The 143,082-nt window shown below is 43.5% G+C and overlaps 12 protein-coding genes across 17 annotated transcripts in view; 3 read left to right on the forward strand and 9 right to left on the reverse strand.

The window, feature by feature from the left end:
• Positions 1–1,314: 1,314 nt before the first annotated feature.
• Positions 1,315–2,755, reverse strand: hoxa5a (homeobox A5a; the record flags this gene model as incomplete). The annotated part of the gene is made up of 2 exons (XM_079287625.1): positions 1,315–1,565; positions 2,173–2,755. 2 exons carry the CDS (start codon positions 2,753–2,755, stop codon positions 1,315–1,317), a joined length of 834 nt encoding a protein of 277 aa, XP_079143751.1.
• Positions 2,756–6,982: 4,227 nt separating this feature from the next.
• LOC306791080 (homeobox protein Hox-A7-like) lies at positions 6,983–9,592 on the reverse strand. The gene is made up of 2 exons (XM_079287702.1): positions 9,211–9,592; positions 6,983–8,345 (listed from the first exon to the last, which is right to left on the reverse strand). Exons 1-2 carry the CDS (start codon positions 9,575–9,577, stop codon positions 8,032–8,034), a joined length of 681 nt encoding a protein of 226 aa, XP_079143828.1. The 5' UTR covers positions 9,578–9,592; the 3' UTR covers positions 6,983–8,031.
• Positions 9,593–12,620: 3,028 nt separating this feature from the next.
• On the reverse strand, positions 12,621–14,787 carry hoxa9a (homeobox A9a). The gene is made up of 2 exons (XM_079288247.1): positions 14,029–14,787; positions 12,621–13,672 (listed from the first exon to the last, which is right to left on the reverse strand). The coding sequence occupies exons 1-2, from the start codon at positions 14,576–14,578 to the stop codon at positions 13,428–13,430; spliced, it is 795 nt and encodes a 264-aa protein (XP_079144373.1). The 5' UTR covers positions 14,579–14,787; the 3' UTR covers positions 12,621–13,427.
• Positions 14,788–18,135: 3,348 nt separating this feature from the next.
• LOC306791726 (homeobox protein Hox-A10-like) lies at positions 18,136–24,286 on the reverse strand. Its single transcript, XM_079288592.1, has 3 exons — positions 24,181–24,286; positions 19,959–20,954; positions 18,136–19,100 (listed from the first exon to the last, which is right to left on the reverse strand). The coding sequence occupies exons 2-3, from the start codon at positions 20,911–20,913 to the stop codon at positions 18,826–18,828; spliced, it is 1,230 nt and encodes a 409-aa protein (XP_079144718.1). The 5' UTR covers positions 20,914–20,954; positions 24,181–24,286; the 3' UTR covers positions 18,136–18,825.
• Positions 24,287–25,376: 1,090 nt separating this feature from the next.
• Positions 25,377–28,298, reverse strand: hoxa11a (homeobox A11a). Its single transcript, XM_079288246.1, has 2 exons — positions 27,485–28,298; positions 25,377–26,711 (listed from the first exon to the last, which is right to left on the reverse strand). The coding sequence occupies exons 1-2, from the start codon at positions 28,149–28,151 to the stop codon at positions 26,479–26,481; spliced, it is 900 nt and encodes a 299-aa protein (XP_079144372.1). The 5' UTR covers positions 28,152–28,298; the 3' UTR covers positions 25,377–26,478.
• A 6,673-nt stretch (positions 28,299–34,971) lies between these two features.
• hoxa13a (homeobox A13a) lies at positions 34,972–39,214 on the reverse strand (the record flags this gene model as incomplete). The annotated part of the gene is made up of 2 exons (XM_079287646.1): positions 34,972–37,914; positions 38,431–39,214. 2 exons carry the CDS (start codon positions 39,212–39,214, stop codon positions 37,667–37,669), a joined length of 1,032 nt encoding a protein of 343 aa, XP_079143772.1. The 3' UTR covers positions 34,972–37,666.
• A 7,685-nt stretch (positions 39,215–46,899) lies between these two features.
• On the forward strand, positions 46,900–50,588 carry LOC306791443 (homeobox protein XHOX-3-like; the record flags this gene model as incomplete). The annotated part of the gene is given in 6 exon segments (XM_079288162.1): positions 46,900–47,004; positions 47,007–47,089; positions 47,091–47,123; positions 47,125–47,489; positions 48,430–48,665; positions 49,071–50,588. Coding segments are annotated over 6 exon segments (1,350 nt in total). The 3' UTR covers positions 49,599–50,588.
• Positions 50,589–68,538: 17,950 nt separating this feature from the next.
• On the reverse strand, positions 68,539–87,127 carry hibadha (3-hydroxyisobutyrate dehydrogenase a). 2 transcript variants are annotated; one of them, XM_079288670.1, is made up of 8 exons: positions 87,042–87,127; positions 85,970–86,130; positions 85,569–85,678; positions 85,274–85,395; positions 75,279–75,412; positions 74,701–74,777; positions 70,433–70,589; positions 69,431–69,721 (listed from the first exon to the last, which is right to left on the reverse strand). In XM_079288670.1, exons 1-8 carry the CDS (start codon positions 87,109–87,111, stop codon positions 69,563–69,565), a joined length of 990 nt encoding a protein of 329 aa, XP_079144796.1. In that variant the 5' UTR covers positions 87,112–87,127; the 3' UTR covers positions 69,431–69,562. The 2 variants fall into 2 exon arrangements, with proteins under 2 accessions (XP_079144797.1, XP_079144796.1); XM_079288671.1 differs by lacking the exon at positions 70,433–70,589 and having other exon boundaries at positions 68,539–69,721.
• A 493-nt stretch (positions 87,128–87,620) lies between these two features.
• tax1bp1a (Tax1 (human T-cell leukemia virus type I) binding protein 1a) lies at positions 87,621–107,211 on the forward strand. 5 transcript variants are annotated; one of them, XM_079287585.1, is made up of 17 exons: positions 87,621–87,745; positions 89,350–89,564; positions 92,570–92,672; positions 93,180–93,370; positions 93,702–93,857; positions 96,684–96,832; positions 97,206–97,341; positions 97,432–97,617; positions 97,712–97,963; positions 98,065–98,256; positions 98,379–98,451; positions 99,030–99,535; positions 102,095–102,181; positions 103,419–103,599; positions 103,686–103,894; positions 104,661–104,743; positions 105,805–107,211. In XM_079287585.1, exons 2-17 carry the CDS (start codon positions 89,376–89,378, stop codon positions 106,010–106,012), a joined length of 2,901 nt encoding a protein of 966 aa, XP_079143711.1. In that variant the 5' UTR covers positions 87,621–87,745; positions 89,350–89,375; the 3' UTR covers positions 106,013–107,211. The 5 variants fall into 5 exon arrangements, with proteins under 5 accessions (XP_079143711.1, XP_079143712.1, XP_079143713.1 ...); XM_079287586.1 differs by having other exon boundaries at positions 105,808–107,211; XM_079287587.1 differs by having other exon boundaries at positions 97,206–97,296.
• A 1,512-nt stretch (positions 107,212–108,723) lies between these two features.
• On the reverse strand, positions 108,724–119,891 carry LOC306791082 (juxtaposed with another zinc finger protein 1-like). Its single transcript, XM_079287704.1, has 5 exons — positions 119,649–119,891; positions 113,036–113,108; positions 111,925–112,121; positions 110,625–110,794; positions 108,724–109,984 (listed from the first exon to the last, which is right to left on the reverse strand). The coding sequence occupies exons 1-5, from the start codon at positions 119,761–119,763 to the stop codon at positions 109,808–109,810; spliced, it is 732 nt and encodes a 243-aa protein (XP_079143830.1). The 5' UTR covers positions 119,764–119,891; the 3' UTR covers positions 108,724–109,807.
• A 5,134-nt stretch (positions 119,892–125,025) lies between these two features.
• On the forward strand, positions 125,026–140,149 carry LOC306791863 (cyclic AMP-responsive element-binding protein 5-like). The gene is made up of 11 exons (XM_079288771.1): positions 125,026–125,193; positions 127,229–127,295; positions 128,264–128,357; positions 130,210–130,319; positions 130,638–130,849; positions 133,616–133,742; positions 134,033–134,104; positions 137,445–137,765; positions 137,882–138,142; positions 138,222–138,330; positions 139,418–140,149. Exons 2-11 carry the CDS (start codon positions 127,242–127,244, stop codon positions 139,552–139,554), a joined length of 1,497 nt encoding a protein of 498 aa, XP_079144897.1. The 5' UTR covers positions 125,026–125,193; positions 127,229–127,241; the 3' UTR covers positions 139,555–140,149.
• Positions 140,150–141,274: 1,125 nt separating this feature from the next.
• tril (TLR4 interactor with leucine-rich repeats) overlaps positions 141,275–143,082 on the reverse strand; it is a 3,272-nt gene continuing 1,464 nt past the window's right edge. Inside the window, exon 1 of the mRNA XM_079288614.1 lies at positions 141,275–143,082. This exon is cut by the window's right edge and continues 1,464 nt beyond it. Coding sequence (XP_079144740.1) covers positions 141,801–143,082 — 1,282 coding nt within the window. The 3' untranslated portion in view covers positions 141,275–141,800.

The following is a 143,082-nucleotide window of genomic DNA, read 5'->3' on the forward strand; positions in this document are numbered from 1 at the left end:
GACAAAACCCCCCATTCATTTAGCACCCAAATGTCAGAGAGCTACAATCGGCCCTAATAAAGTTGAAAGCTTGAAAAGTCGAGCTGTTTCTTAGGGAATAGCCCAGGAGTCTGTGCGCAAGGGGACGCCCGGCCACTGGAGCTGGTTAGTGGCCAAAGACCCTTAAGCTCCCCGCTCCACAGCAAGGTGAGTAAAACATGCAGCTTTCATTGAAGGGGACCTGTTGAATTGGAGGATTTTACTATAGGAAACTTTTTACAATGTCTGACAGCTCATACTGGTGACTTCGCGATTTCAGACCAAACATCAAGTTCTGACCTTTCTTTTCCACGATGCAGTCGTGGAAAACGTCGAAACAAACCCTTAACATTTTACAAAAACGTTCACTCATTGTAATGTCGCCGTTCCAGTAGAAAGTTTATTATAATGGCCATTATCATCGTCATCGTCATCATCATTATTAATATTATAGTATATTCTTGACTTCCAGTCTTTGAAAAACATTTACAAAAAGCTAGTCACGATGGAGTTATACAAATAGGCAATGGAATTTACTGTGGGGTCCCTCCACATAAAAACAGCTGGCGAAAACAAAGACAAAACACGTTTTTACTAAGATGTCCAGGTGAACAACGCAAACAGCAGCCAAATAAAAACAAAAAACAAATATGCAAGGCACGGCTACTGTACATTCAAGACTGAGTCGCCACCTCTGTCCATTCATGTGTTCACAACGCACACAATAACCACACAAGGCTGACGTACTTTGCTGGCTCTACTTTTGGAAGCAAGTTATCTGACAAGTTGTTACATTACATCAAACAAATAAATACATACATATACAGTATACACATACATAGAAAACGAAGGCTAAACACAAAGGCAGCTCAACCTCAACACTATATTTCTTAGGCTGGTATTGTTCTGAGTGCATTACACAACTTTTACTGGATTTATTTGCGGTATAGGTAGCATTTCAAGCTTTGACGTTTTTATTTTTTTTCGTCTGAACAAGAAATAATTTAAACAAACATTTATTTCGTTTCTTTTTCTACTAAATCTAGACAGAACTGTACATAATGCATTTTTTTAATCACATAACCATTACCATGGTGGAAATAAAAAGTAAATAATGTTAAGGAATATAATGGGACGGTTGTTGAACATACAGTGGACTTGAGTGGGGTGTGTCCCCTGTCCCGCACACAGCCCGTTCACAAGTCTCTGCGATTTTTGAAATAGGAGGAGTACGTTGATATGACAATCTTTGTTTTATTTTCATAGTGCTCGCTATCAGGGGTGGAGGAGGGAATATCAAGGCCTGTAGCCTCCCCCGCCTGCAGCCGCCATGTTCATGCTCTTCAGCTTGTTGTCCTTCTTCCATTTCATCCTTCGGTTCTGAAACCAGATTTTGATCTGTCTCTCCGAGAGGCAGAGGGCATGGGCTATCTCGATCCTCCGCCTGCGGGTCAGGTACCGGTTGAAGTGGAACTCCTTTTCCAGCTCCAGGGTCTGGTAGCGGGTGTACGCAGTCCTGGCTCTCTTCCCCTCTGGTCCTGACAAATCTATAGGAGGGGAGATATACGAGACAAAGTGGATGTGAGAACAAAACAGTACAGCAACTTCTTTTGACCACATTTCACATTTTTTTGGTTGTTCTTTTTACCTTTTTTTGTTTCTGCAGGAATGGCTTAAGAGTTGACTACGTTTATGCTTGATAGATCCCCAAATTATTAAAAACAACAGTAGCAATGTAAGATACACCTTTTCAACGGCACCTTGCGAAAATGAATAAGTAATGAAGTAGTAAGGATGTAACTGTGGGCTATTTAACCTCAAAAATACACTATAACCTGTAACACAGTTATCTAATATATTTTTGACTAACTTAAACCATATATATATATATATATTTTAATGAAATGATCCCCTGGTCTATGCTGACAGTACTAAAAAACAGTAATACACCAAACAGGTGAGAGGCGCATATGGCGATTCATGTTCCTTTGAAGGTAAATACATTCTGTGTCAAAATGGTCTCATTTTGGCCTGTTTTGCTTTTAGTTAAAAAGTCTGAATACGCTCTGAACAAGATCACACCTTTACCAAAGAAGAACACAGCACCGGGTATCTAAAGTCAATAGAAAATCATTGAAAATTGAAATAGTTTACCATGATTTATATGTAGTTTTCTCATCCATGGATATATCTGAGGCTGTGTTGAGTCGGTGACATTTTGAGGAGTTGTTGGTGCGCTCCCTGCAGGCTTCTCTTCCTCGAGGGGCGAAGCTTTGGACACACAGTCCCGGCTGAGCAGCAGCGTGCCTCCGTTGGAGTTCGAGCACGGGCTCGTGAGAGAGTTTTTCACAGCTCGGTGTTGAGATTGAGTGTCGGTGACCGGGGATGAGGTGGCGACCGAGGAGCACGGTAGTGGTTCAGGTGGTGGCGAAAGAGACGATGTCCCGGTGCTGTTGGCGGACTGAGTGTACCTGACCGGCTCCACCGAGGGTGTTGTCGCCGCTGAGTGACTCGGGGAGTATCCCTGTGTCTGCTCGCTGCCTACAAAGTGTCCGGTATCGGTCCGTCCGACTGTTAGGTCCATCCCGTTGTAGCCATAGCCATACCTGCTGGAATGCACGGCGGTTGAGTCTCTGTATTGCTCGTTTGCCGTATTATGGTCTCCATAATTATGTAACTGGAAGTCCGCGCCATTGGGATAGCGACCGCAGAATGAGTTCACAAAATAGGAGCTCATTTGTTGACAATTCCACCGTTTGCTCGTTGTAGGTATTTGTTGTTGTTTTTATTGTTTTAGAAGTAAAATAGCAAAAACCTGTGTGCTTGATTTGTGGCTCTTATGGTTTAGCGCGTCCTATAGCACCCTTGCACAATTTATGATGAATTATGGAAATGAGTGGGACATGGACTTGATTCTCTCTTACGTAGGCACCCAAATATGGGGTACGGCGGAGTATCACGTGCTTTTGTTGACCAGTCGTAAATCCTGCTTGGTGACCTCCAGAGGTAGACTCGTGCACGGAGGAAATACTGGGTGGGATGTGAAGGGGGCGCGCCTCCATGCTCTCGTGGCTAGGGCGAACTCTGAGCCACAGCTTGGGTGTTTTGAATTGTCGTGGTGCGCCATCCTCTGGCTCAACCGTGCCACTGCCTGTCTGCGGTGGTTTCTGAGGCGTGGGCTCCACATGGGGTCATTCAGAGGTTAACGACCATTGCGGCAAAAACCAACGGGCTCCTGAACAATACAACAAGTGACATGCTGAGAGTGCAATCTCTGCGAAGATAGTGTACAGAAATAATTCGATCAGAATGTGTTATGCATGTTATGATAGGCGATGAGTGCAAATAGTCTGCGCAGTTAATAGAATAAAAGCCCATTCAAAACAGGTCTGCGTTTTTTCACACTTTCTTATAATCATAAAACAAAAGAACAGCCACTAATGTGGGAAAAGACGAATGATTAAATGTTTTGGGCAAAGCAAACATCACAATATTGAATATTAACACAAATACTGCCATTCAAGGACAGTCCTTTGTGTGTTTGCTACATTGAATAATAGATAACTTTGAATATAGGCGATATGAACACACGTAAAACCACTTTACTGTTTATTTTAGGTTGGTTTACGATTCAGAACAATACACCTTTAGATGCTATGAGCATTTTACATTTTACCGACTTTATTACGCCGTCGAGGCAAATCGTCGTTCATATCGACTTGTAAACAGTCAACATCTTATCAAATTCCATTTTTTTGTATTTGCACGTTTATGATCAACACAAAATTGAGAACAACATAAAACATATTTTCTTGCAGCTATTCAGCGTAGAGTATTCGTACAGTCACTGTGCAGTTTAAATAAACAAAATAAATGACATTTGACAGGAATTAAAAGGGGAAATATTCGAGACGATTAATGTATAAAAAGAAGCCAACTTATTTGAAATATCAAAGGTAAAAAAGTCACAAAATTCACATGATAAGTCGTAATTTGTATTTGCACTGGAAGCTACACTTATTTAACATTGGGCTACAAATTGGTAGATGATATGAATTTCACTTAATTCACTTACATTAATAAACAAATTCAAATATAGACTAGAGACAATTTATATTGAAGTATCTTTCTAAAGCATTTGTCTACTTGGTAGATTATAAGACAGCACATACATAAATTAAAGATGATTGATTATCAAAATGATTAAAAGGTAGATTCACCTTTTTAGTTTTCGGCAAAACGTGTTAAAAATGAATTAATAAATGATTACAATCTGAAGCTCTCCAGCGATCACTGCAGCTCTTACTGTAACCTGGCCATTGCACTTCAACCATATATTGTCTGTGTTAAATCTGAGCAGGAAAACAAAAACAGGAGACCTGCACAGAGCCCGACACAGACACGAAGCCTAAATAGAGGCATGGCGCCTCGTCTGGCGCTCTCCATTTGGTTTTCTCCTTGTGGAATTTTTATGGTACCTTCGTCTCTCGAAGGCAGTGACTTGTCCTTTGCTTCCCCCCAAAAGCTATTTCCCCCGAGCAGCCCCTTCACCCAGCACAAGCCCAATCATGTGTGACTGACAAAAACAGTGAGATATAGATTGTTAGCTATGTTCTAGGTATGTGCACCTTCTGCGTTTACAGACCCCCAGAAGGCACAATGTGAATACCGCGCTCCCACCAGTGGACCCACACTAAGAGAAGAACTACAGAGTGTGTGTTGGCTCAACAGTCATGCTCCAACAGCTGATTTATGGTTGGCCAATAGCAAAAAAGTTCCCACGAAAATGATTTCACAGAGTCGAGCCAGGGACACACCCAGGAACTAAATAAGCACCAAAAGAAAGGCGATGAAAGGAGTGAGTTCGCACTGGTGTCAGACAATGTCGGGCTGGGAGCGAGGGGACCACTGCTGCAGGAAAACAGGAGGGCAGTGCACTCTGCAGGCACACTCGTGAATCTAACAGAATACACATTTATACAATTGAGATTCTTTTTCTGCCTAAACATCAGGCGTCTGTGGCACCATTAAAACTAACAGTGGACACGACATTTTCAGGAATACGATGAGCATTTATTAACCATACTAGCAACAGACAAACATCTTTTCCAACAGAAACAATTGGATTTCGGGAGCAACAGCAGTCAATGGATACAGACTCAATAAATGTAAAAGTAGTATTTTTGTGAAGCTAATTCGGAACAAAATATAAACTAATTCTCATCATACGCAGATATGGAATATAGTAAATTGGCATTATATCTGATGCAGTTAACTATGCATTCACTTTTGCACGATTGATATCTTGCAAAAATAGTTCTTCACATTTAAATCTTCAGAACGTGGTTGCTTGATCGACTGATAATTGATTGTACAAAGCAAACAACTGCAGTGCCTCACTATGCGAGGCTCGCGAAGTGCACGAGAAGGAACACTGTGAACAATGTTGATGTGCAAACAGCGAGTGCAAAACACCTTTTCGAAACATTTTTTAAATATTTTCCTTTTACAATTCTATGCAGGGACATTCCTGTGTGTCAACTAAAGGTCATTCAAACGGTAGAAATACGAATTGTTTTGTTCACTTTAAAGTGTCCTATTGGTCCTTTCAGAAAAGTCAGTGAGGGAATGCATGCACACGTATTAATAACAACATAAGAGCATTTTGCATGGACACGCAGGAATAGAGGTCGACTTGCCTGTCGAGCCTGCATCGCAAGGCATTCGAAGCAAAAACAGGCCGAACTGCAACCACAGTACCCCAGTGTCTCCACAGGGGGGCGGTAAAGAGCACATCTTATGGCCAGCATCCACCCAATGAATTTTGCAGCAGAAAGCCCATTCACATTCAAATCCAACAACAAACAAACAATGTCTCGACAGTATGCAAGACCCAACAGGAATGTTGAAGCATCACTAGTGTTCTCTTTCAGATGGATCGTAGCATCTGCCATTCAGTTCAGTAAACAATTAAATCAACTGTAACATGAATAAACCAGTTCCACGTGATTTAAACCTCTGGATATTTCAACAGATAACAAGCGAGGTGCAATATTTAAATAAAGCACTGAGTAGTATTTGCTTAAGTTGTTTGTCATTGCAAATGAATGAAAGAGCAAACCCAGTGACAGGTTGCAGTTGTCTTACCTTGTGGAGGTGTCGGAGGAGGCGAAGGGAGTTTGCAGGTGCAGACGGGCAGTGACGGATGGAAGTATAGTTGAGTCCCAGGACGGAAACTGGGGCTCCCGGGGGTCAGTGACGCACCGGGGCTCCTTCCACTCATCTTGCCCAAACGTGTCAGGAAAGCGACAGCAGGGATCCCAAACGATCCAGTCATGTCCCAAGCAAAGCTCCTTCGCGTCGAGCCCAAAAAGGTGTAAAAATGTAGAAGGTCGCTGATGAAAACAGCTGCGTGGAAGCCCGAGACCGTTAAATGAAAGGCTGCTGTATTCCGCTGTTGGAAATTTGATATAAAAAGTTCATGTCTATGGCTCCCTGCCACGTGACAAGCTGCGGCCAATAGGAGGAGGAGCGGCGTCGTTAAGTTGTTTTGCTATGTTGTAAATTTACATTAACAACAACGGATTTATGACCCAGCGCTGGAGGGAGAGATGGGGAGAAAGGGGAGGGGGAGAGGCAGAGAAGGAAGGGGGCAGGTCACCGTCAGGCGCCATCTTACCGAGGACAGAGGGAATGCAGAGTTCAACAGTAATTTCCCTTCATCTGCAGCCTGCCCCATCTCGCATCCTCATAGTTCACATTCCCGAACTTAAGTGTTTACCTAACACTCATAACATAACACTGCAACATGTTTCCTTACATGCAACCTAATATTGGCCACTTAGTGTCATGCTATTACTCAAGCCGCGCATGCTATTTGAACTGTGGTTATCGTTACACAATATTAACTTCGCAAATATTACATACAAACAAATAGACAAGTAAAAGCTATTTTATTCCATGATATTTTCATTTACAGAGTTGAGACATTCCCAGAGGTTATTTATTTGTTCACATGTTACTGATACTTCACATTGAAAACGTGGCCACTTAACCTAAATATCACATTATTTGCCCAAATTAGATTACAATAGCCTGTTAATTTTACACCGACAAAAAATAATAACTTGATACTAAAATGAAGTTTAAATAAAAATGCATGCGTTTCTTGTTGGCCTTAACAAACACGTGTGACATTTTGAGGCTACTTTTTTTTTCTAAAGAGAATCGGCGAGGGAGTTTCACAGAAGGCTACACGGCTAAGACTACAGCACATTGACGTAAGGATCCTTTTTGTAGCAAAATAAGCAAGTTGACGAGGTAGGTTACATGAGATCATCCGAAACTAAACAATATTTATGTTAAGATGTATAGAGGGGTAAATAAGTAGCGAAAACAGGCATATAAACATTCCAAGCGATACGCAGTTATATTTAAAAAAATAATAATAATAGGCTACACCAACTGAAAACTAAAGAAGCATCTAAATCACAGTTCGAGGCATTTAACTAAATATTCACTTTTAATCAGCCTAAGGCACATTTGAGCAGAATGGTGTATTTGTTCCCTTTATAAATACCACCGTCTGTTGAGAATCACTCGAATAGGTAGAATAGATTATTTTCCCGTCAATTTCAACATATGTTGAATTCCTTGTGTCAGCGCTTAATATTAGCACGTAAATATTAGGTAGTTTTTTGTTCAGGAATGTTGCCTCAGTAGTAGGCTACGATCAGGTTAAACTACACGTCGTCTATATAAAAATATAGTTTGGATAGGTAGGCCTTTCGTTAATATTGCTCTTTCTTGCAGAGCCCTTGAATGTGTGTTGGGTTTAAATAGGAAATACAGACATACAGCCTGTTAAATGCTTATTACATAATTGCCTTCAGTTGTCATCCAATTAATCCGCCTACAAAGCTCTCAGTGCATGAATTGCACGTGAGAAACATCTGAGATGTATAATCCCTACTAAACAGTGTTTTTCATGAAATGCTCTGTGCGTGTCTTCCGTTACTTTGCAGCTGTTTCTGACTCCAAACCAGAGCTCCGGGTGTCTCCGGCTTCGTGCTCTCTGGCCTCTAAAACCACCTGGTTATCACCGTCCTTTCCCCCGGGGGTCGACGTGGATTCCTCCTTGTGGTCTTTTTTCCACTTCATCCTGCGATTCTGAAACCAGATTTTGATCTGTCTCTCCGTGAGGCAGAGGGCATGGGCTATCTCGATCCTCCTCCTGCGGGTCAGGTACCGGTTGAAGTGGAACTCCTTCTCCAGCTCCAGGGTCTGGTACCGGGAGTAGGTCTGCCGCCCTCGCTTTCGATTTGGATCTGTGTAAGATAAGATGAGCTATACTTGCAAACTGTGTTTAAAAGTTATACAGCATAAACCATCAATTATATGGTATTGAAATGTATACTGACAATAAAAATGATAAAACCATCATCACGTCTGTTCCAGTCCAGCTCATATTTTGTTGACATCATCGGCATCCTCCCTCACAGAACAAACTCCTCACAGTCATATCAGTACAAGGGAAATACTTTTTTGTGAAGTTCTCTGCATCTATTTATAGCAGTCCTGCTGGGATGTTTGGCCCATGCCTCCTTTCACTGCATGCCTTTCCAATTAAAAGCCAGTGATGCTCTGCGTACCAGAGGAGCTATAAGTAATTCGATTACAGCACCAATCAACACCTTCTCCCTCAAAATTGTAACAAATGCCAATGTTTCAAACTGCTTCCATTCTAAATCCACTTGACTTCTTTATGTAGCCGACAACGCTGGTGCATATTGATCCAGCAATGTGTACGATCGAGTTTCAGAAAATACCAGAGCCTCTGCAGTGCAGACCCAATTAGAAAGGAGCTGCAGAGTGCAAGAGAACTGATTTACACAACAGACAGGTCTTTTTACAACCACAAAGGGGAGAAGAGGCTGTAAGAGTAATAGGAGTGCCGTGAAAACCCCCAGCGGCAAGGTCTCTGCGTACTGAACACACAGAAGCGCTGGCCAAATGAATTTATGGCTGCAGAACTCATTAGTTGCGCAATAAAAGTTTTACGATTCTTTCCATGCAACACCAATGGCTTCACGAAATGAATTGAACCACTAACGGCCAATGTAAGTATCCCAATGTTTTGTAAAAGCATTGACCTGAGGGCTTTGAAGTATAACATAAGAGACGGTATCATACCTGATGCTCTCATCCAGGGGTACATCCGGTATTGTTTGTCCGGCGGCAAGGTGAGGGGTGCCGGCTCCGGATGGCAGCAGCTGTCGGTGAACAGGCGGCTCTGGTCGAACAGGCTGCAGTGCAGGGTATGTGCGTCCTGCCCCTGGCCATATCCCGAGGTAAACACGGGGCGGCTCTGGTACACTGCATTATTGACGCTGTACACTCCAGACAGAGATGGTGAGAACGCAATGGCCGCAGCAGTCCGAGCCGAGGAATAATCCTCTCCGCTGGGTCCAATACTGCAAGATGCCCGTTCTACGTTTGGGAAGAGAGAACTACCCGCCGTATATTTGCTAAGAAGACCATCCACATAATAAGAACTCATATTTTTTCGCTCTGATTTGTTGGCCCAGAATCTTCAGTGTCGTTTTTACGAGGTAGCGTGATATATGACAGCAATACACCCTAGATTTACACCAAACCCCATTTTCACTCTGGACCAAAGAACTCACCCACGTGACTCGGGCCTGGCAGCTCTCACCCAATCAGCAAACAGACATGGATATCATTATGGCGCAGGACTGCAGAGTGGGATTAACGCTTTACACACGATTACATACACGCATGGAAACACATACGACAGAAATTCTCACAATCCCAGTGATCTAGATGCAATTTAGGTTATATTAGGTGATGTTTTTTACAATATATCTACTAACATTATAAATAACCATCTATATAAACCATCTAATTTAATAAAATGCTTTATTTTTCTATTTCATACACCTTCGTATACAGAGAATTTACTTTATAATAACAGAAATAATCTACACACATTTATTGGCTACACTAATATACAGTACATGTTTGGCTAAAATTGTGTCATAATTGTAAAGCTATTCCGACAGAATGTGATTTTGTTGGTTTGTTTAAAAATACAATACGTAGGCGCTGTTTAATAAAATGTACCAATGAAATATAACAATATTTTGATTAAAATGTACCTATAAGTGCAAACAATCGACGATGTGTATGAACTGTTTATTTACTACTCGGTTGGAACATGATATCTTTGAATTTGTGCACTGACACGATGTTTGAGGTGAGAATATGTCACAACAATTATTACTTATTATAATAATCCTCAATCCAGCCTCCAGAGATGTTGTACTGTCATTACATTGTCACTGAAATGGTCCATAAGACCACGAATTAACGAATCAAAGCATGCCTACAATACAAAACAAAACTCAAAGATAAAAGAACACATCATCAGAATTATACTGGAAAAACACAGAACTACAACAGAAACAATGATAATAACACAAACAATACACCTTAAACTCGTTGCAATATTTGTGGCAGCCGATTATGTTTTGCGTATTGTAACTTAAATCGAAAACCCTATCGTGGAAATATATATTCTATTTAGGAAATTCAAAAATAAAGTAATACTTGCAAATGAGGAAACTGCTCATATTTTATGTTACTCTTAATAATCCGACCATCACTCAAGTTAACTAAGTTACAAATGAGTTGCGTCTATAAAGCGGTAGCCTATAAAAACAACCTAAAAAGAAAAACATTAAACAGAGCGAGTTTCTGAGGGCGAACGCAGTAGTCACAGTGTGCTGATTGTTTCATTCTTCCCTGCAGAGCCGCAGGCTGGAGAAGCAGCTTCTGCACTGAGACTGTAAAAAAGGTGTGAAATTATTTTTGCTGGACTCTTAAAAAATGTTACTACATTTTGTTCCCCAGTGCAGGTTCATTGAGGAGTGCTAAAATGGCAGGGTTATGTTGTGGAACAGTGTCGCCACCCTCTGGTGACTGGTGAAAACTGCAGGGTGGGAAGACAGCAGTGCGCATGCGTTTTCTTTTTCTGCTGCAATCTGGTATTTAGTGCGAGACACAACTAAAAGAAATGAAGCTGAAAATGTATGTTCCTCGTTGTTTTTTGAGCAAATCGATGATGCGTTTTAATAGACATGTCCAGATGTATTGAGAAAAAGCATCATATATAGACCAACCACTGCGTTTGAAGCTATAGCTGCTGACTTTATTGCTCCTTTTCCTTTAGGATGGGCTCAGCAAAGGAGCAGAGGGCGGAAGGTTCCCAGGTAGAAACAAAGGATCGCCCCAAATGACCGTGAGTCCTGCGCGTCCCCGTCGGGGAAAGTCCAATAAAGCTGATCATTTCCGCTCGGCCTTTTGTCCTGGGCGCAGTCCCACAGAAAGAGAAGAAAAAACAAATGGGTGCCATTCTGGAAACGGCCTAATTGTGTCTGGACGGCCATAAAGCCATTACAACTGGAATGCCAGACAGTATAGCAGACCAGGCGTTTTATTGCACTGTCTCTGGCCGAGTCTTTGAAGTGTGGGTCCATCTGCGTCCCCTAACGCGTCACAACAGCACTCCAACTGAAGTCCGACTTACCCTCTAACTACCACAATCAGTGTATGTAAAGTAATTAATAAGAACTAAAGCTGGTGTAGCTGACAGAGCCGTTACAGGCCTATCTCAAATGTAGCAGCTCTGCAGCTCACGTTGGATTTGCACTGCCTGTATTTTTTGTGCCCTTGTGCCAAATGTTTACACCAACATGCAGAGACTTGAAGCAGCCTTACAAATGCAGAGGTTATCTTTTAAAACTAGAGCTCTTCTCTGAAACCTTTGGGATAGAATATTTGAGGTCACGTCGCGTTTAAAATCCAAATTCCCTTGTGCTGTTATATTTCATAATACTTCGTTCTTGGTTATAAACATGGCGCTAATGACGGAGCTTAGGCTGAGCGGCCTCGTCATATCTAAGCTGAGCAGCATCGCCTGCATTATTTTGGGCTTCAGCTGTTGAAGCCCTCGATGTCTTTTTTTTTGGTTTTGTGTCCTCTCGCCTCGCAGCGCTTCGCACCCCATAAAAGGTTATAGCGGTAATTGTCTTTTATGGCTGCATACAGCTAACAACATCCTCTGCCAAGACGCAGCTCTGTCCCCAATCCAGTGTGTGTGTGTGTGTGTGTGTGTGTAGGTGTGTGTGTGTGTGTGTGTGTGTGTGTGTGTGTGTGTGTGTGTGTGTGTGAGAGAGAGTGAGAGTGTGTGTGTGTTCTCTACACATTGAAAGGCTTGAGGATATTTACAAAAACCTGTAAAATGTTGTTAATTTGCACTAATTTTGTATTCGTAATTTTTAAATGATCCAAATATGTTGTATGTTTCTTTTATGTATGTTCGTGTGTGTGTGTGTGTGTAGGGGGGTGTATGTTGATATATAGTTGACGGCGGTAACCTTCATATTTTTTTGTCAGTGCAAAAAACACCATAAAAATACTTTTCTTGTGCAGCGATAATTCGCGAATTGAGCTTTTAGAAGAATAAAAATATCTCGATGCCAGGCCAAAATGTAATAACAATGTGCATACATTCACAGACAGGCCTATAATTTGTTTTATTTAATAAATAAAGTACAAATTACATTTGTCAACCAAAAGTCAGACGGTCAGCAGACCGTGAGGTATTCAATAAGTAGCCTACAGTGTTTTATTTATTTCCCTCTCACTAACAAACATTATGCACTTTGAAAACGGTACTCCCTGAAATTCATAGTTCAGCATCTAATCTATAATCCGCAATCGAAAAAAATAATATTATTGTAGGTAGTTGAAAGACCTAGCTAGTCAATCGTGTCGTGTGATATAGCTTCTATTACATGTTTTAATTGAGTGTTTTAGCATTTTCAAGTGGTTGATGAGGTTTATGAACCTACTTCCAAATGCCATCGCTCTGGTATACGGGTCCAACGTTAGATTCAAACTCATGGTCATCAGTCATAGTTCTAGCAGTAAGGGATAAACAACAACTAAATTAATACATTTTATAAACTATACGCTCAGGGGACTCTGAGATAGACAACAAATATAACTACAAACAAGAGCACACACAGCTAGAAACATCCATACACAAACAAGCAAAGGGACCAGGCCAACTAATACACGTTAACGAGGTATTAATAAAATGAACAAGAGAAAATAACAACTACAAAACGAGTGTGCACCCTTCAAATTGTGCAATATAAAGGTAGTCGCATCAAACTGAAGCCCAACATGCTTTTTTTTTACAAGACAATTAAGCCTAACAGCTTCTGTTATACAGAACAATAAGACAATGAGTTTAAAAACAAGGTCCAGCAGGGTTAAGAGCTTCCACACACAAAGCTCGCTAAATTCTGTATATCTACGGTTCAGTCAATATCTTTCGGTGCGCCGTCTTTATTAAACTTCTTCATCTTCATCCTGCGGTTCTGGAACCAGATTTTAACCTGTCTCTCGGTGAGGTTTAACTGCCTCGCCACCTCGTACCTACGGTCCCTGGTCAGGTAGGTGTTAAAGAGGAACTCTTTCTCCAGCTCCAGGATCTGGTGCTTGGTGTACGGACAGCGCTTTTTTCTCGTGGCACTCGCGTGGAGCCAGTTGGCCACTGGGTTATCTGGAAAGAGTGGGGTGCGACATTGGTGTGAGGGGCCGGTGCCGGGGTGACCAAATGCAAAAAAAAAAAAACATCACTCATAATTTGGCTCAGACCAAAATAATATCCCCTTTGGTCAGAAGAAAATGGCTACATCCAAATAAAACCTACCCTTATTTCTCCTAGCTCACGTTGACTTTAAGCTGCAAAAGGTTATCTAATATAGCAATGGGAGATGGGCCATTAACAGTCCCCATAAGGAAATGGCACGTTCAGAATGGCATCTGTTCAGACGCGCACCCCCATCACGTCCCAGTCCTCACCGCGTTATGCGATGTAAATAGACTATAAACATAGAGGGGTCTGCAGCGACTTACTTGGATCAAAGCCCGGTTTCTCTTCACTTTCTCCGCTCGTGTCCCCTCCTTGGCCGGACAGTGTGTCCTTTTCCACCGGTGATGCCGTCGCTACCGTCCCGTTGGCGTAATCAGAGAGCAGCAGCGCCGTATGGGAGCCCGGCAGCGCGCCGTCAGCTCGCGTCGCAAGACTCTCCGGTTTGATTCCGTAGTGATGGGTCGTCGGTAATCCGGCCATGGGCAGGGAACCGGACATCGGCTCCAGCAGCCATGACTGATAGCGGCCATCTGTATCTGCACCGACAGGGCCTTGAGGATGCCCATAATGGTGATACACAGAAGAAACGGTGCCTGGGAATTGAGCAGGGACGTGACTCCACGATGGCCCGAACACCGGAGGTTTGGACGGGAAGGTGCAGGTTCCGAGCTCGCTGTGGTCGCTAATCGAGGCGGGCTGCCTGGAATGCTGCAGCCCAGGACCGGAGGGGTATCTCGGCACAGAGAGCTCCTCGCTCTCGGGCAAAATGAGGGAATCGACGTAGTAACTAGTCAATGTTCCGGATGTCGACATGGCAGAAAAATTATACGTTCACATGTAAGCAGTCATACAGCAGATTTATGCAAAAGTAAAACGTGCACACACACCACACACACATACACACGCAGTAAACCCAGCCTCGCAAAATAACAATGTGGAGAAATCAAGTAGCAACTTGGCCCCACAGAGAACTACAGTGGGCTTGTAATGGGGAGACAGGCTGCCATGCCATTGGGTAGCAGACACACGTGATCATAAAGGCTGAACAATAAAGGATAAATCAATCTCTTTGGTCATTAAATACTCACCCGTTTTCATATAACAACCTTTAGTTTTAAATCTAAGAATTATCAGGATATTATTTAGATCTGCGAGACGGAAATGTGAATAACTGAATGAAAAAGGTGTTTTACAGTACCTTAGCCAACTGCTGCTGATGGAATTACATTTGGTTATCCAAAACGATTGCAGTGTGTTTTTGGAGGCCCCATTTTACGAGGTTCTTTATAGGACACGTAAGCACCGTGCCATTGCTGTTCACCAAAACGCATTGTAACCACCGCCATATTAAAGAAACGTAGCAGCTCAACTCTGAAACAAAGCCTGGATCTCAAACAACCACAATTACATTTTTCTTTATTTGTACTTTTTCGGCTGTATCAGACATAACGTCCGTATACTTCCCTATTTTCAGCTTCACACGTTAAACAATTGTACAGACTGACGTCCTAAAATACATGCGGTAATATCTAACATTAGGCGGCTGTTATTCTCAGTTTAACATTTCCAAAAAAGATAGTTCGTTTGTGGACCTATGCTGTTTAAAACATATAAGCATAATGTGTATGGGCTGATATTTCAACAACCGTATTTCGTGATTTAGCTTTTAGTTGATAGCCTACTTCACGATATGTTGTGGCTAAACGTCTAATAATCCACATTACTTGCACTCTTACCGAGGATAATGCAGAGCTATGTACATTTCTCACAGTCGGAAGAATAACTCAATCAGCATCATTATTTCTTTAAAATGGGAAAGATTTTATTTCGACATTTTCAATCAAATTAACAAAAGACAAAATCAAGCAGTTTGTCTTGTTCGTTTGGCAATAATTACGGTGCAAAACTGGCGTAAAATAAAAAAAAATCACATTTACGGCATAGCTTATGACTGCATCTTATTAAATCTGAAACAATAGTTGGGTTTCAATTGTCACAACATGGAAAATATAAATATATTATACATTGATTTAAAATGACGAAGTAAAACGGAATAAATATGGTGAACATGTAGTTTTGACCCACAGAATTAACTTGTGATACCCAAATATTTATTGAATATTTTCCAAATACCATTAATGGCTCATAGTTTCTCGTAGTTTAACCCACCGTTTAAAGCGTGTATTATTCACACAGCCGTTATCACTTGATTAGGCCTGTTCTTCGCCATCATCACCGCCAACAACAAATGAACTGCAATGCCTGTTCTTGCAGGCAGTGCCTCGGTGTAACGTTACACTTCAATATAGCTCAGAATATGCGTAATGTGGTGCTTGTGGTTTTCCCCTTTTAAAACGAAATGGTGCGAGCAGTGGCGAACACCAGGAGACAAGAGCACATTGTACATGAGTACTAGATATCGAGATTATAAAATGCTAACACGCATATTCAATTTAATTAATTCATATTAAGGACATCGCACGCTAGAAGCGTTAACATCACAAATAATTAAATGAATGCATTCATATTAACTTTGTATTTGTGGACAATTCATATGTCAACTGGCACATGCATTCAGCTAAAAACATTGTATCACAATCATAAAATACTGAGAACGTATGTATATTTCAGAAAGCATTAATAACTGAATCTCAATGCAGATTTTTTTACTAAATGCTTATAAGCGTCCACAACATCCTAAACCTAACTCCATATTGCAGATCACGTCTACAAAACAGCAACCTTGAGTTCTCACACATTACGCTGCGGATTTTATTTATCACCAGCAAATAAACGAAGGGCTTGGCCAACACCCCACAAGGCCACAGGCAATTCAACACGCAGGAATATACTCTCAGTTCTTACGATTGCATTGCTGTTGCATTTAGCAGAGAAGCAAAGGAAATGGGCGCAAGCTGCCCATAATGTGCATTCTGGTTGCAAGCTATCACCTCAATGGTAGTTGCACTTTATTTGGCCAGCAGAGATCAAACAAGCCGAGGGGGCAAAGGAGCGGCTGTCCTCCTATTTGTGCACTAAAAGTTAGAATAGACAAACACCTTCAGAGGAGGAAAAGACGCCACTCTGCCAATGGCTCTCAGGCTGTAAACCTAAATCAGGGTGTTTTTTTCACCCACTTTACCGCAGGGGCTATTCACTTCTTTTGCCTCTGCAGATAACAGCCTGTCTGGCGGATCTAAATATCGCCATAAAGCCCTTCCCCTCCTTTTGTCTGAGCCACTATTGCGCAGCGGAAGCATCCGGTCTCATTGCCCACGGAGGTCGCTGTTGCCCAATTCACCTTCCCCTTCCCCTCCACTGCAGTGGTCGTAACCGAGGCCTTGTCTGGCGTGTCTGCGTCACTGCTACTCACGGAAAACACTCACGGTTTAACCCTAATCCCAAATCCACGACGCATACTGCGGCTCTGCTTTGATGACGTTTAGATTCAGCACACATTCCCGGGTGGGCTTATTTTAACGACGAATTTCAAGTACAGAATTCTAAAGAAAACATTGCAGGAGACAGGACAAGAATATAGCCTACACAATAACCAGTCAACTTTCCTCGGTTTATAAACCAGGGAGTTTTAGAGCATGCTTCCAAAACACATCGCCACAATTTTCATCAAATCCCATCATCGTTATGTCCCCGATTTGCTTCCCTTTTGGTTTTGATGTGTGGAACTGCGGCAATTAAGACAGTGTCATGTTGCAGAGTTAGAAATGGACCCCAACAACATGAAACTACCTAAACCACTCGACAGTCGATCCGGGCCTCAAGTGAAACACAATCAGCCAATTCGTAATGCAACGTGGTCATCAGTCCCGTCACCAAGTGTCCAAAAAAAATCGTCTGTATTGAGAAAGTACAACTGTTTTGTACACACGAAGCCGGTGCAACAAGGCACAAAAAGGACAAATTCACATTGATAAATAGACTTACCCGATACTCGAAATATACATCCTAGTATTCCAAAACTAAAGCAGAAGGTAATGGATCATATCCACAGTGTATCTGTACAGTTCGGATTTCTAGCTGAGAGCCGGGCCTCCTCTCCGTCTGGAAGACTCTCCCACGACTGAAGCTGCTCTTAGAGGAGAGGGAGAAAGCTCATATAGCAGGCAGTCATAAAACTCTACAATAGCCGGCTGGGCATGCAGCTAAACGGCTTATAGCCCAATATCTTAATTATTCCCGATCTCCATTACATTAGCCTCCAGAACATTTGTTAGCCAGTTCAACAAAACAAATGCAATGGAGTGCGTATTATTTGGGATTTCAACAAATCTGTTTTTGTGATTTTGTAGAATACACTTTGACTGAATATAATCCGATAAACATACAAGCAGATACTCCTCAATGCTAGCTGATAATTTATTAAGCATGACACAAAAACACTGTCATATGTACACAGAAATATACAATAAAAACATTCCTACACTTTGCACACCGGTCTCGTATAAACGTCCTCAACGTGATTAAAGATTAAACTCATACATTTAGCTCATATAAAAGGTCTATACTATGGTAGACTGCATCTAATGGTCAAAGGTGAATTATTCTACCCTTGGTGATACATGGGCATCATATCCCAGTGGTTTGAAATTGTTTTTATTTTGATAACTTTATCTCATGCAATTCCAATTAAAAGAAAATAATTTCATATTTGTTGGTGTAAATTTAAAGATGTTATATTTGTCAGCGGTGGGGAGAGAAGTGGTCATTTTAAGCCACCTTCCAGGGCACAATTTCTTTTTTAAATTGCGTTAATTTAAGTCCACTGGCAACACTATCCAACCATACCACAGAAGTGACAGAAACAGATCAACAATACAAAAACACAACATCGGAAAACAATCAAATTGAACTCATAGCGTTCACTTTTTTCCCCCTTTTCTTATTCTCAGTGGCTCACAGAGGACGATACATCTTAATTCAGCGTGTCTGGAAATAAACCCCACAGTGAAATGAGTCAATGTGTGGACAGAGTGGTGACAAAGGGTGAGGGGCATTGCTTTCACCAGTGATCTTCTATTTCAATGTGATCACCTTGTTCATCATGAAAATCCGTAGTTGGAGGTGAGCTGCCGGATCCTGTTTTCCCGCGTCATTTTCTTCAGTTTCATCCTGCGGTTCTGGAACCAGATTTTAACTTGTCTGTCCGTCAGGTGGACGCCTTTACTGATCTCTAGGCGGCGCTCTCGGGTCAGGTACATGTTGAAGAGGAACTCCTTCTCCAGCTCCAGTGTCTGATGCTTGGTGTATGGACAGCGTTTCTTCCGGCCGCTTTTTGCTGTCAGCCAGTTGGCCGTGCTTTCACTTTTTGTGTCTCCTACAGAAAATGGCAGATACATGGTTTTACGCATTGGAAGATGGGATAGTCTGTGTGTGTGTATGTGTGTGTTTGTGTGTGTGTGTGTGTGTGTGTGTGTGTGTGTGTGTGTGTGTGTGTGTGTGTGTGTGTGTGTGTTTATGGTTGTGTTGTACACACGTTACAGTAACGTGTGTGTTTGTGTGTGTGTGTGTGTGTGTGTGTGTCTTATGCGTAAACTATGGCTGCTTTGTTAGACTCAGACTTGACTTAGAGTTGAAACGTCAGTAATGGTTTGAAAATATCACATGAACATTTTACACCAATGGTGCGGTGAAACAAATCTTGTTGTGTGTCATATGTCGTGAAAAAATAAAAATACTTTGTGATACAGAAAATATGAAACGCCTACACAAATACACGTAGGCCTAAGAACATTTTACGCAGCGCTCAGACAAATACTGGCTTAAAGGTATAGGTAGTTAAAATATATTATATTGTATTTCATGTATTTTACAACAATTCCTTTATTTGGTTTATTTGAAATAACACTTTAGTATTGTTTAATTAATTAAATTCTAGCTTTGCCCTTCAATAATTTACTTTTTCCGGTTTTACGCATAATATTTCGGGGCGTAATCATGCACATATACATCATAACGTACTCATATTACAACAACTTCGAGACAATACTTAGAGAATCTAATATGTCAATGCAACGTTCCCATACCCGTGTCTTGACTTGGCATTGCAAGTCGAACCAGTAAAATAGAACTACACAGGTGCCAAAAGCCTCACTCTACCTGCACTGCATGCAAACACTGCACTGTTTTTGCACTGCAGGCAAACAAAACCACACTTATGATGAACTGCGATTACCTTTAGTTGTCTTTGCTGGTCTCTCCTTATTATGCTCTTCCCTCTCCTCAGCTGAAGAGACTTCTGCATCCGAGGACTCGCGTGGCTCCTCGGTCGCTGGTGCAGCGTGAGCCTGCAGGTCGGCGTTTCCCGAGGACACGGACTCCTCGGTGTTCCTCCCTTCCTGCGTCGTGGCTGGAGTAGTTGGTGGTGTGTGGAAGCGAGCAGGAGCAATGGGGTGTAGGCCAAAATGAGAATGGGAAGGGTTCGGCTGGGGGCTGTTGGTGTTGTAAAGTTTATGAGAATGTGCGTGCGTCTGAGACAAGCGGAAGTAGCCCGGTACAGGCACTGAGCCCCCGCCGCCACCATCGGTAACTGTACAAGAACTCGAGCCTAGGCCCGCTGCTGTTAACCTCGAATATGTAAGATCTTCTGCGGTTGCGGCTTTAGGGCACTTCGGCTGCTCATACAGGCAGTAGGTGCTCTCCTCCTTAATAGTCTGCGGGAACGAGCAGGGTGCGACCTGGGGACCCACCGGGTGCTCCTGGTCCATTCGACATGACCTCTGCGCGTCCATCCACATTTCCATGCTGGACATGTACGCACTAGAGGCGGAGACCATGTTTTGGGGACCCATCTCGCAGCGCTTCCCCATACCTGGGAAGTATCCATAGCTGTGTAGTCCGTAAGGCACTTCTGTAGCGGCGCTATGAGGCACGCACACCGCGCTCCCAGCATAGTGACCTCCGCCGCTCTCGGTGCGGCCACTGATCAGAGAATCCACTAAAAACGCATTTCCTGACGGACTGTCTGAACATGACATTACTGTGGTGTATTTTGGCGAGGGGAGAAGATAGCCCTTTCTGGCTGACATTTCTTGTGCAAAACATGCTGGATGTGATTCGAGGCACCCCCCTCTCCGCCGTGCAGACTGTAAAACCAATGGAAACGCTGGAAGACGGGCAGTCCCTCCCATTCCGTGGCTACGTAGCAGCCGGAGCCATAGCTATCATGGAGCTGAGACGGAGAAAAAGGCAGCAGAGCAATCAATGTGCTCCCTCACCTTGCCTTAATGCACCACCATTACCCCCTAGAAGGGGCGAGGTCCAGCATGATGCAAAGTTGAAACATATATATGTATATATTGAAAAGGAGAATTTCATAAATGTCATCGTTTAACTGCTTTAAAATCCTGATTGCCTGATTGTCTGTTTCCCACATTCAAATCAAATGTTACCACAAAGCTCATTAGGTGCAAAACAGAAGTATCAGATTCATAAAAAAAATGAATACTCAAGTGAGAGTCATGGTCAAATGAAACTACAAAAATATAGTCTTAAATTTAGTTTTTTAAAAGCTGCAGAACCCACCAACGACAAAACAATAAGAAAGCAATGGGACTTAGAGGCAATAAAATGTGTTTAAGGTTGAATTCGTCTCTAGCGAAATGACTTGGCAAAAAGCCGTTTTGGTGCATCCATTAGCCTGAAGACAGACTGGGCGCTTCCGCACTGAATGTAAAGGTGCTAAGATTAGTGTTGCCTGGAGATTAAGACTAGGCTACTGTTAAACATACTTTGATCTTTCTTTACAATCTACAGAAACGGTCTGACGTGTGTCAATGTGTGTGTTATGTATATATATGTTTAAATATATATATATATACACGCACACACACATATATATACACACACAAACACTACACTTCTTTCACCTATAGTCACCTCGGCTACTTAGGTACAGAACGATTAAATGTTTATGGTTGCTTTTGTTCAGTTTTGTTGTCTTTAGCTGTATATCTATTTTCTGTGCAAGTACAGTGGGACTAACAACAAAAACAAAGTATTTGTACGTGTAGTCATATCTGGCATATAAAGCTGATTCAGATTCTTGATTTTTAGTTTTTTGCTGGACAGGGAACGTCTTTGAAGTGGTCAACATCAAGTTGACTTCGTTGAACTGTCTTCTTATAGTATTACTTCAAACATAATCATTTTTGATTTAAGATTGTGGACGAATATTGGATAGTAGAAATCTTGATTATGTTAAATTCAGTAAGATCAACCAAGCTATATCCGTGCGTAAACAACAGAAAACCAATACCTTGACACCAGTAACAAAAAGCAAATAAAGATAAAATAACGAAAAAAGCCTTTATAGAATAAATTATTTTCTTAACGACTGACTGCATCTTTCACACATTCAAATCTTGAAATGCCATATATAACTGCATATATTGTGATTTCCTGCATTAGAGCCGGCGTTGCGTTTCTTGTGATATATAAAACCACTCAGGATATCATTTTACATTTTCTCACATCTTTTTGAAATTAGGATTGATAGTAATAATGGTTGTACTCCTGAGTTTTCACCAATTAAATATGAAATGAGTTAATATGTACCTAAGCCATTACGCATTGCACAACAAAGGTTACATCTGGATGTGCTTTCCTTCACAGGTTATATGAACAAATGTGTTTTTAAGAAAAAGCTGCGGTACAACAAATACAAATAAAAAATACTCAGAACAAAAAATATATATTTGTTAAAGTGCCAAAGTATTGATCCCGACGTTGTGCAAGGAACAGGCGCAATGTGCCAAACGAAAGCAGACATAAAGCTTGTCATCCTGTCGGTCCAATTTGAGGCAATAAGGGCCACAATAAAACTCTCCCTCCATCTCGTAGTGTCCTTGGCCATGTGCAGTCTATTGCTCTCTCCAGGTTGAAGTTAATCTCGGCCAGTTTTGCCATTACCAGGCCCAGGTGGCCGCTAGCCCCCCGGGTTTGTTTGCAGCCTGTTGTACTGAAATGAGGACATTTCGGAGAAATTCATAAATCGAGCCCATTTAGGTTTTCAAACGCTCTGTCATTGACAGCTCATTTATGTACACTGGCTTAGATTTTTAGCACGTTGACGTTGGACATTTGTCAATCGCTCGCGCTAAAAACGTATTGATGTATACACGGAAATAATACAACATTGTATTTCAAAACACCAAATGTAATTTGTTGAAATATATAAAGAAAGGAGCATTTTCTCCAGCGTGAGAGTTTTAAAGACAAAGGCCGTACGCCGAGCAGTTTTTGCCCGTCTAGTAAATTCCCCCAAAACCATGAAATAATTCACTGCAGAGTTGACCGAAACAAAGTATTCTCTTCCCCACGCCTGTTCCTTAAGGGACATATGAGCTAGTTACGAAACTAAATCCATCCATTCATTGTCTGTGGTATTACATTGTTTTGGCTTATACACGCACACACTTCATGGTGTTGTACTGGCATTGGGGCCTATCGATATCTTTGTGTTACAGTTATTAATTGTTGCTATTAAATCTTCATTTTCACAGCTGCCTGGCTATTATATCCCCAAAACAGTTCACTCTGACCACTGGCTTTGATCCGGCCCATATAATCGTGGCCGAAGAGGCCGTTTGAGTCGTATCATGTTCGTCCCGAGTGCAGTTATGAACAATAATGCGGTGTTTTATTACATCCAGCGGAAGCACTTATTTTTCACCAGAGACAAAGGAGAAAGAGACTCGGTCCACACGCATTAAGGTCCAGAATAGTAACCCGCAACTCGGACCGACACCGAATACCCTCAGTGCAGCTCTATATCTGTGACAGGAAGGAAACGGAGACGCGGTTGCTGCCCTATCACAATCAGATCGACTTTTCTAATAGCAGCTTGTGTCCACTTGGCACGTACAGAGAATAATGTGTTTTGGAAGGACGTCAAATGTTGTTAGCGGATTCTTTGAAGAGGAAGACGAGGCGGAGGAACGAGCATATAAGACAGCTGCATGCGTTTTAAGACGAGCTGCATTAGAATGTGAACCATCTGAAAAAATCAGAGCATATGTTTTGTATCCAGCACCGCTGCTAACTGTATCGTTAACATACTAGTATACAGTTTATTTTATAATTAAGGCAGATTTTTCCCCAAATCCAAAACATTTGTTGGACTGGACAGGGTTGCAGATCTCTCCAGGTACAAGCCGGCCATGCTATTCGTCAACCATTAAAAAGCTCAAGCTTAGCAAAATGAATAGCACATGCAGCATGAAGGCTTGGCACAGATGTGTTGCCTTATTAGGGCCCCCAGGAAGACTTGTGCGCCAGAGAAATGTGGAGACTAAACACAAAACGGATCCCATCTCAAACGAACAGGAGTCGCATGACGGTTTCTTGCAACAGAGAAAACTATTCAAGCTTCAGCTTGTGTTGATAACACCTTTTACCTGCTTGCATTCGAGGTGAGCTTGGAGACGAAAATATCCACGGCCATGACATTGGTCCCAACAGCGCCGCCCGGTGGCAGAGGAAAGACTAATCCTGAGTGCAGCCGTCGCCACTAAACTGATCGAGGTGGATAAACCACACGAGGGGCAAAGCGTCTCAAGTGAAGCCGATGCAGCAAGCAAAGGCTGTTCCTATCCGTCCTCTCCCTGCCGTTGCTCTCGCCTCCTTGGTAACAGTTAATAACCTTGGGTCTCAGACGGTTTATTGCACTGCACTCCAATTGTACAAATGCCCCAGACTCAGACAGCTTTTATGGCCGCGTTGCTGCGGCAACGGGGAGGATGTCCCGTAATTAGGGACGGAATTCCAGCGCGCAGTAAAGGATGCGCAAGGCAAGGCCGGACTATGGCAGAGAGAGGCAACCATAAACTTCAGCCTCTCTCCCCGCGTTTATGGCCCTTTTGACTGTCATATATGAACGCCAATGCGCTGCGGCTAGCTCCCATAAACACAGTGATAACAACAGCAAATATGGCGACCCTCGCCAAAGGAGACTGCTGTTGGAACAGTGTTTCCAAAGCCAATCAGCGTAATGACAGCTGCACACACACACACAAACTACAGAGAGCGAGAGAGAAAGAGTAGAAACGAATAGAAAATAAAGTGTACATGGCGACAACAAATGTAATGGAAACGGATGAAGGCGGATCTGGATTGGTTCAAGAACATATTTTTTCTTCAGTTGGAATGCAAGAGCTGCAAAATGCCGTTAATGGCTCAAAATATTGATCAGCTCGGGATCAACGTAATTGTCGCACAACAGGACAATATTGGACAGCAGAGGAATTATACTTTTTAGTTTACATCAATATTTGATCAATCGAAACCCATTAAAATGTAAGGTTATTTGAAAGCAGGAATCAACAGATTCATTGTTAAATGTGTTACTTTATTAACTTTTATTTTAAAGGCTTAACATGAAGTGTATATAGGCTCTGTGTGTGGCTCTATCAGGCCGGGTAGTTCATATTTTGTATGGATGTTTGCAACATTCGTTGGCACATGCTTGTGATAAAACTATTGCGAGTTGAATGTGTTTCGTGCGTAAAATGTTTCACATGAGCGCCTTTTCATTCACCAAAACCTAAAGCGTGTGGGGGGGAAAACAATGACAAGGCAGCATTTTTTTTCTCAATGATCTTTTCTTTTGTTTTTTTATTTGGAAATATAGTACAATACACAATTGGGCATACCAAGCAATTGATTCAATGCGATGACCCTGACCAGCATTGCCCTGTTAGCACACTTGAAAATGTAGCATTTTATCTTCTTTAGACAGCAAGTACCAAAGGATCACGAGTAATGAAAAAAATATTCTGTTATGCCGATCAATAGCAGACCAAACAGGCCCGCTGCATATATACCTGTGTGTGCATATGTTGGGCGTGTACCTCAGTGCAACTCCACACAGATCCAGTGGACAAGCTTATCTCTCTGGTTTTGGCCTACATTATCAATACTCGACTGATAGTCTCCAAAAATCCAAAAGGACAACATGGATTGGGGTGTTGTAGATACGCAACATATAAATCCGTATAGCCCTCATTCTGCAGGCTATACAGACGACAAAAGGCCAGCCAAGAATCAACACGGAATCCCTATAGCCTGTTTGTAAGAATGGACTTCGACTTGGTTAGCCGTGGCATTAAAGGAAATAGTAAACGAGTGGCTACAAAATAAATAAGCACACAAAACATAAACACATTACAATCTCATCTGTTCGAACTCACTGTTTGGTCACACCAATATAATTTCAGTTATTTAAGTACATAGCCATCATCCTAAATCCACCACTTTTCTGACTTTAAAAACAAAAAAAGTTAAACAAATCTTTTGATTACAAAATACACTGGGTCAGTCGATCAGTGACTACTAATTTCTACCCGCGTGAAAGAAAAAATAAACAAGGCGTCTGTGAGTCACAATAATATTAACAAGGGCCCTCGCAAGAGGGCAACAATCCGTTTGTACATTTTCCTCAAAAAGAGAGTCTGGAGACTGAAATCAAAGTCCACAGACTGACTTAATTCATGCTCACTCTGTGCGTAATTCCGATCGCAGGATACTGTTGTCCTCGAACTTGAAATGAACCATTGAGCAATGTTGCTGCTGTCGCGGCCAATGTGGTACACAGTGTACACTGGAAGAGTCACAGCCGGAGAGCCAGTCTGTCTGTAAACGCAGTCGGTCCCACAGCGGAGGACTATGCAAGCTGTGACGGGGCTCCTCGTTGACTCCTAAAGCAGAGGATTGGACGTATAATAGTGTAATCTATCTCTGTTCAGTTTCTTCTCCTTCATGCGACGGTTCTGAAACCAAATCTTCACTTGTCGGTCGGTGAGGTTGAGCATCCGAGATAGTTGCAGGCGTTTCTCCTTGTTAATGTACACACTGAAAAAGAATTCCCTCTCAAGTTCTCTGATCTGATATTTTGAATAAGGGCACCTTTTCTTACGGGTCCTCTGTCCATCTGGAAGAAACAAAAGGAAAGTGTGCTGGTCACAGAAAATATAAACATTTCAAATTAGCCCTGATAGAAAACTGATTTGTACGCCCTGGATGTCCAGATTACGCATGAGCGTATTTCATAAAGTATTCAAAACATATTTTCTATTTCAACATTTCAAGTGTCACATATAAAGACATTAAATTACACTGGAAATATTACCAAACCATTCGTGCTGGTTCGCTATAGACAATACAAAACAATGAGCACGCTTTTAAACATCAGCAACTAATAGCAACAGGGAAATGAGACCACGTTGCATTAGACCGTTTTATAGTCGTAGTGGTAGTAGTAGTGGTATAGTAGTTTTATAGAACACAAAGGGGTAAATCTACAAATTGGAACACAAGAGCTCACGTCGGCTAACCCTTAAACCAGAGGCACGAACCTCATTACATGGAAGTGCTGTTTTAATGCTAAGAAACCGTGAAACAAGCAAGTTGGTAACACGTGTAATTAACGCAGGTCTGTATAATAATTCACATCGATAACTGGGTGTTTTTGCAAAACGTCAGGGAGTGTTACAGAAAAACCACCGACCTCATGTCTTTCACGGCCAATTTCAATTCCAAACACGTGAACCTGCAGTTTATAACAAAGTTTAGTTGGGGGTGGGGGGGGTCTACATGCCCTCTATAAACCGTATATGCTTATAAAACAGCATATCAAAATTTTAACAGCAGCGCGCAAGATTGCAAACTTTCTCTCATAACCAAGGCGCTGACTTTAATACGTACTGCTGCTGCTGGATTTCTCCTCATTGTTGCCGGAAGATAACTGCGGGCTGCTCGCCTCATCCAGCTGCTCCTTCGCCTCGGTGTCTCTGCACGACGGTTCGTCCTCTGGCGAAGAGTTGGGCTGCTTGGTCGTCGTTTTTTCCCCCGAATGCGCGGAGGAGCTCTCCGACGCGTTCGCGTACGCAGATTCGTAAAACTGGTCGAAGACTTGTGGCAGCACGCCATTTCTGCCCACGTTACCGTAGAAATTGGTGGCAGCCGAGCCGGCGCTCGTATGGTGGTGGTGGTGGTGGTGGTGGTACGCAGCGGCGGCAGCTGCGGGGCTGTTTTTACCGAACATGTCTCCTACGACGGAAGATTGAGCCGAAAGACAGTCCCGGTGCACCATGTCCTCCGTGGTGGGGTAGCCGTGGGGCAAGTTCCCCCGGTGGGGCCATTTACCAGACGCTTCAATTGCTGCATAGTCCCTAAACGTAACCTCTCTGACGGGTTGGACCTGCGGCAGGTTAGAGGAGTAAGAGTATGGCATGGGTCGGGTAGACGAGGACGAGGTCTGGGATAAAAACGAGGGAAGACCGGAGAAATCAGCCCCCGCCGACACGTAATAAGTGCAGCTGGGCAAATACATGTTCGATCCGACGGGGACCCTTTCGTCAAAATCCATCATCGTAGTTCACCCTCTACTATAACTCTATGTTGGGGGTTGATTCCTCGATAACCGCCCTGAACATGGCTCTGAAGCGCCGTGCCTCTTGCCTCTTTGAAGCAGGTTCGCTGAGCAGAAATTTGGAGACGTAGGCTGACGTGGAGAGCCATCTCCATCCACTCTACGGAGGAGGAGGTCACGTGACCACACGGCAGAAATTGACAGATTTTCAGGTTGTGTAGATGTGTGTGTGCGTGCGTGCCTACCGATGTGTGCGTGCGTGTGTGTGGGTGTGTGGGGGGGGGGGCGAGTGTGTATAGGAGTGCAAGAGACATGACTGCTATGTGTCCTAAAGCTTGGCTTTGTTGCTTTATCGCCATGTTGCGAATTCTTTAACATGCAACGAAGTCAGAGGAAGACACCTTGAATGCTGCTTTTAAGAGAGAAGGTGGATTTCAATCGAAGCTTTAGCCCGAATATCATTATCAATTTCCCAGATGTTCTGTGCTTTTCCACACCACGTGCCCTAGAAACATATTTGTGCGTAATTTAAGCTTTTCTAGTTTTCCTTGTTTTTAAAAATGATGTACACAATGCAAGAAAAATGAAATGATTTTGCAAGATAACAATTTCAAACCCCACCAGACAATAGCATGATTGAACCAGCATTACTGTGCATTGTCAACATTGACCTGAATTGGAGGAAGGAGACAACCAGCTTATCTGTAAAGTCTGCTTTTAGAAACCTCTTAGTCATCATCACTTGGTGGTTTTACAGCATAGCATTTGGCCCAGTGGGCATTTAGTTATCAGGGTCATGTTGAAAGTAGCGGCTAATGTTTCAACAGACTACAGCCTTGTGTCAGTAACAGCCTATAACAAAGACCAAACTAAAATGTTGACTAAATAAATACAGGACAGGATCTTAATATTTAGAGTGAAAGAACAAACCTGACATTTTGTGGTCTGAGAAACATTACATCAATAAACCATTTTTTAAAATTGTAATGTTTAGAGTAATAAACACATTTTATTGTTATAATATTTAGTATTTGTGTGAGTATCAACAGTAAAAGACGGCACACCTCGTAGAAAAGACAAGGCTCACTGAGGAAAATACTCAAGAATTGACAATGAAGCAGTTTGCTTCAAAAGTCAAATGTAACAACCTATTTAGAATAGTACACCTATTCTAATGCTGGATTATTCTTGTCTTATTTCTCTGCTTTGTCTCATATTTAATGAATCCAACAACGGCTATAAAGGTCGCAACATACAAGCCCCCTCGACTTTTACGCACGGAAGTTTCTTAACGTTTTGGTGCCAATATTTATTCAAATGTGCGTTGTCCAGTTAGAAGACAAATTCTAGAAATTCTGAAAATGCGTAGGTTTTGATGCATATCATTTTCATCAGATCACTATTTGTTATATTTATTGCCGTGACGCATCTATACATTTGCGTAAATACCAACACACGCACATAATAAAGTTGAGTAAACATTTAACGGGTTATTTTTGCAGGATTTCTAAATACCTGCAGCTGTATATTTCAAAGTTACAGCTCGAAATGTGCATGCAACATTTACTTTAAAATCCAGATTGTGAATAACGTTTGTTATTGCCACACATGAATTGCAAATGATTTTGTATTGAAGGTCTCCTTTCCCCTGAAGCTATACAAATTAAGAAAACAATTGTCCATTATGTTTTTTAAATGAATGGATTTCTTCCATTTGGTCCATTTGCTTTGGTAAACATGCCACAGCGCACATTCCCTGGCTGTCTGCTCTGAGGCCACCGTGCAGCTTGATTTGGAGAGGCTGCAACTTGACTATAATGTGCTGTGAATGAGAGACGTGAGCTCGGATTAAGACCGCCGCGGCTGGCCTGGCCCCACAGCCCGATGTGTATATTCGGATCCAAGAGGTTCCTGGTGGCACATGTGAAACACAACCTTAAAATACCACACACACTAGGACTGTGCAAGCACCAACTAACGCAATGTGAGTTTATAAAAACAGGAAGAAAAAAATGTGATCAATTGCAAGGGCACAAACAACTCGAGTGTCTTTGCGACCATACGCTCCGCCTCCAAGTGAATCCAGACAATTCTATGACTTGTGTTGAAGCTTTTAAGGTGTAATTGAACACAGGATGCAGGAAAACCAAAGCCAGCTCTGGACAGACCTGCGTTTTTATAGCTATAGTATGCTGCTGCGTTTTTTTCCCTCCCCGGCCAGACAGACACCACAAAACAGGCCAAGCGTGTTAGGAAGTCGCCACTAACGCGAACTCAAAGTCAGCAGCTGAGGATTTTTAACGAAATAGAAACATATCATAAACAACTAAGGTAAGATTTCCACCGACAATAAATACATTTGTTCTAACCACTTGGCTAAACAAATGTAAACAATTAGTTCAAGAATATCGACAAGCGTAAAAAGGCCAATTGTATGTGAAATGTGTTTTGTACTTGTGTTGATCCCCTGACCATGCTTGTGTTTTTTTTGGTCACCAAAACTGAAGTCTGGTGCTGCGTAAAAGCTCTCAAAGCCAAAGCTTTGTCTGTACGGTCGACTTCAAGTTCGGGAGAGGGTCCTTCACAGAGAGCAAAGGGCCCACTGTGCCCCGGAGTTCCTTTAATTGCTTCTAAGTTTACGAAGGTTTTGGGTTCCAAGAGTACTCGACAATGTGAACTTCTAACTCTGTGCTGAGGAAAAGTCTAACGAATCATGAGAGATGTAGGCCTTTAATGTACCGTCTTGTATAGGTTTGGGTAGCTTCATTTAGCTAACCACTCATTTGAACTCTTACTATTTGGGAGAATTGCTCTCATCAAAACTCCTTATGTTTATAATAAGTTGATCTTGACAAGATATCAGATTTGGACATTCAAGAGAAACATTAATATACATACTTTTGGTAATACATGACCACGAATGACTATGGAAGAGATTTGACATGAGACGATCAGTATTTACTCAGGGACACTGTTTTTATAGCCTTTAAGTCAATAGGAGAGCTTTACTCCGTCTCCTGCCGTTTTCGTACACCTGCATAGACCACATACCCATACAAATAGACACACTTGTCATTTGGATTGAATCAAACAAGTTTAAACAATTATATATTAATTCACAGATATTAACACAACATATTTAACTTCAAATTAAGTGTAACTTCCATTCTGGAGTGATATAAGCGCAGTGGTTGTGTCAGGGAGCGAGTGACACAGACAGACAAAGCCGTGTGCCATAAAACCTTGTTAGACAACAAGTAAACAAGTGTGGGGAGGATCTGAAAGTTCAGTTTAACGCCACGTCAGGTAGGCCCATAGGCTGTAAAGCAGGCTAAATAGGCGCATTCAGTGTCCTGTAAGGAAACCTCCTGTAGTTTAAGTCTTGAAGTGAAATAAAAAGCCCAGAGCTTTAGTACTGGCTGTTCTTGTTTTACGGTGGAAAAAGGAGCCACCACACCTGCGCCTCAAAGCATCTATTGACTATGTTCTTTATCTCGAAAGGAGAACACGGTCTGTAGCAGAGTGTGCTGAGCAGGAGTGCGAAAACATACACAGGCATAGTGACTGAAACAATAGGAGTACCAACTCCGACGATTATACATTCAACAATCACAAAACACAACTTAAACATGGCGGTTTGTGATGTGTACACTGAGCAGCGGGCGTACAACCAAACCTATGAGCTAATTGATACATGCAGAACATTTACTTTACGAGTACAAATGAACGAGGAGGGGAAAACATATATATTTGTAAATTTGAACCTGATTCGGCGAACAACTGTTGATTTATCCACAGGTGACAGAAATGTGGGCCGACAGCGATGGCGACGGCAGACGGGCCTGGCGGACCACACAGGCATGCAGGGAAACTGACCAACTCCACGGTCAACGGGAGCGCCTCTGACTCACCAGTGGAGACTCACAATGCTGGATTCGCCTGTAGAGGGTATCCTGGGAAACGAGGCGTCAGCAGGAGTGGGCCTGCGTGGACAAAAGGACATAAACTGCACTTCAGTGGGGGACACATTTTACAAAGGAAAAAAAGATAGAGAGGAAAAGAAAGACAGAATCAAATGTAAGTGTATTGATAGGGTTTCATCTCATTTTGAAAAGGGAAGCCACAATGTAGAAACTAGGCTATTGCGTCAGAATATCCTCGTCTTAATTGCGCATTCATTGATGGCTGAACGAACAAGATATTCAGAGCACAATTGGAAAGTGAATTCCCAGTTCCGTTTCTTGAATTATGTGCACATGCTCAAAAAGTGCATTCTAATCATTTGAATCAGAAACCATTTTAAATAAAGAGTCTGAATTGAGCTGGTGAATAGTAGAACTTTATTTTTTGAAATGTGTCTTTTTCCCTTTTAAGATCGATACTACGAGTATATATATGTCTAGATATTTGATTGGCTTTCAGCATCTTTTAAACAATAAAACATCTTAGTAAATATTTAACAGTTGCAGTTGCTGACGTGGCATTTGGAATATGTTTAAATCAAACCAATGTGACGTCTGTAGTCTTTTTTGATGGGAAACTCAGATGACATTGCTTTTCCCTAATTTTCCGACACAGTTTTTCTTCATTATGTGAAAACGTCCTTTACACATTTACTCTTAATCACCTAGAGCCTTCAGATTAAATGTATTTCGACTCATGGTAAACATTGTTGTTCAACTGAACGACGGACTTCAACGAAAACCTCGCCGCTGAATCACATTTTTCGCACGATTTCCACAGTCTCCCGTATCGCTTTTTGTAAACATGGATTAAAATATCCAATGAGAACAGCCGTCTTGCTGCAAAAACTTGCCTTTTTAAATCTTCTGCACTTTTATATGTAATCGTTGAGTATTATCACTGCGACATATGTATTTTGTCTTGAGGGAATTGCCAGGGAATGGCAAACAAACCCCGCACGAAGCAAACAGACCGTCTGTCTTCCCTGAAATCCATGACTCGTAGTGTATCTTTCCTTTAAATGCATGCCTACACACCCGTCATAAATCAACACGGTAAATTATTTGGCATTCATATTTCAAACCACATGAGACCAGGACAGGAAGACCCCGTCTGAGGAAGTAAAAGGCGCCGACTGAGGCTTTCACATAATCTCGGTCAAGTGCTCCTATTTGACCGCATGCCACGCTCTTTGATAAATGCATGTCTGCTCAGGTCTTTGTGGTGTATTACGAGATTATCTTCCAAACTCGTTATTTCAAGCTTGACCAGAGCTATATTGTTGAGTGACTCAAGGTTGCAGGCCTATTGCCACCATTACGCATAGAGACAGCGAAGGTCAATGTAAAGAGCAATGCCCTGTCTGTGTTCAACCACACATAGGCAGGCCAGAGACATACTAATCGGTAATCTATTTGACCAATTCACTGATCCGAAAACCTCAAAAGATATTCGTATATTCAATAATATTGAGTTTCTGACCTAAAGATTAGCCTTTATACGGACTATCTGAGAATAGTATTCGTTATTTGATGAATAGAAAGCGTGACATGGTTATTTCTTTAAAGGAGAACATTTGCAATGTTAGTGTCAGACGGAATCATCAAATCAAATGGATCATGCTTGATAATTTGATTAGTTTGAAAGCGCCTTTAAAGGACAAATATTTCCTTTCACGGCTACACTTTGCTTTGCTTCGAACAAATAATGCAGGGAAGTCCATGTATAGTTTTTTAAAGTGAATAATAGGCTAAATTGAACCCTTTTTGAAAACTGAAATGAACTGTAATTCACTATTTTTGCCTTAGTGTGGCGGCAGAACTCAATTTTTGCACAGTCCCGACGTGCTGTGCGTCAAAGACGTTAGGAGGAGGAGTGATGGGCGGAGCATTGTGCTGTGAGCTTTGGACTGTCACGCTATGTGTCAGAGTGGAGGCGGGACCTGTAGCGTTGTTTTGGTCCTCACGAACCAATAAAATGTGGCTGTGCTCGTTTGCAGCCAATGAGCTGCCTAGCTGATCACGTGACTGCACTCAACTTCCGCTCTACAGCGTCAGCTCTTCCGCTCGTTGGTGTTTTCTGGACTACAAGACGCACTGAGCAGTCAGACATCACACATTTATCCCATCTCTGAGTTTATTGTGTAACACGTGCGCGCCCCGCCGTGCCTACGTCAGAGGACGTGGGACCAGGGCGACGCTGCAAGCCGTGCTCGCGGGCGTATGCTTCTGTCTCACATTTATGTGGTGTTTCTCTCAATCAGCCAGCTGGCCGTGTAGATATAAACACCAGATCTGACTGCTAACAAGTTTAGGAAAGAATCCAACCTTTAGTCGACCGTGTAAATAATCCCTAATCGTGTTCGCTGACGTTACTGAACATTTGCCATTTTTACAAAACTGAAACAAGGAGGCTGAACTATTTATCGTAAATGAAACTCATCAACGAGCATGTTACAAATGTTGAAAAAACTCCCACTTAGATGAGATGTTATTTGTTAAAAAATCCAAAACATTCAATACAACAATATGTAGCCTACATATAAAACTAACAGCCAAAACATTTTGTTTTAAAATCACAACTACAACTAATAAAACGGACAATAATAGGCTTAATGATATTTATAGCAGCCAAATAATTTAGCATAGGTTCTGGATAAGGATTTATAGAATTTTTAATTCAAAAAAAGATAATTAGTTTTCTAGTCAGTAAAGCTATTCACGTTTAGGCTTATAGCGCATGCAAAGCAACAACTAACAAATATAATAAATAAGCCACAGGTCTATGCTTTCAATTATTGCAAAAAGTAAAAAAAAAGAAGAAAAAAAAGGATTGATAAGTCGTACGTACAGAGTAGGATATGTGCTTTCAATTATTGAATGAAGACAAGTTCTATAACAAAATTGGATAAAACAGTTAAATCGCCAAGTAATTCAGGCAACCTAAGGTGTGAAGGCCAGATAGAGGATCTGGAATAAGGAGGGATTTGGTTTGACAATTCACTGCCAGTAAGACTGAATCACATTCATTAAAGCAGTCAAAACAAACATTGTGGAAGTTGCGTTCTTGGTTGCGTGGTTAGCTGCGTAACAACTGCAATTGAAAAGGAAAATCTTCGAGAACAAGTCTACATTCACACAAGTCCCAAATGTCAGTGAACAATGAACGATGCGCGTAACTGGGGACGCAGTTAATACGTTTCTACAAGCACAGGTTGGGGTTGTTTCAACACCACGAAACTGCAAAAAGTTAAAATTAACTCAGTTTGAATTATATTGAATTAAAAGTGCAATTCACCTCATCTTGACAGCACAGATATTTTTCTATATGGCCCGTTTTTTAAGTGACGCATTGCCATGCAAAACATTTCCACGAATCCTGCAGGTATTGCACCAAATTAATATTCAACATTACATCAATACATTTTAGAACAAAACATATTTTCATCACGGTGACCGAGAGTGTTTTACGACTAATTATGTTTTGATTTCTTGTTCGCGATGAACCCAATAACAATAGAAAGCTTACAGATATTGTAACAAATCAAATATAATTATTTATTTTGCATTCTGACAGTTGTGAATAGGCCTTTGAATATTTACACACTCATAGTTATTATGGCTAGCTTAAGGTAGGAACAAAATAACGCAGTTGAGTGCGTAAAGTATAGGCTAATATGTTCCAGTCGTACAAAACTGATTGACGCGGTGGCCTGCGCCGTTTAAAAATAGTTGCCCAAATTTCATTAAATGGAGTCACAAATTCGGTTTTCAAGCTGACAATTCAATAAGTCATTTTCTTTGATCAGAATAAAGATACACATAGCAACTTTCAACGTAAATGTAAACTATAGCTGCATCTCAGTAAACTCAACCCAATAAGGCAATGCAGGCCTAAATATGACAGGAATTTATTAAAAGGGTGACTAGAATTTAGGAAGTAACTTCGAACTGTATGGATATTACTTTCAACGTGTAACAAAAGCCCTACGAAATATATTTGGAGAAATAAAATACACAACTTCACCTCACTACCCTTCAATATTAAATGTCCGTGCAAACATTAAAAAAATTTGAAAAACATAGAAGTGATTATTTGTAGTGTTAGTCACGAATGAGCAAGAGGAAATGTGTTTTGTGTTTAATAGGCCATATGTTTATTATTAAAATAAAGTTGTTCCTGATATTTACACCTGCGTTGGTTTATTACAGTAGCTGTCTCGATCACAGACCAAATCAACAGAAAATGATTATAGAATTAAATGAAAATGAAATAACTGTAATTATTATCATTAACATAATTATTATAATTATTATCAAGTAAAGTCTGTAGAGCACTATTTGACCATTGATAATTCCTTTGGTTATGATCATAAAGTCGCCGCTAGATGGCAATGTCAGCCTATATTTCAACACAAACCAGCCTCAACTAACTAATTTCCTCTTTTCCCAGAGCCACACAGAACTCTACGACACATTGCAAATATTGGACTTTCAAAATAGAAATTTGCCAAAAGTAGCCTTCTTCTGGATAAAGAAAGCTGCTACAAACCCAGAAAAGCAGCCACAAGACACCATTTAAACCATAGTTGTCACATGCAGCAGAAGTATGGGCATTAAAACCGTTTTTAAAAAGTGCAGCGATAATGGAGGAGCAAATTCGCCAAAAAAGATGAAATAAAAGTGTAAACTGAGCTAGCATCGTGTCATGCCATGAAATTGGTACATGTTCAACATAACTAGATATAGTTCAACAAAGTCCATATTTTATTGGGACGGACTTTAACACCGACATACTGGACTCACACACAAATGACCTGGATAACAAGCCGGAATTTACTTTATACAACCACATGAATACATTCTAAAAAGCTATGATTGACATGATCACATATCCCAAACGATTATCTAAGCGTTATAACTGCACCATGGATTGGATATGGATGAGAGCACGGGTTCACAGACTAAATGTCATACAAGCGAAGCATGTGAGTTAGGTTTTAAAAAAGGAAGCCAGTAGAGATTAATATTTAACATTTCCAAGGTCCAAATCCCTAACACCATCACTTCCTGTGAATCGTTTGCATTTTTATCACCGTCGATAAAGTTGCAGATAAAGGCGTAGCTCGGTGGCGCACACCTCTGAACTGGGGTCCGTTTTCCTGTGTTGAGTGAGCATGTCGGGAAGAGAGGGAGAAAAAAAGAAAATAAAACTATTCACAAAAACGGCAGCTATATGTTTTGTCTTTTTCTCTCCACTTGACTCTTTAAACAAAAAGCCATTCAACAGCAAGTGTCAGGAGGGTCCAGTATTCAATAGGCCTCAGAAATTTTGTTCCAGAAGATCCGGGAAATCATTTGGTAACTTACAAATAAATCATGTTCAGTCAGAAAGGAGTTTTGGTGTTCCAATCCATGAGTCCAAACGCGCGCATATACATGCGTGTGCGTGTGTGTGTGTGTGTGTGTGTGTGTGTGTGTGTGTGTGTGTGTGTGCGTGTCTAGTGTATATCCCATAGATAGCCTATTGTCCATAATACAAATATAAACAAACTAGCTGATGGGTTTCAATTTGTTGACAACTTTCTTCTCCTTTACGCGTCTGTTCTGAAACCATATCGTGACCTGTCTCTCGGACAGGTTGCTCTGGGCAGATATCCTCCTCCTCTTGTCCTTCGTGATAAATTTATTGGCACCGTACTCGCGCTCGAGTTCCTTCAGTTGCACCTTGGTGTATGGCACGCGCTTCTTTCTTCCACGTCGATAAGAGCCAGACTCTCCTCCGGTGTGGGACACCGCGTCTTTTAAAAAAAAAAAAAAAAAAGAGAGAGACAAAATATGCTGTCATGAGCTGCTTCTCAATAAGTGGTTCAGTTTAACATGTAACTGTCAAAATTGAATTTGATCAATAAACGGTAATTAGTTTATTACTGAGCCACACATTTCCACTAGCTATATAATCAAATCAAATATTTCTAGAATAGCTATGGAGAGTGATGTGTTATATTATAAAACAAGTTAAAATAAGGTTGACATACTATTTGATAATGGCGGTTGATTAATTCAAATAAAGATGATCAATACATTTTAGAAAATCTCTCTGCGCTGAGATTATGTCTTCACTTTTAAGGAAACTAAAATAGTTTTTCCCCATTCCATTACTTCAGTAAGTTGGTTTCCAAGCTATTTGTTCTGCTGTTTGTTCAGCAGGTTGACACAGCAACTGACATTTCAAACACCCCATTCTGTGTGGTAACAAACCAACATGTCAAGCAGCAGCTCTGTCCAACAGCTGGACATTGAGGGATGTAGCCTACCTTGTATAGAGGACTTCCACATGTGGCCGGGCTGGGGCTGCTCCTTGGCGCAGTAAACCTGGCCGTTCCAGCCGTTGGTGGCGAGAGTCCACGGTTGGTAGGTCTCCATAGGTATCAGGGACTCGTGTCTGGCCTCTGACTGACTGAGAGTTGGCACGACAGGAACGTCCAGGTAGCTGGGGACAGGTTGGTAGGGGCCTGTGGAGTAGGTCGGATAAAAAGCGAATTCCTTTGCCCGGGAGGTGAAGTCGTCACTCGAGGCAGACGTGTCCATGTATTTTTCTCCATACGCGGAGGGGGGCTGCGCTCCGCATGACTTAATGCTGCTGTGATGCGACATTCTGCACGGATAATAACCGCTACCGAAATACCCATATGGCAGGGACGCGCTGGAGGAATTCTGAGCTGCAGAGCAAGGGCTGCATTGTTTCACTGACTCGCCAATACCGGAGGTGGGCACGTCGCTTGACGAATAAGCCGTGCTGGGTGCCAGGGACGCGGGGTGCGCCATCAGATTCCGACACTGGCTCGCAGCAAAGTTGCCACCAGCAAAACCCTCCATGTTCTTGACTTCATCGGAACCTCCGCCGTTGTCGTAGAGGAACATCACCGACGGGTCGACCCAGCGAGGACGGAGGAGCAGTGATGTTGTCATAGCACGGCATCCAACATTGAAGCTTCTGGCTCTTTTTAAAAAAGCACAGAGACTGAGAAAAGGAGATACTGGTTCCCAGAGAGTAATACCACTCTGACGCGCACAAGAGCGCAGAGGTTGAGCCGTCATTGGTCTAGATGATATCACGTGACAAGGTTATGCAAAGAGGACGGTAAACATCGCCCTGTACAGATAATTAAATGGAGAAAAATGCGGCGAAGTAGGGTGACCGTACCTATTTGATTTGGCTTTCGCCGTGTTTCATTCTGTTGAGATGGATGTTTCTTTATTCGTAAACAGTAAGACACACATAAGAGCCTAATATTATATTCAAATTAGGTTGTATTTCAGAGTAGAACATGTTTGATTTGGATAATAAATGGCTTAAAAATATATTTGTATGGCTGAAGCTCAGCTAAGAGTCGATTATTGAAAAGTGGTCAACAATTTAAAAAAAAAGAGCTCCTACACATATGAATAATATGCATAGCCTTATGGCCTTTACGCACACTGGCCAGCCATTGTCTGCTTCAGGAACAAGGTATCGTCATACAGCCATTTACTGAAAGAGATTCCCAGTAATACAAACAACATTCAATTATATTGTGTTCCAATGTTGCACACGATCTACAAGGAATTAAACATATTCTGCCGCCCATACTACACTGTGTAGTATGTTATACTATCCGTCTACTACAAACAAGCGCATTCAGTGTGGGATGTGGAAATGCTAAGCAAAAGTCGACATATTTTAAGCAATTTAATTCAACCATTAAAATGTTTCTCGAAACACAGTAGCCCCCCCTTTCAGTAAATCCATACACCTATTTCAGATTAAAACAAAGAAACGGATTCAACATCGTGGTTTTGGGTGAATATTTAAGACACTAGACTTCCGACATGTTTACAATATGCAAAGAGATAAAACAGCACTGGACTCGGCAGTGCGTGCCTGTGAGGAGGAAGACGCGGCTGGAGGCCAAGGTCAAGTTGAAAGTTGCTGTCTAGCCATCCAGCCTGTCGGGCTATTCAGGCTGTAAAGGAACCGTCTGAGCGCTTGAAAAGAGCGGAAGAGGGGTGATAATTCCTGTCCCAATGAAAGCTATTGGAGGACATTAACTTTTACTGTCATTTTGTTTTCTCCACCGCTTATTCTCATGAACTAGTCCGTACCCGCTTCACTTGGTGTCTACTTTTGTATCCAGCTTTGGAAATATAAAAGGAATATTGCCGTTTTTTATTTGACGATCTTTTGGAGGTGTTTTTGGCAGATACGTGTGAAAATGATCTTGATCTCTGAAATGAGGGGACGGGATAAGGTGTGTGTGCGCGCGCGCGCGTGTGTGTGTGTGTGTGTGTGTGTGTGTGTGTGTGTGTGTGTGTGTGTGTGTGTATGTGTGTGTGTGTGTATGCGTGCGGGCGCGTGCTTTATGTTTACGATCAGTCGCTCTCCGTCTATTCTGTGCTATGGACCTGCGAGTGGAGCCTTCACTGGATTTGTTACCAGAGTTTCACCATGCAGCATTGATTTTCGCCCATTTGAGTGTAATTGTGTTGGTATATGATCTGTTATCCAAGGATAATCATCAACTAAACAGAAGCTGCCACTCAAGTGCGTAAAAGACGGATGCAGCCTAGAGACGTAAAGTGAAAAAGAGAAAAAAAAGTATGTTAGTCTCATTTGCTTCCTTTGATATGTCAACGCATATTGGCACTGAAAAAGCAGTACTTTGGAAATGTAAACAAAAGTGCCAAATAGAGGAAACAATGATGAACTAATATTATTTTACTTAGCAAGAATCAAGGATGGAAGATGGTGTGTGTTGTAACCACGAAAATGTTCAAATGTAGGCTCATAACGTCTCGTCTGTGGGGGAGGTGCATCCTTTCTTGAACATATAATACAATATGTTGGACTGCATTATGTTTTATGTTTTTGTAAATTAAAGTCATTTGAGGTAATGTGTCAACGTAAATCACAATAACAAAACTAATATTTTGTAATTCTTTAATATCGTGCTGTGTGTTTGATGAAACGAATATGAAAAATAGCCAATTAATAAAAGGCCTTTTGAGGAACAGTCATTAAAGACAGGGTTAAACCGCATATTAGGCCAATAGTTACTTTATAATAACATTTGAGTGTTAATCGTAGAAAATTGTAATTATATAAAACACAATAACCTGCTTTTGGGCTCCAAATGCTAAATATCGTCCTTATTACATTTGCATTGCAAAGACTACTCGTTCAATATATACTTTCTAGTTTAGGTGATAAACATTTTACATGCACTATTTATCTCGTTTACGATTAAGCTAATCAAGTTCGGTTAAACATCGTATTACGTATGCGATGATTTTAATAAATTAAGTTTGAATGTCCAGATTCCTTTAGCAACTTCGCTTTTCAAAATAACATAAATACACTCGGTAAAATAAAACGTGATTCAAAACTATGATCGACAGGCAGGACGTGTCTTAACGTTATCATGGAAGGAAGGATAATAAAAGCATTCAGCAGCAACATGCAGCAACAACAATGAGTCACAACTGTGCAAGGCCCAGCCTGTTGCCGCCCTGTGGCGCTTTACTCGATGTAAGCAAATCAAGCTTCAAAATAAACAAATCAGTAACCGTTCCTTACCTTGTCATGTTATTTGTCAAGTGAGATTTCTATCCATTCATCTATCCGGATGATAGCCATCACACCTTGTTTGTTTTTATTTGCTTCAGGGATGGTATTCCAGATAATTTATGCTTTATTCAGCTTTAGATCATTTTATCCTACACAACAACCCTGCGCCCTCGCCAAGGTAGCCGCCGGCGTGCACATGTGGTCAGTCCAGACATGAGACATCCCAAAGTACAATGGACACAGACACTTTACTGGAGCGGCGCACACAGTGTCCCGCCAAATAGATACACATTTCACCATGGAGTTAGACTTAAGACACACACTTGAGAACACACGTGTTGATTTGGCATTGATGTATTGTTCAGTCGTCAAATATCTGTGGAATATCGCAACGATCCGACTGAATGATGATATAAAATTTGAATGCCATATAATAAGTTTCAAGTGAGATAATTCAATAATGATGAGATATGACGATTCCTGATTTAGATATGGATCCTTCTTGAGTTATTTGAATGACCCCTATAGGTTTCTGACTCCACTGTGGGATTTGGCAGCAGCTGAGACCAGTATTAAAGTTCGCTCCCAAAGTGCCATGTGCTTTTGATGGACACGCTCGTTCATTTCAATTTCTCCAGCAGAAGTCTTAAATGGTGTGTTAACTGCCTGCTAAAGCTATAGACCGCCAGCTGCATGTGAAATCATTTGTTGGCATAAAGGAATCGCGCCAGATATAAAGGTCTGCACTTTGTTTCATTTCCCGGATGACAACTGGATGATGGAGGATATGGGAAGGGAGAAAATAGTTGCGATTTTTAAAAAATCGTATCACTTTGGCAGTGCCCTTAGGATCCTGTCTGCATCAGATTCATATGAACACTGCATTTTTCATTCTATCGTGAAAAATGGAGGCGATTCAAGCCGGATCGTCTTATAATTATAATTATGCGTATATTATATTGTTTATTATTAATTTTCGACATCATTATTTGTGCTAATTCCGTTTCTTTTGTTTTGGTAACTATACCGTCATCATCATCAGAGTACGATGCGATATCAGAATCTGCAATTTTGCCCTTTTGTTTTGTGCAGCCAGCACAAAGGCCAAAATAAAAAATATTGAATCCTAACTCCAGTTTTATAGGATGTGCACCACAAATAAACTGCAGACAGGGCACATTCAATATGAACCTCCAACCTGTAAAATAAGACAATGCACTGCTTTAAACGTGTACACCGGTTTTATTTCACATCTTTAGTTTCCTTATTGGAAAAAAAACCGATAGTACACAGCAGAGAACTCATGGCGCCACTTGAGTGTATATGTGAGCGAGTTTAATAGCTTTCCTTGAGACTCTTTGGAGAACCAGTTCAAACTAAACCAATATAGTCACTAAAGTTAATTACCAGCCTGCCTCAGATCAACCAATTATCACATTACGAAAAAGACAGATATACCTGTAAACAATTTCACCGGAAACATTTATACTCATCTTTAAATTGGCTGTCGAAGTTGTTTAAGGCAAAAATAACATATCATAATTTCTTATGAACTTTTTTTTCGGCTGCACACTGATTTATTCATTCATAATGTAACATATTACGGGGAACGAGCCCAAAAAACAAGTGGTGTTTAAGATACAAACTTATTTCAAAAATATTGTTTCGACGTTATTTACATAAGTTGCGGATTCATGGCAACATGTAGATCGAAATATGAGATATGATCCAGAGCAGTGAGTCATATGGGCTAACTGTAAACACTTTCAATCACATGCAAATCAGTTGAATGCCAATTTCAATGTTACATTGCACCAACACAACAATCAGCACCTGAACTGCACTCGGCGCAAAACCCCTGAAATTAGGGAATAATGCATCGATAATGTTAAAATATAACTCCATTATTAGCCGGCTAAGATATACGACGTATCAAGAAACATTATGGACATTTACGTGCAGATGACAGCAATCCTCTCTAAAAATAAGAACCCATTTGCAACCAGACAGACTTGTAAATATCACCTTTCTTAAAAGATGCCAGGCACTCTTAAACGGCAGGGCTTTGCACCTGGTGTGTTGCCTTGCTACTGCTGAATTGATGGTAAGCCATGCCCCATGATGTGTTCCCCTTTAATGGGGTAATACAGGCCTGATCTCACTGGCTCGCTAAGCCCATAGTGCGGGGTTTGTAGAGGATGGGGCAGGGAAGAGCGACAAAAGCGAGTTAAAGAATTCCAGCTGTAGAGTCACCAGGACATGTTTCGCTCCAAGGTCAGCGAGTTAACTCTCTAGATGCGTCATCCTGTTTCAAGGCCAAGTTGCAGCAATGGAGAAGGGAGGGGGCACGACAATGAAGGTGAGGTTTGATGTTATTCTCTTCCAGGTTGTGACTCCTTATGTGAAAACCGGTACAACTGACCGAACGACCACCAAACCCATGCGCTGAAACCCTTTTTGTGCTTAAAGCAAATAGTCGGGCAGCTCTGCAGCGCCGGGGCCATGGATTGGATTACAGGCATACTGCGCAGGCTCCATGGTCAAGTTCAAGTTTGGCTGGCTAGTAAAACTGAGGGGCGCATTCTGCAGCGTCTGCCGCATGGGGCGCTCCCCCCCTTTGATCTCCCCGTGCAAAACTCCACTGAGGCAGAGCCACTGTGCAGGATCTGGATTGTGTTTTAAAGATAACCGATGCATTGCATGTTCACTCCTGCATGTAAATAAGAGGGGAAAGGTTCCACATTATAATCTAATTCTCCAAACCCATCCGCTGTCCTTCACTATCTACAACACACACAATATAAGTGGCACTACCGTAAACCTGCAAGGTCATTCATCTGTTGCGCAAAACCCGTTCCAAGTGTTATCTCCGGATGATCACAAGATCCCATCTGCCCTGGACACGGACCATTGCATAACTCATATAGCAAAACAATGGGACCTTTGCCATCTTTGTGCACTGCACTTGGACTACAGCCTATACATGGTGACCCATCTTTATTATTTTGAAAGCAGAAGTAACCAGTGTAACAAGAGTTTTTTTTTAGTCAACCAAAGAATGTGCCAATGTAGCCTCTGATGTGATATGCCTAAATGAAATTGCCTCCGGCACATATTTCAACATATAACCAGTCTTAAATGTTGGTTATACAAAACATTTTGATACGAATGCAAATCCACAAGATGAACCATTGTTTCCCACCTCATTTATATATCATTTGAACTGGGCAATGTGAATCAGCGGGTCCACATATTACAGGAGTTAATCAACTTTTGTCTGCCACAAAGACTAAAATTTGCCTTTTTCCTTCCAATTCAAGACATATTTTAGCTTTGACTAAAAGTGGATTTTCATTAGTTTGTGGTTCTTCATCAACAGTGTTGACTGAGCTTTAATTAATGCGGTGCAATGGTGCTCTTGGTTCTGTCTTCAAAACGAATTATCATACAATGCCAGGGGAGTTCACGTCAAACTAAACACAAACTAAACACAATTATTTACAATTAAGTAACCAGATTACAGATAGATTGGCGGATAGATATGGGACTTTCTGATATCATAGCCTGTATTTTTTTTAAAGCAAGCGTCTATCATAGCTTTTTTTTCAAACCAACAAAAGCAGCAACATCAAATCGTCAGAGTAAGAGGAAGGGGGAGAGAGAGAGAGGGAGAGCGAAATCTACTGTTTTCCTTTGCTAGCCAGATGAAAGAGTCGTGGTAGAAAGCCAAAGGAATTTCCCTCAACTCTTCAGCGGGCAGGCTGGGGGGAGGGGGCGGCCGCCGCTGGGGCCTCTTCCCTCATTCGGACAGGCGAGGGCGCACAAGGACAGCGAAGGCTGCTGGAGCTCCACAGTATGTCTCCCTCTCCCCTCTCTTTGACACCACATGACCACCTCTCTACACAAGATCATTGCCGTCTTCGACAGTGTAATTTGATCAAAACTCAGGGGGGGAAACAGCTGTTTGGCATCAAGTATAGCCAGGTTTAAATGTAATGCACTTTTCCACCACACCTTGAAACTCTGCTTGAACAGATTACATTTCTAAGACTGTTTAGGTATTATTTTAAGACATAAGTTAACAGGTGCAGGACTTCATAATAGCACTGCCTAATATAAGCAGACGCGACCCCGGATAAGCGGAGCAAAAATGGATGGATGGAGGGTAAAAGATAGTCTTCTAAACATTTGTCATCGTCAGGTGGAGCACATATTTTTGGCTTATAGGTTGCAAGTTGGAGCAAAGGGAGAATAGACTTGATCACAGCCGGAATAGGCATTAACCTCAAAATATCCATTCTGTGTGGTGCATCATTCATAAATATCAAGCATATAATGAACCTAGATGTTATACAACTGCGTTAAATCCACATCAGGCCTGGGAGAGTATCTGCTCCATAAAGACACAGCCTGTGTCGTTGTTAAGTGACTTTTTACTGAAATACGATATATCTTAAGACCCTGAAAGAATCCAAAGCCTCATCCATCACTGCTCTTTGTTGAAGCACTGGCACAGCATGACGCATTGACGCTGTATTCGTTTGGGTGAGGCTCGGTGACACATTTCTAATTTCTTGAAAATTAAATATGAATTCAGAATTCACATTCATGGTAAATTATGGGTCTTTAGAACTTCTTTAAGAGGCACATAATGAATTGAGCTTTCTGCCTTTGTGTTTTCCTGGTCCGTGCAATTGACTTTTAAGACTTCATGTCAAATGGCCTCTTATCTAAACTCTGACCGCAGGGCTTGACCTTTGAGGACTTTACTTGACTCCACTTTAGGGGGAGTAAAGACAGAGTGAGGAGAATATAAGGGGCAGCCCGTGGGGTGCATTGAAATGTAAGTAAATAACTGATTTAGATTGATAAATGTTTAATACAAATATTTATATTATTAGAATATGACAACTCTGCACTGCAGTAGTCAATCACAGTGGGTAACATCTGTTTAAAGTTAAAATGAAATTGTGAACTGAAAATGTTTTTCATTTTATTTGTGTTTTTATAGATAACTAGATAGATATGCCCTCGGACACCCCCCACCTCAATCTCGACGCTGCCATTGCTCCGTCTGTTTACCCATATCCAATCAATGCGTGTCGTCATCGGGAGAGGGGGCCGTCATGACGACTGGCCAATTAAGAATGACAGCTCTGGAGAAAGAGAGAGAGGGTAAATGGTGATCCCTCCCAGAGCTCCCTCTGCGCACTCTGGAGCGCTCTTCTGTCAGGGTCAGACCGGATTGCAGCCCCTCTTTTCCAGAAGCCTCTCCTTCTCCTTGGGACTCAACCCCCCCACCCGTGTTGTCACCACACACACACACCCCTCCAACCTGAAAATCATCGCCTTGGTTTTGACGCCTTGCACTCTCCCGCGAAGTCGAGGTTTTTCAAGTCGTGCTTGTGATGGAAAGCAGAGAGGAGATGGTGATGCTGGCAGAGGGTGGTCAGCTTGGCAAGGCAGGCTCCAATTTGTCGGGAGCCATCGGCAGCCCCGTGCGAGAACCACAGGGGAAGCCGGGACGCAGGAGCTGTCTGAGCCCCAGCGCTGCGCCCTACTCCCGCAGAGCGGAGGTGGTGATGGAGGAGAGCGCACCGAGGAATATTTGCGCCGATATGAGGCCAGTTGGCAGGTCTTCCTCCGGAGAGAGGCACCGGAGTGATCATCCCCACAAAGACGGCAGCAGCTCAGACACTGAGTCAGACTTCTACGAGGAAATTGATGTCAGCTGCACGCCTGAAAGCATGGACTACCCAACAGCTAAAGGTAGGCTGGGAGCTGCACGCCACTGCGGGTTTTCTGTGACTGCATGGTTGTGCTAATGAAGTTGATTGAATGCCAACGTGGATTGTGTCAATCAAAAATATCAGTATGCACACGGACGTTGAAACAAATGTATTCTTCGTATCCAGAAATGTACAATGAAATCGAAATTTGAAAAAAATCCTTTACGAAATGTAGTCTCAATGGCAACAGACAAAAACTGCAGTCGGTGCTGGACAGCAGTTCTGTCAAGTGACCAGTGTGGCTTGAAACACGCTGAGGTGACACCCACAATCGAACCAAACATTTTACCTTCTGAATTTGACAATGAGTCGCTGAAAGCAAATCAGCTCTACTGCATGAGGAAGAATGCAGGGTTTTTATGTCAACCGCAAGCAAAAACGTGAGGGGAAGGCCACCGACGTAGGGATGTGTGCGGTGTCTATCCAGCATCTTCATGGTGCAAAGACCGAACAATGTTTGTTGCAAATGTGTTATATCTTACATCGAAATTATGTGAACAGATACTCGTATTAATATAGATATATGCATATTTGAAGCTGTTGTTTGCCTCAAACCGAAAATGATTGCAAAGAGACAAACGAATGAAAAAAATACAACCTGATAATTTATAATTTTTGTCGACTAAAATGATGTGTCATTCATATCAATATACTGTGGAAAATAATATCAACAAAAAAAATATTAGCAGGTCGTTTTTAAGACTCCACAAAATGAAGACCAGCGCTGTCAGGAAGGCCTTTAATAGTAAAAGTGAAACAGTGCAGTTAAAACAATGAAATTAGGAAATTAAATTATTAAATACGACTCGAAATAAACAATAGATTTCAATGCGTCGCTCTTCCATTTAAATTATTCTGCTGACTGTGTTTTAAACTGTATGTTAATTATATCTGATTAATTATTCTGCATACTGATTCAGGTCGAAATGGGGATTCTCCGGTTCACCCGAGTGAGACTGGTGTCGACCCGGGTAACATTGCCCAGGGTCCGGGCTCTCTGTCATATGCAGCGGATCAAATTCGCCGGTACCGGACAGCGTTCACCCGAGAGCAAATCGGACGGCTGGAAAAGGAATTTTACCGGGAGAACTACGTGTCCAGGCCGCGGAGATGCGAACTGGCGGCCGCCTTAAATCTGCCTGAAACCACAATCAAGGTAGGATTACTTTGTCTCAAAGTATATATATATATATATATATATATATATATATATATATATATATATATATATATATATATATATATATATATATATATATATATATATATATATATATATATATATATATATATATATATATATATATATATATATATATATATATTTATTTATAAAAATATATATGGATTAAATGATATACATACATATATACTATATCTTCTTCAACTGACACAACAACAAGTAAATTGTAATTCCATGTTATCCCCAAGACCAAACCCGCAACTCAAATTATTATTCGTGCGTAAAAGCGGAACTACATGTCTGCTTTTGTTATTGTTGTTTGTCTTTGGATCAGTGGGGGTTGTGGTTAATATTTGACTCGGTGTGTCTCTGTCCTAGGTGTGGTTTCAGAATCGCAGGATGAAAGACAAGCGCCAGCGTCTGGCTATGACTTGGCCTCACCCTGCTGACCCGGCCTTCTACACCTACATGATGAGCCACGCGGCGGCCACGGGGAGCCTGCCCTACCCCTTCCCATCCCACCTGCCGCTACCTTACTACTCCCACCTCGGTGTCGGAGCTGGCGCCGGTCCGGCCGCCACCCCTTTCTCCAACCCTCTGCGCTCCTTGGACAGTTTCCGAATGCTGTCTCACCCCTACCAGAGGCCGGAGCTCCTGTGCGCCTTCAGACATCCCTCCCTGTACCCGGGTCCGACCCATGGCCTCGGTCCCGGGGGAAGCCCCTGCTCCTGCCTGGCCTGTCACTCAAGTCAATCCAACGGTATCTCAACCAGGCCATCCGGCTCGGACTTTGCTTGCTCCCCAACTAGCAGGACTGACGCTTTTGTCACTTTCACGCCTTCAGTGCTCAGCAAATCCTCACCTGTGACATTAGACCAGAGGGAAGAAGTGCCTCTGACCAGATAAAACCAAAACAAGCCAGCATTTGTTTAATGTAAGCCTTTACCATAAGCTTTTTAACCTAACATATTATATGATCAGGACTGAAACAGCATGAAGAGGTAGCCTGTAAGCAGTGAAATAAACTTGGGGCAAGATAATTAGCCAGATCTTCAACTGACGCTCAACGGACCCCCATAAGCCTACTGACAAATATTTATCCCATTGCAGAGCAGGACGTGGCTGAAATATGACGACATGGACAGGAAACCAGATTTGATTTTGAGAAGAATGATTTGATGTGTGATAGAGGGGTAATTCTAGAGACGTTTAAATGTGCTTGATGGATTGAGTTAAGCTTTTTATCATTACACGTCGTCTCTTTACGCGTCCAAACCTACCTACGTGTATTGCTAGTTACGCGAGAATGATGCTTTCCATCTCTCTTTTTAACAAGGGGATTTGTTAACAGACTGCGGCCGTCTCATTATGAAGCAGCTCTCCACACTGGGCCCCTCCGCGGCGGCCCGGGTTGAAATGTGCAGATGCTAGTGAAATTAGTAAGTGATGTATATGTACGACCCGGTGAATTTTGAGTGTTGAATTAATGATAATACCAGGAAGGGATCGTTGCTGCCAAAAAGTAACAAGGCACCGGGGGAACGGATTACTACAGCCCGCACGGTTTGACGAGGGGGGAGAGAAGAAGGAGGACCCAGAGGAAGATGGAGAGAGACAGAAAGTGGACAATCAAAATGGAAAAAAAAAAGTTAACATTGTTAAACCCATCAAACACTTTCAGTTCTTCCCCTTGCGAGACACTTCTTATACATGATGATAATGTGATTAATATATGGCTGTCGGCCTCTTTTTAAATATGTTTCTTGCTGCTGAAGTGGCACCAGTTTGGTGGCATTTTGTGGAGGAAGCGGACTAACAAATGAATTCATATGTTTTTCTTTTTTTGGATTGTTTTTCTTTTTTGACTGGGTTGTCCTAAACATTTAATTTGTAATAAACACTGTCAAAGAATCAATTGAGAAAATTCATGTTTCTAAACATTTTTAATGACTTATTTAAACATCTAAGAGCCTGAATGCTGAGTTAAGAAATTAAGAATTGAAAAAAAAAAATCTTCCTAAATGTTACTTTCACCCAAGACAACAGAATAAAATATAATTCCAACAAGTTTTTCTCTTTCAGGTCATTTTATTTCGTTTGTAGGCTGTTAAGGATGTTCTATACTCACAATAAGTCTACCACCTCCACCATCCAACTCCAATAATAACACTCATTTTGTTCTCAAGTGGTCGGTGTCAAAACACCAGTGTGCCCCCATATCTCCTAATGGGACAGCTAGATTGAACGTGACAGTTAAGTGGTCCCCGGGCTCCGTTAAAGCCACTCATATTTTCTCTCCGAACACCTAATAGACACGACAGAATTAGTTGTCTGAAGATATTGGAATTGTAAAGAGATCGATGATTCGGAGGGCCACGCCACCAATCAGCGGGATCTTAATTGGCCGCGTTTGACCGGGGCTGAGCAAATTAAAAGAGTAACAGGATAGGCAAGATGATGTGGCCCGCAGAGAGACACACAAATCACGCTTAAATGGGAGTTTTACATCGTAGATGGTAGAGTAGAGACCACAAGTTACTGCAGTAATGTGCGGAGAAAGGGTTGCCATTTAGCGTGGGCCTTAAAGTCCACCTGGCATAAAACATTGGCAATGTTGCGTAATTGTGTATAATCCAACAAGCACGTTTACTCCTTTTTTTTTTTTTCAAAAGTACATTTTTTTAACATAAACCTTCCTTAATACCTCGGTCTTGATACTAACGAATAATAAGCAAAGCACATTCATCTTCCTACGTTATCTTCTCCGTGGACGCGAAATCATGCGCCAAAAATGGAAAACCAGATACCAAAAATATATAAAGTCACTCCATTTGCATCCTCTGTTGAAGCTTTGAGGTAAAATGTTCATCCTAATCAGACAGTACTGCACCCACACGCACCGCACCGATGAGCCCCCCTCTCCCCTACTCCCTCCAGCACACGCATTTGATTGATGGCCTTATTAACTGGAGTTCTTGTAAGTGTGACCGAGCTGATTAAAATGCATATGTTTGGAATAATACACCGTTTAAGGCGCTCGGGTCGGGGCGAAACCACAAGGCAGATTTATGTAAACTATCAGCCGGTGTCTTTAAGCCTGATAGGGACACGGGTCATGCAGGAAAATGGCTTTGGTTCGTGCATAATAAAATCCAACCATAAAATAAAGATGAACGGATCAGGATAGCTGAATATTCAAAGACAATCTCTCCAAACTTCTGGTTAGAGGGTTATTTTCAAAGCTTGTAGCTGAATTTGTATTTGGTTACATGCAGCAGCACTATAAGATCATCTTCTAAATACCGCGCCACACTGTGCCACAATGACACATTAAAGTGAGGCACATTTACCCAGCCACGCATATGGATCTCCATCTCTCCTCGCTGCATAAACTATTCGGCTGAATCCTCAGCGGCCTAATCCAGCATCAACATGCCATTTAATCGCTGAAAGATTGCATATGACTGAGCTTGGAGATATGATGGGCTCATAGATTGCGCACATAACACCAATTACATCAGCCGTAAAGATCCTATTCGGGAGAATTGGCTCAGGGCTCCCTAGCTCCCACAGCTAGCACAAAGCATTTTGATAAGGGGCGGTGCAGTGCAGCTGTCCACCGACAGCAAATTCAAAAAAGAAAAAACAAATGGATCTGTGGCTGCTGCTACCGCTGTTTAAATTGGATTACATCCTAATTTACAGGCCCTTGTCGTAACGGAAGGGGCTGGCGGAGGCGTGGACGGACCAATCACACAGTAATGATGATGAATTGGCGATTAATGCGCATACAAGCAAGACAATTTAAGCCTTCATCTGTTTAAATAGGCTTCCAATATCATTTGGAAACGGGGGTCACGTTAAATCAATCGGGGGACGCGTGAAAGTCGTTTTCGGCAGCGTCTTTATCAACCTTATTTACGGTGCACCGGAGACAGCTATGCAGCTGGAAAATTGGCCGGCTGCTATACGTGCTTATGTGATATACAAGAGCAACAAAAACAGTCGGATGGATTCAGGATGCAAAAACATCCTCTTATTTAGTTGTTCAACTCAAGTGGAGCCGAATATGTTTGTGTTTCTGCGCATGCACATTCATGCTAAAATGCACCTTCTGGACTCTAAATGAACTCAAAATGTTGTTTTTTCGTAACAGGGGTTCTGAAGGGAGGGCAATACTAAATAAATGTGACATGAATCCCTCCACATTCAAAAGGATATGCATATTTCAACAAATCCAGCAAAATCTAGTTTGTGGTCGGGTTCATTTAGTATTTGATATTTTATCAGACCTCATCAAACTTCATGTAGTGCAGACAGTAGGGTTTGAATGCCTTTTTCATTCACAATCTTTCGTATCAGCACAAAGCAGTTAATTATTACAGTTCATTGCATCTACCAAAAACCATTGAAATCATTCCCACTCATGCAAACATTAAAAGTTAGCGGCCTATACCTTCCACGCACCAAAACAATATTCTGGCAGCCTGATGAGCCTGAACTCTTTCACAAGTCGGACTTCTGGATGTAATAGAAATAGAAATACAGAATAATATAATCAATATTTACAAAGAAAAGATGAAATATAAGCATACACATTTGACATTAAAGCAACTATTTCTGTGTGGGGAATCATGTAATGCAGTGACACAAAGTAACCAATATAATAACACAAATCAATGCTGTCTCTGCACTGTACTCCCCTATAGTTGTGAGGAAATAGTTGTGAGGCCACCTAAACGGTTTTTGCCCCCCCCCCCACACCTTGCTGCGGACAGCACTGAAGGGGTGAATATGTACAAACATTTGTGATTCTTTCTTCACGTATCTGTCGTTCAGAAAATAAAGTCGTGCACTTCATATTCAGTTTTCAAATGAAAACTATGGCCAGTCGCCATCTGCAACCTCCCAAACAGTAAAACAAGAAAGTGTAAAATGGTCATATTTAAAAAAAAAAAAGAAGAAAAATATATTTGATCTATCAATTATCAATATAAGATGATAAAGCCCACAGGATCAATAAAGCTCCACACACATATATTGGATGGAATCATAGTTAATATTACATATAAACTATTAAATATATATTTTTATTTTTTTACTTCTTTATTTTTCCTGTAGTATTTTGTCAACTTTATGCTGAATATGTTTTAACAAACAATCACTTTCCTGTACTTTAAAATGTATTTTGTGTGTGAGTAGTCGAGGTGTATTGTGGTCAGACTCATGCAGTGTGTTGATGTGTGTGCTGATGACTAAATGGTCTGAAACTACTGAAGCTTTTATCAAATTCTGAAAGATAGGGGAAATTTAGCAAGTTCAAGAATATTGATATTAAAGCATATTGGGCAGCAGCACCACTGTCGATGACATGCAATGTTTGCACCAACAAGATACTTTTAGCCTCAATTGCCATTCTTCCATTTGGTCACAATTTGCACTCCAATAAACCCCGTGCAGAGCCCCACGATAACCCAAGTTATTTTGCTGTTCAAAAGTAGTCTTGGGTTTTTACTAAAATATGTGTAACGATATGTAGCTCTCTGACTATTACTATCATACATTATTATTAGTTACTACTAATTCAGGACAAGGTTGATGAGTGGTTCAGATAACAGCTTGTTGTCTGTTATCTTGTTAACAGCCGTGTTCGTGATGCAACTTGACCTCACACTAATTTGAAGGATTTAAACAGAGCTGAGACTTGATTTCAGCTCCCCAATCTCCTTTTATTCTCCCTCTGCTCTTGAGCTAAAATGGAGCTGCGAGTGGCATATCCCAATTGTTGTCCTGCGGTAACAACTGAACAAAGATGTCAATGCGCTGAATGAGGACAGGAAAATGTCCCTTTCTAATGCAGAGCTGGATCAAGTATTCAGTTACAAAGCTTTGTGCAGACAAGTAACACAAAAGTTGTGAATATGTGGTGATAGAGGAACCAGTTACTTCATTGATTATATTGAAATTAAGGGGACAGGGTTGGTTAGAGTGTCACCTCTTGTAAAACAGCTGTTGGGAAGATGGGTGGTGAACCAGAACAGTCTCCCGGGGGAACCTTATTTGGATTGCAGTGTTGATCCTTCCTCATTTTTATCCTCTTTGCCATCATTAGTTCTTGGACTTATAGAGCTATTTGAGACTCATGGGATAGGGGATACACGGCTCTGGTTATTGGTTTAAAAAGACACACAAGGATTGTGCTTCTTCTGCTGCAACGGAGAGAGCAGACTCTTCAAGGATTTCAGTGTCCTTTGCCTTTGTTTCTTGGCTCCTTGTTGGTGTTTAGAAACCTATATGAGATGATGGCAAAGGATCAATATTCCTGTGATTTCTGCACTTGTGTGTTTTTTTTATATAAAAATGAATAATATATGAAAGGATAATTTCCTAAAATATTGGGAAGCTGAAGATCAGCTGGTTGTGGAGTATAGGTGGCATGATAGTATGGAATCCAGATCTGAAGTCGCATACCATTTCTTAGAAAAGAACCCTGACAATGTACAGTAGCAAAGAGCATGCAGGTGTCTGGCGTCATGCTTTATGGATTTTGACCCTCAAGCAAAATGTTGATTTACAGACGTCAGGGAGCAGTTTTAATGTTTTTTTTTCCACCCAGTTTTCACAAATTGTCCGTCTTTATATTTCACTTTTTCTTGCACTCTGTCAAGTGGCCCCAATTTCAGTCATCTGCAGAAAGGAATTTTGCTTTCTCCAGGCGGAAGCATATCCTTGATTGATGGAGCAGGGAACGGCAAGGACATCTGATGTTGTCTGTTACCCTGATAACACACAATAACATTTACAGGTGAGGAAACCTCACCTATTCTAGCTTCTGTACATGAGCAGAGACGATTACCAATTTTGGTTGTGGAGTAGAAAAGTCATCAAAAGAGAAGTTAAAACTACAAAAAAAAAACATATTGTACTTTTTCCAAATATATAATTGTGGTATTTTTGTCTCTACTTGCCAGATCACAAACAGGGGACAGAGAGTGACGTCAAATTCAAAGAAACCAATAATATGCTAATTTTAGAATGAGTAAATGAGAACAGCAGCTGCACCTCAACCTAACATCCGAATGCAATGTCACTTTGCCTTTGTTCGGCCTTTATTCTTCTTATTGTGATCCATTCCTTTATCATAGCCATCCCTCTATTGGGAAAGTGTATTGAAATAATCTGAAGATCAGCAGCACTTATTCCTTTCTTGGTAATGATTTGACTGCTTGTTTAAATTTGTTTAATATTCAGTTTCCAGCGATTGACAGTCATAAATACAGCTTGGCATTGTCACTTCACTTATAGAATACATGAGTGATCTTTGTCAAAACTAAATCCTCTGAAATTAAACAGTTTGATAGGTGCAAAAAAACAAAGTCAGAGGAAGAGGAAAGAAGGAAACACAGTTTTCCTTCAACTAATTCCGTGATGATGATGTTCTTTCATGAGATACGTGTACAAGTAATTCATACTGGAGCTATTTGACATTACATTCATTTGGCAGATGCTTTCATGCAAAGTGACTTAATCCATTAAATGTCCACATTGTCTCGTTTAAGTTATACTTCACATACAATTCTGCACGATGGTTATTCTTTATGAGACAATAAATGCGCAACTTTTGTTTACAACATATATCAACAGACCATTTTTGTCGAAGCATGAGAAACAGCTTGTGTGTTGTTCTCATCGCCACACAGAGAGAAATAACCATATTAGTTTCGTAATACAGGGGAGGTTGCACTCTCCTGCTCCTCTGAAGTGTCACCTAAAGTCCAAGTAATGTCCACATAATGGCCAGGTGTCACTTTATTGAGAGTGCTGGGAGGAGCTCAGCCACCAAGCCCTCCCAAAAGTCTTACTCAGCGTTGTGATGATGATCAACTTATTAAATTTCATTTGATTGTTCAGCTGCTTTCCCCATGAGATGGTTTTTTTTTATTTTATTTTTTGTGGAACTGCTCACGGAGCACACCACATCGTGCGATATTGTATAAAAATGATTTAATAAGCACTTTGTTTTACGACAGAGTGTTATTATTTTACGACCCTCGCGGCATGGCTTTGCAGATCTGTCCAACTCTCTCCACACCTCGTTTTATTTTACTGCACGCTCGCCGCTTTACAACGGCGGTGGCTGAAGGCGACAGGGAAAGTTGTACCCCTTCTTTCCCAGAGAACCATCAAACAGACGATTGGGTGTAAGAAAGCCTGTTCCCACAGTCGCTCTGCACTTGCATCACTCAAAATGCAGCACGTTGTCTTTTACAGGGGGGGGGGGGGGGTTGAGGCTTATTTGACGTATTCTTGCCATGATATGATCAGCTCAGAGGTTTTGAATTTGACGTCTCCATCGGGGCCCACAGTCGGTGTGTGTCTGCTTGTGAAGGCCTTCTGTTGGTGCGTGCGCTCCTGTGACAGAGCACCTCATTGCTGCAGTGATGTATCCTCATTATGCCCCCCGTCCCATGACTGTCACGCCTAGCGTCCTCTCCTGGGGGACTTGGATGTCTGGGCTCCTTCACTCTGCTCCTCAGTCTCCCAACCCCCTGCCCTTCTGACTCCAGCAGCCTCCCCTCTAAACCTGCACTCAGGCTGAAGTGCTGAGTCGTCCCGCTGACCACTGACTGCTGCTGTATGGTGATTTTAACTGAACGTGAAAAGCTTACATTTGGAAAGTATTCACAGCTGAATACCTGATAATAAGGATGCACAGAACATTGACCCTGAATGTTTTTCTGGAAATAAATTGTAATGAAGTAATGAAGTAAGCGGTTCAAGAGACTTTTCCGCTAAACTCCTCTTCAGAAACATATTAGTCCAATCATAGCTAAGCAACCCTGGCACGACAGGCAGGTGATTTTGTTTTGCATGATGACACGCAGGCTTTTCTCATACAGCTTTATACGGAAATGAATGCGTGACGCATGACGACGGCAAAAACCCACTCTAGGCAGGCAAGTATTTGACCCGAATGTTTTTGTCTGAACCTTAGTTGTTTTCTGTGAAGGTTGATGATTATTTATGAAAAGATTGAATGCATAAGGAGCGGAAATTGACACTTGTTGTTGGACTTTCGTACGAAAAATGGGGAGTAACTTTTGAATAAGACATATGAGGATACGTTGTGATGTGATGTGCATGGGGCTGTATTAGGAAGGATACTCTGCATTGGCCTAAATGAGTTTGGATCGTGGTGTTATTTTTGCTCAAATGTTTCCAATACCCAAAACAACAGCAATGGATTAAATGGTGTGCCTATCCAACACATTCTCACTCACTGGTCAGTGGCCCTAAGCTTCAAACTGTGACGTTCTACCCTTCCAGCGTGTCAGGGACAGCTTGTCAACATACCATCATGTGACTAGCAACTGTGACTTACAATGCTAATAAAACTAACGATGCTCGGATATTGCTGTTGAGATATTCCCGGCTGTTTCGCTGGTTGTTGGGTATTAGGGACAGCCGGACTCTACTTGCACTGCTGTTTTGATTTGTCTTGTCTGGCCTGCCCGTTAGTTGTTTTGTGTTGATTTAGTTTGTTTTGCTTGTTCTGTCTACCTCTGTCTGAAATCAAGGACCCAGTGTTTCAAAAATGACAAAAACGTTTTTGTGGTAAATCTCCTAAAGATGTGCATTTGGACACAAGTGTCTTCCAAGCAGGAACAGTGTGTGTGTGTGTGTGTGTGTGTGTGTGTGTGTGTGTGTGTGTGTGTGTGTGTGTGTTGAGGCAAGATAACTTTGGGAGGTAAGGTTACAGCATGGGAAAGGGAGCAGAAGAGATAGTGGTACCAGATAGCGAGAGCATCAGAAGATGAGCTAAGAGCCTGTGCTTAGTGCCTTAATGGATGATTTCAAAGAACACTCGCACTGTTTGGCTGGAAGCCGACCTCCCCAAAACTATAAAACTGCAGTAACAGACAAGGTGGAAGGTCAGCAGTGTGTGTGTCTGAGGTCAGTGTTCATAATGTCTTCAGAAACATGCTTGCCAGCATTATTTCACAAAGAATGAATCAAAAGAAGAAGACAAATCTGTGGGATTAAAGTATCTGTCAAAGGTATGGGTTGAAGATAGAATACGATGACATGTTTGGCTGAAACATTTGGGTTTAAGTGGTAATCCAGATTGCATGGTTATTCATTTTGATGAACATATTTTACTGCATCTGTTATATGCTAGAATGTTATAAAGCATCTTACATTAATGTATTTTTTGACAACAGCAGGTATAACCCTTGATATTAAATTGGGTTTTAGTAATAAGCCCATGTTGCATATTACATTTGATAGAGAGTGTCAGTGTGTGACAGTCATCTTGTGTTCATCTTGTGAATATGCAATTTCTTCTCGGGTCTCTTAATGAGACTTCCTTGGTAAATTACGCTGAAATTGAGAAATATGTTTTTTTATGATTGCTTGATCTGGAGTACTTCTAAAAGTAAAAGTAAAATGGTTTTATATTCATGTAGAAAAGTTGCATTTATTGCTCTTAAGAATAACTGATCGGTAAAACACAGTTACGTTTCAGCTCTTATCCTGTTCAGGAAAGCCGTTTTTACTCGGGTCTCCCCTGGCAAACAGGAAGTGGTGCATTTTGTTTCCTGTAAAGGCCACAGTGGTTATAGCTGGGAATCAATTGAAGAAGAGCTGTGCCATTGCAACAATAGGGGGCAGGGCTGAAAGCGCAAGAAAAAGTGGATTTACACTGAACACTGGAAATGGCAGCGATGAGCTCAATACCAAAGATGGCACCACAAGTAAAACAACGCAATCTCAGATTTCCACTTAAACCGACAAATATTCTCACACAGCAGACAGGCTTTGCTGCAGATTTCTCTTATCAGATCAATCTGAGAGCAGTTAGTGAATAGACATGGATGAATGGCGAGCCGGTTTAATAAGACAGACAGACTGACGCTAACAGACCTTTGGCGTCTGTAGGTTGTGACTCACAGACCAGGAACCCAGATTAAGGGGGGAGCGGGGTTTTAAGGAGGGAGTCCAGTTTTGGTCCGCTGAGGGGGAGGAGGGGGAGGGAAAGACAGAGAAGAAGAGTGGGAGAGCTTAAGGAGGACGGAGTCCTTGTTTGTAGATTTATGTTTACAATGGCTGTGCTGCTACACTGTAAATAGGAAGGAAGAAATGAGTAAAATGTCAAAAAAAAAAGAAAATGAACTGAGGGTTGAAGGGGAAAAAGACAAAGAGACTGTGGGAGCGAGGGCTGTAGAGATCAAGAGAAAGATGGAGGAAAGGAAGGAGGACACAGTTTATGGTGATGCTCTGTTTGTGACGGCTGTCTGCTGGATGAAAACAGGGCCTCTTTAACTCCCCGTGGGTTAATGGAACTTTTATGAGTTTGTCCTGCAATCATGTATCCCTGGCGTCTCCTTTCCTCTCCGTCCTTCTCACCCATTCCCTCGCTGTCTTTTCTTTTTCCGCTATCGCAGGGCAGATCAGAGGTGAGCCGCTCCTGTGTTTCTGTAAACACTGCGCTCTCTCTGCACTGGGTTTATGGGGACAGGACCAGTTAGGAGGAGGTCTAAGATGGTGGGTGACTCACTGGCCTGGCTTAGTTTACATTCGGTAAAGACTTGTTTAGGCAGTGGTTAGTATAGATAGGTGGGGAGTATGGACAGCAGCAGTAAAATGGCTGCCCAGAGGTCTTCGCAAGTGTGAGAAATAATTTGTCCCAAGTTCCAGAGAGTGACAATGGGTGTTTAATTCAAAAACAGTAAAGCAGCAGCTCATTTGGTTTATTACAACAACCACATGTGCAACCCCAGACACCAAGACTTCTGGCACCCCTCGCCCAAACCCCACAACTAAAAACTCTCCAACCACCAGGATAAAAGCGGTTAGATGTCTGAAGACTCAAGATGCAGGGGAGGTGGGGGTGTCTGTAGGTGTGGTGGATTGATGGAGAATGGCGCTAAAAGGCAATGGGAACCCGAACAGGTCTCCCCATCATAAAGCACGGCTGAGGGATGAACGGCTGTGGGCCAGGCGCAACTTTTAATGCTCGCCCATGACTCACACTGACTGTCAGTAATGAGTTTTATTCACTTCCATCATTTGAGTGTCGATTGCGATCATGGAGCTATCTGAGAGGCGTGATTGACGGGATGGAGTCGGATGTGTGGGGTGGAAGAGTGGGATAAAGGAGGACAGAAGGGAGCTGGACACTGATGCTACGTTCGTGCCTTTGGTGGTAAAAGTGTGCAGCGGTCAGCTAATGACGAGTTTAGAGCAATGCAGAGAGAAAACACACAAACGTAGAGATTCAAGGCTTCATTTATAAACTAGAAAGCTAATCTCATCTGGAATTTGCCTTTAATATCCATATCTTACTATCTCCCTAACGTTCTTCTTTCTTTTTTTTTTGTTAGAGTGCTGCATTACACAAAACCCTAAGATGAGCCCAAAACAAAAGTCACCAGAGCCCGTTTTTATTTCCCCAAACCTCAAACCTTTAGGACATAGCAGCTCCTGAAGCGCATGGCCAAAGGCAGGCAGTTTAAAGATGATAATCAATATTGATCCCCAGTTATAGAGTGAGTGTTCGGCGATGTGAGGGGAAGAGGGGCATCTTCACTCCGTCTGGATGTTGATAGGATCAATGAGCTTCAGAGGATTGAGGATGGATGGTTCTTTGTGTGTCGGCTCAGTGGCGATGAGAGGGCCAGAAAGATTACACAACCTGGGCTCCACATCTCTTGCGTCATCTTTTTATTTCTACCCTTATTATCTCCATCTGCTCATAGCCATTTTACATTTGAACACCATAATGAACATGCGTGTGAAAATGCATGCATTAACAGTGTCTGTGCGAGTGTGTGAGAAGGGCAAATGCTGAGGTGACTTGAGATGAAACTAGCCTTATTTTTCACCCACTCGACGGTATTGATTTGGAGGTAAGAAGGCGGTAATCTGCTGGGCAGTTACATTAGGAAGACATGACATACACACCTTCTCCTTTTTTATAGACCAAGAACATTAGTAATAAATTAAAGAGGGTGCACACTCCAACGCTCATGTACACACACACACACCACATCCCAGATACCTGCGTTTTAGGGAAACATGGTCTTATGAGGCATTTGTTCTTTTAGGATTGGTTCAGAAAAGACACAACCCAGAAGCGTGGAGGCTATTCAGAATAGCTGAGGACGACTGTTGGACACTGGCCATTGAGGTAAAGATCCATTCCAATCGGTCACGCTTACCTGTGACAGTAACCCAGCTTTTTCTATTCGAATAAAGCCTGTCCTCGCTATATTTACCTGCTTAGCACAGTCCAGTGCTCTGGGGCCACTGTGACCTGCTTGGCTCTTCCCCTATGTGTGTGTGTGTGTGTGTGTGTGTGTGTGTGTGTGTGTGTGTGTGTGTGTGTGTGTGTGTGTGTGTGTGTGTGTGTGTGTGTGTGTGTGTGTGTGTGAGTGTGTTGAAGAGAGACATAATGGTGACTTAGCACCTGGACACGTCAACGATATGTAGATTCAGCGATGTTGATACAGCATCTGAATTGGCAGTGAATGCTAATTTATTTATGGCCCAGAGTGTGGGGAGATAGATGGAGAAAGATGTGTGTGTGTGTGTGTGTGTGTGTGTGTGTGTGTGTGTGTGTGTGTGTGTGTGTGTGTGACTGGGCATGCAGTGGACAGCATGAGAGAGAGAGAGATGAAGATTCAGCTGTGTGGGTGAGAGTGTTGGATTAGAGATGACAGCCAAGAACGAGGGATCCCATCATTCCACGTCCAGGGAACGCTCCATTCAGTCAGTGACACGGCCCTCTGGGGTGGGGCAGGAGGAGGCGGGGCCAGTTACACCCTGTCAGGGGGTCTTATGACCGGATGGATAAGGCGTAACGGGATGGAGGGAACACCCTGAATATTGCCTCTCGCACACACTGTCATCCAGGAACAGAAATAGACTCACTGACTGACATCAGTGCTGCAGGGCACACAGCATTCACAGCTGATTCATTTTCTCATGGTGTCCTTTTGCTTTACCACATTGGTGTGTTGTTGTGTGCTCCATGCAGGACGTAGATAGAACTGCACAAATGCATAGATGAGCACACACACTTTGCAGGATCCCATATGACAGTGCTGACCAGCTCTCCACAACTATCATTGAACTGCAAAGCCCCAAAGTTGCATCTTCTTTTATTAGAATGGCATAATAACTATCCATCAACTCAGCCAGCCAACCGTATCTCTCCCTCCTGACGCCCGCAGCCAATCGGCAACCTCGATATTTGAGAGCTAATTTGTCACAGTCAGCAGCGTCCCTCCTATTTCTTCCTCTCCCTGAAGTGAGTGTTATTGTCATACCAAGTCTCTGAGGATGGTTTTATCATTCCTGCTTAGTACAGCACTGGGATATGTGACACACACACACACACACACACATTCTTAGGCATCTTTCTGCACACACCAACCACTCTGCAAGCTTGTGATGACTTTTTATGAGCATTTCATTTTGCTCCTATTTTCTCTACATTCCTTACACACATATAGACAATGATTGTGTGTGTGCTGTTTCCCTCTACTCCGCTCTAAACGAACCAATTATGGGTGTTTATGTAGCTTTAATGCGTGTAAGTGTCAGGAGAGAAACATTACACCGCTCACCACCTAATCAATGAGGCCTTGCATGCTACACCACCCCTCGCTTCTCTCCTCTCGTCCTCTATCACATCGCTCCTTCCTCCTCATTCCCCCTTATTTTATCTGTCTCTCTCGCTCTCCCTCTCTCTCTCCTTCCTTCTCTGTTCAATTAGCAAGAGAGACAGCAGTGAGCTATCAGGTCAATTGGCCATGAAGAGAGCTCTAAACAGAGCAAGATGAGGCCATCACAGAGTTGCTATGCTATGCAACTGGAGGCTGGTATATTTAGAATGAGTCTTAACATTTTTGGTTCATATTTTAATGGTGCTGCAGTCCTGAACTGTGCTTCGAAAAAGATATTCTATTCGAGATCAGAAATATCATGCAAGGGAAGTGGTGTAAACCCTCATTGTGTTTTGTTGGGGTTCACACTGCCTTTAAACAACATATAAATGCAAAGGCTGGTGATTTACTCACTTTAATCCCATCAAAAGGCCAAAACAATGAGCTGGTGCAGCTAACAAGCTGATATAGCTTGTTCCTCTGTGCCATACATTGTTGTCCAAACACTATTACAAACATCAATCATCGACATGGGAATTGTGTTTTATTTTGAGTCATTCGCACTCAAAACTATATTGCCAAGCTGCTTTAGGAAAGTATTTTTCCTCATTTAGATTTACGTCTTGAGAAAATTGGCAACTGGGGAACTTGGAACTGAGAGCCATGGACAGGCCAAGGAACGTGATTATAGTTTTGATATTTTCATGGGGCTTGTTGATGACAACAAGAATATAGAAACTCACCAACTTATCCTTAAAATGCATGTGGGTCAAGTCCCTTTAGCAAAGAGCACTTGTCTTCAATCAATCCAACGATGTAATTAAATTAAATGACTTTTTTTTTTATACGAGCTATAAACGGGAGAAAAAATTGCCCAGCATCAGTTAAGGCACTTTGACCTTTAATTAATTTTGTTCGCTGCTCTTTACAGAAAATAAAAAAAAACTGCTCAGCAAATGTGCACTGACATCAATAAATGTTTGCTTTCTGGGATCATTTCTTACAGTTGTTTCAAGAGGCAACTCACCAAGAAAATTCCAACTTTTCCAGAGAACTGAACTGATGCACCAGAATATATTTAGCATGATATTACCGATCCACAGTTTCTCCATCCATGTCATCATTCCTTCAGTCATGGTAGACCGCTGACTTGGTTTTTAGTGCCTCAGCAGTCCTCCATCCTCATGACTCCAGTGACTTCCATGCATTGCAGGATACAGATTTTAAATTGGGGAAGAAGAGAGCTCTAGTATCGCAGTATTGTATATTAACAGATACATGGAGTTCAGGTATCAGAAACGGGAGACAAAATAGGACTTGCATTGCAGTTTGATAAACCACACAGGGCAAGCTTGTTGTGAACATGACGCTGTGGTTTCCCTCATGGTCCTGTGGTTGATTTGTTACAGTTTATACATTTGTTTGGCCTCCATGTCTCATTTTTCATTTGAAACCATTATTATCACACACAGATTAATCCAGCAGATACTCATACAGCTGTTCCAGAGGTTGTTGTAAAACAGAAGGTGTTCTTCCCTGCTGGCCGCTGAGCCTGGATTAGACTACCTGTTCGCCCACCCTTACCCATTACAGCTCTGAAACAGCACAAGCTACCGTCTTCCTCAGCTGGTGGCAGAGATGAATGTGGCTCAGTGGGAGCTGCAACCCCCCCCCCCCCCCTGGGTATTTAGGGCCCACCCTGGTGTGTCCGATGGGAACGACGGGGCCAGAGCCCTGGTACCGACACCGGTGATTATTTACCGGGCCCGGGTCTCTGTGGGAACCGAGCTATGATGGATTCTGACGGGGCTGATGATCACTCTTCCAATGAGAGTAATTAATACAATGAAGACCTACTGAGCATGTGCAGTAGCGTGTGATATATAGAGTGTGCGTGTTGTCATTACTCACAGGTGACAGAGGGTGTGTGGGGGGTAATGTGAAGAGGAGGAAAGGGCGGTAAGAAAAAGCCAGAACAGGATAGCAAAGTATGAGTGTAGCATCATAATGTTGGAGGATAGCAGGGATGTTAACGTCCTACAAATCAGGGGACACATTGATTCAACTATTTGCGCATCCTTGAACACCACATGTCCAGTTTGGAGCAAGTTACAAAGGCTGTAAAAGTGAGTGAAACTGTGACAAAACAAGCAGGGGCAGATTGCACAAGGCACTTTCTCCCTCAGATTCTCAATTATTATTGTTGAGATGCAACCTTTTAACCAGGTAGTGGGTCCATGTTTCACTCCCCCCCCCCCCCCCAGATATTCTAATGAGGACTTCTTAGTTATAATTAGCTGCTGCTGTGTGCCTCACTGTCGTCGTGACATGTTATGTGCTGACCCGCTGTCTGCAATACAATTATCTTCACTAATGAACCTAAGCGTAGTCAATGACTCAGGATGGGGGAATGTTGTCTACAAAACAGGAAGAAGGCTTGTGTGGGTGTTGTGCTGATGTGCAGACGCTGTGGGTGTGGATATGGGCTCTGGCTAAATGGCCTGACTATTATTGGTGGGTTCATGTACGACACGGTGAGACAGTGGCTCGTTACGCACTGCCGGGCGAGCTATTATACCTGCTTGAATCCAGCCTCTAATTTAGCCACACGTCACTTAACGTGCGTTTGATATGAATCACTAGGTGCTTAGAGGAGCCGCCCCCCCCACCACCTCCCTGCACTGTGACCCCACCGCTCTTACTTCCTTAAAGAGCGAGTCGTTAAACAGCCGAGAGGATCCACCAGCCGTTATAATGGTGATATAATGAACGCTGTTGCCTCAGGTATCTATCACAGCAGCAACTCTCAGAGCCAGGCTGTTTTATTCTCTAAATGGCAGAGGGGGGGGGGGGGGGTACCAGGAGGGTGATTAACTTCAAAGTCTGAGAAGACACCAGCAGAAATAGGAACTTGATCATCTGTGTATAACGTACATAAGTATAATTTCAAGACAAGTTAAGCTCAAGGAGAAAAGTTGCATGATGCTTGAAAAAGTATGATACCATATCTATCTCTCAGCTCAGACTGGACTGTTGTTCCAATCCCACATGACAAACACAAGTCTTGCATGAACTCCTGCTGACACATCAGGCTGATGTCGTATCCTGGTGAGGACACAATTCGGTGTGGTGTGTCTGGTGGCCCACCACTGGCTGCCTGGCTGAGAGGGCGAGGCCCTCTGCCTCAGACCGGCTGGCTCGGGACTCGGTCGGTCCTTCGGTCGCTCGCGTCCCCTTCAGACGTCAGTGCAGGCCGGTTTCACCGAGGCTCCTTTACAGCCTGCTTTCATGTGTCCTTTAATGAGGAAACCGCCGGCTCAGCAGCACGCTATAAAACACAGGCAAATTAAAACACCCAAATATGAATCAGCCACGCTGCCTAATTCAGAAGACTAGTCCAGAGGCGTAGGAAGACCAGAGTCTATTGTCTGCAAAGGTCACGAGGGCGTTGGAGGCTAAAAGATACCAAATCCTGCTTCACAAGTGACACGGGAAGAGATATGTCATATCAATGGCTTCTTGATGTAAACCGAGACGTGACTCTCTTTTATTTTGAGATGAAGATAATCTTCAAAGCACACAGCCGAGGCAAGTGCATACTTCCAAAGGAACAATACCAGAGTGAGTCACAAGCCCACGACACAACCCCTGCCACCAACGGCCCACCGCAGTCTGCTACGGCTGTGGCTGCCACTTAGACGACAGAAGCTCAATAAAATGTCGCGAAGAAACACCAGCCCTCAGAAAAAAAAGAGTGAAATAAAACAAAACCGCATTTGTTTTTTCCTCCTCATTTCATTGTAATGATGGAAATAAGGGCATCATTCTGAGATTAGTGCTCCTATTTCTCCCCGACTGACGTTAAGCGGCATATGAGCGCCTGCTTAAGAGCTTTGGAGAAACAATGGAACAGACCGCTGAAGAGCAGGATATGAGCAGTCTCCACGTCAAATGAGACTGTTGTCACAGCATCTTGAACTTGGACCCAGATGACCACGGTTTGGATACACAGAGTGAAAGACCAAAGGATTACACAGTAGCCTGTTTAGTGTTATTGTCCTGTTGGTCACCTTACCTGTTATGTTCAGTCAAGTTTGGTTGTCCCCGAGGTGATTCAGGTATGACATCGTCTATCCCTAGACCCTTGATCCAATTATGGAAAAACTTCACAAATAAAACTTTCTGAGTAAAGTAAATGTCTTCTATGATCTCAAAAGTGAGAAAATAAGCTGTAAAGGTAAGTGTATGACCAAAATATGAATAGGCTGCTAATTTATGACTTGCTAGCAATTTTGGTTTGTTAGTCTGTCAGTTGGTCCACAGACTCAACTATTGGATATATTGCCATGAAATGTTGTACACACAAAATACACACAAGCTTTACTTATCTAAGTAAGACTACACGACTTACAGCAAGTTTTCCTCATGTCTGCTTTATTCAAACCACAAAAAAGAAGGGTATGGGTAGATATCTCTCAAACAATGCATGCTGGGAAGTCTTTGGAAACTTAATTTGATGAGTTCAGTTAACTCTCAGCAGTTTGGTCCTTTAACTCACTTCAAGTCAAAAGACTTCATACACAAAGTTATTTATTTTAAGTTCAACGGTCTTGAAATTAATGACGCTTGTATATTTTGTTTTCAAGTTAATGACAAAAGATTGCTCGAGTGCACCAGCAGGTAAGAATTCACCAGAAATATCTCAACATCTATAGTGGCTGAATTGGTACCAAATTTATTTCACTCATGTTCCCAGAATGTCTGTATCACGTTTGAGTGAAATATCAACTATTGGATGGTTTGGCATGAAATATGTTGAAGCATGCCCCTCTCAAGGTAATCACTTGATAATCCCCTAAACACCTTTTGTGATGACCAAATACTTGCAAAACATCTGACAACCTGAGCTGTACTTAACATGCTAAACAGTACCATATTTTATTTTTTATTGTGACGATGTTTAATGTCATGTTCCACTATAGGGATGATTAAAAAAACGTGGCATTCAGTGAGCTACAGTCAAACTAACGTATACATTTCAAAATGTAAAAATACACATTTAGATTTCTAATTGAGACTTAGTAAAAGTCTCCAGGGATCAGCTCCTCATCACAAAAAGTTGTACATCTTCAGCAGCATACTGAGGGCTACTTATCGAACAAAACCAGACCAAATACACGGAACACCTTTTATTTTCAGGCCAGTGTGACTGAGGATCTGTTTCACAGAGCAAAGACAAACTGTAGACACTATTCATGCCTTTTACTACAAAAAGCCACAGTCCATTTAGATTCATCTTCAACACTATGCAACAACATGTAATATACATTATGTACATTTGTTCAGAGGCGGGAGGAAACGTTCCTCGCTTACACACATGTCGTACAAGTTGAGAGAGAGAGAGAGAGAGAGAGAGAGAGGAGTCATGCGAGGATGGACTTTAAATAAAGTCGAAAAATAGAATTCAAACAGTGTTGGTCACAAAATAATACTCCAGTGGCTCGATAAGCAGACGTAGACATCAGAGAAGACAAGAAGAGGTAAGTTCAAAGAGATTCTGTGACGGTATCAAAATGGCCCGACACGTCGCACTGCGACGCACACAGTGCAAAAATAACCAGATATATAATCACAGTATTCAAATGAGCTTCAGTGGTCGGTCCAGTGAGTGAACGACTATGTATGCTGGTGACAAGAATGAACACTTGAATGACACCACTTTTCTCCCTAAAATGGACAGATTTAACAAAACAAGTGGTTTTGGTAACCTTACACGTAGTGCTGTGAATATTTTCTCCAGCAGAAAAACAGGTGACCTAACCTCTGCACTCTCTTGCGGTCTCTATTTTGCATTGGTACATATAACCCAGCAGTGCCTCTTCCTACCTCTCATTTTCCAGTCTGGCCTCTCATTGCAGAGTGGAAAGAGAGTTGCTTTGTCTGTACATACTGATCTAAGGTCAGTTTTAGCATTTCCCCCCCCATGCAGAGGGAGAGCAGTGAATTGAAAATATGATTCAGGTAAGGCGATGAGGGAACATGTGCCGACATACAGTATGCTAATTGGACCGCAGATCTGTGCCTGAGGGCATGGCCTTAGACTCTCCTGAGCATAGTGGGATAAGGGGCACTGGGGTGTGGGCGTGTATGCATGAATGTGCGTGTATGGTAACGTCACAGTCAACTGTACTCCTCCATTCACTGTCCTTCCTCCTCACGTAGGAATTGGAAGACGGATGAGAAGTCCTTGTTAGCGTAGCCGCGGGCGCACATGACTCTGAAGATCTGGTGGGCGAGGGAACCCAGAGGGATGGGTGTCTTAGTGTTGGTCGCAGTGTTTTGAGCCAAACCAAGATCCTAGAAACACAGAGACAGAGAGAAAGTGAGAAAGTGAGGCAGGGTGTCAGATAGTTGGACTAACGTTGTAATCTATTTTTGTTCATCTAAAGGCTGTAAGAATGAAAGTGTTCATCCTCATTTTATCAGATTTCTCAAGTTTGGTGTGTGTGTGAGATAGAAGCACACATTGCAAGTGTATTGATAGACCAGATTCATCAAATAATACATGGATGCAAACTGACCCATAGAGAGTAGCTCTGTGATACTGATGCAGTGACGGTAAAATTAAGTGGAACAGCGCAAGTCACAGATGGGTTGTGAAGAGGAGTATCACAGACACAAAAGAACAGTAAAACATTGAGACAATGTAAATTGCAGGGTTGAGAGACAAAGAAAAGAGAGAGTAATAGTAGCAGAAAATGAAATGGCAACAACTTTGATCAATGATTAATCAGGTCTTTTATCCTGGGGAAAATAACAAATGGGATGATTTGCTTCTTTTCTCCGTTTTATTTCATTTTGGATTGTGAATCAAGTTTGGATTGTTGGAAGGACTATTTGATGTCAGCTTGGGCTGTGGGAAATGGCACGTGCATTTGTTACTATTTATAGACTAAACAGTAAGAAAAAACACCTTAACCAATTCAGCAAAAATAGCTGGTCAAGAGATTAATCCATATAAAAAGGATCATTAAAAAAAGTGACGCAAAGACATGGAGCAGGTTGTACCTTGGCCATTAGTGTGGTTCCAAAGCCGCCCTGGTAGTTGTTGGCTGAGGGGACTCCCTCCATGATGCCGGGGACTGGATTATATGTGTCGCTGGACCAGCAACGACCTGAGGACATGTTGAGGACCTTTGCCAGCAGCTTGGGGTCCAAACCCAGTCTGAGAAAAGGAGACGATCAGCATCTCCTTCTTACTCGGCAACAGGGGAATTCATGGGTAAATCATTGGCAGAAAACGGTTAAACTGAAGGATTCGATTTACTGCCACACTGACGACTCAGGATGAGGTTGTGAGAAAAGGTCGAAAACTGTCGGTAGCGTTAAAATAGGAAAGAGGAATTATGAAACGGTGAGGAAATGGGACAGACGGGATATAAGATCGCCGATTGTGGAATTCATTTTCAACACAGAGCAAAAAGGGGAACGTGGAGAAAGATGGGTGTGGGGCGGCTGGTGCTTGTAGTGACCCCAATTGAACCTTATGCTAGGCTGTGACCATTCCTCAATGTTAATGGCTGAAGGCTTTGTAATGCTGGCTAATGCAGTATTGATGTTTAAGAGCACATCTATCGCTCATCATCCCTCCTTCATGAAAAAAGAAAGTGGAGGAGGAGAAGTGGTTAAGCAGCACAGGGGAGCAATAAACCTCGCTGTCACTCGCTTTTTCTCCTGCTGCCCCATTTTTGCAACAACCCACTTTCATATGCAAGAGGACAAATCTCCAGGCCACGACAAGAAGAGGCAAAAAGGAACAGACAGGAGCAGAGAGTGAAACCATTACAGTAGAGCGGGCGCAACTACAACGTCTGTGTAGTGCAGCTTTGGTATATTAACGGTTTAAAGGCCAGTGTAAAGCGGACCACATCAAGCCCTGGCTGCCTCTCTTCACTGTTACTTACAGGCCTGTAACTCTATTCTGCTCTCAATAAGACTATTAAACCATCATAGGTCCTTAAGGCCGGCAGCCTCCCTCCCTCCCTCCCTCCCTCCACCTGGCTCTCATTCTGCCATTACTACCACAGTTTTTATTAGCTGTCTGCTAACTAATTAAGAATGTGAATTGCGTTTACGCTCTCTCCACGTCTCTCCCTCCTCCATTTTGTGTCTGCACTTTTTTTTTTTTTTAACAAATGGAAATGTGGCATAAGTGGCGCTTGTGTGCGTGCGTTTGTAAACATGTTTTAACTCGCAATTTTTTTTAATGGCAGTCTCACTCATGATGGCTTCTTTAGTTTACGTCTGAAAGCATCCCTCGCCATCCTGCTTCTCCTCTTCTCCCTCCCTCCCCCCCCCCCTTCTTCCCTGCTGACACCTCCCTGTCTGAGGACTCTGGGGGACATATGTTTGACATCGCACACAAACCCCCCATCTCTCCACAAACACACACACACAGGCAGGCAGCCCCTCCCTGCGTTCTGGGTCAGCAGCTGAAAAGGTTACTGGCTGAGCTACAATAAAGCGCGTCCGAGCGCGCAGATCGTTTGTTATAGCGACCAGAGACGCTGACGGGGAGCTGTTGTCCTCTGTTAACGATAAATCAATGAAGTTCCCCTCCTGCTCCCATCACACACACACACGCACTGCCGTGGTTATTAGCTGCCGCAGTGGTGTTGTTCCTCGCCTGCGGTAATTTGCGTGGAGAAGAGGACACGTCACGCTTTAACAAGATTGACATGGATAAAAACACAAAGATACGAACGTGTTGCTGTGCGATGCCACTGCACATTAAAGAAATGTGTGCGAGAGAGAGATGAAGAAAAGAGGGGACGGTGTTTATGTGCTGGGGAGCTCCAGCAGGCGGAGTTCAAATTTGCGATGAGCTTCTCGTCCTTGTTTGATGCCACAGGAGAGGAAGCCCAACCTGTTCCCCATTTATTATTACATTAAAGAGCTAACGAGCACACACACACACAAGCCTTTACTATCCCATTTATAGAGGCAACAAGCGCGTTTATCACCCAACTTTAATCGTCATCGGAACATATGCTCACAATTCATTTAAGGAGGAGAGATGCGTGTCTGCGTTCATGTTTGTTGTGGCAAATCTTTTTACGTCTCATAGGGTTGGGTGTTGTTTTGTCCTTCGATTTGCCTGTTCTCCTTATAAAAAGGAACAAATATGCGTGTTCCTACTCGAGACATGCATGTTTGTATGCCGGTACACAGGCGTGCAAGGTGAACTGTAAGCCGTTAAAGCCTCATATCCCTTCTTGGGCCAGTCGCCTCTCTCCTCTCATCTTCATGTGCATCATTAAAATCACTGCCGCTACTGTCTGCAGCTTCTCGTCTCCCTCTTCCACTGACTGGTCGGCTGCGTGCAGAAATTACAGCAGGCAGAGGAGAAATGAAGGGATTAAAAGAAGAGAATAAAATGAGGCGGTACAGCAAATAGGGACGGGGAAGAACACTCGAAACAGAGGACGGCAGACAGGCAGGGTGTGTGCGCGCTCATAATTGTCATGCGTGGCCATTCCTTGCAGTAAGAGAACGCCACGCTCCGTTGGAGACGGCCCGAGTTTCCATCCGAGATCAACAAATTAGCTCCACGAACAGAGTTCTCTGTGTGTGTGTATGCGTACAGGTAAGGGGAAACGCACACATACACGTATTTGAAGAAAGGGCAGCTCTAGCAGGCCCAAGTCCAGCATGACAAAATGTTATTGCCGTTTTCCTGTAAATTGGCTGCGAGTGCTCAGTCTCCTTTGTGTCGGACTGTGTCGTGTGCGTCTCTACACATACGCCTATGAGAGCACCCTGTCTGCATAAGAGGCTGGGCCGCAATGCAGCATGGGAGATTTACGGGTGTGGGCTCTCTCTAAACGATGACAGTCTTTGTCAAACCCTATAATAAAGCCCCAGAGATTGGTTAGTAAAGGGGGGGGGGCACACACACACACCATGCGTGTGGGCACACAATCAAAAGTGAAAATGGGTCAGTTTTGCATGTAAAAAAAATAATTCACATTCAAAGTGAAGGGATGCAGTAGTTATTATTCTTATCCCTTTTTTCATAGACATATGTTATAATGATGTGCACAGTGAGCAGAAGCTGTTGTAGTTTTGTAAAAAACCTGCAGTCTTCAGTGTCTGTGGATGTAAATCTGTGTGTGTGTGTGTGTGTGTGTGTGTGTGCGCGTGTAAGAGACAGTGTGGCAATGTGTAAATCTGTGTTGCTCCCTTAATGCCTCCATATTTCAGAGGCCTTGTGGGGGGATTTATGTGCGACTGCTCATGCCAATTTTCCTCCTCTGTCTCAGCACAGATAAATCAGCAGCACTAACACAGCTGCACTGTGAGAAGAGCAATTCACGCGCACACACACACACACACCAGCTGGGTGCACACACCATTTATGTTGCAAAACCCATAAAAACCCATAATAGTATCGCGATGAACAGAGGAAACAGTCTATTATTGACAGGGATATGTATAAATAAAGTAGATAATAAATTCACACTTCTAAGGTGAAACACTAATCTGATGGCTCAGGTAAATTCATCCATGTGAGGAAATAACTGATGTGTAGGCCTCGGAGATTCTGAAGGAAACCTGCACTGTAATGAGAGCCGGCTGCTAAGATGCTTGTTCTTGAATCCTTGGGTGAGCCAGATATTTCAAGTCTTATCAAAAAACTTCATATCCCACAATTCTCAGCCTTTGTGCCATGATGAACGATGGGTTTTCTAGGCAGTGTTCAGTGACAGGCTTATGACAGGATACTGGTGAGAGCTCAATCAGCAGATGTAAATCAGAGTCTGTGGCTCCACCCCCTCATCCATCTCTCTCCAGCAGAGGCGGCTCCTGACTCGGGGCTGGGCTGACCCCTTTGCACTTCCATAAACTACACACACACACACACACACACACATTTCCAAACCTGTATTGAAGTAGTAAATGACTGCCACAGTTACAGCCACATCACTGGTATAGTAACTGTTTTTACAGTGACGGCTATATCTAAGGGCTAGGTCGAAGCTAAATTCATGTGTGGCTAAAATGTAGAAGCCTCAAACGTGCCACTTGTAAGTTCATGGTGATTACAACCAAATGATCCCCATTGGATCTACAGAACAGCTGTTTTAAAAAACATAATTACACCTCGCTGGGCTGCAACTTATTGTGATTACGAGCTCATATATTTAATTTAAAGGCTAGCTTGGTATACGTTTAAGTTAGATACCGTTTCCCATGTAAATGTAGTGTTTCATCCTCGCGGTTCCCTTCAGGATAACAGGTAGGAAGCAGCTTAACGCAGCACTGGCTGACTATACCTGATGCCAAGGTTCATGGTCTCTGCCGTCCCAATCATCCCGATGGCCAGCAGCATGTTGTTGCAGATCTTCGCTGCCTAGAGAAGATTGACAGGAAAGCAGAAAAGGCACTTGTGTGTGTATACGAGGAGGTTTGCAAGAGAACCCATAATCCAGAATGTGGATACATCTAAAAAGGTACGCGAGACATAAATCCTTATGATCCAGCTTTAGAACAGACTTGTGAATGTGCCTCGACAGTGGCTCCCTGAGGAGATATTTAACTTGAACATTTTGAATGAACATTCCTGTATTAGTTAGGCAAAAATCTTTACATTGCACGATTTATTCACTTTAAAACAAGTTATAGTTTAACATTCAGGATGTTCTTTATGTTTCAGAGCCATCTGTGAAGCAAAATCTAAAGCTGAAGATCTCTGTGAGATACCATTAAAAATAGAAAATTGTGGGTTTAATGGTCTGCTTGAGGACAAAATGATTTGTTTTTATATGATCTAGGATAGATTGCAGACAAAATCAATTTCATACACATTTTAGTAGAATGGTTATAAATTGTGAGTGAGTGTTTGCGTCTTTACCTGCCCATTGCCAACCTGTCCACAGTAGACAACATTCGCTCCCATGCAAGTGAGCAGCTCCTGCGCAGCGTTGTATTCCTCCTCCACTCCACCCACCATGAAGGTCAGTCTGGCCATGCTGGCAGCCCCGACACCTAAACACAAAACACATGTTCGGACTCCGCGTTGAGGGTTAACTGAGGTGAACACACACTGTGCTTGAGTCAATAGTTCACCCACACACACTCAACAAATCCATCCCTAGTCTCTGAAATGGTCCAACCCGGCAGACACACACGTATAACACACATGTATACAAGGTTGAAGAGTGACTTAAATTTGACTCAACTAAAAAAAGTGCAGACGAATCGTATTGTAACTGAGCACAAGTAAACAGGTGGATCCAACTAAAATATATGGATTTGCCACACAAAAGAACATAATATATCAACCACTTGACTGTTTCAATGACTGTACTAACTGCGTCTAAAAGGTCAGCCGTGCACTTTACTGTGTGTGTGTGTGTGTGTGTGTGTTGGACTCATAGTGGGACAGGCGTGTTAAGTAGTGGTGCACCAGAGGGCCAGAGGTATCTTTAAAAGCCGATTGTTGCCATCATCTTCTGCACAACCCTCGTGGGAGCCCTTGCCTTTTGTCCTGTCACCCTTGCTCTTTCTGTGTCTCTCACACACACACACACACACACAGACACACACACACACACAGCCACCAACAGCTGTGCCTGAGGCCAGCCCCCCTCATGGGGGTATCGGTGACAGGCGTGAGGGGTAATTAACTTTACACTTTATCATGTTCAATTAGGCGTCCCTCCCCATGCCTGATGGCTTAAGGAGCATGCCATGTTGTGGGAGGCAACCTTGCCCCCCCTCCACTCCCTCGCCCACTCCACAGGGTCCTTAATGCAGAAGTAACCCCTTTTCAGCTCTCGGGTTGGACCCAGCCGGCCTGAGTCCTCTGCAATGTCCCTTTAATGCTCCATTGATTAGCCCAAAACGTTAACACAATGAAATCTGCTATACACATGCTGTGTACACACACAAAAAAAATAAATGTTTCTCTGTTGATCGCCGCTACTTTTTTACCGGTTCTTGAGTACGATGATCTGTTCTGTATGAATGCATCTGCATGTTGTTAGCTAGACAATGCAAATCACTGACATTTGTTACAGATTGTAAAGTCCTCACTCGTCACTGTACGCTTTACTCAAACCTTTCGTAGGCTCAATCATTGGTACTTGTTCATTCTTAAAGCCATTCTGGGTGAACTCTCATCACGATAATTTGACTTGTATCGCGCTTTTCTAGTCCTACGACCACTCAAAGCGCTTCGGACACATGTCCTTCACCCATTCACACCCGTGCAAGGTGCCATTCATACCCACACTCGTCATTGAGTGTCTTTCCCACGGACACATCAATGATGATCAGGATGACCCGCTCTACCACAGTCGCCTCACATCAAACAGCTGCACTTTTATGTCACAGAAATCCAACGGTCGTGGTAGTCTGAGAGAATTGTCTCTCAAAGCTGCTATAAGCTCAATAATAAATTCATCGGTTGGTTCTTGTTACCGTAGGTATCTTTGACACGTGAGCGTGTCAAAGATGTCTTCTTGTGGTTATTCTGGTTTAATGCTGCCGTCTCTGCCTGGTCGCCCTCGTAAAAGAGATTGTTGTTCTCAACAGCTCTTATCTGGTTAAATATGGGTTGACTAAATACAATTATATAATGCCGACCTAACAGAAAAGTAATGTAGAAGTCAAAAGGCTGCGATCGTGCATGCAAACTAACAGAAGAAAGAGAAAGGGAGAGAGAGAGTTCAAATGTCTCTTTAGGGTGTCGTCTGGCTCTAATGAAAGGCCTCTTAATAGTGAAAGCCTAATAATGTCAGTGTTAATAATTAAAAGGGAATTAGTGGGGACAAAACAGCTGAAATCACATTATCAGACTTCACTGCAGAGGAGCAGAGGAGACTTACTGTATATTTACGACCGATAAACAAAAATATACATCTCTTTTCACCCTCCCCCTTATTTAATTGGCTGTTCTTTTGTCAAGTGTATGATGGTGCCCGTACCACCACACTGTATACGTGTGTGTTGTGCGAGTGTCACTGCTGAGCTGTCAGCAGGTCATTAGGGCCACATAATGAAGCCCAAAGCCCACGCTGCGGCAGCTGCCTATGGACCACGGCAAACACACGCTCAACATACGGCCGCCACACACACCGATCACACACGCATATGGTTCAGAGAGCATGGACATGTTAGATTCAGCTCCTTTCTTGTCACTTCACATGAAACTAGTTTAGTTTCACGTAAGGACGTTTGTTATTTAGTGGCAGAAAAGCTCAGAGATTGTCTGATTGACCAAATAGCTTGATCACAATCCCGTTACCATCTGTGTAACAGACAGAAGTAGTCAGAAAGCTTTTACGTGACAAAGCCAACATCATTTTGAGGAAAACAATAGATCAACAATAACTCAATTAGAGTGTTTCTTTCCATTAGTTGTAAAAGTTTGACTCATCCTATTACTTCTGATCTCTTACAGCTCATTCACTTGTTTCCCAGCCTCAGGCTGAGCTTCTCTTTCACAGACAAACACAGAGAGAGCAGTGTGACAACTGTGCTGGCTCATTAGGGGAGATCACTGCTCGCGGACGACTAAAGAGGAGATTATTGATAACACAGTCAACGTGCTGATCAATATATCTCAGTAAGGAGAGAACGAATAAGAGGGAAGAAGAAGAGCAAGACAAAAGAGAGAGAGCAAGGACGGGGGCGAGAGAGAGATGGAGAGGAAAACGATCTCTTTCTACCTCCCAGCATTCCCCCCTCCCAACTCTCCCTCCCTCAAATTAACTAATCACCCATAATAAGCTCTTATGATCTGTAGTGGATTTCTAGAGGTAGTGACACCGGGATGATGGAAGATCCTTGTTGGTGGAAGAACAACACAACATTAGCATAACAATGCGTGTGTGTTGTGGGGGTGTCAGTGAGTCTGTTCATTGTGCATGGGCAAAAGTGCATTTGTGTTTGCGTGTGTTGTGCAGTTCATAGTGTCTATGTAGTGTGTACACTTCTAGCGTGCAAATGTGTGTGTGTGAGAGGGGACATCCCGTTCTCGGACTGGTCCTGTCAGAGACGGATTAAAGAGGAATCCTAATGAGGCTTCCTGAGCGCCGGGCCCGCCGGCTCATCCATCCCAGCGGGAGTGACAGTCCTGGATCGTTAGCGCTGCACAACTACACAACGCCCCCTAGGGGGGGGGGGGGGGGGGGGGGGGGGAGACTGTGTGTGTGTGTGTGTGTGTGAGGGGGGGGGGGGGGCACCTATGATAGAAGATACAGGGTTCAGAGATGGAGAGGAAAGAGGCGAGGGATGGAAATACTAAGCAAACTTCCATAAGGGATAAAGTTATGTATATAATGCCACAGCAAATACTACTTAATAAATATAGTATATACTTTTACCAGAGTAAAGACAGCACATACTGCCACCTCTTTCAGGGATTAAGATAAACGTGGCACTGTAATGTCTCGCAGCTAATAATTCCCTTGGGAAAGAACCACCTCTCTCCTTGGTCACTTTCTCTCATTTCGCTCCAGGGCACAAGTTTTGGGTAGTCAAGTAATGGGTGCCCACCTCCTCACCCCGAAACGCAATTATTGTCAGAGCATGCAGAAGCTGGCTGGACTATTAATGAGCCATGCTGTGGCTTGTACTGTGCAGAGTGAAAGGGTTGGGAGAATGAAAGTGGCTCCTCTCCATACAATATGTTGTATGGAGAGGCGACACAGCGTATATCTGTGTCTGTAGTTGTGTGCGCCTGTGTGGCCCGAGCAAGTTAACTTCCACTCAATTAAAGACACACAGACATCTCCTTCATCTGATCTCCTCTATTAACAAGGTTCAAGCTAAAAAGCAGGCAATCAGGCACCGTCAGGACAGATGCTCGGCAGCAGGCTTCGACGATGAACATGAGGGGGAGACTGGTTGTGTGAAGGCAAAAGGAAGATCAGAGAAACAACTTTGGTTTGGCCCGTTTGTAGTGAACACTCAATTCATTAGCACTTCTTTCATTACACACAAAAGAATCGACCAAAACAATTCATGACAGACTCATAATCTTTCAAACGTGGGCTCTTTTTTGAAGTGGTGCGTATATGTGCAAAGTAAGTATGAATGTCTGTGTATATGTGCATGCAGTATCAGTGTGTGGGTTCCTGTGTATAATAGGGACAGGTGCAGATCCCAGAGCCAATAAGACGTCAGTTGGCGCTTCTGAGGCCGTGTCTTGGAGTTACGAGCCGCATGTAAACCAGTCGGCACTTTTTATTGGTGGTGGGTTTAAATTAAACTACATTTGTGAGTATGAGGCTACGCAAACACACACACACAAAAAGGGATGTTCCCAGAGTTTGGTAATGAATGACGCATTTGTCAACGAGCCACAACCCAGCTTATTTTCTCCTAGAGAGTATACAGAAAAACACTTTGAGTAAAAACCTATTATATCATTAGAACTCTTCCAAACACCCCATTTCCGAAATGACAATGTAGCTGTTCTTACTTCATGAACAGGAGAGATTTTAGGGCTATGCCTGATTTTCTGTCACACCTTTAAGTCCAAATGGAGTTCCTACAAACAAACTCTGGCAATATACTACAAGTTTTTAAGTACATGCACAAGTTTTGGCTCGGCTGACAATCATCTGTAATTCAGACAGAAAAGAGCCTTCACACCTAACAGTCCAACAGCCTCGAGTCAATGGGAGTTGACTGCTTGCAGTGTAAGCCAATGGGGGTAGATTGTTTACAGGCCAACACCGCAGCCTCATGTGGTCCAGCATTATAATTACACCCCAGAAGCAGATCTTTTTCTCAAACAAATTAAAAACCCCAAAAAATCCCCGTAAAAAGGGTAACGGATACCGAGCGAACGCATGAAACAGAACGAGGGTGTGCGTTTACTAAATTCGCTCACACACACACAAAAAGAAATATAAAAAAAATCAGTACACTTGAAACGGTTGATCTGCCAACTTTGCTAATGCTCCTCCGTTATGTGAAAAACTGACTCTTTAAAATCGGTTTCAGTTAACGAGTGCGGAGCCATGAGAACTGATCCGGCTCACAAACACTCCATGAGAACATCGACTGGAGAAAGTTTTGGGAAAAACTTCTTCCAGAACGGAAGAAGATTTAATTCAGTTGAGAGCGTCGACATAGTTTCTTGGACATAAATGTTACAACAAGCCTTCAGGGTTTAGTTTGTAATGCCTGTCCATTGACCAGGCCAGCCCTCATCATCATCAACATCATCATCAGTAACCGCTCTATTCCGTAGGGGAGAGGCTGGTCAATGGTAGGTGACACAGGATGGAGGAAGCAGGAAAGGTCCACAATCAATCCTCTGGCCCGATGAGACTCATCTAAGAAGAGGCAAGTTAATAATGATCCCCAATTAGGCTGAGACACACACATGAACTACACGCACACACACACACTCAAACACTTGAGGTGCAGAAAGTGACCTTCATACAGACAGAATGCTAATTCAGTTTTAGGTGAGTGACATGCAGTGCGACGTTTGGGCTACATTTGACAGACTTTTTGTCAGTCTCATACGCCGGCTTACTATGTGTCTGCAGACACACAACAGATGACAGACGAGCAGAGATGTGGGAGCCAGTACCCAGCTGCTGTGGGTCTACCCCCATCTGGAGCATAGGCTAGAGTCCCCCCCCCCCTCCATCATCACCATGCCTGGTCACTCTATACCGCCCTACACCCTCCCTCCCATTCACTCTATGTCACCAGAACCCGTCAGTGAGAGGCTTGTTATGCTAATCTAGTCTTTGGACCACTGACGCTCTCCAGTACTGGTGCGCCGTCAACTTGACAGACTGCGACAGCACCACCCCCTACCCATCCAACCCGATTCCTGAACCCGGTGTCAGAGGATCGTCGCTAACCTTCACTAAACGGCCCTCGGGGCTCTTCTGCTCCTTCCTCTCCACACATACCAGCGGCAGGTTGTACGGTCACAAGTTAGACTGGTCTGTGTATTTGTTACTAAGTCCACTAGACTTGCTTTGTTTTTCTTTCATTTAAGAATGAAAGAAAATCTCAATTTACTGCTCAGTAGAGCGCCAACATAGGTAAAGGTTTGTGAAGTTGGGAATAGTGAACAAGGGGGGGGGCATTTCAGTCCTGATTTCAGAGTTGCAACAATTAGTTCTTTAAATATTTTGTTATTAATTGATAAACAACTCATTGATAATCACCTCAGACTTAAGCAATTTGTGACATTTTTTACCATTGTTAGACATTTTAATTGTCAGTAGCAGCCCCAGTAAATACTTTGAGATTTCATTTTGTGACTTATTCGGGAACAAAATAATTCCTTCGTAAAAGATTTCCTGTTTTTATTAAGTAATATTTCTTAAATAAATGTCTGTTCAGTCACTATCGCCAAATGCGGTAACACAATAGTAATTGGGCCAATGGCACACTGATAAAAGTATTGCAATATTTATATATTTGCAGTATTACCAGTGGAAGTTCTGTGGCAACATTCCAGTAAAAAGTTCCTTTTAATCCAAACACAACATTTCCTATTGCTGCAGTTTCACCTCAAAAGCATGTAACTGGTAAAAGACCAGTTGACTTTTAACATGAAGCAGTCACAGGAAATGCAATGCGTTTGTCAGCGAGTTCCACACTGATCAATATCTTTCATCATTTTGATTAATCAGAATAAAATCAGATCGCGGCTGCTCACAAAATGATGGACAGACGTTCAAGAATGAGCTTTTCAATGCGCAAATGTTGAACTATACATTTTTGGGCAACCAGTGAACTAAAAACTAATAGTGGCTTTCTGAATGCATCTCAAGTCTGAGGTCTTGTGTGCCCCGAGGGAGAAACAAGAGTCTATATCAGTCAGCAAAGAAGCGGCTTGGCAGCGTTGATTGACGAACGAACTGGTGCCAGCGTTGGTTTGAACAAGCTCCTACAGGCTGGAGGATGACGTTCAAACTCTCGGCAAATGACACACTGCAGCACTCAGGCTTCAGTTGATGTGGTACGGATATGATTAGAGCGGTGTTGAGACTTAGCCTAAAGAGGTAGTTAGCTGAGGATTATAAGACCTCGCAAACAAGTAACATCAGCCAGAGTGCCCATGGTCCCACAACAGCTCAGCTCCTTCTTGCTTTCATTTGCACCGATAGCCGACTTTCCAAGCGCTGGGAAAAAACACAATGAAAGGTTTTTAGGGCCTTTTTTTTCCCCTTCTTTTTTTTTTTAAAGCCATCGTCCGTTAGCAATGTGGCAGCCCACCATGGGCACACAGACAAACACAGGCATTCTGGGTAATTACTGCTAACGACCCTGCCGCTTGTTAGCCAGACCTCCTATTTTTGCCATCACGGTGCCAACACCCTGGGCCTGTGACATCAGAGCTCATTTTGTTGTGGGTCAACTTTGCATGCGGACGCGTTTAACGACACCAGACAGTGGTAAAAGTGTGTGTGTGTGTGCAAGCAAATGTTAGCATGCCTGAGGAACCAGTGTTTAAGCTAATATAACTGTCTATGCAGCAATGTGTTCTCAACTGTGTATGGACATGTGTGTGTGTGTGTGTGTGTGTGTGTGTGTGTGTGTGTGCTAAAGCCAAGACGCTGGTCAAATTGCAAAAACGGAAGCCAGCAAGATGCCCATGAGAAGAAAGTGAAAGGTTTTTTTGATGACTCAAAAAGAGTTATGACTCCGCTATTCAGATCCCAGGGTTGGCTGCCAAACCTCTAGTGACACACACACACACACACACACACACACACACACACACACACACACACACACACACACACACACACACACACACACACACACACACACACACACACACACACACACACACACACACACACACACACACACACACACACACACACACACACGATAGGATTCATTTTATCTCAAAAGAGAAATCTAAAATGAAAACAAATGCTGAAACCACACAAAAAGAGCAGACTCTCTCTGCAACTCTTTAAGACTGAGAGTGTATTGTTATCCTCAGTGAACAACATGCATTGATTGGACAATGCCTTCATTTAACTCTAATCATTCAAGTGTATCCACCCGATATAATGAATGATGCATACAATATACATATTTTATATTATTGTGTCTCCGGGATCTGTCTGAGACGATGCCAGCTGTTATTTTAAAACTAAAATTGAGCATTGAAGTAATTTCTATTTCCTTCATGTTGTATTGCGTTGCATTTGAGGACATACAGTATTAACAGGAGAACCATTGAGAGTACTATTGGTTGCAGAGCTGAGCTGCTGTCACCCTCCCTCTTGCGCACACACACACACACACACACACTCACAAACCTCATAAGGAGGACAATGCCCTATTTGGGGAGGGTGCCATCTCCTGGTTGGAACAGAGCATGTAACCTCATATCCCACCCAGAGATGTGGGAAGTGGAAATGGAAGGTCTCGGCCAATTCCCATGAGGTTGCCACATGCTGAAATACTCATTCACGACCTGTATGTCTCCACAGGTTTAGCAAAGTTTATCAGGGTCACACCATCTCCGAAAAAGATTTTCCATTCACAATAATATTAAACAGAACTTTCTTTGAACTAGTGAATGTTTGGTACTTTTGCTTCATAATGTATTTAAATTGATGATCAGAATTATAATAGATTCTCAAAAAAAAGGTGCTTTTCTGCTGAGAATCTTCAGCGCACTTAACTAGCTGTATGCACGTATGGATATGCCTTGCGGGTGTCTCGAGGTGACATGGGTGGGCGTGTGCATGCAGGATGTGTGAGAGAAAGAAGAGTGTCTGCAGAGCTATAGTTGCAGAGGTAGCAGGTAAATCATTGGTCATCTCAGGCTAGTAAAAGAGGCTTACTTAAGTGACAGGAGAGGAAGAACCTTCACAGAGGACAGCGCACACAAACTGTGCACCGTCTATAGTGTGTAAACAGTGTGTGTGTGTGTGTGTGTGTGTGTTAAGGGAGAGTAACGGGTTTAACGCTCTGATCTCGGGGACTGCTGTCGGTCTGTTCTGCAGACGCCAGCTGGTAAACATGTACGTGTGGGCCAAGTCTGTGTTTGTCTGGGCTAGGGCTGCAGCGTGTGTTGTGCATGAATCAAATTCGTGCAACAAAAAGCAAATAATCAGAGGTAGTAGTCACATGTGCAGGAGTGGCAGGATGTAGCTGCATACCTGAACGACAGAATAGTGTGTGTGTGTGCGCGTGAGAAAGAGAGATGGACAGCTTTACTGCGATGAGTCTCCTTCATGTCTTATCTCCCTCTTTTCCTCTCCTGCACTCCATGTGAGGGCAGATTCTCTCCTCTTTATGACTCTTTATCTGACATGAAAGGCACTAACATGGGATACCCGCCATTACGGCTCCATCAACATGAAAAGCTCTGACACGGGATTCTCTGCCGCGGCTCAGCCCATTAAGGACGACTGGTGATCCTGTGCTGTGTCAAGGAGCCGTCACGAGCCGACAGCACCAACATAATGAGGACTTAAAACCTTAACCTCGCCTTTAAGAACCCCGGTCAAAAGCAGCAATAAAACCTCAAGAGGGCACCTACGGGCTGGCCCGCTCAGCAATTACAACCCATGTCCTAGCACTAACCCATAGGTTCATAGTTTAGATATACAAAAGAGTGTAAGATCGTTCAAAAGTGAGGCTGAGGGGTCAGAGACCGAGCACAGTCATTCACAAATGAACAAACGAGCAGTCGGAGTCTACTTTTGATACCGTCACCTGCTCCTACTCCCTTTTATAATGCCTGACCGTTGGTAATGCTCTTAAAGAGAGAAATAAAGCCTGCGAACCCTTCAGACATCAAATTACAAAGGTCAAGCGACACTGAAAAACACAAAATCAAATATACCGAGATGGACTTTGATGACAGCAACTCAAAAAGGTGCACGTTACCTCCTGACACCGGCGCGTCCATGAACACTGCACCCATCTTCTCTGCAGCCACTGCCATCTCCCTTGAGACGGCAGGGTCGATGGTGGAGGAGTCAATCAACAGGGTTCCCTTCTTCACCTTCCTGAAGAGGGCAAGACAAGAAGCATTAACACTTCATGTAAGGTGCATAAAATAATAAAATTGTTCGTTAAACACGTTGCAATGGTGCCGTTCCTTTCCTAATAGTTTTTACAGAGGTAGGTCCGGGGTGCAGGAATGTCACAAATGGAGCCTGCGGCGGTAAAGTTGACTTACTTGAGGATGCCGTTCGGGCCCGTGTAGACTTCAATGACGTTGGGACTGGAGGGTAGCATTGTGAGGATGCGGTCTGCCTTCTCTGCCACCTCTGCGGGAGAGTCTACGACCTGAATATTGCACAATATCATCCCATCAACGACACAATAAAGCGTCTTCATGAACAAATGGCATGTATTATAGCTCTTCTTTATGACAACATGTCAGCTCAGAGGCACATTTCTATTTAGTCGCTCTTCTAAAGAAACTGCCCTGAGTTTTAATGAATGGGTGGAAAACGCCTGTGTGTAATCTTGGCCGACTTGGCCCGTTTAATGCCAAATTTGACATGTTATATATTATTTGCAATCCAATTAAATGTTCAAACATCCATATGAGATAGAATACTGACTGAGTGTTACCTGGGCACCGAGGTCCTGCAGCTCCTTGCAGGACTCAGGGAAGACATCAGTGGCGATAACAGGATAACCGTTCATTAGCAGGTTTTTGGCCATGGGGCTGCCCATGTTTCCCAGACCAACAAACCCCACTGGTGTCTTTGAGGCCATTGATCGCGTTGACACTGAGGGACAAGACAACAAAGACGCCTTCAGAGGTGTGAGGAGACTTGTTGTTCAGAGCCTATTTTCCCTCATCCGAGTTTAAGAGAGGAACCATGTCACGCTTACATGCAACACGTCCATCGAATACTTGTGTTTTTAACAAGTTGAAACATAAGACTTTAATTTTTAGACATTTTTCGATGGCATTCATCATGTTCACGCTGGTCATTTATCTGAAGTTAGGAGCGTTTGCTGAATCTGACGTGGAAAACTCGTACGAGCCCACGGAACGGAAAGTAAAGATAAGAATACGAGAATGTTCTTGCATGAGGTCCATTGTTCCCACACTTAAGGCTGATTATACATTTCAGTTGTCTGTTAAAGCTTAAAATGCTTATTCAGTCCGTAGCATCTTAGGAACATTCACATTAATATCCGCTGTTGCAGATTTACAAAACATAGCTGCTGTATGAGGGGCAGGGAGGTGTGGACAGAGTGTAGAATGTTACAATCCAAGACTAGTTCATGTGTGTGATGAACTAATTGTTGCATTGACAATAACAACACCTGAAGTACACCAACATATTCAGAGCTCAGTGCAGATCTTACTACCTAACGTTATCTCAGGACATCACTGTTATTTAACATTAGCTTGTTACTGGCTATTGCTTCACGTTTCATCATGCTCATTAAGCACATTGTCCACCGCACGAGTGAACACCACGCACCAGGTGGTCCACACAGGGGACATTGTGTCTCCACTGTTTCACTTCACTAGCAGCAAGTACCCATACTTTCTTCAGATTGCTAACAAGCTAATAGCTAACAGGCTGGAGCAGAGACTGTTCCGCTTTCCGTTTCCTCACAACACACGGGGGGGGGGGGGGACAACAGCACAAGAAAACGGACAACATAGACATGTATACGTTACCGAAAGCAAACTCCACATGCTTATTCCACCGTAACAATACATTTCGCGACCCTCTAAACAACGCAGCCATGCTTCTTTCCCCTTGACCTCGGCGTACAGTGACAGCTGTCAAGCCAGCAAAGCACGACTGAAATGGTATGATTGACTGTGGTTTTAGCCAATCGCAGCTCTCGGTGAGTTTCCGCAGCCAATGGGAACGAGGCAAAGGGCGGGACATCCTGTGGTTTTTAGCTAATGCCCTTTAGCCGTATCTGTGTGTGCAGTGTCCACTCTAAATTAACAAAAACGTAAAAACCTATACATTTCACAACAATTCAACTACCTGTGCATTATATGTATTTTGTTTTGCAACAAATTGTGTCATTATATAGTCGGCACACACTAGTACATAGACTGCAGAGGATCTCCACATTAATTATGTGATGTTGTTGTAAGTCAGAAGGGATGCAAAGCAAGGGAATATGATTGCTCAACTGTTTTAAGTAAGTTCCGTAATCATCCGAGTTCTCTGCAGTCGTCTCTCCTCCTTTCGCATCCTCAGCATCACGCTGCTCAGCATCCCGGAAGTTCAGCATCATCTGCTCCTTCAGGAAGAGACGCATCATCGTCAGAGCTTTGTCAACAACGGGGGACAGTGGCAAAAACATCGGCCTGTCCGGCAGAAATCCCCTCTGTTTTTTGCAAGTGGAATTCATATGAAAAGGGTACTCTTTCAATTTCAAGTTAAATACACGCCTGCGATGTCCGTGTTCTCGTGTGTGTGTGTGTCAGCAAGCTAGCTGACCGACGGGGCTCACGTTCAGCTAGCTGGTGACTTGACACGACATGGCCTGTTCTCAAGCTAATGCTAGCTGCCGAGCCTCCGTAAATAAGGTTATCCTGACTAACGGAGGCAGCTGGTTTAATGTGGCATAGCTGTGCGTAAGATGATGCGTCAAAAAATGAGTGTTTTCCACTGTGGCTGTCGTGTTATTTTAACTGGTTAGCTGAATAGAGAATCTGTCATGACTTGGTCACTTTTACTTTCATTTATCTGCGTCGGGGAGTTGGGTTGAATGGAAATGTGTAGGGCAAGAGAGGTCTGTTGTGTTAGCTGTGTTATCATCCCCTGTAAACGATGAATGGATGAAGTGGTTGCATCACCTGCAAGCAGCAGCACATCCTCACCTGCTCCTCCTCGACTCGTGACCATCACTACATGCTCTGTTATTAAGTCAACTTGCTGTAATGTGAAGGTAATTAGTCACAGTGGTGGATGGTTACACTGTGGCATCCAACCTCCTTTACTACACTAGCTAGGTGTTCAACGTGGTGAAAGAGCTAACCTTCACTGTACGGGCTGATCTAATTCAGTATTGTGTTTTTGTAAAGTTGTGGGACTTGCAGAAGACAACTTAAAAGAGATATGTTGACTTTGTATTATATGTGTCAGGGTCCAAACACTCTGGACACCACATGTCCTCTATATGCCTCGTTAAAGCCAAAGACTCTGACTCACCAAGCCATCACCACCTCATCCAGAACCACAGAAGACACATTATACCACTGTTTTCATAGTAGTTCTGTCTCACTATTACGACAAAAATTGACAAGTAAAATAATCTTTCCCTCTTAATTTAAGGTACAAATACCACACGATGATAATACTCCCATCAGAGGTAAAACTGCAATGCAAACTTCAATATGTGCTCATCTGTTTTATACCCCTTTACAAGGCTCATAGGCTGTGGAATGTCCTCATGTTTACACCTAAGATAGCGCTTCTTCTCAGGCTTTGGTGTCATTTAAGGATGCTGCACCAGTTGCATGGGTGACAGCACTAAAGGCAAGTTATGAAAGTTTTCTTTGTGTCGTAAATGTCATACACGACATGAGATATTGCAACACGATTGGCTGCAGGTTTTGCTCTTTAAGACGGACACTGAGGTCCTGTGATTATTTAAAATAAAGTCGGATCAATTTCAACGCCCCAAATCACAGAGTTGCCTCAGAGGGCTTTTACAATCTGTACAGCACATGACCCCCTCAGCTTGTTTTTTAGAGAGGAATATGGTAAATACCCCGGCCCTGAATTGGTGCATGCTGTGCACATGTGCTACACCTCTGCTTGGTCTTTTCCTTAATCCATATATTGTCTGAGAATGTGTGAGAACACATGCTGGAGATCTTGCCATTGGAAGGAAGCCTGCTCTTTGACTACATTTTGACTTGATTTGTCTTTTCGTTGTGCGTGTGTTTGACTGAAAGTGTGACTTTCGCTCTGCCGTGATGCTCAGCGTCTCTGTGCTCTGCTCTTTTTGTCTTGCAGACAAATGAAGTGACCGACAGGACACAATGTCATCGTTCCAGGTGGTGGACTCGTCGCCGGGCAGCAGCGTCAGCGTGATGGAGACGTCCAACTTTGCCCACGTCATCTTCCAGAACGTGGGGAAGAGTTTCCTGCCCCAGGAGCCCCTGGAGTGTTGCTTCACCCTGACCCCATACATCACTCCCAACCCCAAAGACTGGGTGGGCATCTTCAAGGTACGACACACACACACACACACAGCTATGCTACAAAGAAGATATTTAGAGATTGGAACTATTCCCAGCCCATTACCAGAGTGTTTCTTAGATGGATTATGTGTTACGGTTTTATTAATTGGCCATAAGTTTGCAGCTGGTACACTAACACATACATCCGCCTTGACACTAATGGTTCACCTCTTCACTACATGCCTAAAACCTCACCACAAGCTTTGGTGTGGTTGTTCAGCTTGTGGAAAGAGGAAGAGTGTACATGGTGGGCTGGTTGCAGTGGGCCTCGCTGGGGGGCAAACATTTGGTGCTCTTTATCAACCACTCTGATTCTTATTAGGAACCTCTTTTTCCTCCCACTTCACTTGTTCGCCTCTGTCTTTCCATCCGTTTTTCCTTCTGCTTCCTGCTAACCGACCTCCTCCTCCGCTCTTTTATCAAGGCCATCAAATCTCACACATAATTAACAGGAAATGTGAACGAGGAAACTTAATGTCTCGTAACGTCAAAAGACAAACATTTTATTGTTGTTTAAGAACTGACTTCAAATCCACCAGCTCAATTAAAAAGGAATAAAGACGCTGTGTTTATATGGAAAAAAGAAAAAAGTCAATTTGGAAAATTTAATTGTTGTAATCCACGCGAATGAAAGCTGTTTGATGGCGCTCACAGACCACGCTTCTTTAATCCTTTTGACGTACACGTCTGTCTTTTTGTGTGTTCATAGATTCTAATTCTGGCAAAATCTGGGCCGTGTGTTTTTGTTTGTGTGTATATATACTATTCAGCTCATGAGTATTTCCTCTTTTTGTCAGTGGGACATATATCAAGACATCAGTACTTCTGTGTGCTTTTACAAATCATCCCATGTGACGACAACGGGACTGGTGCCACCAAACAACTGCTAAGAAATGTTATGTTTTGGCTTGAAGTCAGGATGTTTGGGAACTCTGTCAAAATCAACAGGTTGGATTTAAAAAAAATGATTGATTACATTTGGCTTTCCCGCTGTGTACCAACGATCAACATTGATGTGGAATTCTGTCACGTCAGTCTTTTTGCCCCCCCCCCCCACCAGAGGCAATACCTTTGTGCAGAGATGACTCAAGGAGAGAGCATTCTCTCTCTCTCTCTCTCTCACCTTTCACACCTGTAGGCGTTACCTGTTTCAGAGGGCGAGACTGAGCAATAAAGCTGACTCTCTATGAGGATGACTCAGACTGCACAGACAGCCACTGTACACATTTGAGTTGTGCACAGACACCCCCTAGTGGCAGAAGATGTCCACAGTACAATAATAAAGACCCAAGCCTGCTCCTAGAATGGAGGTGCGCTCAAACGGTACACACAGTAAACATCAACAGTGTACAGTGACGTTTTTCTTTTGTTTCCTAGCATGATGACTAATTGTGCCATACATGATACATTTAACTGATTTGTTTTCCAGTAAAAACTCTGTTAAGTTTGGGTTTTAACACATGCACACACACTTTCACAACTCTCTAAAAAGCCCTTTGGAGGTTTTCGGTTGTGGCATGTTTGTTGGGTCTGCCGGGCGAAACCCGTTGTGTGAGTGTATAATTAAAGTGTCATCGTGCTGTTCCCTTACACCTTGGCTGCGTGATTCATGGCTGCTTTGCCTGTGATTATTTTACAACATCACTCCTGTGTTGGAATGTCACCATACCTAACAAAATGTCAGTCAACTTCACTCTGCAATTAGCAAAAATGTATGTCTGTTCTGTCTGAAGCAAACACACGTGAGCACACAAGCTAACCTGGCAGGTGTCCACTGCAGCAGCCCGGCTCACCGAGATACTGCTGGATGTGGAAAGAATGTACTTGGCCCAGGATTCCACACCGACAATTACCATTTGTTTGGAATGGCATTATACTGAGTGTAATGGTTTGATAAGGCACACACTGCAATTATGTTTCATGCAACAGCATGATCTCAAGTTTGACAGATGTTTTGAGGAGCTCGGTTGATTTACTGTTGTCAGGTATTCGCCTCTTCCATATTTGTATTATCTACATATTCCCCCCCCCCCTTAGATTAATTGATTGATTGTTTATTTATTTAAGTATTTACCTGCAGAAATGTGTTTTATGTGAACATGGTTAAAAAAAATATTCAATCCCTCCCAGTGTTCCATCCTATAATTCCCAGTATATCGTCGTCAACCAACTGCCTAAACTGTAATCGTATATGATTGCTACATGGCAGCTGTCCAAAGGAGAAACTTTCTCCATTTTTTGAACATTGTTTAAAATGTCCCGAAGAGCCCCCCGGGTGGTTGAGTTCTCCACAGATGAAGTGCACGTCACAAACATGTATCCCACATGTGAGTTGGAACGAGGTGTGTGTGCTTGTGCGAAAGCGGCCCAGGGAGAGGTTTTTTTTTTTGCGTTTTTTGCGCGACAGATTTACGACGCAGGACCTGAGTTGTGACGTTCACAACTCTCTTTCATCATCTGTCACCTAACAACACATGAAATCCACAGAATTACATCTCCCTTGCCATTTTGTGTAAAAGTTTCACCTTTTCTTCGGCCCCCCCCCCCCCCCCCCCACCCCCATCTCATTTCCACGTTGGTTGTTCTCTGCCGTTTCACGAGTCTGCGCATGTGGACACGCATTCAAAGCTACGTACACCCCTGCTCTCCCACCCTATTCTCACACCTCCACTGCCCCTCTTTTTTGTGAGCCCAGGAGGAGGAGGAGGAGGAGGAGGAGGAGGAGGAGGAGGAGGAGGAGGAGGAGGAGGAGGAGGAGGAGGAGGAGGAGGAGGAGGGTTTTAAATGTTTCCATTCTTGCCTTGAACATTGTCTGTAATCACAGCTTTCTTCATTCACTGTGTTTTTTTTAAATCTAATAACAAAGAAATGGTAAGGGTAATGCGAAATATGAATATATATATATATATATATACACACACACACACACAGTCTACACTGTCCACTCTTTTGTTGTTGTGGATCAACATTTTGGTTGCTGTTTACATCCTTAGGTGGGTTGGAACACAGCCAGAGATTACTACACCTTCCTTTGGTCTCCTATGCCCGAAAACTACGAACCAGGAAGTACTGTGGACAGGACTGTGGTGTTTCAAGGTACACACACTCACACACTCTTAAGTAAGCCACTATGCAGACCTACGATATTCCGAAGCAACTCCTTTCATTTTGCGGCATGCATAAAAACCAGCACTTTTATTTAATAAGGGAACACAACCGCAAGCGGCGGCCTGGGACCTGAGCACCACTCAAACCACACACAGGTTGAGGGCCTGCAAACTGGTTTTAGTGGGCCTGGAACGGTCAGATATTACACAATGGAAATATGAGAGAGTGCCGTGGTGTGTCAGTAGTCAGTAAAACCTGTTGGCTGCCAGATGTTCTGTACTTAGCATGTCTCCGATGCACTGCAGTGAGCGCTCAGTGTAGCAAAGGGCTGCCTGAAATATAAGCACGTATAAATGATGTGTCACCTCTGGAAATATTGTGTTTTTTGTTACATTTACGTGCTGCCATGCTATCTTGTATACTACCTGATTTAAATGAATATTCAGTCCAATGAAAAACAAAAAAAGAGATCACACACCCTTTATCTCTTTGTAGGTTATTATGTTCCTAAATCTGACGGAGAGTTCTACCAGTTTTGTTATGTCACACATGTTGGTGACATCAGAGGAGCCAGTACGCCCTTCCAGTTCAGGTCAGCCACACCCACAGAGGAGCTTCTGACTGTCACCGAGGACGACAGTAACTCGGACATACTGGTCGTCACCACCAAGACCGGCCTTCTAGAGGTATGCCAGATAAAGGCCCATTTAAGTGTCATCTACCGGATCCAGAGGTTGTGTTCTGTAGCTGACTGTGGAGAGTTAATCCTCCTTTTTGCCATTAATGGATACATAGATGCACTGCACAGATATATCACACAACGCAAATTAAATTCTACATAAAACTCTGAACATTTAAGCCTCTTACAGCATTTTTCCAGTGTTTTCAAAATGACTGTAACTGTCCCAAGACGGTGGCACTAAAAGAACAAAAACGTGTGACTTCTAAAATCAGCTCTCTCTCTCTCTCTCTCTCTCTCTCTCTCTCTCTACGCTTAACTTCCCTCCTGCCTGGCAGCATGTGGAGGAGGCGCAGCAGGAGCGCAGGGAGCTGCTGAAGGCCATGCGCCTCCTTCAGGAGGAGAAACGGCAGCTGCAGGAGGAGCAGAAGCGACTGGCCAGGGAGAGGGAGCAGGAGAGGGAGACGTGCAGCTTGCTGCGGACACACAACCAGGTTAGAAAGAGTGACGGCACACAACGCACAGTAGTGTGTAGATGCAGCAGATACCGTTTGTGAACACATTGAGATGAACAACGGTGGTAGAATGTGTCTTTTACATACTTCTTACCTCACGTTTGAAACTGTCCAAATCACCAAAACAGTCGCCTTGATTTCAGATTATTTGTCTTTAATTAAATTTATTTGTCTGTAAGTGTGGACAGAGGCAGACTGTCCCTATTTGCATACGTGTGTGTGGAGCCGGTTCCTCGCCAGTGATCACAGGTCTGAAAACTTCAAAGACCCGAATTTATGAATAATCTGTGTCCATGTTTGAGAGACACACAAAGAGCGGCAGCGTGTGTGTGTGTGCGTGCGTGTGTGTGTGTGTGTGTGTGTGTGTACACGCCAATCTTTCTCTCCCTCTTTAACGACCTGACTCAGTGGGCCAGAACGGAATTGGGACGCCGTTTTCCTGGGCATCTGGCGTCAGGGACGATGCCATCGCGACCGCAGAGTGAACAAACATGACGTCAAACACACAAACACACACTCACACACTCACACACACACACACACAAGCTCCCCCCCCCCCCCCCCCTTCACTCTCACACTCACATTCAGGTTCCACACCACAGGGCCCCTCTAATGTGCAATCACACAAGAGCACGCACACACACACACACACAGTCACAAACACACTCATTATGCCACCCGCTTGCAAACCCTTTTAGTCTGTGTGTGGAATGAGAGGAGGGTCGTCCGCAAAACCGCCTGCCTGAAAAAAAAGAGCCCTGCCCAGCCTCAGGGACAAACACCACTCAGTCACGCGATTCAGTGGCCGCTGCTTTCTCACTGTCTATTTTCTGTCTCTCTGTCCGTCTGTCCCTGACTGTCTTTCTCCCAATTTTTATTTTCATTTCAGCGTTGTTTTGTTGGCATTCGAATGTTATTATAATGTATTTTGCTGAAGCAAGGTCAATAAAAACACATGTGGGAACATTGATCAGAAATCAAGGCACACACACACCTAAAACCAGTCAACTCATGGAAAGCAGAGGGGGGGGGGGGGCGGGGGGTTGGTAGAAGGAGGGAGAGGCGAAACACTGAAACTTGCCAAGAGGTTTGTGAGTTTGAATCCAGTCTCTTATCGCCCCCTAGTGCAGCGCTCCGGTCTTGGCTTCGAGTAAGAGCAGCCTGCTTTGAGTTAGTCCGCTGCTCTTTTTACGAAGGACAAAATCGCCATAAATTACTTTGTAATACACACACACACACACACACACTGTTATTACCGTGCTGCTTTTCATTCAACAGGCATGTCCATCTGTAGATGTATATACGACTTGTGTGAGGCGTCTCTTTTACATTTGCAGTAGGTGCGTTAGCTCGTGCCACGCTGATGAAAATATCCTGAGTTTAACATGGAAACATAAGTACATATTTTGTGGCTGCTAATTTTACGAGTACACTTTTTATAAGGTCTTTATGCACTGCTAAAGTGCTTCCCGAACGCCAGCCGTAAAAAGCATACAGTAATCTACGCAGAGCCATGCCCAGAGGGGGACAGGCCTGAGTATGCATTGGTGTGTGCAGGTGTGGAGTGATGGCTGTACTCTCCGCTATCCGTCTGTCTCCATATGTCCTTGAATTTGCCGCTTTGTGTTCCGTCTTTCTGTAACCGTGTGTGTGTGTGTGTGTGTGTGTGTGTGTGCGTGACATATTGAAAGGAAGGTGTGTTCAGAGGAATGTTGTTCTGTCACAACCAATATCAGCAATGGATGATTTAGCATCCTACACTGCTGATAAGCAGCAAGTTCAAACAAGGCATTTCCACACCGGGAGGACAAACCTCATAGGAATCAGTTTGAAGGAATTCACTGATACTAGACAGGTTGGTCCTGCATGCTTTCACAGGACACTACAATTGATCAATAACTTCAACCTCTGAGTGTATGTTCTGAGCCCATCAAAGGGAATTTGTAACTAGAGATTTTAGATAAGGTAAGACTGTCACAGCTGCACTAACAGGCTATAGAGGTAGGGAACAGTTCAATTGCTATTAAAAAAAAAAAAAAAAAATCAAAACAAGATTTAAAAATGAAGATATGCATTACAATACCTTTGACCATAGCCATGAATTTATGCAAATATTTAACAAATATATTTGTGCAAAAGTAATATTCCGGTTGCGGAAAATCTTCAACATTTTAAACCAAAACTAAACATTCTAACCTTCATGAGGGCAGGGTTTTTAAAGGAGTAGACTGCTTTAGTTTAATATGGGTGTACCTAATAAAGTGGCAACTGAGTGTAGCTACAAATGATAAATACTGTAAGAGCCATTTTGTTGTTTTTGTTTATGTACAACCTCCCACCACATGGGGCCGGAGTGGCGCTGTGAGTCAGGCCACAGGTAATATAATCAGGTAACAAAGGCAAGTGTTGTGATTTATTGGTTCAATGGAGAAATGCAAAACTGGAAGAGAAAGTGGTGAACTCTGATTATGTGAGGAATAAAATACCTGTATTCGAAACTTTATGGCACGCGTCAGAACAAGCATTACAGCAACCATTGTGACTTTTTTTATTGGGAAGCAACGGTCACTACAAATACAATGTGCATGAAAACAAAAATATGGAACATGCAACGTACTGTTGTGCAACATGGCCGTAGTACGTCCCATGAAATGTCACCATCTGTGATTGATCGTAAGTGTTGCACAAGTTCCTGTCTTTGTTCCGCGTTCATTCTCCTCTGCCAAGTTGCGCCTGCTGAATTAGCCGCTGCGATTGGCTGCAGCGCCTGTCACCGTGATCCACAGCTGCCTCTCTGTCCCGCAGGAGCTGCTGCGCTCGTCGCAGGGCCTGTCAGAAGAGAGGGAGGACGTGAGGCGGAGGCTGTTGGAGGCCACGGACCGGGTCCGCCAGCTGGAGGAGGACCTGCTCGGAGTCACCCAGAGAGGCCTGCAAAAGGAGACGGAGCTGGATTGGTGAGTTGGAGAATGCTAACACATGACCATCAATCATCCAAAAGTCATCTTTGAGGATGTGACTGTGTAAATAACTTTGAGGAGGAGTTCTTGCCAGCCTTCTGCTTCCTCAACATCTTCATCATTCCACTTGTCTACATTGTGTGGACAAAATAACACAAAGCACAAACCATTGCCTAAAACAATAACTTCTGCCTGACAAATTAAAATGTATTTCTCAATCCCCAATGGGAGGTCTCCATGCAAAACAGATTTGACCGACAGTCAGTGGGTTGTGGTTGATAATTTGAGGAACCTATGTACACACATAGTGGATTGGTTTGAGGATGGTAGCCGTACAAAACGTGTTATATTATTATATTATATTTCACAGCCTGCGTGACCGTCTGAAGAAAGTGACAGCAGAGCGAGACGGTCTGGAGAGCCAGCTGAAGAACGAGAAGGATGAGAGAGACCTTTACAAGGTGGGAGGAAGCTCTTCATACCTCAAAGGCTGGATAAACGAAAAGGTGCATTTTGAACGAACCGAGCCCGTTTGAGTCTTCATTCCGACCTTTGCATTTTCTTCTTTCTGTCTCTCTGTGTTGTCCCATGTGCAGGCCCACCTGCGCAGCACCGAGCTGGAGAACACTAAGCTGAGCGCGGAGCTGCAGATGCTGAAGGCGGTGGAGCTGAACCGGGAGGTGACCATCGCTCAGTTCCAGGAGGAGATGGACAGGCTCCGGCTCTGCGTTGCCCATCGGGACCGCCTGGAGAAAGAGCTGCTGGCACACAAGGCTGACAAGGTAGCAGTGGTTGTACACCCATATGTGCGTGTGTCTATGTGGTAAAATCAGCATCATCGATACACATATATGGTCCGTCTACATGTCTTTATAGGCAGATCTGGCCCGTGTGCGTGAGCAGCTGCGTCAGGCAGAGGAGCAGCTTCAGGCGTCCCGGCAGCAGGCCTCCCTGCTGGCCTCGGAGCTCCGCGACTCAGCCAGCGCCCGTGACCACACGATGACCGAGCTGTACCGCGCCCGCTTGGAAGCTGACAAGCTCCGTGCCAGTCTGGCTGATGCTCAGGCCGAGTGCCAACGCATGGAGAGCCAGCTCGACCGCATGAGGAGCACTGCACAGAAGGAAGTGGTTAGTGTTTCACTTTCCGTGCAATGTTTGGCGAGAGCTGAGGGACTTCTGAAGCAGGCCAGGGAAGATGATTTTTTTCAAAATGTCCTCCTTTCTCTCAGGGTGTTGGGACCAGTGGGCAGATGACACCCAGCATGATGGTGGTCTCAGAGGCGGAGGCGGAGCTGCAGAGAGAGGTGGAGGAGCTGAAGCTGCGTCTTCACATGGCTGCTGAGCACTACAAGGAGAAGTACCGGGAGTGTCAGCGCCTCCGAAGGCAGGTGGCCAAACTGAATACAACTGAGTCACAGGGAGTGAGTACTGTACAGTAAAGCTCATACGACAAGAAGTATTACACCCGGTTCAGCCGAAAGCTGCAGCAATTATATTTTGTTAACACGTTGTTGTTGTTGTTGTGTGCGTGTGTTTTTTGCAGGAGCCAAAGAGAAATGCATCCACTGAGACAACACAGGAGCCACTGACCCCGAGTCCAGAGTCGCCGACGGCAGGTACACACACCTTCAAGTGCAGAAGTACATATACATGCATGAAGGTATATTTTAAATATACTATGATTACATTTTTGTCAAAAACTATTCATGCAAAACAAATGAATCCAGAAACACTTGTTTAAAACGGTCTCATAGAGATGCACATTGCATGTCCATTTTATTGTTTGACGATGTGCTGTACTTCACTTATTGCCACGTATAACTGTCCAAATATACACAGGTTGACACCATGCCAACAGAATATAGAGGTTTATTTTGCTGACACAACCTTTTTCTCTCACTATGCTATTACTGTTGCTGTCTTCGCTGAGACAAACTGCAATCTAAGAACAACAAGTTGAGGCAGATTCTCGGGAAATTTTCAAAAATCTTTCTTGGAAATTTGGGAAGTAAATTAAAAGTAGACGAGTCTACGTGGCGGAGAGTGATTTCACAAAATATGTTAATTACAGTGTTTTTTGTACTTTGTACATCCATAATTATCACTTCTATTCAACTGTTAATACCCGAATCAAAGACTGTCCTGCTGGCTATGTATCATATTTGTTCTACTCCAACTTTGTGTGTTTCCACAGGAAACATAGCCGCTGCAGTCCTACAAGCAGCCGCTGAGATGACAACAACACCAGAATTTAGTAACAGGGAATACACACACACTGATGCATACATCAGCATTGAGAGGGGAGGAAGGCAGAGAGAGGAAATGCCGAAGGAGAGGGCCGAGGTGGAGGCCGAGGTCGGAGCCAACCAAGGAGAGGAAAGGGAGAAAGGAAAAGAGGAGAAGGAGAGTCTGCCAGAGGAGAGCCTGAGGATGATGAGCTGGGTAGAGGTGGAGAACGAGAGGCAGAGTGCCGACGAGAGCGGCGAGGCGGAACTGGCAGGGAAGGCCGAGGACGTGAGGGGTGCTGCGGAGCACCAGGTGCTGCCGGAGGTGGAGGGGAGGCGCATGGGGGAGGCAGAGAAGGCGCAGACGCGCTCGGTGGAGGAGGAGCTGGCGATGATGGAGGAGAAGTGGAGGCAGCAGTGTGCGATCAACGAGACGCTCAAACAACGGCTGGCCAACGAGGAGGAACGATTCAGAGTGAGACACACACACACACACTCACTCACTCACTCACTCACTCACTCGCTCACTCACTCACTCACTCACACACACACACGTACCCAATATGAAGGATCAGTACTCTCCCAATGCTCAGAGGTTGTGTACAAGCCCTTAAGTACCAACAAAGTGCACTCAACAAAACATTCCATCGGTGAATATATGTTAAAACAACAAGCATGCTCCAGTGTCGATGGGCACATAAACCTATATTCTATTCATCATATCCTCATCGCACACACAGTAGCTCTGTTTTTATTACACCAGAGGGTTTTGTAAACCTTATCCTCCCCTTTCAAAATTCAATTTGCCAGTCCATTTAGTTTTGGTATGTTTTTTTATCACTGGATATAGTTACACACACAAAGAAAATTAACTTGTGAGGTTGTGATCCAGTAATAATGGACCATCATTATAAAGTTTCATAATTTATTATTAGCTGTCTTTAAACATATTTCTAACAAAAACAACACGATGGTTATGAATACGGTGTTCTGAGAGAGAATTCCTTTTCTGCTAAATGTGTGCTTTGACTTGTGATCATTACTGATTACTGATGAACATCGTCCATACAATCTCCCAAACTAGTAATAAATGCGAGTCATAAAATGCCAGAGCCCAAGGGCACATCATAGGTAGGTTACTATGTCCATGCAACTGCAAAAAACAAAGACATTACATTTAGAATGCAGCAATTCTCACATCTGGAATGACAAAATGTCAAAATGTTTTTGCTTAATTTTGCTTGTGAAATCACTGCAACAATTATTTTCTGTTTTAATTAACAATGCAATTGTTACATCACTGTCTACATATTCCAATAAAGCCGAACAACTACGAGACAAATCTTTTTAAAGTGTCTTCCCATTGCTGACTCAAGGACGGTGCTAATCGTTGCTTGATAGCTAGTTGCCCTGGAATAGATGAACTAATGGTTGGACGGGTGTGTTACCAGTTAGAGCTTGTAAGTAGCAACAATTACACTTTGTCACAGAGGAGCAAATGTTCACAACAGTTTACATGAGCAGGCATCAACCAGAGCGACCGGGTTATTCCATGCCACACATGAGCCAATGTGTGCGGTATGTGTGCGTGCCGAAGTGCCTACTGGCATTTAATCTCCTTGAGTGAGTGTGTGTTTATCGGCGCTGTAAATAAGGCTCTCCCCTGTCTTTGATAGAGTCTCCTGTCTGAGGCGAGTGCCCCGGGCCTCAAGCCGCTCTTAATGGCCCCGGAGACTGACGAGAGAGGCAGCCGCAGAGCGCCATGCTTTACGGCTGTTTACATCAGCCACCCAGAGGATGGACCGTGGGGGAGGAAGAGACGGGGAGGGGAGGGGGGGGGAGGGCGCAGGAATACGCGGCTGCAGAATCCCTTCACCTGAACTTAACCCTCTAATGCTGCGCAGTAAATTCAAGAAAGAGGGGGAGACAGGCGAGAGAGGACAAAGGGAGATGAAAGAGAATGACGGGAGGGGGGGGGGGGGGGGGGGGCGATGAAGCAAATGGAATTTAGGAGTGAAAGAAGTAGGACAGACGGACACGGAGCAGAAAGAGAAACCGCGGGAGAGGAGGGGATTTGGAAAATTTGTGATGAGACGAGCATGTAAACTATCCCACAGGGTCAGTGCTGTTAGAAAGTTCGAGATTTACTGCGATCCTCTGGTCTGCTGCAGACTGCCCTGGACACAGGCCGTGTTTCTGTGGCTTTCACTGTGTTTTACAGTAGACGCCGCTCCAGGTTAAATAAAAGTCAACCGACCAAAATATTTTTGTTCACTCGCTTGCCTGTGTGTATGCCTGCTGATGTTCCTCTCCGTCAGTTAACGCAAATGGAGTGGAAATAGAAGGGATCGTATCAGGTCCGTTAAAGTCCACATGTTTCCTTTTCCATCAACTGTCACCGTTGCTGCTGGATCGTTGTTTTTGGAGCTGTACCAATCAGTCAATGTGAAGGTGATTAATTCACAACCATTCGGATATTCGATTCATCATGTTTAAGTATTCTTCAAGCCTAAATGCCAAAACGTTCTCTAGGTCCAGCTGTTCAGTTGTAAACATATGCAGCACGTCGGTGCCTTTGTGTGATATTAAATTTAATATCTTTGGGTTTTGAACTATTGGACAGAAAGGCATTTGAAGGTTCTGCCGGAGGCTCCATTAATTGATTCTATAAAATAATCGTGAGATTAATAAATTATGAATTGAATTGTTCGTTGCAGCTTTAGTGATGTCATTATTCAAACTATTCCTTACCCGTCTACTAGGTGAAGCAGTACGGAGACACAATGATTGAGCTGATGTCCTCTCATGTCACGATTTTATTTTTATTTTCACGAATCGGACGTTTTTTATGATTGTGTTTTGGGGACATTTCATGCTTTTCATTATAGTTGACAGGGAAGAAAGATGGGGAATGACGCAACAAAGGTCACGGGCAAATGGTTGGCGCCTTAAAGATGCAGTGAAATGAACCATAGCCGTACTACGCTTTGTTTCCCTGTGTGTGTGTGTGTGTGTGTGTGTGTCCCGTCTGTAGGTGCACATGGCAGAGCGAGCCAGCGAGGTGACAGAGCTGAAGCGAAACCTCGCCCAGGCCCTCAGAGACAAGGAGCAACTACAAGAGGTACGGGCTTTTAAAGGAGTCAGTGCCGCTCTCATCCATATGTGTGGGTGCTCACCGCACTTGGTTTTTAACGGCGTTAATGTGCCGAGAGAGCTGAATCGCAGCTGTAAGTCGATTCAAACATGGACACGGTGTGCAGCGCTACTTTGATGAGATCAGGTGAGTCTCGGACACGGTCTGCAGACAGGAAGTGGCAGGCTCAGTTGCTTCACGCTGTCATCCCTGTCTATGTTCATCTCTACGAACAGATATCAGCTCATGAATGCAGGTAATACAAATACAGATTCTGCGTTCATATGCACATATCTGTTTATCGAGATTATAGCCGTATTAACTGGCTGGCAGTGTCTGAACTCCTTCCTGTAGCTTTTCTTCTCCTTCTCCATTCTCCCCACTAATTAATACATCTATACTTGCTTCCTCGCCCGTTGGTACAGTGCCATTAGACAGTGCAAATGCCACGCGACGTGTCTGTTTCACCTTTCCCAACCCTGGTTTAAATGTTAAACCTGATAGCTGCGCACTAATGAAGTCATCTAGAGAGGAGGTCAAGGGGGGGGGGGGGGGGGGGGGACTAGCGAGAGGAAGGAGGGAAGTAAAAGCGGGAGAGGGCGAGAGCCTCCATCAGCAGAGCCAGAGCAGAGGGAGCCAGAGTCTGACACCCATTACAGTAATGAGTAGGGTACTAATGCTCTTGCTTCATATATAATCACAAAGGGCAGAAACAATGTAGAAGGAAACTTAAGTCTGAGCTGAAAATCCGAGGAATCTGATTGAATCCTCGTGTGGTTCCAACAGTGGAAATGTGCTCTCACTGAATTTCTTTCTCTGCAGCTATTCTCAGCAGTCCCTCTTCTCTTCGAAACAGATAGTTTCACACATTCAGCAACATCAGTCATCTGAAAGAGGATTTAATGTGAAAGGAAAACACAAAATATATAGATAGACATCATACAGGTGTAGATAAAATCATAAAAAACATATCTACAGTATGAAAATGTAAAGGTGAAATATATCATTTGTACAAACTTAAAGGAAAGCTTGTGAGCAAGCTGTTCAGTGTGACCTATTTGTGCTTTGGTATCTTTTGTAGTTTGGCTTCCTATTTGTATGTTTCCAAACTGGACAGCATAGACGACTGAGTAACATGAACTATTATTAAAAGGCATGCTGACAATATGTCGTTTATGCCCGAGAGATGCTGTGACGCTGGATTTTGTCTCCGTCTCCCGCTCAGGAGCTGCAGCGCTTCGTGTCCAGGCAGCAGGAAGCCGGTGGTCAGGGTGCTGAGGTCAGGCAGCCGATGGTGCTGCGCTACCCGCTGCCATACCCTCAGGACCCCTCTCCTCCACCACTGGTCCCACACAGGCCTGCTGAGTTGCAGTACGGCAACCCCTACTCCACTGACAGCACACGAGGTGGGAGGAAGTCAGACTTTGACCGACCTTTCACGTCGACTCTCCATCCCTTCACTTTCATTTTCCGTGTGTCACTGTTTTTCTAGACCGGGTGGACGTCGCGCTTTCTCCCGAGGACATGTCCCGTCCTCCCCCTGAGGCCCCGCCCTGCGCCCTTCCCTGTGCACCTCCAATCACACCCCCGAGTCCGGGGTCCGGGGCACCGGGCTGGGACCGGGAGGTGGTCTGCAGCCAGCCCTGCCGCAGCACGAGCCCCCCCGAGAGTCTGGAGCATCCGCCGGAGGAGCCACGCAACGTAAGGGCACACAAACACAAATACAGGATGGAAACTCGCTCACAAAAAAACCCAGGCGCCTATTAACGAGCCAATTCATTTAGAATTTATCTTTTACCGGTTGAAGTTTTACATGCATCAGATTATGCAAACGTGATTGTTTTCTGCCTGCTCTCCTCTCGGATATTATATCGTATATCTACTTAGTTTGTAATTTATAGTACCGCAATTGATCACAGCATCAGTTTGATCTCAATACAGCGGTATGTTCGATTTTCTTTTATAGTACCTCCTCCAAATGTTAAAGCAACTTAAATGCATGACAAACTAAGCCCCAGGCTCCGGCTTCTTACCCTCCCGTCGTGTTTTAGCATCCACAGAACTGCTGTCACGGTAATCCCTCTCTCTCCCCCCGTCTCTGGAGTCCTCCCCCTCAGTGAATGAAGGGAATAGGAGCTTGCCCTTAAAAGATGAAGCCATGAACTAATTTGCATAGAGCTCTAATTAACGTCACTCCCTCAGAGCTCAAGAGGGACGAAGATAACAAGGGCTCGGAGAATAATTAGGGGAGGCTTCGCAGAGGGACAGACCGAAGATCACTTTGTGTCCGTCAGATTGTGTTGTCTTGTTGTTTTGGGAGCAAACTGACTCGAGGCAAGCGAGGAAGGTTTCCTGTGGGTTGCCGTTACAACAGAAACATTACAGCACACATGTATATGCATACAGCTCGAGGAGCGAATAGAGGGCCATTGCTTTCCATCCTTTTGTGTGCGTTTGTGTTTCATAGGCTGCTGATGGGGCTCAGCCGTCCTGTGATCATCAGTCCGGTAGACGTAGAGAAGCCAGGGGCAGCTTCTGCTTTGACTCCAGGTAGTGTGCCTACCCACACACATAAAACTACTTCAGAGTAAATGAACACAGATGTGATTAACACAGATAGCAAAGAGCGTGCAGGGAAGGATTTCTTTTTTCCAGAGGGAGTGTGCCGGTGTTGAGCCAAACGAGGCTAATGTTTAAAAAAATAAATAAAAAGGGATTTAAATCCCTCGCTGTTTGTCCAGACCCACAGAGTGGCTGACTTCATGGAGTAAAGAGTCATGTATGTATTCACTTGAGAAAAAAAAAAAGAATTGCCCTGTTTTAACAACATTATTATCTCAATAATTCCCCGTAAGAGCTTGTTTTCATGGAAGCGAACATGTTCCGCCTGTGTAGTTTAATATAAGCTCAGAGAAAACCTGTGACTGGCTTTGAGTGCGACTGAGGCGCATTTGCCCGATTGTCTCTCGAGTCACCACGTAGCCAGCCCGAATGCATCTCAGATGCCTCATCGTGTAAACATGAAGCATGTGATGTCTGTCCAACTGATCCTGCAGAAACACCACAATGTGTACCCTGAGGGTGGATCCTATCAAAATACATTCACTCGTTCATTTTCTTTTCAAACGTTATTGTCGTATTTGTCCGTTAGGTATGAACTAAAACCCACAAGTGTGTGTGTGTGTGTGTGTGTGGGTGTGTGTGTGTGTGAGAGAGACAAACAAGATATTATGAAACGGCAAAGACGTTCTGCATTGACAGTCAAACAAATGTAACAAACTAAATAGTTTGAACAACAATTGCAACAGAGGAAGGGGAAATAAACACAAAACCTATTTATACATAAGTACGCACATATATATCTGCACGCATGTATAATATGCAGTACATATACAACATGTAATCTAGCTCGCTGGTTCAAAAGTGAACCTTCGGAGTGAGAGCTGAAACTATCATTGTAGAATTTCTTATTTAAGGATGTTTTAAGAAGTCGTCGTTGCATTTGAACTGAACGGAATAACATAGTGTACACTTATAGGATCCGAACCAAACCGACAACATCTCACCAGCTCTCCCCCGCCCTCTCCTTCTCTCTCTCTCTCTCTCTCCAGTAGTGTTCACAAGCGCTGCCCGCTCTGCGAGGTGATCTTCCCCCCCCACTTCGAGCAGCGCAGCTTCGAGCAGCACGTGGAAAGCCACTGGAAGGTCTGCCCCGTGTGCTCCGAGCAGTTCCCCCTCAACTGTCAGCAGCAGCTCTTCGAGAGGCACGTCCTCACGCACTTTGACGGCCACGTGCTCAACTTCGAGCAGATTGAATGAAGTTGCGCGACGGGCCGAAACCCCGAATTCTGACTCATCGTGTGGGTAAATGTGTGTCGTCAGCTATTAGTTCATTTTCATTGGGTCAAGGTGTCTTGTTAATATACAATCATTAGCAGTTTTTTTGCAATCTTTAACAAAGGTTAGAAAGAATGTAGTCCAGGAAGCTCCACCAAGGTTTAAGGTATAAAGTAGGGTAGCTTTCACCTGAATACACCGTGGGTAAAGGGATCATTAACACTCGCGAAAAGTGCCACGGTCCTTTTACTTTTGTCTCTTTTCTATGCTCGTCTTTCTGCTTCAAAGGGGACTAAAGCGCCATTGGTAGTGCATGCATTCATTATGTGTTCAAAACTACAAACGTTACAGCTGTTCAGGCTGACAGAGTGAATTGTAGCTGGAGCTTGAAGCAGAAAGCATTTTCGTATGTCGATGGTTCTTTGTCATATCATTTACAATGAGTAAGCTTCTCGTGTGATAAAGCGGCCGAGACGTCTTCATCTTTTAATTGTCCACATGCAGAAGAGATAAGAAAATGTATTTTTTTTTTGTTTTATTTAAGTGTAAATGCAGAGTGAGATCTGAATATGTGATGTCATCGGAGTGTGTCTGGTGGGAAAACCTTTTTGTTTTGTTGACTTGAATGGGAAGTGATCTTTGATTTCTCCCAAAACTACAGTACGTGTAAGACGTCAGATGGTTTAAACAGGAACAGCACTACGTTTTCATGTATCTGCACGAAATAAGGCTTTATTCTGAATGTACTGTACATATGAAAATAAGTATAAGTTGTGGAGAGACCTGTGAATTACTGTCGTGACTCTGCCTCCCCTCATTGTTCTTTATTTCAGCGGAGATACTGTCGCAAAACGGACCGCAGGACAGCAAGTTACAGACACTTCTGTTGTGTAATTCCACGTTTTAACATTACAACTGTGAAGAAAAACATCCGTTGCTTTGTGTGCAGGTCCAAATCAGGAGTGAGTGTCATTTATGTGTGTCTCCACATCACCGCTTGTCTATTTACAAAGTGACCCCCTGACAGTGTTGTATTCAGGCTTTAAAAATGGCACATGCCCAGTAACCACGAGGCAAACGTGTGCGTACGCCATGTGTCCGCTCCCTTTTTCACGTGAGAATGTCAGGACGGTGGTTTAAGTGTGTACTGCAAAGATCTTTATGAATAAAGTAAGCTTGTCTTAATGCATTTAACTGAAACGTCGTCTTCTATTTGGGTTGAAAGGGGGAAGAAATCACCATCGGTCCGCGCTCCAGAGTTTTACACTTATTTTATTTATTTTTTTCAGTCATTTCCTGTTTACATTCATGCAGCTTCTTTTATATAGAAAGACAGTTTGACATCATTTACAAGTCACTCTGCTCAGAACCTGTTGTCCCCCCCCATACAAAAAGGAAACATCGGTCTCCACGTTACATATGAAAATATAATTTAAAAGCACTTGACAACAGACACGTTACAATACATTCACTGTACACAGTACATTGAAACCCCTCTCCCTCGCCTCCTGCACACATCCTCCGCTCCTCCTCCTCCTCGCCCATATGTGTAATACTGCAATTGGACCCTGTGTGAAGCTGAAACTATTGCCATGGTGACTGGTGTCCGTGAAGCGGGGATGGTTTTTACGAGTGTTTGACAGAGACTCACAGTCTCCGTCTCTGAGACTCTTCCCCTACGCTGAGAGGCAGGAATGAAGCTTTTCTAATCGCACGCGAACCATTACTGCCAGGGTCGTGAGCCCACGGACGCACTTTGAAACTGATACCAAGAGTTTGGGAGATCTTGGTTCACTTATTGGTGCTTCAGAATAGACATGGATGTCTTTCAGGCACACACACACACACACACACACACACGTGCTTATTGTTAGGTAGCACACTAGTTAAAGGCATTGTTAAGTACAGTACAGAATGTTAAAAAGAAATTAGAGTGAAATAATTAGCTTATTCAACCCCCTAAATAAATAAGAGTGGAAAATGAAGTATCAAAAGGTGTATGAAAATAGGTCTGGAGGACAGGAGGGTATGTGCATGTCAGAGGTCACTTCAAAAGAACAAAAGCTCGATCTTTGAGCATTCTGCAGATTTTAAAACTTTGTGCACGATGTGGGAAACGATGTTATGAAACGATGTGCGCTGGCACGCGGCGGCTGCACTGCAACGCTCTTGTTTTTTTTCTCATGAGGCAATGAACGATGAATTCCCAGTCAAGGGGCAACAAGTTGGCTAACCGCTACACAACATAACGCGACACTGCTAGCTAGCCATCCTGCTCCACAGGAGTCCAACCAGCGGCATGGCGCACACACACACACACACACACACACACACAGAAACACACAGAATACAGGAACACTCTACAGGCTGATGACTTGGATACTGCTGGAAAAACACACGCATGGCACACACACACACACGAACTGGAATGCTCTCGTCTACAACAAACACACACAGAATGACGGGTTGTAGGTGATAATCTCTTCCAAACACAAATCTTTCACACTTTATGACACAGAAAGCATGCACGAGAACATTCTGTTGATGTACTCATGCGCACATTGTGGAGGCGCAATGAAGAAGAAAATCATTGCCACGCGTTTGCCGACCTCCAGGGTGAAACCATTTTAACTCCCACCCTCTACCCACCCACTGAAACCTCCCTCCCTCCCCCCCCCCCCCCCCATCAGGCACATGGTATGGTCAGTGTTTGGCAGTGGAGAGCTGTTGGCAACATCATGGGAAGAAAAAAACAACAACAAAGATCTTGGCAACTGGAATACATGATGCTTAGCCGGCGTTCGCGGCTAAGTCTCTTGAACACAGCTCTGGCACTCTGAATGAGGAAACACTGGAGATGTGGAATACATGGATGGCTTTCCGTGGGGATGACATGCTCACGGTATGGATCATTGGCCCTGGGCCGCGTTCGAACAGGTTCGGCGCTGAGCGCTCCTTCCTGATCAACAGTGAAACGTCGCACGCAATGGCGAGAGAAAACTCTCCAAACCTAAAGGCAGCGGTTTGACCTCGGCCTGGCCGTCTCAGCAAATAAGGAATGAAAGGAACACTTACTGATACACAGAAAAATACACCGACAAAAATATATAAAATATATAAAATAAAGCTTGAAGTGTAACTATTTATGTATATGCTCATGAATACTTTCATATATTTCTATGTACACATACATATCTGTCTATTGTTTATATATCAATATATCTATTTAAAGTATAACTTAACTCTTGCACTGGAACCCTCAGAAGTTACTTTGAAGGCACAGATCTAAGCTCAGTGAACCGTGTGAATCTGACGAGGAAGCGACACAACCACTGAACTCAGATCTGCACGAACATCAACCTCATCCCACTCAGAGACGAGTAGGGAAAGGGGCGGGGCCTGGTTGCACTTCCTCTTTCACATCTTTTACGTTTCCCGTCTTCTTTCATGTCATTTGTTTTTGTGTCTTTTCTTTCTGTTTTTTACGTTTAGCACCGAGTCAAACAATAGAGGGAAAAAAAATAACGTGATAGCATATACGAATGTGCAAATGTACAACAATAAAAAATACTACGAAGATACATATTTGTTTTTCAAACTACAATTGATATAACATGGATAGAAAAGAATATTGTAACGCATACGAAGAAAAGGATGAAAAAAAGAGAATTAAAGCACGCACTTGATCCTTTAGCGTGTGGGATTGGAATAAAAAGGGTCGCGTGAGGAAAGTCATCCAGGGCTATGTTTGGGGCAGAGATCGTGCGAGCGCGGCCTCTAGCCTTGAATTTTGTGCAGGATCTCGGTGGAGACGGGCGGGTGGAAGTTGATGGTGTGGTGTCTCAGGCCCTGCGAGGTCTTGTAGCTCTTGCCGCAGCGACACTTAAAGGGTTTCCTCACACGGATCTGCGTGCGGTGACCATTCTTGGCGTGGTACTTGATACCGTTCACATTCTGAAAAGACAGGGAGGAGGAGATACATTATGAAAGTGGAGAAGTGTACCAAGCACCCTTTTTTTTTTTACATGATTTGAATAAGGGCCTCAAAGCCCGCTGCTCTCGCTGGGGGGCTTTCCTACCAGACTGCGGTCACAGGTTGATTGCTTAATGAGCTCACCGGCTGCTGGCAGTAGCCTCAACACTCACTAAATGAATTCTAAGTGGTCACCGAAATGTTTACACGAGAAAACACACCAGTGGGACAGTGCAATGTTTTAGTCTCCATATATGATCATCACATTGTTTATTTTATTGAATGCCCTTGAACTTAAAGTTGCTAATGTTCTACATTTATACTCATTACTGATGACTTAATTGATGTTATTACAGGTCGGATGACACATGTGGACCCATTCTGATCAACACAGCAAATGTGACTTTGTCCCACGTCACTGTTTTGGTCTGAATGAGGTTTTTGTTACCAGCCGCAAATTTAAAAAAAAACCAAAGCAAATATGCCATGATATATTTATCACTGCTTCTTGATTTATGATGTGCTTTTTCGAACATTATGTCCAGACATGTGATACTCAAGACAAAAGCTCCAGTGTGGAAACAACTGAGCCTCGTGTCCCATGGCAGTGTGAGGCCTTACCTTGTATCTCTTCTTGCAGCCGGGGACGGGGCAGGCGAACGGCTTCTCGTCTCCCCCGTTCATGCACATGGAGCTGAGGATGGACTCGGAGCTGATGGCGCTTTCTGTGGTCCACGACTCATCGCTGTCCGACTCCTCGTAGTCTACCTCCTCCTCATCATACTCGCTGCCTGGAGGCACGATGCAGACACGCAGAGCGAGAGAAGAAACAAAAAAGAAAAGACAGTCATCCCAGATGAAATCGATCATGATGGGGTTGTGCCCTTGAAATACATCATGTCTTGGGAATTTAGCAAACGAATGATTTGTGAATTTGTATTAATACGCCTCTCTATATTCTGCTGCTTTTGTAATGCATTAGCAGCCACACATGCCACTGAAAGCACTGCTCAGACAAAACAGCAGTGGTGTGTGCGTGTGTGTGTGTGTGTGTGTGTGTGTGTGTGTGTGTGTGTGTGTGTGTGTGGTGTGTGTGTGTACACATGTGAGTCAAAACGCAGGGGTTGGCACTGTTAAAGAGATCATTAAGTGGGAGTGATCCCCATTGCTCAGCCTGGAAAAAGTAGATTTTCCACTCGCATCCATGCGCACACACACACACACACACACACACACACACACACACACACACACACACACACCTACACACACACACACACACACACATATAAAGACCCACTGACCCCCCACCATCTCACAGGAAATGCTGCACCTCAGCATGTGTGTGTGTGTGTGTGTGTGTGTGTGTGTGTGTGTGTGTGTGTGTGTATATATAAGGCCAGACCTAACACTACGTTTGGAACCATTTGGGCTGGAATTGGACATCTGCTTCTGGGCTGTGCAACACACGGCCCCATGCTAACACACAGCGTAACAGCTGCTATGTAATTAGCAGTGTTGACTGGTCTGCTCACTGCAGGAGCCACCTAACCCAACACACACACACACACACACACACACACACACACACACACACACACACACACACACACACACACACACACACACACACACACACACACACACACACACACACACACAGCAGAAGACAGTGGTTGGGCTTTGAGCCTCTTCTAGTTTGCATTACTGAATAATCTGCATTCTATTTACATTACAAATGTCTTCATTTGCTCATCAGACCGCCGTCTGAATGTGATGAATGGGCCTCCGAATGGCGTAAACATAACCGTAGGCGGTTTCTGTTTCCTGCCAGCACCAGCAGCTCCAGTCACTCAACAAGTACAATCAATCTGTCTCTCTTTGTCTCAAACAGACATTTCGACAAACACACCTGTCGTACCTGTAGGTGTGCTGCTGCGGAAGGAGGAAGAGGGAGTGATGGGGGGTGTGACGGGAGGCGTCAGGTTACCGCTGGTGTGTCGAGGAGGCGTGGCCGTGCTATTCCTGGACACTCCGCCAGTGAGGGACAGGGACAGCTTGGGCGCGGCCTTCTTCTTCATGGTCTCCTGCTCCCGGCGCGCTGCATCCGTCATGAACCTGATCGCACGCAACGGTGGCGAAAGGGGGGGGGGGGGGGGGTGTCATCAGTAAATCCCATGACACGGTTAAGTCCCTGAATCTAATAGAATTTACCAACATGACGTCAACTTGATGACCAAATTAATGGCGGAAATGCAGGTGAACCTACTGAAATGCAAAACTTAATTCAAAGAAAATATAACTGTTGCATCCAAAAGTTTCCCTTTTCTTATCATTTCTAACTTGAAGTATAATTCTGGTTAATTACAACTTGGGTCTGAATGTCTTTAGCCAACGTCTCTGTCAGTTAGGACAACTCTACGCTGATCAAAGTAATTAACTTGGAACACACGGTATATAAGCAGCGACACCAACTGACAGGAGGCAAACAAAAGTGAGCGTCCATAACATGTCGACCCTTATTGCACAGGACAAACCGTGCAGGTGCATCTAACTATGGCTGTTTCTACGCACTGGTGCTATGAGAGGGACGTCGAAGGTTTGTCAAGACATGAAACATACATGTCACAAGACTGTACAGTAAATGCGGCTGACATTTACAGCCTCGCCACTTGAACAATTACCACAGAAACACAAACCTAACTCTCTCTGTTTTACCGTTATCTTTCTCAACGTTGCGTCTCGGGAGTCATTTAACGGCGCATTGACACATCGGTTCACCGCACAAAAGCACACACAAGCAGCGATCCTGAAAGGCTGTGCCGTTTACAGCACAGGGATTTAGGAGTGATTGTCTTGTGTGGTTCTCTGTGCTGGTCTGTGGATGAGTCACTGCTGTGTCTATGGGAAGACATCATTCATTTGAGCTGCTCTCCGCAGGCCACATGTACGCACACTCACACTTAAATACAGACCGTCCACTCGTAGAGCAATGCTGCCCTCTGTAGACACCTTTGCTTCTGTGTGTGTACCTGTTGATGTAGCTTAGGGCCAGATAAGTGGGCTGCTGTTGCTCCTGCTTCTCCAGGACCCGCGGATCTGTGTCTGAGTGAGAGAGAGAGAGAGCGAGAGAGAGAGAGAGAGAGAGAGAGAGAGACATTCAGATTAATCACTGCTCTCTCTGGAGGGAAAATGTTGCGTGAATACTCTTAGTATGTAGCTGACTCATAGGTCCATTCATCCTGCCAGACTGGCTGAAAGATTACAGGATGTTTCTCACACTGCATTCTCTGTGCGTAATATGCGAGAGCCCGCAGACACATTTCAGATACTTGTGGCACATTATTGCACCGAGCTGTCTGTAATTTACTGTGAATGCCTTTCCCAAAGTGACCAAAGGCTGATTAATCGTTGCCCGAGACTGAATGTGGCAAAGACGAAATTTGTCCCGAGAGTGAAAAAGCGACTTGGAGGCTGTGATGAATGTACACAGTGTAAATGTACATGTAAATGTACATTTACATGTACATGTAAATGTAAATGTACTCGAAACACACACACACATGCTTTTTCCAGTTGACTTGCTAGGTCAGTAACACTACGGTAGGCAACTTCCACTGCCTGAGGGAAGCAGCATTAACTTCAAAGCCCCACCTCCCACCCTCTGGAAAACAGGAGCAAGTGTGCATGAAAACCCTGCGGGTGGGTGCATCTGTAAAGTACCAGTGCCATCAAGTGTTCAACGCCGGAACATTCAGAGCTATCCACACTAAAAAATAAAAAAAGTAGGTTTTAGCCGTGGCTATGCCTCTGTGTGTGTGTGTGTGTGTGTGTGTGTGTGTGTGTGTGTGTGTGTGTGTGTGTGTGTGTGTGTGTGTGTGTGTGTGTGTGTGTATGTATGTGTAGGCATAATTGCAGCTTTATATGTAATGGCTAGCAGATGTATTGCAATTCAGATCCAAGAACTGGATCATCACTGTGCAACAATTAACACACTCAAGTACGCGCCTTCCAACTAATCCCGTGTGTGTGTGTGTGTGTGTGTGTGTGTGTGTTTGCGTGTGTGTGTGTTTGCGTGTTGGCCTTCTTAGCCCTTTAGTTTCAGGCTTTCACACCTGATAATTAAAAAAGAATGCAGACTTCCCACAGTGCAGGAAAACACCAAGGGGACCAGCAAACACGAAAACAACCTAGAAGGAGAATTAACACTACCACTGCTGCAGTGTACAGCAGAGTCTTTTACATTTGAGTTTAGGTAAAAAAAAACACTGAAGAGGCTAGGTGAGGAAAAAAAGATAGCAGGGGCATGCATCCATAAACACACACATCTGAGGTGGTCCACAGAGGTGGTATTTTATAGCTGAGCCTTAATAATCCTACTGCTCAGATGCAGAGACCAGAGCTCTCTATGCATGCATTAGTATGCGCACACACACACACACACACACACACACACACACACACAAACACCGACACACATCGACCTACACCACTGACAAGGATGAGTCAGGACGCATCTTAACGTCGGACCGCTGAGTTTGAATATTTTGGCTCATCTAAACACTGAATGCTCGGCATTTTTCCTTAATAAGTCACTTCAACGATCGATTATCAAAAACATGTTGTTGATAGATGTTCTGTCGAGTGACGAATTGATTCATCAACGAATCTTTTAAGTATTGTGTATGAGAATCATCCATCTGCAGTGATGAACCAGCAGTCCAACTTCTATATGGAAGGATATATTCATAAGCACCATGAACACTGTAACAGTCGCAGGCCGCTAAATGCCATTCGGGCAAATGTTTGACAGCCAGGTATAGAAGAACAAGAAGGAGAAAAAGAAATGCCAGAGTTAATAACTCGGGATGTACAAGAAGCTCAGGTCTTTGCTTTAAGATGAGGTTAAGTGTGTGCGTGTGTGTGTGTGTGTGTGGAGAAGGGGGGGGGAGGGCAGGGTGTTGGTGGGAATGGAGTGAGCCAGGTGCAGAAAGAGAGAGAGAGAGAGAGCTGCAGTAAATGTTCACCGGCTTTATGACTTCCGCTCACCTAGCAGGACAGGAAGCTAACACACTGCTGATCCGCTGGAGCAAGGACCTGCACATACGCACTCACGCACAAACTAAATGAATATACATGCTCAAGGATTTCATTCGGACGTTTTACATTTCACTGACACGGTGCATCATTGCGAGCGGCCTGCATCTTCGTGTTTTTCCATCTGCATGTCTGAGACATTGTCAGAGTCTCCAGGGTCGATAAATATCTCCCTAATTAGCATTCCTGTCATTAAAAGCAGCAGCCAATCAACTGCAGCGCCACTCATTTCAACACAGACGTCCATCTCTCAAACCGGCAGTACACTGCTGCCCCCTGCTGAATGCACACTGTGTGCATGTTGTCCACATGCATGTGCGCATGTGTGTGGGTCTGCGCGTGTGCCTTTACATGTGTAGAAACCAGGCCAAGAATGCATGGCTTGTTTTGCAGGCTGCTAATTAAGCCACAGAGAGCATTTTAACGTGTTTCTAGAGCAGCAGGCAACCGGATGGAGGGAGTGGAGCGGAGGAGGAGGAGGGGGGGGGGGATATGGGTGGGGGGAAAAGGCAAACTTCTCTGTAATTACACTTCCCAGTGCTTGGCGGGGCGCTCGGGTCCCTGCGACTTCCGAAAAGGTAATCTGTGTGACTGTGTGTATGCGGATGTATGTGTAGCGTGAAAGGAGAGGGCCTGTAGTTTCCAGTTGGGGATGCCGGTCCACTAATTGCTCCGCTACACCCTGACAGGTCATTTAGGAAGTACATTGAAACCCCCTCTCTCTCTCACATGCACTAACACACGCCCCCTTCCCCTCTCACACCTCGGAAAGTGGGATGGGAAACAATCTGGCAACTACAGCCGGGCTATATGTTTCACATCATCATCATCATATCAATAGGGGTGTGTTCTGATACTGATTCGTATCACATAATATGGCAAATGTATGAAAAATCAATAAATTATCATCAGATAACACATCAGCCAATATTTCGACGATCAATTCATTATTGATCTAGTTTTTCAAGTGAAGACGCTGAAGATTTCATAGTTTCAGCTCCACAGTTGGGATGATTTGCAGCTGTTCTGCATCGTTGTAAACGGAATATTTTTGGGCTTTTGGACTGTTGGTCGGACAAAACAAGGCATCTGAAGGCATCGCCGTGAACTTTAGGGTATTGTGATAGCCGTGCAGTAGTCTGTGACATTTCACAGACGGACTAAATCACGAGGTCAACGATCAACAATTAGAGATAGTGGCTGAAAAGTGCAGCCTATGCAGAGGGGCCTTAAGCGTGCATTCTTTCCAGCAGGGGGCGACTACTTATTGTCATGTCCATACATATTGTACAAGCAGATAATCTTCACATCTGAGAAGCTGGAATTTTTAGAATTTTCCATGAGAAATGATTGAAACTATTTAACAATCGTCAAATCTGTTCTGGATTCATTTTTGTTGTTGTTCAGCTTGTGTACTAATCGACTAATCATACAGCTCTGAAGATCAAAAGGATTTCATCTGAAAGTAAATTATTGCTCAGACTGACTGGCAACATCAGGCACACTAATGCGAAGACACATTCTGGTGATTCACATAATACCTCCTCTGCTGTGCAATTATGTCATTATTCAGAAAAAATCAACAGCAGCAGGGAAGGGCGTTCCTCAGCCAAACCTGGCCGGTGGGCTGAGTGATTGCGTGTTCAAAGGTTACTGCAGGTCAATTATCTGCATGCTTTAGCAGAGACCTCTTTATTACAACACAATGCTGACCTGACTCGTCTCGTCAAGTCACACACCTCAGTCTTTGATCCCGGCTATAAAACCAAATCCAAAAGAACAAAAATCAAAGTTAATTCTGTCTATTTTTCCTCCCTTAACCTTCTCTTTCAAATCTCTCCCCCCCCCTCTCCCCTCCCTCCCCTCCCTCCCAGCTCCTATTTGTCGAGGTAAGAGGCAGGTATGTGCTTGCGCAGGTGGGAACACAGGCAGATGAGCGTGACATCATTGCATTCCTCAGACCTTACCGAGAGTCACCGCACAAAGCCGTCGCCACAAAGACAACAACCAAACACCACACGGAGCTCAGTTCACCTAACCCATTTCCTCTCGCGTTCGGCCGCAATCTAAACAGCGCTGGTATGTTATTGGAAGGCTGCGATCCTTTCTTCTGGGATGAGGTCACACATTACCTCACGGAAAAGATCGAGACGGGCTCATGTGGTTGGTTTTGCTGCCAGCTATTGTGTGCCGTGCGAGAAGAGGCACGAGTCCAAATGAGACACAAGTTGAGATCATTGACACACAGGCAGAAAAATAAATGTAACTCTTTTTTTTGGGGGGCAATGTAGCACATAGGATGTCCGACCACAAGAGGGCAGCACAGTCTATGATAATGACCAAAGTGTTTCTGGCACAGGCCCACACTGACTCACTTTTACAGCTGTTTACGTCTGATAGCGCACATCTGTTGTCACCTCTGGATTATCCGATTAATTGTTAGCGCCTGCTTCTTATTTTTTCAGAATCTATTTGCACACAGCAGGACGGACCACAATCAAGGCAATCGGTTATCTGCAAAGCTTCAAACAGCTTATCTGAAGACTCACGTGCAGGAGCTAGGAGGATCAAATTAGCTTATCTTTTGATTGACTGTTGATCACACACACACACACACACACACACACACACTGCTGCACCATTTCAAAACCTGGAAAAGGGAAGTCAAAGCTAAATGCCGCTACCGCAGTATTGATCAGACCGTGTGTGTGATCTCGATGCCGCGGGACGAGTCGGCAGAGGGGGAACTCATTAATCCGAGCTATCTAACCGGTAAACCGACATCCTGCTCGGTTGAAGGCTGGGGTCAAATGTCAAGCTAAGAGCCAGATGGGGCGTATATCAGTGTGGGCCACGGCTCTGTGACTGAAGGCACCATATCTGTTCTTGCATTTATGTCACAATATCCTTTCATTTGTTTTCCTGATCGGTTTGGAGTCTTTGTCAGAAGATCATTCACAGCGTTTGTTTATCCCCTCTATTTGGACAATTTGCAAGTGATCCACGGAGCATATGTTGGGATGAGGAACAGCATCACCCACGCTCACTCTCTCCTCACGCACACAAAACTTGACCCCTTTATTTAAACATCAACACATCAGTCCTGTGACGTCGGGTGTCCTCGCCACAGCTCGCTGCTCGGTAGCGCTCTTTGTTTGCGAGACAGCAGGTGTGCAGTAACTCAGCCAATATACTGCCCTCAACCAACCCCTTTGGAGACGGCCAGTTGCCATGGAGACTGGTTCAATGAAGCATCTATTCTACCCCCCCCCCCCCTCTCACCCCCGCCACCTCACACCCGCTCCAAACAGCCTCCCGAGGATGGATACACACCACAAATAATGATTAGAGCGCGTCAACTTTGTTACAGATTAGCGTGTGGTTGTTTTTCACCAAATCCTTCCAAGCTGTAATTTGCTTTTGGTGGATTAAAGGTGAATCTATTCGTGTTAAAACAGAAGCAAGCATTTGCTGCAAAATGTGTTAAAATACTTAACAAGAATTACATTGCATGGTACTAATTAGGCTACATTTGAATGATTTAGATAAAGTGAATAGCAAAGGGAGAACTCACTCGTAAAAAAATAAACTATTAATATTGTATTTGGAAGTGCATCCAAGAGAGGAACAGTAATTATTTAACAATTAAATGATATCTCTTCTGTTTTCTTTGATAGGCCACATTCGTCACATGCATTTGATGGGGAAAAATAAAAGGTAATAAATGTATCACCAATACAGACACTTGTTTTATACTAAAGCACTACCTGCGTCCTTATTACCTAGTAATAACTTAAATAACTTGCATTAATGTCATTGAGGTGTTTACACAGTCACTGTCTATGTGTCAACGTGTGGGTAAACTTGGTGTGGGTCGATACATGCAGTTATCAGAGTGACTACCGTTAGATGTAAATCTAATACACGGTGCAACAAGTTGACGCTTGTGCATGTGCAAGAAAATATATGCAATTTCCTTGCATGTCTTGCCGCAATACGGGGCCAATGGTAATTAAGTGACACAAACATGATCGGATAGCACTGCAAAAGAAGGTGATGTCTCGATGCGTAAAGACACCTGAGGCGACAAAAAAGCGACGCGGGCAAACTCAACACACAAGCGGTGTGAGACTGCACCGCGTCAGGCCTGGGAAACGTAAACACACACACACACACACACGGACTTCTCAGCGACGTTAGCTGTGAAAACCGCTGCCTGGTCGGAATGCTAGTTGCACCTATGAGACCTTACGCGGCCCTCGGAGTCGAGTCACCGCTGCGAGAGGTACCTATCGTGGCGAAAGCACAAATACAAATCGAGCCGGTCACGTATTTCACAGAGTAGCAGTGTTGTCTTTCAAAAAGGAATTAAAGTCTCGTGTTGCTGAATAACTCGCTCGCTGACGAGCGTCGACCGAGAGCGAGAGCAGCAGGAATAGCGGAGTGCACGCCTATTTGCAGTCAGCTAACTAGCTATGGATGCTAGCGGCAGCTAGCTGCCTAGCTCCGTATCTCCCCCCCCATCCCTCCTCCTCTGGCCTGACTCACCGATGTGATTGTCCTCGATGTGGACGATGAGCTCGGCGAGAGTCTCGAACTGCAGACCGCAGCCTCCGAACCTGCAGGAATTGGAGAAGAAAGAAGCGGCGGCGATGCCCGTCATGTTTATCGGCGCTGGTGCATTCACCGGGTTGGGAAGGGGAGCGGGGAGGGGAGGACCGGGCAGCCGAAGACGAAGGTTGAGATTTTGGGATTCGGGGTGGGAGCGCCGCAGAGCGCGGAGCAGCAGACACCGGGTCGGCCAGACAGGACAGCGGCGAACGCAACTGGGAGGGCAGGCGGGACGGTGCCAAGGTGGGGGTGGGGTTGGGGGGGGTGGAGGGGAGGGGAGGAGGGGGAGGCTGGCCTACGTCACGACCTGCCTACCTGTTGGGATCTGTGCCCCCGAAGCCTCCGTGTCATTATTATTATTCGGGCTCGTGATGACACACTGAAATAAATCAAAGTTAAATCTTTTACATGCGTTATAAAGACACCAAACACGTCTAGCACATATATCTATGCATATATGTTGCCCTTTCTTTTTTACATAATCTAATCAATCAGTTTATTTCATATTTTGCCTTTTGTTTTATGAACACCCGTGTTGTTTTGGTTATATCTCACGTTTAAATTGATTGCAAATGCCCCGATAATGTAAATGTAGGAATAGATATAAGTGAATATATATATAAACAATATTTGAAGGAAAATGCTTAGCTACTGATTAACAATAGAGGGTAATATACGATATATGTGTATTACACTGTACGTTTTTAAACATATTGACATATTGACTTTCACACACTTTAATAACATCATCAAATTGGCCTTTGAAATATTTAAGGATTTGAGTCCCTGATGGAACGCTGTACACAGAGAAATGAAGTAGTCACCCAAAAAATGTATGAATGAATAAACTTGATACAATATCAATTTATTTGATATATTATATTCATTGTAGATAGACTAATGAAATATAGAAGTATAAGGAATCTGTATAAATGTCTGTAAAATCTTCTTTAACTGTAAACCACCTGTTTGAGCACCAACGTGGAATAAAACATTAAAATAAGACTCCCATGGATCTTATAGAGCCCGCCAATGAAAAGGCCTGAGCAGCCATCGGGATACTGTGTGGATATGATCCGGGGGAGGAACCATGAACTCCTGACCAGAGTCACCTCGTGGCAACATCATAGTCCCAGAATAACAACTTGTGATCTGGACATGCGCTGACAATCTAAATTCTTGTCTTCATAGTCATCATGGTGAATAGCTGGCCTGCATTTCTTTCCCCCAAACATTCATTTGCAGTAATGTGTTCAGAAAAAAAGGTCTTCTGCTGAAATGACTTGTCAATATCTTTCAATCACTTTGAATTGCTTATGAAATGTGCAATACAAATACATTCTTGTGTAGTTTTGTTGTTTTAATAATTACCATGAAATGGGCTGGAGCGAGTATTTTACATGTTTATAAAACAAATCAACTTTAACTTGCAACTGCTTCAAAACACATATAATTTGGGCGCAAAAAATCAATCATTGTTGTTATCATTTTAAATGATTGTTGTATATTTTTTCATCACTGTTGCAAAGTCACCCGGCCATAACTCTGTGTGTTAAAGCATATAGCTGCACACGTTGGTGTGTGTCAATATTTAAGATATAGCAGTTGCATAACCCATTGACAACAGCATCCATCACATCCATAAAGTTTCAGAATTAATGTTGCCCCGTAATGGCTCAGCGGTGAGGAGAGGACTTTGTAATGTGTGTGTGGCTCCCAGAGAGAGGAGAATGTCCTTAAATCACTGGGGTTGGCTAACAGGGGCCGGCTGGCCTGTGTTGGACCTGTTAATGGAGCGTTAACTGGCGTCATAAACCACTGGCCAGTGACTTCAGCAAACAACCTGAAGACCTGCGAACACTATTTTATTTCTGACTGCCCTCTATACCCAAACCCTTTTTGAAACACATATGCATATAAAAACATGAAATAAACTCACAGCTGCAAAGGAGTGCTACCCACTACAAACACATACATGCACAGAAAAAACAACATGACATCACCTGGCGTCCACAGATGTACAGTATAGAAATCCAGTGACTTCACCAGCCTAACACAGATGTTCTCTCTCACACACATGCAGACACACACGCAACATAAACACACTCATTGCACACACGTGGTGTATCAGAGCTGTGACAGTGACGCAGCTCCCAACACCATGACGTAAATGAGAAGCGCTAGCATGTGTTGTGAAATGCAAGAGAGAAAGGGAGCGACTCGAGGCGAGTTTACGGTGCATGACATCATCTGATCTGAGGCCTGTGGGTGGCGCACAATGCAACAGTACGGGACAGATTTCAAACAAACTAGCATGTCGTTTCTGTTTGTCAGCTTCTTTTTCTCTGAATATCAAACCGTCCGACTAGTGTGATGGACAACACACAACTCGCAGTGTACATGCACACTAAATCTTAACACACACACAAGTAGTCTGCTCTTGAGTGGATCTGCATGTGAGGGCAGAGGTGGATGTAAATTGAACACCAACCAACGCATTGCAAAATCAGATGACTGCAACTCGTATACTTGGATGTATCTGTTTCCAGTTACTTTTTTAAGTCCCACATTAGTCTTCACTGCACTTCACTGATAAAAATAGTCAGAAACCACCATGTGTCCAATCAAAACAGCATGACAGCTGATGGCTGACTAGAAAATGTGAGATGTAGCTACAGTGAGGGTAATACGTGGGGTTTGAGGTAAGTAAGTTTGTTTGACCTGTGACCTGAAAGGCTATATTCTTACAGACAGGAAGGCTCTGAGCCGGCAGCGCTCTAAAGCTCCCAGTCTGGCTGTTAGGAGCCACGCGGAGGTGAATAGGATGCCAGATGATAATGGCTGGTTCAGCCACTGAGTTATGGAGATAGTTGCAAATCTCAGCGGCGTTGTCTGCTCCAGGGCACCAGCCAGAGACTTCCTGGCTGCCGTCATACACTTTTTAGTGTGACTGCGCACCCTTCACGGGCACGCACACGTGCCGTAAAAGCATCCCATATCTTCACTGAAAACAAAGCTCAGTGATTCACATCCACACATGGGGGAAGAGCTTAAAACACAGGGTGACATCATCACAACTTCCTGTTTCTTCTTGTTGCCGTGGCTGCCAGCATTTGCATACTTTATGCGATTGGTGGATGATGAGTCAGTGGGGTTTGGTCCCATTTTGCTCTTCACCCACAACAAAACCATATCCCTCTGTTCAGCTCCAGCCCGGTAGTACCACCGGAAAGCCTGACCAAACATGGCAGAGATATACTCCATCTCAGTGGAGAGGTGAATGACCAAAGTCCCTCCTGTTATTTTGTGTGACCGATGGTATTTCATGGCATCATATGAATGATTTTGATCAAATTACAAAACAGTGAGCATTCATTTCTCTTTGGAGACACAATTGAAATCAGTGTAACTTAAGTGAAAACCATTAAAAAGGCTGCATATGCCTGAATATTTCAAATATCATGTCTCTTTCATCTCTATCAAAACTGCCAAACCACCAAAGGTCTTCCTTTAGTAAAAAAACACACTAGTAGCAGCTTGTTTTACCGTCCTTCTTCGCCACTTCTTGCAGGATGTAAAGGGTTCTGACTCTTTTAGTGACTAAAACCCACGAAAAGGAGTCAACCAAAAATGATCCAAAATCAGGACAGACTAATGGAGCTTTCATCTTTATAGGACAAAAACACGCAGCAAAGCACAGTTTGCAACATGACCAATTACCTTAATTCTATTGTATGGTAAACATTTTAAAGGGCATAACGCACATTACTTTTGCAATAAAAAATAAAACTATAAACAATATAACATGGCTCTTAAACAGTCAATAACAATCTTTTGTTCCTGCATAAAATATGTGTCCCCTATACACAAACTTGTGTCAGAACTGGTGTGAGTCTTTGCCCTGTTCATGCCTTATGACATCATATTGAACACACAATGGCTACCAGTGTGTAGTGACTGTGGATGTGTTGATGGTGACAACAAACCCAGTCTATCAGAATGTGTTACATTTTATCAATAACATTGTAATAATATACATATATATATATATATATATATATATATGTGTGTGTGTGTGTGTGTGTGTGTGTGTGTTTATTGGGTTGTCACTTGATTGTTGGTTGTCTGACTTTAGATTTGTTTTACACATTTATGTCTGAATATAAATGTTTTATTGTTATTTATTATTATCAGACTTGAAAAAGAGATTTTGATCTCATTGTGACGACCTCATTGGATACATATTTAGGGGTAAAGAGGAAATACAACTTTTTGGGTCATCAGAGATTAAAACAGGGGGCCACTGGACCAATGAAGTATCATTAATCTACATTTAGAATTATAATATCAAGAATAAGATTATTATTATGTTATTATTATTGTTATTATGCAAGCAGAAGCCTATGTTAGTGCTATTAGCACTGTCATTAGGCTAATAATCATATGCTTATCATGATCTCCGTGTTGTTTATAGGAATCAGTGCGGGACAAAGCACTCGATAATTTCTCCTCACATGAAGACCATGGTATGTTTCAGAATAATAATTTGGTTCTCTAAAATAAATAGAAGCCATAACCATCGGAAAAGTAAAAAAACAAAACGCATAAACTCGACGCTGGGACGTCCCATTTCAGAAAGACTGAAAGTGGGGTGCGAAAGAAAAACTGGGTCTCATCCGCCCACCCAGTCTGCCCCGTGTCCCGTCACGTTGCCGGTGGTGCGTGAGACTCGGGTTTGTCCGTCGGTCCAGGTCCACCATGCATGCTGTCCCGTCCGTCCCCCTACCGACCGGTGTCTTAACCCCGCCCCCCACCCGCTCTACCCCTCTCCTCGTACGGGACCGCAATGATTTAGAAGTTCAGGAATCCCACGTGACGTCACCGGGAGAATGATGTAATGCTTCTGTAAATAGAACGTATTGTAATCTCGCTCCAGTCCAACGTGGTTCCTCTCCGGAGCGCCGCTTGTCCCTCTCGACTTGTAGGTAAGCCTCCGCAATTTACTTTCATTCATAAAACTTTAAACTCCACAGGAAGCGCTCGCCTGACGCCGACACACACTGCTGAATTTATCTTTAATCGTGAATTTTATTTTCAGCTTTAAAAAAAAAAAAAAAAAAAATGTTACGCTGTAGCTACTGGAAAGTTCAGAGGGAAGTTTTTGGCTAGCGGTCCCGGTGAAGTCTCATCACCAAGCGGACGAGGTTGAGCGCGAGTGTCTATTTGGGGGGTGTGACAGCGCTCTCCTTACAGCTGTGCCGGGCTTGTTTATGAGGCGAGCAGGTTGCGCACACGGAGCGGTAGGAAAGGAAAGACAACCGGCATGTTCTTGAGACACATACAGGCACTGACCGCCCGGCTGCCGGACGGTTCGCTGGTCAGAACCGCCGCCTATAATTTAAGCGGAATGAGCTCCAAGCCGGGGGCGAGCGGATCGATGTTATTGACGTCCATCCACCAAACATGGCAACTTTGAGAAGTAGTAAGTAAAGTTGGCTCATTTTTAAAGCTGGATGTTGTAGATGAATCAAAAGCAGGTGGTTTTAAAAGTTGTGACGGCATTATGTCATCCATCACGTGTGTAGTAACAAGAGGAGGAAGCGCGGAAAAAGTCTTGTGATTCAGTTGCCCCAAAGTTAAACAAAGTAAAAAAGTAAAAGAAAAATCAACACAGAAACATTAATCCGTTTAAATTGGCAACATGCTGTCCGATCTGTTGTGGGATTTGGGGTTATTAAGGATGACGTCATTCTGCGTTGATGTAATCGCTCTGACAGAAGGTTTTGCTGTAAATGTGCTGAGTCTGCTCATCTTGTACTAAGTGCTGCTGAAAGGAGGACAAAGAAGTACAAAAAAAAAAGATGTTGAAGATAATTGTGATTATCATCGTAGGCTATCTGTGTATGTATCTCTAAAATATCACATTATGGAGTATAAGCATTGCACAAAACACACGTTTAAAGTGCAGTTACATAAAACCTGCACAACTGTGAAAGCTTCTATCTTTTTCCACTGATTTTTCGAAATGATCTATCTATCTATCTACAGTTGTGGTGTTGTGGACACCTTGTTTGTTCATTCCATATTGTAATACACACACAAACACACACACACACACACTCACACACACCCATGAAGTCATCTCTACTCGCGGGGGTTGGAAAATGGGGGCTGAGGCAGGTTCAAACCTGTCAGGAGTATAGGCCTACAGTGCAGCTCTCCCTCTGCCTCCTCCCACCCTCATTCCTTCTCTCTTCCATTCATTGTATCCTCCTCCTCTCTCTCTCTCGCTCTCTCTCTCTCTCTGCCATTTGCCCTTTCCATTCCTCTCTCCATCACCCTTATGTCACTCTCCAACCCCCCCCCCCTCCCGACACACACACTTTCCATTTCTTATGGAAGCATGTACTTTTGCCCTCTTTCTCTTCTCTCACTCTTTCCCATAACATCAGGTCCCACTTTAATGTCTCCTCCGCGCTTTCTGCTCACGTGAACCCAACGGTTGCTTGAGGGGAAAGCATGTGTGTACCTGTGAACTAGTGTCCCACGCAACATTTCACGATCCCTTCTCCCCCCCCCCACCAGCAGTTATTAGTAAACATAGGGGGATGAAACGTCGAGTGAGGGTCACCCTGTTGACCTCTCTACAAAGTGTATGGATCTTGTTTGGTGACACACAGCCCAGCGCGATGCCTGAGGGCCAGGGAGTTGAAGACTTCTTCCTTTGCTCTCAGTGGAATATGAGGGGTCAGCAGCAGTCGCACTTCAAATAATCATAATTACCCCCCCGTCACTGGCTTAATATCTCCACCGAAGACCTGAGTGGGTCGAGCCTGGGTTAGCGCTGCATGTGCCTGGGTTAGCGCTGCATGTGGGTTCATCGTTGTGCTCTATCCAGTGTTTGCGTTGATGTTTTTAACCTACGATGACTTTATTTTTATGCATGGCAAGCATCCTGTCATCACACTCGTATTATTAACTGCAGCCCAGATGAAAGCTTAATTGCACTACACTAAGCACTTCACTATAATATCCATGAAAAGTACAGATCATGGTGCCGTAAGGCTCTGATTCCCTTCTGGTGCGTCCGTGTTATTAGTCATGAGTAATGAATAGTTCGGAAAAGCACAAACAGATTGTATTTATTACAGTACTTGTCCTAATAAGAGTGACTACCTGCAGTATACAGCAATGCTGTTGCTCTCTCCGCCGGCACCAAAGGGATCATTTTCCCCCCCGAGATAATGTTGTGTCTCTGGGTGAAACATCCGTCATCTGTGGCATCTACCTCATTACACAACACTTCCACAATGAAGACGTGATAATGGGAGAACTGTTTCATGTGTGATTTATCTCAGGCCGCTCTCGCTCTGTGTAATTCAAAATACAGCACCGCAAGCTGCCTGCTAAATCAAATCATCATACAGCAACTGTGACCCGAGAGGGCTACAGCAGCGCCCTACAGTAATGATGAGAATGCAGGTTAAATTGTTGTTCTTGCTTCTTCTGTTTCGTAGGCTTGTGTATGACATGAATGACAAACAGGACAGGACTTATGTGTGCGGCGCCCCGGGCTGCTCTCAGGTCAGTTGGATGCAGAGCGTGTGTGTGTAATGGGAAAATATGTGACAGTATCATGTGAAGTTTTAAAGAATGTAAGTACTAAAAGTGCAGACACCAAACAGTAGTTTCAGTCGAAGATTTTAATTAGTTTTGTATCCAGGTGTCTTGTTCTCTGTTATCTTGTCCACTGTTTCTTTGTTGGTAAGACGGAGACACAGAGAGGCCTTGACTAACAGACATCCTTTGTCTGAAATACTTTTGCTTCCTTTGTGGCTCATTATCTGAAGTTGTAAAGGCGTGAAGCTTTGCGTGCATAAATAACGTTGAATATTGCATTTCGTCGAAGAGGGTTTCACGCAGTCTACTGAATACGTGGTTGCTGTGCTTTCTTCCCTCTTGCGCAAGAGAATAAACGGAAAAAGACAACTTTGAATCTTCTGATGACTTCATTATTAATTTGAGAACATAAACTCTCTCCTCCCGATTAGCCGCGAAATTTTCCACCACATGTGTTACACCTGCCTGCGCCGTAGCAGCTGTAATGACTCTTTGCTTTGCAGGAAAATATATGATCATTATTATCCCATTACATTATTCATTCTGGCAGAGTAAAGTCATTTGTTGTCGGTGAAATAAAATGCTTTCATATTGCAGAAAGTCATGTGATTTTTCATTGTGGACACAATGTATTTCCAGGTTGATAATAATAGGATTGTAATGTGGCATACACTCAAGCCTGTGCTAAAAAGGCTAGTATGCAATAAACACCTATAATAAGAGTAAAAATAAATAAATAAACATTAGAAATACAATTTTCATTTGTTTTGTCATGTGGAGTGATACATATTCTCAGATAGTCAACTGACTTCAGACCATTACAACTGATTACTCAGCTCCAAGAGGCGTTGGCTGATTTAACCGAGCGTCCCATGTGTCACGTCAGCACGCATCTCTTCATATCTTTCTCGCTCTGTCGGTGTGTGCTGCAGCGCTTCCAGTTAGAGGAGCATCTGGTCAGCCACAGACGCAAGCACGAGATGTCCCTCAAGTTCTCCTCCATCAAGGCGGACACGGCTTTCACAGGTGAGAGAGCACAAAAGAAACCGTGCACGTAAAAAGGAAATAAAACATTTGGCCTGTCCTCTCTCCCACATCCACCAAGAGCTGATATATGAGTTTGTGTATCCCCTTATCTCCCCATAAACATAAATAATCTTCCTCATTTTTTTCCCGACTTAGATATGCTGTATGTCACTCAGTTCAGCTGTTGTCTGGCTGCATGTGTGTGTGTGTGTGTGTGTGTGTGTGTGTGTTCAGTGACCTCTTTTCAGGATCAGTGCTTGATGAAAAAATGATGACGCTAGTTGTACAGTATGAAAGCAGATAAGCTCGATACAGGCTTCTTTCCCTCAGATAGTCTGTGTTGTGAAACAGAGCGTCTCATGTTGCAACATGCACAGTATACTCCATCAGATTAGACCGAACATGCTGATAACGCCATGAGCGAAAACCAACTTTGATTGTGGAGGTGTAGAGGGGTTAGCACAAACCTTCTTAAAGATCCTACTCTTTTATGTTTCATATATTTTACTCTTCTATATATATTATTTATATATATATATATATATATGTTGGGTAAAGTAAAGGGGAAAGGAGATAATCTTAAAATTGGGATGGAACCAAATGCTTGTGGATACCTGGGTTTGTCAATAACACTAGTTTGCTGAGAAATTGCACAAATATCCGATGGACCGATTTTTTAAACGTTTAAAAGTTTAATTTATGACCACAGCAGTGGCTTACGTACAGTAAATATACCACAGTGGAGCATATTATTTTTCTTAATTAATCACACTATTGTTTTGTCAGTTAAATGTCACAAAATAGCAAAAAGTAGTAAAAAGTAGTAAAAAGTAAATCACAAATGTCCAGAGCCAAAGGTGACGTCTTCAAATAGCTTTTTTTTAACATTCCAAAACCCAAAGATACTGAGTTCACTGTCCTAAAATACAGAAACAAATACTCCCATTTGAAGAGCTGGAACCAGAAAAAAGAAAAAATCAAATAATAATGATTTTTATTAATAATTCTTATTTTGTAAATTCCTCATCTTCTTCCTCTTCTAATTCTAAAAGCGATCATTCAGTTTCCAATGAGCTGCTAACCAACAATTATTTAATTATCATGGGGTTTAGTGGGGAGAGGTTTTGCCCTATGATAGTCTAAATGCTGTTTTGGATGCTTTCTTTAAAATTGCAAATTCTCCAGAACCACAGTGAAACTATATGTGTGCGCCGCACGCTGCAACAAATTATTATTGCTGTGCTTTTTACTCCACTGAGACATAAAATGAAACAGATATTTAAAGGCAAAAAATACACGTTTTTTGTTCAATCTACCGATCCTGTTGTAAGTCACATCTTTAGAATCTCCTACAATGCAGTACATGACGAGTAGCTTCACTCGGCAAACATTTTTTCTACTGCACCACCGCGGTCCAGACTCATGATCATAACACTGTCACGTGACAGTGTCTGTAGCCATAGAAACAGCTGTCCATCTGGAAATAAACATGAGCTTGGCATCTAACCTCTGCAGACCCTCCCTCTGTAGCTCTCTCTCTCTCTTTCTCTCTCTCTGTCCTGCAGCCTGTCACGCCTCCTGCAGGAAATCTCATGTCAAAACAAAGAGCCCAGCTGACCTTTGACCCCGGCATGTTTAGACGGCTCAAAGAGACAGACACAGACTGATGTTATCACAGAGAGAGAGACAGAGAGCACGGCTGAGAGGAGACTTGGTTCTACTCTCAGCTTGCACGACAGTCGATTTTAGAAAGCAAATAAGCTAAAACAGGGCAGACTCAGCCATATATAGACGTCTACACATTTTTTTAAACCTGTCCTTTTGTTTATGTGTTTGTCTGTAATGCTTCCAGACCAGACTCCGACGCCAACTCGATTTTTGCAGAACTGTGAAGAGGTCGGTCTGTTCAAGGAGATAGAGGAAGAGTTTCTTCAAGCACAAGAAGAAGAGAAGCGCAAACAGGTACATGAATAAATAAAAAAATACAAACCAAAATTAAGCAGAATTTTAAATATTTTAATAGTTCAGCGCTTTGAGTGACACTTGAGCGTGAGGGAGATAAAAGCAGTCGACTGCAGATATCTGACCTGCTGCGAGGAAAGACACACCAGGCGATCACATTCTCCCCTGTAAATGAAACAGCCAGACATCAAACACACAACGGCACACAGACGCACACATCAACATCACGTCAGATCACAAAACACACACCAACTCAAAGTAGATCCCGCAAGCTCAAAAAAGGTCCCAGCTGACTGTCGCTCCCACTTCTCCCCACAGAGGCTTTCTCAGCAGCTCAAACCCCAGCTTCAGCTCCAGCACCCACAGCCGCAGCCACCGCTGCACCATCCTCAGACCCATCCCCTGCAGCACCCTCACTCTCATGGCCCCATGATGGGCCCCAGCTGCAGCCTGGCTGCCCAGCAAGCTCTGTCCTCCTCGCAGTCTGGATCAGTCGTCACCCTGGCTTCTGCCACCCTCACCCACTCAGGGTGAGTACGGCTGCACACATACACACCTGAGAGGCACTCATACACACACACACATACAGTAGAGATTTCACTGTGCATCCATGCAGCTACACTCAGTCCTTCGTCACATACACATATTTGCTTTTAATGTTGCCTTTTCTCACTCTTTCTTCCTCTCCTGTACCCTGTCTCGCCCATCCTGTTTTGGACGTATTATAACTCATTCTGTCTGACACAGACTGGCATTTCCCCCTGCATAATTTATCACTGCACTAATGAACTGAGAGAACAAAAAAAAAATCAAACATCAATTTACTGAGAGAACAAAGTCCTAGCAAAAGAGATGGAGAACCGCTGCACACCACCCACTCAAACCCACTGACACCGTCCACCCTGCCACCCAAATGCTGCCTCTGTTATGTCTGTTAAGACTCAGAACCAGACTGGAGTCTCTCAGCGCCTGAGCAGCTTCCATGGCTCCCTGGTTATCAGCCAGTCCAACAGACAGATTAGAGGAGTTCCTGTCTTTCATCTGACCAGCTCCCACCAACTGCTTCCCCTCCTCCCGACATTTCAACTGTGGATTTGGATTTATTGTCATACATAGACTGTTGCTTTGATGAAAAAATTTGAACTCCTTCAATTATTCACAGATTGAAATGACTTCAGGCGATGCAAATGGTAACATTGTAGCTGATAATACAAGCAGCTCTTTGATGAAGACAACATAATATGTAACATTTATACATTCTAGTTTTACACTAACGTGAACATTTTGTAAGAGGAAACATTTTTAGTAAGACTATCAATGACAACATGCCTGTGACTGCATTCATTGAATCTAATTATAAACATGTATAAGTTATGCTTATTTAAAAACTTTAACTTTTAACATTTATTCGTTGTTTGGTACATAATCAGTGCCAGCTGAATCCAGACAGCATGTTAGTCAGTGAAACCAGCTAAGTGTTGCTGTATGAAACATGGATCGAGTGTCTGACTGTTTCCCCTCGTGTTTACGACCGGTTTCCATACCGACCTGGTCTCTGAGAGCCTGGCTGTTGGCCCGGTCGAGCTGTTGTGGTTACGTTAGGAAATGCTGTTTTGGTTCGTCTGTACTTTGTTGCATGTTAAACGGGCCACTTACCCCGGATTCAGTGATGACATCATTGCCGATGACCTCAGCACGGCCACGGAGGCCCACGCTGTCCGATTGGCTGAGAGCCAGACCCGTTAGGTCAGCACATGGCACCCCGGGTCTCTACATCCCCCGCTGTGATCCCTGAGCGTCTCTCCTCCCTCTCAAGCTGTCACCTTTTCTTTTTTTTCCATATTTCTGTTTTCTTTCACGTTTTTCACCTCAAAATAGTTTCCATTGACGTTGGCTCACCTCAAACCTCTGCTTGCGCCTTTTTGCTCGCATACAATAACATTTCGATTTTTTCTTTCCTTCAGCGGATGCTTTTGTCCAGATTTTAAGTGTTGGTTCACCCAAATTATGAAACAGCGTATCTTCTCATTTACTTCTCGTGGTCTGTAGCTATATAGACAGTTAAGGTTTTCAGTGCCCACATTTCCACCCCTGAGATATCTTCTTCCACTCGGTGTTGCCAGATTTGACTGACACCAAAGTGCCCAATAAGAAACCAGAACCCACCTTTCTTCCCTTGCTCGTCTATTTTCTCAAATGAGGTGTGATGACATTTTGTTAAAAAAGACAGACAAAGCTTGGTTGCAAATGTACCTGCAACTCTAGACAACATTAAACACTTAACTTCAGATCATCCCCGTTAAATTCTGTGGCAGAGTGTAAGAAGAAGAAGGAAGCAGTCATACGACATACCTCATGCGATATGTTGTTCTAATAGTATACGTTTAGGCACACTCAAAACCACCAGTTACAATAATGAGAAAAGATATGCTTTATATCTTTTGTTACAATAAACAGATATAACAGACATGAACAGATGAAAATGATTTTACAAGCACTTTATCACATGTGGTATGAAGGAATAATTATTTGTAAAACAAACAAAAAAAACTGCCCACATGACACAAAAAGTAATCCCCACATTTTCACAAACTGCTCAAAACCATTTTTACTCACCGAATAAAATAAAAAGTAGCTCATTTTGGCCAAATCTAGGATGTCAGTAGAGTGGAGGTGAATAGAATTAAGAGTGTGGTGCTCACAGTGAAAACGGAAACAACTCTTTCCAGTAACAGATGTCCCTATTATTCTGGATAATCCACAGAACAATAGTTTTCATAGGGACTCATTTTTCAGCAGGAAGTAGTTCCAATGAAAAATGTCCAGAGTGAGGTCTGTGGATTATTTAGAATAACTGCAACATTGTTTCTGAAAAGACACACAGCTAAAAAAAAATGTATTTCTCAATTTGTTGAGCACCACAAGTGAAATTCCAGTCACCTCCATTGTAATGGGGTAGAGGCAGGAAATATATTAGACAGATATTTCAATGGATACCTCATATGGTAAGTCATAAAAAAACAGCTCAAGTCAGTGACGGATCAAGTCCTTTCACAGTAGATTTGATCATAATTCCTCTTCTATCAGCCTGTTGATTTATAACATCCATTTATCCATCCATAGCTGACACATTGACTTTTTTTGACCATCTGTGTCAGTCTCACCTCCATCTGCCATTGAAGCTATAAATGTTTCAACTCGAAGCCTCTCTCTGAACTTGATTAGAGAAACTTTAGCTGTGGATAGCTCTCTGGCTTGACTCGCCCCTCTCTCTCGCTTTCTGTGGCTGACCACAGGCCAGTTCCCGGGTCACTGTCGTCCCTCCTCCACATGCGGAACAGACAAAGACAACCGCTGCCAGCCTCCTTACCTGGCACCCTGCCAGACCCCGCCATGCAAGGGGCATCTGCTCAGCACATGCCTGTAAGTATACGGGAGACTCGTGACTCACACATTTGCATTCAGACGCGCGTGCATTATGATTTATAGATATGGGATAGTGGCCAAAGTGGTCAAGATCCCCGAGTTAGAAATATTCATGGCTGCCAGAAAAAGTCACTTCACTCTTGTGTATGAATTAAACAAACTGTCAAACTCCAAATGGATATGGGCCTTGTGGGGATCGCTTTATACTTGAGGTTATGTATGTGCTATAGCCTTTCCTTGTCACAGTTGAAAGGTTATTTTTGTGTCAATTTCTTTCCTTTCTTCAGATAGAGAAGCAAATGTCGTGTATAATGGGTATACCAGGTCCAGAACACAACCCCTCCTGTTCCTCGCCCCAGGTACTGACCACATTCTTACTCTATGCCATTGTTTATTGAGTATTAAAGGAATAGTTTGACATTTTGGGAAACACAATTATTCGCTTTCTGAAAGAGATGTGGATGAAGATGTCATATTTGTATGGTAAGTATGAAGCTACCACCAGCAGCTGGTTAGCTTAGCACTTAGCTTAGCATAAAGACTGGAAACAGCTAGCATGGCTCTGTCCAACAGCAGCAAAGCCCGCCTAGTAGCACTTCTAAATCTCACTAGCTTCACTAACTGAAGTGTAAAAATTACAATTTGCCGTTATAGGGGCCAGACTATTTCTTGGTTGGGAGCAGTCATTTCCTGGAATCTCCGCTGATTGCTCAGAGCCAATAAATAGTAAAACATGAAATTGACGTTTTCAGGCTTTTGTCCAGATTACGCATGCTCATTAGAGTTCTTTAGAGATGCTGGTAGGTCATTTCTGTTACCTTTGAACAGAACCAGACTCGCCGTTTCCTTCTGTTTCCAGTCTTTATGCTAAACTAAGATTACCGTCTGCTGGCTTTTGCTTCATATTTTCCTCATATTGAACATATGAGCGTGGTAGCAATCAACGAGCTATACCTTTAAGTTGTTAATGATTTCACTATTCTCATCTAGAATTAATGCCATAAAACACACTCATATTCTGCCTTTGGCTTATTTTTTCCTAATCAGTATAGACAGGAAACAGTGTATAATTCTACACTTTAACAAACTCGCACACACACACACAGGTCCGCACCACAGGAAGTCATAATCGACATGCTCTCCCTGGCTTTCTTGGTTGTTTTATTTCCCTTGTGTCAACATGCTCTCAATCCTTCCTCTTGTAAATTTGACATTTCCTCTTTCTAGGTGCATGTAGTATGAATTATTAAATATGTGTGCTATCAAAAGCAACTTCAAAAGGAAAACTGTGAAACACTGCATCCATACACACACACACACAGGTTATGACTTCATGTGCAGAGCTTGTATATGGAGTGGCAAACTAAAAGTGGTTTTAGGTTTCAGAGCTGCTCAGGTCGCAGGTTCATATCTGAAAATCTCTTCTTTGAGCACACACACTTCTTCTCCAGAACAATTCAGTTTAATTCTATTGTGATTTAGTCTTGCCAGGTGTTGTGTTTTGCATTCCGAGGGTGTGAAACAGCACTCCTTTGTAAAACCACATGAGGGTGTATCGACATGCCTCCGTTGTACAGTAACTCCACACTCAGCTGAAGTGGAAAAGTAAACGTTTAACAAGTGGATCAGTGTTTCATGTACAGTTCTGTGTCTTCATTCACTGATCCCTCCAGACAGAAATATCAACGCGGTGTGTCATCCAGGCCAAGGAGACCCATGATGTAACCACAGGCCCCAGTGTCAGGGTGTTTCTATGTAGTAAACAGAGCTGAACCACTCGTGTCCCGTCCTGTTCAGTGTGTGTTGGCTGTGCGTGTGTGTTTGACTGGCAGCCTGGCAAAGCTGGCACAGACAGCTCGGTGACCTCATCCTTGGCACCCGCTAAATGTGCTCCCTTTTTTCGTTGTTGAATGGTTGAAGAGGGGGGGGAAAAAAATCAGCTTCTTCTCTTAAAGAATTATTGTGTAACAGGGAACAGATAGCAATTTGACCAGGGAGGGGAGGGTGGGGGTGGGGGGGTGATGTCATGCTCTAAACATGACCTCTCCCTCTCTGCGTCTCCTCTGCTTAGTGTAGGAGAAAGGTGAGATGAGGTTTAATTTAGCTCTTACAGTGTGTTTAGTCAGTTGATACGTGGGAATGATAAAGTGTGATGGTATCAAGCTGCAGACTGCAACACATTAACCCTCTTATCTATACAGTTGTTTTCACGGTCGTGGATAATTAGGAGAAAAGGCGATGATGGGCTAAGTGGGAGTTGGTGGCTAACAGCAGTTGTAGTTTTTATTTTGAGACATTTTGCTCCGTAGAGTAAGGATACTGTGGCCTGCAATGTAGGTTACGTGGCTTATCTGCTGTTACCAATTTAGCCGGTGTTGGGGGTCAAACAAACCACACCCAGTATGAGAGAGACGGAAAATGTTTATGTATATCGTCAAGCTCTTCATATACAGTGTTTAGTTTCACACATATCAACTCAAAGGTGGTTTAATATCCCTGGGTACAAAGTGTTCAGACATACTGTATGTGGAAATATACGTTTATGTTTTTCAATTGACTCTCTTTAAAGTATTTGAAAGTTATTAATGTGATGAATTTTATAACCTATACTTTTTGTGAAATAATAACGCTGGCTTAAATATGGCATATATTTCCTGGGGAGTTGTAAAATGGCTAATTGTCCGGAAGTTTTGAACTAACACAGAGCCAATTGATGTAAGGAGGTCTCCTGTTGAAGAGTGTGAGTGAGTATAGAGTAGGGTATGGGTCATGAGGAGTGGAGGTTTGTAATGAAAACGCATCTTGATCCAGGCTTAAGATGTTGACAAATCTTCTCAGTGCTTCAAAAAGATAAGTCCTTTCTATACCTTTGTTGGCCTTTTTGGGGTTTTTTGATTTCGTAATGGCCGCGTCAGAGGCCTTTTCATGCTCAGAATGCAAGTAGTCATCATACGACACACATAAGACAATGATTCAACCGGGAGACAGAACTGTAGTTAACAGGATCTGTGGCATATTTGCCCTTCTTTAATGACTTTGGATATCTTTGTACATAGATAATGATTCCATATAATTATTACATCAATTATTTTCAGTAGGATTGGTGTTAAAGTCTCACATGTCCAATAGAACTCAACCTCAAATCCATCTTGGCCCAAGTGAACTTAATTTCATTGATACTCAAAAGGCTTCCACTAATGTTTAGCAACTAAATTCCCCTTGCCTTAAATAGTAGTTAAGAAATGACTTGCAATAACCCAGTGTCACTGGGGCTTGGCCCTACACGTCCCAGCGTGCAATTAGTTCACCAGCCTGGTTAGAAAGTGGTTGTCGGTGACGTTCCGAGAGGCCATAATGAACTCAGAATGAATGTGCAGCTTGAATCTGAGAGGATGTGAAAATACACAAGTTCCAATGAGAATGTCAATCACTGAGGCTCCACTGTGTATATCTTCTTCTCTGTCTGCCGGAACTGAACGTGTGCATTGGTTTCGGAGATTACCCTGATGGATGCACATGTGGTGATATGTAATCAAATCTGTCAACAAACAGCACTGTGCATTGACTGGACAGTCTACATAAAGGCTGTCACTGTGGTTGCTTCTTTCTAGTATTTCATGTTTTATGCAACTTGAAATGCTTTGTACAGTGCATCACATGTACACTAATATTACATCTCATCTTTTAATCTCCTCTCAGAGATCCAAACAGGCTCTGGGCCACCATTTCCAACAGCACCACCCAGCAATGGTCGCCGTCAACAACCCCGTGACATCCATGGGTCACATGATGGAGATGATGTCACAGCGTCATCAGGCACCTCCACTACAACACCACCACCATCATTCTCATCATCCGCAGCTTCAAGCTCCACCCCTCACCTTCCAGCAGCGATGCCATGCTTCACCTCCGCAGCACATGGGAAGCAGCCACGGCCACCACGCTCAGGCTCACCAAGCCCCGCCTCCACATCTGCACCAGGGCTCGCCTCCTGCACCTCCCCTGTCTGTTCCAGCACAGGTACATTTGCTTTATGTTTATCGATCAGCTCAGTGACGATACCCCTACGACTTCATACTTTTTGCATTCAGGCACAGTGAGGTGACTTTCAAGATGTTTCTTTGTTTTGCTTGTAGTTATCACCAGTTGCACAGCAGTCCTCCCATCCATCCCACTCCCAGCATGCAGTGCAGGCAGGTGGTAGCTGCAGCGGTGAAGGAGGCGGCGGCAGCAACCGTCGCAGGAGGACGTCGGCGCAAGACCCTGACGAGCGCAGGCAGAAGTTTCTGCAGCGGAACCGGGCTGCAGCCACCCGCTGCCGACAGAAGAGGAAAGTGTGGGTGTCGTCGCTGGAGAAGAAAGCTGAAGAGTTGACGCACACAAACCTGCAGCTACAGGTGGGACACGCTCCGAACACACACAAGCGCACGCAATCTTAACTTCAAGGATACTTAGTATTTCTCTGCCTGTTCCCAGACCGAGGTGACGTCGTTGAGGTCAGAGGTGGGTCAACTGAAGCAGATTCTGCTCACCCACAAGGACTGTCCCGTCACCGCCCGGCAGAGAGAGGCACAGGGGTACCCCAGTGAGTAAAAGCCCCTACCCTGCACTTCCTCTCTAGAACTCTCACCAGCTTTTCCAGACGCCTGACACCAATCATCTCCATCCACCACAGAGGGTATAATTCAGATACCTTATGCCTTGTATGTGCACATAAGGGGGATACTCCACGGTTACATTTTGTCGTGTTATGGTGCTCCACCTCTGGGCAGACATAGGGACCTTGAATTGTATCTCACAGAGTGCAACTAAACAGCACTTAAGACTCTGCTTTTCACCCCATTCTCCAAAAATTGGTACATGCACTTTTATTCCTATATGGAGAGGCAATCAGGGGAAAGCACTGCACTCTTAACTCTCCATATAAAAGGAATGCATTTTTCATTTCCATTTTCATACTCATTCAATGAACCAGACCGTGACGGTATTTTAAATACTCTAGAGCAGTGGTTCTCAACCTGGAGGTCGGGACGCATCGAGTCGTATAAGATCATTTCCCCGGGGTTCCCAGACATTGTTTTTATTACATACTAAATATAAAGATTCAATTAAAACAATGTTAAACTGGGGAATGTTTTTTACACTACATCGCCTGTACCAGTGATATAATTTTCCTCACAACAGATTTTATTGAGTGTGGGGCGACTCAGAAACATTGAAAACCGCTGCTCTAGAGTGCAATGCAATATTCTGTCATTTTGCCTTGCATGAAGTTGCTTGGAACACAATGCAGACAATGCCCATCTTGCACTCAAGGCAGGCTAAAGTTAATGTTCGACAATAATTGAACCTGTATACGACCTTAAAGGAAAGAAACAAATACTGCACCTTGTGGCTTAAATGAAAGCAGCCATTGTGTTCTCAGTGTTGAGCTTCAGAGAACAAAAGTGGATGCAATATTGGCATGTGTTACTTTCGTATATATTTCTATTGTTGTCTTTTTACCTGTATGTACAGTATTCATTTGTTGAAAATAAAGAGATATTTTCCTTTAATCTGAGCTGTAGTGAGTTTTTCGTTCATTTGCATGCACATGCTCACAAACCCCGCACACAGAACAGACAATCCACATAGGATCTGTGACTTTGATTGACAGCTGTCTTTGTGTCCAGCTGCAGGGGTGAGCCCAGGCGGAAGTCCCACCCCTGTAGGTCCTGGGTCTCATCTGCAGGCCATCCAACACAACAGCATCTCCACCTCCTCGACGGCTGGAGGCGACACTGGGCACGACCCCAGGCCTGGACGTTAGCCCTCACCACACAGAGGAGGGGATGGGACTGGATGGCTGCCAGACTGAATTATCTTTCTGCCGAAACTACACTAAAGTCTCACTCAGCTGTGGATCCGTGTGCCTTTACATTGTAGATGAAATACTGAACTGGATAGGTGAATTTAGAAACCCATGTGAACACTGAGGTATTTCTGGTTGGAGAGGAGACAGAACCACATACGGATACATTTCCATAACCGGAGCAAAAATGATCTTTTCTGAAAGCCTTGTTAAAACCTGTGATAGTTACATGGCAACTGGATCCTGTGTTTATTCAGAAAGTGTTTCCGTTCACAGCAATCTAACCATTGCCTGCTACCCACTGACTATGCACAGACACAACCATACACGTCGTTTCAGTATGTTTTCCTCTTATACCTTGCACTTTAGTTTTATATTTCAAACAGAGCATCTGCGAGTGCACACCTTCTGCCTTCTCTTGTCAAAACGATGTATTTTTCATGCTAAGGCAAAAAAAATAAACATTTAAAATTTTAGAATCGAACCCACAGCTGTTTCGGAAAGCCATTTAAAACAGGATTGTACAGTATTTCCTTTCAGACACTTTTATAAACTGCCCAAAGACACGAAATACCTATAAACCGTATGTCCCCATCCCTGTCAGTCAACAATAAAAACTCTTATTCTGGTATTTCCTTGTGTTTTTTTATATCCTTTTCCTATGATATAAAATCTGTCCCATTTCTTTTACACTATAAACCTGTGGTTTTGAGCAATGAGATTATAGTTATCAATTTGTTTCTGTGCATACACTATGGTCTAGTCTGCCATCTAGTGACTGCTTTTGTCAGTGATAGTTGACCGTAATAACTGGAGTGGTCAGCAAAGCAGATCATAGCCTATTTTATGTTTGACCAACACAAAGATATAAGTGTGTCTTAATGTCTGAAACACAAAGAAAGTTAAAATAGCCATTTGTCTTTTATTTAATCCATGAATTTGTCTGCCAGCAAATGAAAGTGTCCCAAACTTAAGGACTTGATTTTTGTACCAGCTGCAGACTCTTCAGTTTGGTTCATTAAAATATTTGTTGTGTTTTTTGTCAAAAGCTTTCCGTTCTGACATCTTGAGCGTCCGTCTGGTGATATGAATATAACTTGCATGCATGCAATTGTGCATGCATGCGTGTATGTGTGTATGTGCATGTGTGCTTGATTCGGACAGAGTGTGGGAGGCACTCCACGCTGTCTACTCAAACAAAGGGACTGCTTAACTGTTGCCAGACCTCAACTTGATGCACATGCAAAAGCATTGATGCATGTGCTCACACACATACATACACGCACACGCACGCACACACACACACACACACACACACACACACTCTTCGGGTCTGCCTCTTAACACTAAATATCAGTTGCAGATGAAAGAATCATTAATTGCTTCATATTTGAAAACACAATAAATGTATTAATATCCTGCTAAAATGACCAGTGACACATTTTGACTTTTAAAAACAGAATCCTAAAACTATAGTATCATTTTGAGCAGTCTGAAAATAATCTGGCATGCATTTTTCTGAATGTACATATAAAATACTCTTCATAACCCCCCCTAGAAATATAATCCCTTTGTTCTTTATATAATCAGTGATTTACAGAACAGATATTTGAAAACGACGGATATAGCAACTGTTATGGAGGTAAATCATGCATAAAGACTCAAATGACAAATCAAATCACATTGTTGGGGATTTTACTGCTTCATGTAATGCAGGTTTATATATAAAAGTACAAAACACGATAGATGTGATACAAAACAAGTGTTTTCCCTGCCAACCAGCAGCCATCATTACATACTGTACAAATATGAGACAACAGGATGTCTACGAACTCAACATTAGCACCATAGTTGAAATCAGTGAGCAATCATTCGTGCGTATACATACACACAACGAGTCGCACATTTAGGAACACTTGCAGGTGCAAGGAAATGAAAGAGGAAAGGCACAAAGCAGGAAGAGGAAGTCAGAGGGATTGGACTTCCTCTGGTGTCTGAAAAGGTGCTGATGAGCTCAGCGGTTCTATTGTCACTTTAAAAGCTTTCTTTTGGTCAAATGAGAAACCAAGACACAAAATGGCGGCACTGTTGCCTTAGTTTGTTCACAGCCACAAACATTCATGTTTTTAATATGACACCGAGGTCTGGGGACAAGACCAAAGATTCACCAATTCACATGTCTCTCTGTTGGAAGTGTTATGGCTCTAGTCAGAGAATCTCTGCATGTCGCCGTCTCTGCGAACACTGTTGCTGTCCAGAAAGCGGTCACAAGGGAACTCAATGAGGTCCCCTTCCTCTAGTGGTGAAAGACGTGCTGGACGGCTGCTTTGGTAGCTGGCGAAGTCAGCGGACACAGAGGCGGTCGCCACGGCGGGACGATACGGTCGCCGGGTGGAGTACATGTGCCGCACGTGCACCGCCGTCTTCCTCCTCTGCAGCCTCCTCTTCAGACTCCGCCCCAGCCAGACCCCGCCAATGACGAGCAGCAGCACGGCGTTCCCGGCCAGTGTGGCCACCGTCACCAGCTGGAGGTCAGAGGTCAGCATGCCTCCATGGCTGAAACCCGCAGGGAGAGTGACCAGCCCTGCACAGTGGTCACGGGGTGCAACTTGACACACAGACCCTCCGACTACTCCTTCCACACAGACCATGTAGGTCACGTCAGAGCTGAGTTCTCGAAGGGCTACGGAGCGAGCTGTGCCACGGGCGTAGACATAGCGGGGGAAGCGGTCCGGAGTGCCAAAGCGGTCAAACAGAATCCGGTATTGGACTTCATCTAGGCCTGGCCCAAGTGCTGCTGTGTAGCGGTGATGATCCCTGGTGGTCCAGTAGATGGTGACAGTACTCGATGTCACTTGATCCACTGAAACATTCGTGATGAAATGGCGGTTGAACACACAAGGGTCTGTGATTACAGGCTGAGCCTCCTCCTGATCGGACCTCAGAAGGTCAAACTTTTCTCCTGGCTGGACCGGAGAAGTGGTGGTGAGCCCTGTGTTTGGATCAGTGGAGTTTCTGTCTTGGTTTCCAGCATGACTTGGTGTAGAAACAGCTGGTGGTTCGGTTCTGGAAATGGTATTTGACCTTTGTCTACCTTTGGCACGTTTCCCAGCAGCCTCTGCAGCAGGTCGTGACCTCGGGCTGAGTGGCTCTTTCTTTAATTTCTTTCTTTCCAGTGAAGAGGAGGGTTCTGCCTCTGCTAGACCACCTTGGTCTCCCTGGATTCCCACCTCCTCCTGTCCTCCTTTCTTCCTTTTCTCTCGCTCTTTCCTCATTATAACTCCGTCCGTATACCCCTGTCTCAAAGCAACACCGTCTGTCTCCTCTGCCAGGACTTCATCACCTCTCCCCTCCTGCTTCATTGTATCCACCATCCCTACCTCTTTTCCCTCCACCGTTACCAACACACCCCCTCCCCGGCTCTCCTCAGGCTCAACTTGGCTCCTACACAGGTGGGTCCAGTTCCCGAGGGGCTGCAGCTGGGAG

The sequence above is a fragment of the Melanostigma gelatinosum genome (assembly GCF_949748355.1).
Source record: "Melanostigma gelatinosum genome assembly, chromosome: 17".
Classification (NCBI taxonomy): domain Eukaryota; kingdom Metazoa; phylum Chordata; class Actinopteri; order Perciformes; family Zoarcidae; genus Melanostigma; species Melanostigma gelatinosum.

Excerpts from the sequence above, each read along its gene's own strand:
- hoxa9a (XM_079288247.1), bottom strand. The coding sequence starts at position 14,578 with ATGTCGACATCCGGAACATTGACTAGTTACTACGTCGATTCCCTCATT. Across the intron at positions 13,673-14,028 it reads GAAACCGGGCTTTGATCCAA|ATAACCCAGTGGCCAACTGG; the intron begins GTAAGTCGCTGC and ends CACTCTTTCCAG.
- LOC306791863 (XM_079288771.1), top strand. The coding sequence starts at position 127,242 with ATGAATGACAAACAGGACAGGACTTATGTGTGCGGCGCCCCGGGCTGC. Across the intron at positions 137,766-137,881 it reads CCCTGTCTGTTCCAGCACAG|TTATCACCAGTTGCACAGCA; the intron begins GTACATTTGCTT and ends TTTTGCTTGTAG. Across the intron at positions 138,331-139,417 it reads AGAGGCACAGGGGTACCCCA|CTGCAGGGGTGAGCCCAGGC; the intron begins GTGAGTAAAAGC and ends CTTTGTGTCCAG.
- tax1bp1a (XM_079287585.1), top strand. The coding sequence starts at position 89,376 with ATGTCATCGTTCCAGGTGGTGGACTCGTCGCCGGGCAGCAGCGTCAGC. Across the intron at positions 99,536-102,094 it reads ACGAGGAGGAACGATTCAGA|GTGCACATGGCAGAGCGAGC; the intron begins GTGAGACACACA and ends TCCCGTCTGTAG. Across the intron at positions 102,182-103,418 it reads ACAAGGAGCAACTACAAGAG|GAGCTGCAGCGCTTCGTGTC; the intron begins GTACGGGCTTTT and ends TCTCCCGCTCAG.
- hoxa11a (XM_079288246.1), bottom strand. The coding sequence starts at position 28,151 with ATGATGGATTTTGACGAAAGGGTCCCCGTCGGATCGAACATGTATTTG. Across the intron at positions 26,712-27,484 it reads GGAGAAATCCAGCAGCAGCA|ATGGACAGAGGACCCGTAAG; the intron begins GTACGTATTAAA and ends TGTTTCTTCCAG.
- LOC306791080 (XM_079287702.1), bottom strand. The coding sequence starts at position 9,577 with ATGAGTTCTTATTATGTGGATGGTCTTCTTAGCAAATATACGGCGGGT. Across the intron at positions 8,346-9,210 it reads CCCCTGGATGAGAGCATCAG|ATCCAAATCGAAAGCGAGGG; the intron begins GTATGATACCGT and ends TATCTTACACAG.
- hibadha (XM_079288670.1), bottom strand. The coding sequence starts at position 87,111 with ATGGCTGCGTTGTTTAGAGGGTCGCGAAATGTATTGTTACGGTGGAAT. Across the intron at positions 74,778-75,278 it reads GACAGGTTGGCAATGGGCAG|GCAGCGAAGATCTGCAACAA; the intron begins GTAAAGACGCAA and ends AATCTTCTCTAG. Across the intron at positions 70,590-74,700 it reads ACCATGAACCTTGGCATCAG|ACTGGGTTTGGACCCCAAGC; the intron begins GTATAGTCAGCC and ends TCCTTTTCTCAG.
- LOC306791082 (XM_079287704.1), bottom strand. The coding sequence starts at position 119,763 with ATGACGGGCATCGCCGCCGCTTCTTTCTTCTCCAATTCCTGCAGGTTC. Across the intron at positions 113,109-119,648 it reads CATCGAGGACAATCACATCG|ACACAGATCCGCGGGTCCTG; the intron begins GTGAGTCAGGCC and ends TCTCTCACTCAG. Across the intron at positions 109,985-110,624 it reads GCTGCAAGAAGAGATACAAG|AATGTGAACGGTATCAAGTA; the intron begins GTAAGGCCTCAC and ends CTGTCTTTTCAG.
- LOC306791726 (XM_079288592.1), bottom strand. The coding sequence starts at position 20,913 with ATGGGAGGGACTGCCCGTCTTCCAGCGTTTCCATTGGTTTTACAGTCT. Across the intron at positions 19,101-19,958 it reads ACCAGCAAAGACAACTAAAG|GAGACACAAAAAGTGAAAGC; the intron begins GTAATCGCAGTT and ends CATTTTCTGTAG.